The sequence below is a fragment of the Phaenicophaeus curvirostris genome, chromosome Z (genome assembly GCF_032191515.1).
Source record: "Phaenicophaeus curvirostris isolate KB17595 chromosome Z, BPBGC_Pcur_1.0, whole genome shotgun sequence".
In the NCBI taxonomy this organism is placed as follows: Eukaryota; Metazoa; Chordata; class Aves; order Cuculiformes; family Cuculidae; genus Phaenicophaeus; species Phaenicophaeus curvirostris.
In genome coordinates, this window is record NC_091431.1 from 13169379 (window position 1) to 13313557 (window position 144179).

General features: G+C 40.0%; 1 protein-coding gene across 4 annotated transcripts; it reads left to right on the forward strand.

The window, feature by feature from the left end:
• The first annotated feature begins 6835 nt into the window (after window positions 1-6835).
• VCAN (versican) lies at window positions 6836-119702 on the forward strand. Of its 4 annotated transcripts, XM_069880334.1 has the most exons (16): window positions 6836-7058; window positions 16145-16220; window positions 24837-25208; window positions 38160-38334; window positions 38449-38576; window positions 50815-51108; window positions 62746-63162; window positions 64894-65916; window positions 81335-86803; window positions 88955-89068; window positions 91791-91904; window positions 99154-99312; window positions 100067-100149; window positions 116583-116727; window positions 117849-118031; window positions 118506-119702. In XM_069880334.1, the coding sequence occupies exons 2-16, from the start codon at window positions 16151-16153 to the stop codon at window positions 118634-118636; spliced, it is 8877 nt and encodes a 2958-aa protein (XP_069736435.1). In that variant the 5' UTR covers window positions 6836-7058; window positions 16145-16150; the 3' UTR covers window positions 118637-119702. The 4 variants fall into 4 exon arrangements, with proteins under 4 accessions (XP_069736435.1, XP_069736432.1, XP_069736433.1 ...); XM_069880331.1 differs by having other exon boundaries at window positions 62746-65916; XM_069880332.1 differs by lacking the exon at window positions 6836-7058 and adding an exon at window positions 7721-7836 and having other exon boundaries at window positions 62746-65916.
• Window positions 119703-144179: the final 24477 nt, after the last annotated feature.

A 144179-nucleotide genomic window follows, 5' to 3' on the forward strand; every position in this document is an offset into this window, starting at 1 on the left:
AGTTCCAAGCTTCCCAAAACACTGAACCCATCTTCCTCTCAAACAACAAGATTGCTTTACAACTTGCTTTTTTTCTCTTTCCTTAGTTTGTTTGCATATTGGGTCTTTAGGGCAAAGATGCTTCCTCTTTCCAAACTTTTCTCTGCAACCACCATGACCCATGTTCCATGTTCAATGCAAATGAGCTTCTTGAGTACTGCATTTCCTGCTTTAAGGACTTTTTTTTTTAAAAAAAAACAACCTACCACATTAAAAATCACAGAATATTCATCAAAGATGGACTGGCAGCAAAAGGATCAGACACGGTGCTGAGAGGTCAGCAGTGGTGGGGGCAGCAGACAGAGAAGAGATGCTGTCACAGCTGCTGACAGGAGCCAAGTCCTTGTGTAGCTCTGCCTGCTGCTCAGCACCAAAGGGAGATGGTTCTCCAGTGCAAAGACTGAATATTTATATCTCCTTTTATACCCGTCCTTTCCCCACTGTTCAAAAAAGGATCACTTACTACATAGGAATTGATGAGCTTTTTGTGGGGCAAATGTTTGCAACTACCCCAAGAATCTTATAAATTGTGCAAGATGTATTTACAGACAAAAACACGTGCCCCTGCCTTGCCCCGTTTATTTATTTATTTGTTTATTTATTTTAAATTGTGGTATCACAGACGCTATCCTGGCCATGTCCGGGAGCCAGCGAGAATATGTGAGATGCCAGGAAAAGGCCTGGCTCAGGTCTTCCAACCTGCTTAAACTCTCTTTTTCTTAAGGTGGTTATGACTCCTCTTTGAAGACATTGATCTTTTTATCTTTTCTTGCCTCTGAACAGCTACCAAAATTTCCACCCACCTCAGGGAAGAAAAGTAGAAATTTTCCTGCATGATGGCAGACAGAGAAAAAGCTTCCCTTTCCTCCTCTTTTGAAGGTCTTCCTGCTCTATGTAATTTCTTTACTGCCCTTCACACAAGGCAAAAGAGAAGAAACTATTGACTGACACTTGTGGAGTCAGTGGGATCTTTCTAGTGACTTCAGTTTGGTTTGGATTAATCACATTGTGAATGTTTGTTATTGCTTTAGCAAAGGATGAGAAGGACCAAGAAAGAGAGATTAGTTAAGAAAATCTCTCTTAATCCATTTTGAGAGCTTGCTGAACCAACGTGGAACCAGACCCAGCTAGTTTCTTCTTTGCACAATGGTAGTACCTTTGTATCATAAAAAAACAGAAAGAAAAAAAAAGGAGAGAGATGTTATGAAAGGCTCATTTCATTTGGCAACAGCAAGTGAACAAAACCACATTTGATTATTCAGGATTACTTCTGCATTAAAGCTTATGATACATCCACAAAGTTATCAAAACAAAAATAATGCGTGTCCAGGATGGAGTTTATCAGAGGAAGCCCAGGACAGTATGGATTAGCACACTTGACAGTAGCTCAGGCCACCCCTTACTTACTGATAAGTGTCTTAGTTTCTTTCCCCCTCACTCGTCTTGTCCTGTGTTTGGTCCTCACAGGAATCAGTGTTGAGAAGGACCTAACAACCACCCTAACAACTTGTCCCCAAAATTACAAAGCAACTATTCTTTAAAGAGTTCTGGCTATGTAAAGCAGACTGCATTTTGAGCCTGACTCGGAAACAGAGCCTGTTACTTTGGCTTACACCAGGCAGAACAGAATGCCACCAGCTTAGTGACACAGATTTTGGTGGGACTAGCCATTGAACCATAAGTAAAAACATCTCAGCTCCTTGTCCTTGGAGTCGGGGAGAAACACTGAGGCAGAACAGAAAGCAGCACCAAAATGCAGGAGAAAAACATACCGCTGTCTTTGCCATCATCAAGTACTGATGAAAGCCTCTGTGTCCTGGACCTCCTCCTGATAAACTGTCCTGGAAGCTTGCTATCTTAGTGTAGATAATGTCATGTCTACTTCATTGCATTTAGTGCAGAAATAATACCTAACCATCAACTGTGGCTTGTTCTGTTACCAAATGAAACACTCTATTCATAGTTTTTCATACCTGAGTGCTCTCTCCTCTTCTGCAGAAATATGGAATAAAAATAGGTGGAGAAGGGTTTCACCACAAAAGAAACATTGACATATGCTATCAAATGTTTCATTTGAGAAAGTGGTTGTATACACTACGGTTACCACTGCTGTTAAGGTTGACTCCTTTAAAGAGTTTTAATTTGGCTCTAAAAACATATCTAACTTGAAGCGTATGAAACAGACGGACTGGAGAAATCTTTTCTTAAACATAGAATCTGAGAACTTGCAAAAGTCTATTGTTTCGAAAGATTTTGTGGTTTCCAAAAGCACATTGGGGTTTAGATAACTGGATCACAGCAGAACCAGGAAGCAGCCTACATTTCCATACCTTTAAGAGGAAAATGGGACTGAGGGACACATTTTCAGCACAGCTGGCAGGGCACAGCCTTTTGCAAGTAGATGAGAATGGGAAGTAAGATCTAAGCTAGTGGCCAAGTGGAATAACTTTGCAAGGATCTTTGATTTGCCTGAACTGACCTTAGTACTGCTGGCATCTAAATTACATGAATGATTTCCTAAACTTTTACATAAGGCTTTTCACACACAGCAGCTCAGAAGAAAGAAAGAATAAAAGGAAAAAGCACGGGGGAAGATGAAGAAAAGGTGACTGTAAACCCATAAAAGATGGCTTGAGAGAACCTACGCCAGTCAAATTAGTTTTTCCTTGATAGACTGTACTTCATATTCACAACATTATTTCAAGTGATGGGAAGCTTTTTTCCCAACAGATGTTCAGTTTGATATTTGCACATTGGCTGTACTCTTGGTCTAATTAATTTCAGATATTTCAAAACAATGGTTTCTCATAAAGAACCACTTTAGGGTCTGTGTTTCACATTTAAAATGATAATCGTTGTTGAGCCAGCAACATAAAACCTGTGCCTATAAAGTGTGTAATGAGAACAGTATTTTTCATCATCTGAGGACTGCAGTGTAGCTAGCAGGAGGGTGTTTTTTTTTTCCTCCAATGATATTGTTTTAGGATTGAGACAAAGCCTAAACATGGTCCCTTTGTTGGGTTTTCTCCCACAAATCTGAACATCTGAAAACAATGATTTGTCATGGGAGGCATTTGGCAGCCTGAGCAAAGGTTTACTGTTTCTACTTCGCCTAAAATATTTACAAAGAAAAATATCTGACATTCACAGTAAATCAGACAACATTTCAGGCCCCTGACATAACTCATGGAGGAAACTTGCATGGTCTCTCTGAAAGAACAGGAGATTGCATTTCTGGAGGGTTTTGATTTAGTGCAGAAACCTTTGCCGTGGAGTAAGAAGGGGGGAGATAAAGACAAGTGGGACGAAAATACCTAGGGGTTGCAGAGATTTGTTTTTGTAGCTTGACCATGTCCCCTTCTCCGTTCTTAAAAACCTGACTGTCTCCAGCCCAAACCACGCTCCGTCCTCCACGTTTTCCTGCCCGTCCTGGGCTGGGGATGCTCAGGATGAGTCCCTCTCCCCTCCCAGCCCTGCCCACGTTTCTGGGGGGCGGCAGAAGCTCACCCTGCAGAAGGAATGGGGGGCTCTGTGACCATCCCCACCACCTCCGCCGCTGCCTTTGTCTCGCCAGCCCGAAAATCTTCCTCCCCAGCTCCCCTCGGTCCAGAAATCTCCATCCCGCCGCGGATGCAAACGAACCCCCCTCAAGCTTAAAGGGGAGGGGGGAAAAGTGGAGTGGGGTGGAGGTGGAAACACACGGATTCTCGTCTGCGTCCTGTCTTTGTCGCCTCGCACCGGGGAGGTGGTGGGAAGCTGCTCGGTCCCACCGGAGCCGCCGGGAGCGCGGCCGGTCCCGGGAGCCCCGGGAGGGAGGAAGGAGAAGAAGGAGGAGGAGGAATAGGAGCGGGGAAGGAGGGGGTTGGGGTAGATTCTGCGTTCCCCGCTTGTTTCACAGCTCCGTGAAAGAGCCGCTTGGTCGTCCCGCTCCCATAAGGCTCCTGCGTTCAAGGAGAGAGACAGAAAGGGGTGGAGGGGGGAAAGAGGTCTTTTCTTTTAAAATAATCTAGTTTCTTTCCCGCCGTGAAAAAAAAAGGGGGGGGGGGGGGCGACGGCGACAACAAGCAGGCAGACCTGAGTCTGGCTTAGCCCCTGGGTTTAGATCTTTTTTGCTGCTGCTTCGTGGTGCCTGTAGGCAAAGACACCAGCGCCCCCCCGTCCTTACCCTCCTAAATTTCTGGTCATAGCCTGTGTCTCCCAGTCCCCAGGAGGGCTGGACAGCTTTTCAGCTGGATTCAGGGCACAGTGGGTGCCCCAGTGGACCCGGGCAACTGTAGCTTCCCATCCTGGGGTTGTCTCACTTGCTCCCAGAGCAGACGGAGCTGTCTGAAGATGCTCACAGCCCAGCTTTGCAGGATAACAGCTTTCTCCACATGGTAGGGACAGCAGGATCACCAGCCCCTCTTCCCTTCCTTTTCCAGGAGTTGCTTCATCTCCAGGCCCTGAGAATCAAGAGCTGATGGAGAAGCTAGACCAGGGCTGCAGATGTGGCTTGTACTTTGTTAGTCTGAAACCAAGCAGGGAGCAGGGCAAGAACAGATGAAGCTGGAAAGATGTAGAGGATGGTGGAGGCTAGAGGGGACAACCAAGCTGCCTTCAGTTTGACCATGATGCCTGATCATAATCGTTCCCCATTTGTCCTGGAATGTGGCCTGGAGAAGGGGAGGTAGGTGATGTCACAGGTTATATGCCCTGTTCTCCTTTCCTGAGGCCTGGGAGTTGTCCCCCCGATCCCCCCCTTTATCCAGAAAAGGGTATGGGCCACTGGAACTGGTGCAAAAGAGGGGAATTGTCCAGAAATATTGTACCTTCTGCATGTGTCCTCAAAGGGTTTTGTCTGCAGCCTAAGAGAGGGCTGAGATTGTGTGGGGAAAGGGAACAGTGCCTTAACTGTGCATTGCACACAACCCCTTTGTGTCTGGGAGGGCTGAAGAGGCTTGTCTGAACCGATGCAGGAGAAATTCAATGTTAGTTTTCTCCTTTCATGATAATATTGTGCAAAGGAAGTGTGCAGAGCCTCAGCAGTGACGATTGCTGTCTACACATGGCGAAGCAGGGAAGGCCAGGCTAGCAGAGACTGGAGTTAACTCTGACAACCCCTTTCCCATGACTTAATACGAACTGCAATGCCTTTGTGTGAATTTGAATTAAAAAGCCTCAAAAATACGCCTGAAAATATTTATAGTGTTTGTTCAAAGCACAGAGTCACATTTTTGTCAACCATTCCCCCTGTACCAGCTTTAAGAAGTGAGATGCTGCAAGCCGACGTGGAGCAGGTCCAATCTGTGGAGACAGGGAGCAGCCTGGGAGGCATGTGTGCTGTGCAGGGACAGAACCACATCAGACAAGCTGGTGGGACAGGTACCAGGGAGGCAGCAGCAGTAGGAAAGATGTTGTCGCAGTCACAGGGGAGCAGGGGATCTGCCTCTCCTCATCACTGTTGCTGGCAAGTAAGCAGTCGTGGGTTTACCCTATTCAAGGAGAAAAGACCAACAAGCTTTGCTAAGGTGAGATAAGGAGTTCATCCAGCGGCCCAGCTCTGTTCACACTCAGGCTCATGCAAACCTGAGCTGGGTTAAGCTGCCAGGTCTCCGTCTCCCCTTGGCTGTCATGTTTTCCACCTCCCACTCCTCCAATATGGCACCAAAGACTGTCTTTGGAAATGAGGGCTTTGGGCTTGGTTCAAACTGGCTGTCAGCATAACTCTGGGGACAGAGTAGCTGGAACAATAACAGCAAGAGGCACTGAAGGAAAACTTCTGTCTTTTTTTCTAGCAATAGTACCTGGGTTTGCCAAAAACGTGCCCAGAGAGGTGCGATCCGACACATGTATTTCTCCAGGCTTTTATTTTCTGGCTGTGGATTTACACCTTGCTGGAGGAGGTGGGATTGCGGCACATGCTCCTCTGAGAGGGTGCATGCCAGGTGCACTGTTCTTGCCATCATTTTGTGCCTGATAAAAGGCACCTTAAGTGTCCGTCACAAACCGGGATGCATACATTTGGGGAAAGGAGCTGCCTGAGGAGCAGAGCAGACCTTTTATTAATTGGTGAAAGGCCCTCGTAAAAGGGTGGTTTAGAGTTCTGCTTATGACTTCATCTCTGAGAGGTTTGGACGGCAAATGCAGTCTCACTTAAAAAAAAAAGAAGGGGGGGTGGGGGGGAAGAGAAAAGGAAAAGTGGCTGCAGATGCATAAAACTAGGGTGGAGAAGCTTGGCTCGGGAGGCCGACGATGCGAGGCTGCCTGTGAATTGGCACCGGCAGGAGAAGTTTGGAACAAGCACCAATATATTCTTTCACTGCAACCTCCTCTGAGATTGGGGAGGCAAAAAGGAAAAAAAAAGGGATTTCGGTCCCAGTTTCTTTCCCCATTTCAAGCGGCTTCGGGAGCCAGGGCGGAGGAGGTCTCTCCATTCTCTTCCCCATTAATTGCTTAATTGGGGAACAATGCCCCTTTCCGCAGCCGCCTGCCCCTCTCCGGAGGGCCGGTGCCGGGCGAGCGGCGGGACCCGTCTCGGGGCTCGGGCTGCGCTCCCCGGAGCGCTCGGGGCTGGGGTCCCCCGAGGGGGCGGTGGGAGCGGGGGTCCCGGCGCACGACTATCCCGGGGGCAGGCGCTGGAGGCTCCCTCCCCGCGCCCGGGCAGCCGCGGGATCCTCGCAAATTGCGAGGAGGCTGTTGCAGAGCCTGTGAACCCTCCTCTCCCCGAGCCAGCCCCTCCTCTGCAGCGCTGACGGTGCAACGATATAATAGTGATGGGTGGCTGAGCCTCGCATTTGAACTTGCAGGCGAGCTCCTCTTGCCCACAACTCCGTTCAGGCTCCGCTGCTCCGAGTCAGGTGCTCGCGGGCGGGAGGGAGCGGAGACCGAACTTCTTGGAGAAGGGGAGACCCTGGAACCGCAGTCTCCTTCCAGCACTAACAAGGGGATTTACTCTTTCATGCGGCCACTGGGATCTCTGGACTAGCCTAGCCACCACGCTGTGATTTTTTTGCAATCTCGGCAATACTCTACCTTTTAAGGTAACTACAACTTTTTTTTTTTTTTTTGTGCGCCTCGTTTCTTTGTGTTTTTTTTTTGTTGTTGTTGTGTTTGTGTTTTTTTTCTTTTCTTTATTTTTTTTTTCCCTACGCATAATTGCCACCAAATATCTAGTGTAAGATTTAGAACGATTCTTTTACTGCTGTTACCTGTAAGGACAAAGAGTTGAACTGCAAAACCCTAAGTGGGAGAGAATAGTGATGACTGGTGAATTTAAACAACCTGGGGTAAGTTCAACTACAAGCAGGAGGAGAGGGGAAGGGATGCTCGGGGATCCGCAAAAATCCCCCGATGGAAAGAGGAGAACAAAGAAAACTATGAAATAAAAGACTTTGGGGTGGGAGCCCTGACATGTCTTCGGTTGTTTGAATGGATGGGAAGGTAGAGCTGCACCTGGGTGTGCAGTGGGGCTCGGGAGGGAGAAAGGAGGGAGCTATTTCGTACGGGTGTTAAATACACAAAGCGACCGTGTGGCAGGGGAGACAAGAATGGACCTGCTGCCACCAGGTTTTCTTGCGCCAGGAAAAGCATGTGCTGTCTTCTCCGCTCTTGCGTGCTCCCCCATCTCCACCCTCCCACCCTTTTTTTTTTTTTTAATTTTTTTTTTTCTCCCTTCCCATGATGTTCCTGGAAAGCTGCTCATAGGGCAGGGATGCTCAGGCAGGATCTCTCCAGAGAAGACGGAGAGCGGGCGTCCTCTTAGCCACATTTTTATTGCTTGGAAAGGGGGCGGTGGGTGAGGAGGAGAAGGATCACAAGGTCAGTGGAGCAAAACGCCGCCTTTTACACCCTCGGCCGGCTTCTCGGGGAACAGGCACTGCCTCCCCTCTCCGCTCCTCGGGATTCCGCCTTTGTTTTACAAAGAAAAAGTGAGAGCATCGAGGAAGGATTTAGGGGAGTTTCGACGGCGGGAAAGGCGGGTGGGAGCGCGGTGGGGAGGGCGGCACCGGGGACCCCGCGGGCAGCCCCCTCCAGGCGGACCCCGGGCAGCATCCCACACAAAGGGGCGGCGGGGAGCGGGCGGGCCGGGGCCGGCCTCATTGTCCCCCTTGTCACGTCCTCCTCGGCCGCCCCCTTTCCCTCCCAGCACTGGATGTCGGGACTAAGCCCCGGTGGCTTTTCTTCTTTTATATTATTCCCCTTTCTTTCTATTTTTTCCCTCTTTCCTCCTGCTTTTCTTTCCTTTCCTTTCCTTTCCTTTCCTTTCCTTTCCTTTCCTTTCCTTTCCTTTCCTTTCCTTTCCTTTCCTTTCCTTTCCTTTCCTTTCCTTTCCTTTCCCTCTTTCCTCCTGCTTTTCTTTCCTTTCCTTTCCTTATTTCCCCCTCGTTTCCTTTCGTTTCCTTCTTTCCTCCTCATTTTCTTTCCTTTCTTTTCCTTCTTTCCTCCTCCTTTTATTTCCTTTCTTTTCCTTATTTCCTCCCCCTTTTCTTTGCTTTTGTTTCCTTTTCCTTCTTCCTTCCTCCTTTTCCTTCCTTTCTTTTCCTTCTTTCCTACCCCTTTTCTTTCCTTTTGTTCCTCTCTCCTTCCTCCCCTTCCCCCTCTTCCTTCCTCCCCTTCCCCCTCTTCCTTCCTCCCCTTCCCCCTCTTCCTTCCTCCCCTTCCCCCTCTTCCTTCCTCCCCTTCCCCCTCTTCCTTCCTCCCCTTCCCCCTCTTCCTTCCTCCCCTTCCCCCTCTTCCTTCCTCCCCTTCCCCCTCTTCCTTCCTCCCCTTCCCCCTCTTCCTTCCTCCCCTTCCCCCTCTTCCTTCCTCCCCTTCCCCCTCTTCCTTCCTCCCCTTCCCCCTCTTCCTTCCTCCCCTTCCCCCTCTTCCTTCCTCCCCTTCCCCCTCTTCCTTCCTCCCCTTCCCCCTCTTCCTTCCTCCCCTTCCCCCTCTTCCTTCCTCCCCTTCCCCCTCTTCCTTCCTCCCCTTCCCCCTCTTCCTTCCTCCCCTTCCCCCTCTTCCTTCCTCCCCTTCCCCCTCTTCCTTCCTCCCCTTCCCCCTCTTCCTTCCTCCCCTTCCCCCTCTTCCTTCCTCCCCTTCCCCCTCTTCCTTCCTCCCCTTCCCCCTCTTCCTTCCTCCCCTTCCCCCTCTTCCTTCCTCCCCTTCCCCCTCTTCCTTCCCTCTCCTGTTTCTTTTTTCTTTTTTTGTTGTAAGGAGAGAGTGATGAAACTCATCGCAGAAGCCTGTCCCGGGTGGGTTTGGGGTGGGGTTTTTTCGGCGTATTTTTTGGTTTTGTGCTGTTTTCCGCCCCCCCCCCCCCTCCCCTTTTCCTTGAACCAGGGTGAGCGAAAGGGTGAAGTTTCTCTTCCAGAGGGACCGAGTTAAGCCTCGGCGGAGCGGGCGCGGCCCGAGGGCGGCCGGGGCTCCGCGCCGGGGGGGGCTCGGGCCCTGCCGGGCTCCGGCCGCTCTCGAGGAACGGGACGGGCGGCGGCGCGGCGGCGCCCCCTGGCGGTCACCGGCGGGATCGTCGCTTCAGCAGCCGCCGGTTCCCCGCCAGAGGGCTCCGCTCGCCTTCCCCTTCAGGGCGGGGCGGGGGAGGGAAATCTTCGTCGTAATGAAATAGTTGTTAAAAATTGTCGTCGTGATCTAGTAATTGTTAAAAATTATCGCCGCGGCATTTCGGGCTGCTCGTCACGCTTGCAGGGGGGGTGGAAACTGGGTGATCTTTACGGTCCCTTCCAACCCACACCTTGCCATAGAATCGTAAAATTGCCATGTTGGAAGAGACCCACTGGATCATCGAGTCCAACCATTCCTATCAAACACTAAACCTGGTCCACCTGTCCCTTAAACCCCTCCAGGGAAGGTGAATCAACCACCTCCCTGGGCAGCCTGTTCCAGTGCCCAATGACCCTTTCAGTGAAGAATTTTTTCCTGATGTCCAGCCTGAACCTCCCCTGGCGGAGCTTGAGGCCATTCCCTCTTGTCCTGTCCCCTGTCACTTGGGAGAAGAGCCCAGCTCCCTCCTCTCTACAACCTCCTTTCAGGTAGTTGTGGAGAGCAATGAGGTCTCCCCTCAGCCTCCTCTTCTCCAGGCTAAACAACCCCAGCTCTCTCAGCCGCTCCTCATAAGGCCATGATGTGGGAGCCAAGGGTGTTCAGCGCTGGGGTGGGACACGTGGGTTTCACACCTCTGGCTGAACCCTCTCCACTCTGCGGGCTCCAGGTGTGAGGTTGCTGCCCTCAGCTGGGAGATGAGAAGCACTTGCAGCCTCCCGAGCGCCCATGGCAAGCACCGACACCAGATGAGCCCGTAAGATGAGCAGAGGAAACCTTCATCCAGCCTTGTGCTGAACCCCACAGCGCTGGAGTCGCACCCTGAGGCTTTACATCTGCGTAACCCGTGTCTTTACATCTGCTTCTCACCGCTGCTCCTCGTGCCTGCCTCTGGGCTCCCTTCACCGTGGTGGCTGGGGTCCACAGCTCTCCTGGAGACCAGGCAGGCAGAGCCTGTGTTCGGGGCGACGCTAGAACGAGCACAGGGCTGCAATGTGGCTCCTCAGACACTTGGCTCAAGGACCTTGCTGCATGCGCTGCGCTGCCTCTGGCAATTTTCCACTCTGTCTAAGAGCCCGGAGCCACTTCTGGCATCAATTACCATAGGGTTGGGAGGGATGTCCTCAGGCAGCAGCTCCTCTGCAGCTGCCAGAGAGAGGAGCGCCAGAACATGCTGTGCTCTGGTCACTTTTCCAGTCTGCGCCCCTGCCTGCATTTGGGACTGGAGGCAGTGCTGCTTGCTGGTTGAGCATGGGAAGAGTTCCCCCTGCGGCTGGTGATGGTGAGGGAGGGATGATGCAGGTCCCCCTAGGACCTTCTCAGAGGCCTTAGGAGGACCTTAGTGAGTGATAGCGGGAGAAGCAGAGGTCACTGATTAATCAGAGGCAGGCCACGTTCGCCATGCAGTAGCACCGTTGACTGAGAAGTGGTGAAACTGGTAAAGTTAATAATCAGGTAGCACTTATGGTGAGATTGATATGTGTCAGCAGCTAACAGTCAGATGGCATAAAAGGATCAAAGGAATGCAAAAGAAAGTGCAGACTGTGTGCATTTGGGAGAGGATAGCAGCTGTGAAAGTTTCAGGCAGAGCTTGGAGGGTAGCAAGAGGTGTGCTACATCTGGGATCAGTAATTTTTATCTTGAGGGTTTCACTGGAAAGCTGTTTAGTTTAGTGTTTTACTCATTAGCAGGAGCAGCAACCTCAATTCACTTATTTAGCACCAGTTACTTTTAGGGTTCCCTCCTTCCTTTTTTTTTTTCCCCCTTTTATTTTTTATGTGAACCTGACTTCCATTATACAGGCAGGGAGGGTCAATGGGCAGAGGCTGCTTTTTACGTGTTTATGGAATGTGTCCAGCTTTCACAATACAGCTGTGGAGCACATGCTGAACCAATCTCAGTGTGACCTGAGAAGCTACAGACTTTAAATACAGTGCCACCCCTATGACAGGAGCTAATTTCTTATTGTCCGAGCTTCAGAGAAATTTGGGATAGGTTTTGGATGGTAGATTTTAGTCTGTTCCACACTAGAACAATTCACTGTTTTTCTTAACCTGGAGTGTAAAATAGGAAGACAGACATGATGTTCTCCCATCTGGTTAAATTAAAATAGCATTGGTGTGAGATCAAGCTTACACTGTAAACTAAACATAAGCTGGAATGTGATCAGAACTTATTGCGCTTATATGTTTTTGCTGGGGTAAGAGAAGATAGCAATGCCTGCAAAAATAGGATTCCTGCTCTCCCCTGCTAGTTTTTAAAGATGTGCAGTTTGTCAAGGACTTGGCATCTTTTAGTTAAAAGATGCTGTGCTCAGGGTTGCACCTAGTTTAGAAATGTAGTGCAAATTACTACTGTAGATCGATCTGCCTCTAATAGCTCCTAATAAAATGGACCCATCCGGTTGGAAACTAGCCAGCAGGCAACCCCAGTTTGGTCACATTTTTAACAGAAGGTGGAAATTAAACACTTACTCAAGCCTTACTTTTTTACCGAGTCCATAATATTATGGCTTTCTCTTATTCTAGGTGTAGTGACACCAAGGGGTTTGGGGGGAGGAAAGCTCATGGAAAAAGGTGGGGTTGGAAAGAGTTTGGCTAATTACAGTAGACTTAGGGGCAGAACAGCAGCCAGACAGCAGACCTTTGTAAACTGTAGAGTGCCGGGATAGGAAATATAAACCAGTTTTAGAGGAGGGATTTTGCCCAGGAGGCTACAAGTGAGCATAGTCAGCTGCAGATGCTGCCAACAAAAGGGGAGGAGGCACGAGCAGTCACATCTGATAGTGGTGGCCTGGAAATATTGGCAGCACTGAAGAGGAATTGGGTTGCTAAGTGTAAGCCACAACCTTTGCCTTGCTCGTGACTCTTGATGAAGATTGCTGGTAGTGGTCTGCACAGCTCTGCTTTCTCCTAAGCTAGGCCACTGCGGGCTGCTGGCTAAGCTAGTGCTGTTTATAATCTGCACACTGTTGTTTGGAGAGGGTGGCAGCAGTAATTGCTCATTTAACTTTGGCAGCTGCAGTGGAGTAGCACTCAGTAACCCAGGAGTGTTTATGGGAGCCTACCAAGGACCCAAGTGTGAACACTGTCATGTATGGAGGGTTGCATAGGAATCATGCTCACAAGCCTAAGGGCTGAAAATTGGACCCTTCCTCCAACAATTTTTTGTTGCGTCTCAAGGTAGAGGAAATTTAGAAAAAGAAAATGTTGAGAGATGATCTTCCAAGAGTTGGGTAGGGATTAGTGACAAGTGCCTCATATTAAGCTCCATGCTTAAGCAGCGCAGTATTTTTATTGCTATCCAAGCTCTTGGTGTAGCATGTGTAATTCCTGTACTACCAAGAAGGCTAGTAGCCTTCACAACCATGAATGCTCTCTTCAGTACAGATGATTGAGTTCAGCAGTCACAGGATATCTTGAAAATTATCCTTCCGCAGTTGTCTTTCTGTTTTCATATTTCATAGAATCATAGAATAACCAGGTTGGAAGAGACCCACTGGATCATCGAGTCCAACCATTCCTATCAAACACTAAACCATTCCCTGTAGCACCTCATCCACCCGTGCCTTAAACCCCTCGAGGGAAGGTGACTCAACCACCTCCCTGGGCAGCCTGTTCCAGTGCCCAGTTCGTTGTGGGTGTATGTGTTGTGTTTAGTGACTGGAAGCTGAAGGTGTGAGGATTTTTCTAATAAGATTCCTCAATCTGCATTTGTAATGCAGTTGCCAACATGATTTTCGATGATCAGTGCTTGTGCACAATGTGCAGAGGAATGGGGAGATGAGGTCCTTCCTTGTATTCTGGACTTGTAATGTAGGGCAGAAGCTCGCATTCAGGGCTCTCATCTTGCTCTGAGTGTAGCAGTAGGATTTGTTGTCTTAGCAGATGTGAAAGCAGCTACACAACCTCTTGTCATGCCAGTATTTCAGGGAGCTTCTGAGGGCAATGAGCCTCGCATTGGCATGTAGTGAGCATGTTGGTACTCCTGGTTAGGGCCAGTGCAGTGGAATGGGTTGTGGTTGCAACATGCAACCAGCGTGGTTTGGGTGCAGCACACCCATCTTCCAGGAAAAAGAAAATCCTTTATTGCTTTTTTTGCCGAATTTTTTTTGACTGCCTTGTTTCTGGGCACAAAAGCCAAGGGTGCCTTCTAGGGGAGAAGGGAAATAAAGCATATGGGTAAACATAGAAAGCTAAATTTGTAAACAATTTGTTCTAAATTTTTGTTTGGCTGTTGATACAGCCAGTATGTGACGCATGGGAAACGCATGTGGACAGAACATCTCAAAAGAAGATCTGGAGCCACTCTACTTTCACAGGAGCCAGAGCTTTTGCATTGTCTTACAGGCGGGTCCAGTATTCACTGCCTTTGCAGGTGGAAAGTCTGTTGGTCTTTTTTTTGTGCTTACTTCAGAATGCTTTTGTTACTGAAGGAACTAGTCTGTAGTGCTTTTGGTGCTTGAGGCTTCCAGCAGTTTCAGGACGCAAGGGTTTTTTGAAGGGTCTTCTTGTCTGTGAACATCTGTAGGTTCAACATAACCTCTCTTTTTTTTAATATTTTGTGTAATAATGAGGATCACTTCAGTCTTTATCTAAGCAAACACATAACTGTCTATTTCAGAGCTGGTCTGTTGCTTTAAAAGGACTTCAGTGTGTGCAGCTCTTGTCTTGTGCAACTTCCTTGCTCACAACATTCTACAGGGAATTACTAGGGCATGGATAGATAGTATAGCAGGGCACAGTATAGCTTTTTGAAGTTAGCTATTAAATAGCCATTTTTGTTTTCTCCGTGTACATCTTGGCTTGTGTAAGTGTAGGGAGAGATAAAACTGGCTATATGGTATGGGGGGTATGTGTTAGAGTCTTCAGATTGAATGAAGTCAAAGAAGTCTTGGTTCTTGTTTGGGACTCAGTCATAAAATGTGCAAATTCCATGAATATTGCAAAATAAGTGATATCACATTATCCACTCAGCTCTATTGAATGGCTGAAGCAGAGATGAGGCGTCTTTGGCAGAGTGCAGTCTTCTCTATGGAAAGCAGCTGTAGCCTTTCCTCCACACCCTGGGAATAGATTGCAGCATATGTTTCCCAGTGCAGCCAGCCGGCTCTGGCCATCCATGTATAGGGAATGAAAAGTTCTTGAGTTCTCAGCCCTTTTGGGTGGGAATTTTTAGACTGATGCTGTTATGTTAGAGATTGCCTCATTGGAAAGGCTTGGTTTGAAATGTTTTGCATCTTTTCTGTACCGTTCAGCCGCAACGGGATAGATGCCAATTCACACAGACTCATGAATCCTGGGCTGCAGCTGTAAGCTGTGGCGAAAACCTTCCTGAGACCAAACACATCACCAGTAGTTTTCTGAAGATATTTCTCTGTGTATCTTGCTATCACGTTCAGGATAGCCTGTGGAGGTTTTTGAATGTATTGGCTAATGTTTTAACCCTAAAGTGTTATACGCAAGTACTAAACAGCTAAAATGCTGACATAAAAATTGTAAAATACATATGTGCAGTACAAGTTCCATGTTTATAACCCAGATGTATATAGATTAAATCTCCGTTGCACTATTCCTTAAAGGAGTTCAACTGTAATCTCTTGGACAGGAAAAAACTATCATTTCAGGTTACTTGTCCAAGTAATAAATCTAAGTAGTGTGTTTTGATGGTAATATCAGGAAACTCAGGATTTTGTGATAAAAATTTTTCAACAGCAGTGTTTGACAAACTGTTGGTGAAAGTTATTTCTTATGTTGGCTAGACATTACATATGTGTAACAATATGGAAGAAGCACTACTTATGACATAAAACCCTTATAGTATTTGATATTTATGGGACTAGTAATGCTTTTATTAGTGTACTCTTGAATTTTTTGGGGATGTTTTCGGGTTCGATGTGTATGACTAAGAACTGGAATAAGAACCAAGATATACCATTATGAAAGGTGCAGTGTATTGTTAGGCACATACAACGTACAAGAAGAACTTTGCGGCTCTTAGAAGGTGGAGCCTGGAAAGAAAGTGAGAAGCAAACCCAGAGGGAACTGGTGTGTCTGAGTATCATGCTGGACTCAATAACCTGACTCACTGTGAATCTGTATTCGATAGGGACGTGTTGTCATAATAACAAATTTTCACCATAAAATATTATATGGAGAAATCTTGAAAGCAGGAAGTCATCTGGCAACCTACTTGCAGATGGGAAGGATCATAGTGTGGATGTTGAGTCATGATCAAAATTCATGAAGAGTTTGTCATGGGAGCTCTTTCTGATTTGAACCAGGTTGTTAGCTGTTGCTAACAGGATAGTTTTTGTTATGGACATAAAAGTAACCAGAGGCTTGATCTGAACTGACAACACCACAGTAGGAAAAAGCCATCAGATTATTCTCATATACTGCTACTACTGTATGGGAATACATTTAAAACAGGGCATAAAATGGTAGAAGAACAATATATCATGAATTGTTTGACTTTTTGCAGTAGATGCTTGTTTCTAATATCAGTGACAAATATTGATCTAATGACTTACAACACTTGATAAGGACACAATGCAATACTAACCACTTACTCCTTTGTTCTTTATTTGTAGGTCAAGATGTTGTTAAGTATAAAAAACATCTTATGGATGTACTCTACACTAGTTATAACATATATGCTACCTAAAGGTAAGTCTGTTATACACAGAAATAATTTATTAAAATCTATTTTAGTGGACAGGTTGGTAGGGTATTCCCCAAAACCCAGGAGACAATCCAAAATCAGGAGATTCAGTTTCTGGTCTTGCCTCTGCCACTCTTTTTGCTGTGCTGTGTAACTAACTTTGTGTCTGTGTTCTTCTTCTTGCCTTATTGATATATATAGGAAACTTTTGGTTGGTGGGTATGTTTTTAACAAGATTTTTGCATGCCTGTCTGATGTCTCCCGAGGCTTTTAAGTGCCATTACTATAATTCAAGTAACAATAGATTTCCTTCTCCGAATATTCCAGAATGCATATTAGTGTAAGCTCTGCTTCTGAAATGTTGGACCTGTTGGCCAGGTATGTCTCACAACTTCATTTGCCATGGTCCACTAAGGATCTTTTAGCAGTAGGTTAGCTTAGGGCTGGCAGGAAGCTAGTTTTAGTAGGGGGCACACACCTTCCATGGGAACTTCAGCCTGGTGCCACAGAGGGAACAGAGAGCAGTGCTGGTGGCAGAGGAGCAGGAGCAGGGAGCTGGGGCAGACCTAGCCAGGCTGCAGAAGTGGTGAATGAAATGGGGGAGTTCAAGGGCTACAGGATTACTGGATAGGCATACCTCCCTGTCAGATCCCAATGCATAGAATGGTTTGAGTTGGAAGGGACCTTAAGGATCTTGCCATGGACAGGGACACCTCCCACTAGACCAGGCTGCTCAAGGCCCCATCCAGCCTGGCCTTGAACACTTCCAGAGAGGGAAGATCCACACCTTCCCTGGACAATCTGTTCCATTGTCTCGCCACACTCTTCATGAAGAATTTCTTCCTAATGTCTGGTCCAAATCTTCCCCACTCTAATTTATAGCCATTCCCCCTCATCTTATCACTACATGCCCTCGTTAAAAGTCCTCCAGCTTTTCTGTAGGTGCCCTTCAGGTACTGGAAGGCCGCTATAAGGTCACCCTGGCACCTTCTTTTCTCCAGGCTGAACAACCCCAGCTCTCCCAGGCTGTCCTTATAGCAGAGGTGCTCCAGTCCTCTGATCATCTTCATGGCCCTCATCTGGACCTGTTCCAACAGTTCCATATTCTCATGTTGAGGATTCCAGAACTGGACGCAATACTCCAGGTGCGGCCTCACAAGAGAGGAGTAGAGGGGGAGGCTTGCTTCCCTCAACCTGCTGGCCACCCTTCTTTTGATGCAGCCCAGGATGCTCACATATGTTGTGCCACAACAGCCTTTGGGTCTATAGGTCACAGTTTGCACTCTCTCTGTTCAGAGTGAAAGGTGCCATGTGCAAGCGTGGTAAGGGATGACAGTAGCCCCAGTTTCTGCTTTACTCTGTGATCTGTCAAGGAGCAGTTGGGGACATGCCTCTGGAGGGCACAGTCTGGCTGCCAGCCCCTTGTTGAGGGGGAGCAGCTGTGAACTAACCTGGTGGCAGGTCCGTTGGCTGCTGGCATCTGGAGCAAGCATGTGTTAGAGCAGCTGCAGGTCTTTGGTTTGGGTGGAAAGAAGGAGCCTTTACTACTTCTCTTGGTGATTACATGCTGCCACTAAAGTATGTATTCATGTGTGATTGCCATGGTTATTTGAAAGTTTGAGTCAAGCTTTTAGTAAGGACAAGGTTCCTTCAGCTGTTGCAGACTCACTAAATTGGGATAATACCTTTCCCAAGCCTCAAAGCAAGATTTTTCTTGGTCATTTTTGGTTTTCTCTCTTTTCTGTCCAGGTACTCCTCAAACTGATTTTAGCCTTTGGGAAAATCATGTGTATTCATTTTTTTTTTCCAGCTGCTGCAGTCTTTAGGCAGTACTGTAAGATAAGGGAGAAGACCATTGCGTTTAGTGGAGTCAATTGGAAGAAAAAGTGGGGAGTTTACCTCAAATGGGCTGGGGCCAGCAACCTTTACTATTACCTGACATCACTTTCTCCTTAAATCTGATATTCTTTTCCCATTCTTTGTTAAACATACAATAGACCAGGATATTTAGACTTGTCCTCAGGAACAAGAGACTCAAAATCTTTGGGCAGGGAGCAAACCATTAAGACAGAGTTTCCATTATCTTATTTGTAGAGGGACGAGACTTATTTGGTTATTAAATGTCAAGCTTTTTTTTTTTTTATCCTCCAGCTTTTTATTTAGTAAAATATCTATAAGTCTAGACCGATATATGGAGCTTGGATTCACAGCTAACATATAATAATTTGTTCATATGAAGCGTTTGGAGAGGCAAAGTAAGCAATTGTCAGAAGAGGTCATGGACTCATAATGCAAGGCTACACAATGAGCTTAGATGTTTTTATTTGATAAGCTACTTAAAGGGGGCTTGTAAGAAAGACAGAGAGAGACTTTTTACCAGAGCAGGACAAGAGGTAACACTTTTAAACTGGAAAAGACTGGCTTTAGATTGGACATAGGGAAGAAATTTTTTTACAGTAAGGGTGGTGAGGCACTGGAACATATGAAGAAGTTGTGGATGCTCCCTCCCTGGAAGTTTTCAAAGTTGGATTGGATGTAGTTTTCAGCAACTTGATATGGTGGAAGATATCCTTGCTATCTTTGCTCATGGCAGGGGGGTTGGACTAGATGATCATTGAAGGTCCTTTCCAAACCAAACCACTTTGTGATTTTTAAGTTACAGCTTTCTTTAAGGCAGAAATGGCTGTTTTAAGATATATGAAATGGAAGAGCTGCTTGCAATAATTAGTCAGCTTCAAAATGGATTAAATGGTAGTACATCACTCACACAAGAGGTCTAAAGGTAAGATTTTTACCTGAAAATCAACCTTTCTATGGAGAACACGTGAGAAGACAGGATAAGTAAGACAAAGGAATATGGCAAGAAATGTAAATTTAGTATTTCTGTGATGACCTATAGAAGACCTTCTCATGTTTAATTAGGGCGTAGTTCCATGGTCAGTCTAATCACACATACATTGTAGCACTAGGTGGGATAGTCCTGCCCCTTTTCTTCCTCTGGCGCTGCTTTTATCGTGCTTTCCTTTGCACTGACATTACTTTTTATGTGGGTAAATGGAATCATAGAATCATAGAGTGGTTTAGGTTGGAATGGACCTTAAAGATCATTTAGTTCTAACCCTCCTGCCATGGGCAGGGATTACTCCTACTAGACCAGGCTGCTCAAGGCCCCATCCAACCTGGCCTTGAACACCTCCAGGAATGGGGCAGCCACAACTTCCCCGGGAAGACTTTCTTGTAAGTGACTTTCGGGTATCGAAGGGCCTCTATAAGGTCACCCTGGAACCTTCTTTTCTCCAGGCTGAACAACCCCAACTCTCCTAGGCTGCTCTCATAACAGAGGTGCTCCAGTCCTCTGATCATCTTCATGGCCTTCATCTGGACCCGTTCCATATTCTTATGTTGGGAATTCCAGAAACGGACTCAATACTCCAGATGGGGTCTCACAAGAGAGGAGTAGGGTGGGAGAATTGCCTCCCTTAACCTGCTGGCTACGCTTCTTTCTGTACAGCCTGGGATAGGGTTGGCCATCTGGCTGTGAGTGCACATTGCCGGCTCATTCTCATTGACCAGCACCTCAAAGATGTAGGACCTTGCACTTGACCTTGTTGAACCTCATGAAGTTTACACAGGCCCACTTCTCCAGCTTGCCCAGGTCGCTCTACATGACACCCCATCCTCCTGGTGTGACAACTGCACCACTCTGCTTGGTGTCATTTGCAGACTTGCTGAGGGTCCACTTGATCTCTCTGTCTCTATCAAACAGCACTGATGTCAGTATGGATGCCTGTGGGACACTGCTTGTCATGGATCTCCATCTGGACCTTGAGCCATCTGTCACCACTCTCCAGATGCAATGATCCAACCTATTCCTTATCCACAAACAATCCACCCATCAAATCCATATCTCTCCAATTTAGAGGGAAGGATGTTACGGGGGACCCCATCAAAGGCTTTACAGAAGTCTAAATAGATTACACCCATTGCTTTTCCCATGTCTACTGATATGTTCTCCCCATCACAGAAAGCCACTTGTAGTTTTTTTTTCTACAAGATCAGGTCTGTAATCTGACTCACTGTCTTTGGCAAATGGTGGTACTGACAGAATTCAGGGACTGAAGTGGAAGTGGAGAAGAGTATATTGTATCATTAGAATGTTAGAAGATGGGATGGCACCTTTAGTTGTCCCCCTGCCCCTCCACTCTTTATCACTTCTTAAATGGTTCTTGTTGTCCAGAGTAGAATTTTTAGTATTAAAGCAAGATCTGGATGAATGTCCTTGTAAAGGCTTCTCAGAAATATAAACCATGTTGTGACTGGTACTTATTTGCCTAGATCTTTCAGAAGGAATTCAGAAAGATCTTTATGTTCCTAAAATACATTGTGAACTTTGTGGGTTCAATTTCTGAAGTTGGAGGTTGTACTTTTGCCACAGAAGAGACTTAAGTATGTTCAAACGTGGCCATGGTGAAGAAGCAAAGATCCCAAACCAGTTTTTCATGAACTGATCTAACAGAGTCTGTGTGATCAACTTGTATCTTTCTGTTTTGTAGAAATGTCAGTTTCATGGAGTCATAGAATGGTTTTGTTTGGAAGGGGTCTTAAAGGTCATTTAGTTCCACCCACCCCTGCCATGGGCAGGGAGACCTTCCACTGGATCAGGTTGCTCAAAGCATCATCCAACTTGAACACCTTCAAGGATGAGGCATCCATGACTTCCCTGAGCATGCTGTTCTACTGCTTCACCACCCACAAAGTAAAAAATTTCTTCCTAATATTAATCTTAATCTCTTCTCATTCGGCTTAAAGCCATTACCCCTCATCCTGTCCCTGCCCTCATGGTGAAGATCCCCTGTCCAGCTTTCCTGTAACCCTCCTTTAAGTACTAAAAGTCTTCTATAAGGTCTCCCTTAGAGCCTTATTTTTCTTCTCCAGGCTGAACAAGCCCAGCTCTCTCAGGCCGTTCTTATACGGGGGGTTCTCCAGCCCTTTGATCATCTTTGTGGCCTCCTCTGGACTTGCTCTAACAGATCCATGTCCTTCCTGTTCTGAGGACTCCAAACTGAACATAGCACTCCAGGTGAGGTCTCTTGAGAGCAAAGATCTGGAGTGCTGCGTTCATTTTGCATAATAACATTCTTGAGATTGAGGATTAAAAGATTACAGGCAATCTTTACAAGTACAGCTGCTTCTTTTGTTTAAAAAAATACTCTGAAACTAAAATATATTTCTGCATTTTTGAATTTTTAGACATCTTAAGTTTGAACTTACCTAGTGTGTTTGCATGTCGAGCTCATTAGATTTTATATACTAACGTAAGTTTATTTCTTCTGAGGGAAAATTTGGGATGGTCTTATACAGCTTCTTTAAGACCTGAAATTCTCAGAACGTGTGTCAGGAGGGCAGCAGGAAATATGGTGTGAGCTCCTGGGGTCATGGAAGTGCCCCTCTCTGAGATCTTTGCTGTTTGCTCTGTGAAGGACTAGCTACAGAAGTTCACAAGCAAGTTTTACACCTAGTGCCAGTGTGGCATTTACTCACTTTATGTTAGCTGGTGTTAGGATATTGCAGTTTATAGGCTGGACCTTGTGATTATGATCAATGTTGGAGTTTCTTTTACCCATTTTAAGTGAATATGTGTCATGTCATGAGTGAGTATGCTTTGATGAAGGCCCTATAATCCAGACTACAGTAGCAATCCCTTTGATTGCAGTGTGTGTTATGTCCTCTCAGAGATTTATAATAATATGCCAGTTTAAATACCAGCTTATCTGATCATGTTTATGTTCTATATATGACATAAAATGAACGTGTACATGCCTGTGATGCCTGTATATGTTTTGTTGAGTTGTGCAGCTGGGTTTTACATTTTCCTGGCTTCCTGTGATTTTCTTGCAGAATCTTAAAGTAGCTGGTTCTTCATCACTCTATGCCTTCTTCCCTTATTCTGCTTGCTTAGATCACAAATTGCCATTTTAATTTACCATTGTATTCATTAAAAGATTTGTAGTTAATGAAAAGACTTAGGCTCAGTGTTAGTCTTCCCTTCTCCTTTCTTTCCCCCCTCTTCTTTTCCTTTCTTCTCATCAAAACAAAGAGCACTTTTATATGACGTTTTGTAATGCTTTCTGCAGTTAGACGGGCATGTTTGTAGCTCCATAGTCTCCTCTTCTGGGATGTAGCCCAATTTATGATAGACCTAGTCTGCATATCATGATGATACGTGTTGTTTGCCAGGATTTACATCCACTGATGTAAAGACACAAATTTTAAAGACAGGAAATTTCCTCAGGGTTCAGTTCTGATATTCCAGATCACTCATAACGAGAAACAATGTTCTTAAAATTTATTAAAATTCTGTCAGTCATGATAATTATAACTAGGTAATTTTTCATTTAAGAAGTTCCTGTAATATATGTAGATAACAAGAGATAATAATAAATACTAAATATTTTCAGACTGATTTTAATCTCCCACCTGTGCAATTTGGCAGTAGTTCCATTGCAACTGATAGGACTGAGTATTCATTCTGTTTCTTTATGTCTGTGTCAATGTAACTCAGTGGAATTTCAAGAAATTAAAGGTGATATAAAAGACAGTTTCCATACTGTATATCTTCAGGATAAAATCAATCCTTTGTAGTTTTTAGCAATCAATCGACTCTAAGTGAGTAACGTTTTTATTTCCTTATGGAAAAATAAAAAACAAAAACCCTCAATGGATTTGTTTTTCCCTATAAAGAAATATGTATATAGTCAAAGATTTTTGAGGTGTTTTTTTGACTTCAGTAACTCCTACATGTGTATCTTTAAGTCTTATGAATTCTCCAGTCTTCAGGTTTTTATAGTGGACTTAATTTTTTTTTCTCCCTGTTTTACAAATAGATTGTTGGTAGTTCTGGGCCCAAAGTGTAGGAAGTTATTAGTGTGTTTGACTATTAGATGTGAGTTGTACCATCACTGGTCTCTGTTAATGAATAAAGGGAAGAACAAAAATTTTACCACATGCCTGAATCACAGAATGAGCATCTTGCTGATTAAAGTGCACAAACAGTGGTATTCTATGTGAACTTTTCACCTGAGCTTTAGGGGCAAAGCAGCTCTTTTGGCATGGCACTACTGGATTGTTGTACTCCCTCTGGTGTAACTGATTTTGGTACAGTCATCTTGAATGTATTATCTGCTTTGTGTTCCCTGTAATTTATAGTTAGGAAGGCATGATGGAAAGGAGCTGGCAAATTCCGTTCAAACCTCCGTGTCTTCCTTGATCAGTCCATCCTTTTTTTGTCTGTTGTTTTTTTAGTTAGTACTTTATTATTAAAATGCTTGGCCATCAAACTAATGATGATTGTATCAAACATTCTTAGATAATACTATTAATACTTTATCCCTTTTTAAGTAATCTATTTCTATTAAAAATAATCAACCTAATGAGCAATTTTTCCTTGTCCTCTGCCAGTCTTCTACTCTTTATGGAAAGGTGATTTTTTTTTTTGATGACAGATAAATAGCCAAATAATTTTCAGAGCTGGTTTCTCCCACTTCACTTATCACTCTATTGGTGGCTAGTATTTGAAGTTATTGTGTTTCTAAATTTTATAAATCTTAGCTGACTTCAAATTAATGATCAACGTGTTCTACCTTTCAAAAAAATATTAGAGGGAAAGACAGTGAAAGAGGTAAGATAGATACTGTTATGTATCAGTTTTTAATTTTCATTAAGCCATTATGTATGTTTAAATAACATCACATAGAAAATAAATCCAGCAGAAATCCACTCTTCAGACAGTTGCTGTATGCAAGTTAAATGAACAGTAGTCAACTTGCCCCTCAGGATATTGTCAGATGGAAGCATTTCACTGTGAAGTGTTTGCAGCTGGAGATGTCAAAAAAATGATAAAGGTCCTATCACGTCAGGTCTGAGCCAAGTAGGGACTTTCTGTGCACTTTACTTTCCTTCTTTGATTTAACATCCTGAAACAGTTTGTTTCTGCAATGTGTTAAAGACCTTGGGGCTACAAGGGAATAATTTTAAATTAATGACTACTTGAGAGAATCTCCTTGGAAAAGCTTTTGTTTCATCATGTATGCAATAAAAAGAGTTGAGTCTTGGAAGAATAATGGAGTAAGTGATGTAATGTATGCAAAGTCATGGGTTATGTTTTACTCTTAGAACAGGAGCAAATGAACAATATACTGAGAGGTAAGGCAAAGTGTATGCATTAGTAGGTTCTCTGTATGCATGCTTTTGACCAGCCATGGATGTAAGATAACTCCCTGTCTTTCACTCAATGGTCTTCCTCCTATGAAGTAAAAAGCTGTAGCTCTTACAGTTCATATGCCATCTGAAATTTCAGAAGATTTTCTGAAGGTCAATAAGTTGCTGACTATAATAAATAGAGAAAATAAATCAGAGAGCAGTGAAGTAAATTTGCCCAAACAGTAGCCTAGGATATTGGTACAAAGTCTTTTTTGCTGTGTTACAAAGCAGCTGAAGTTCATGGATTTCAGGTCTTGCACATTTGTGTATTGTTAAATAACAATGAAGTGTATCTGTTTCCAATTTCACTGTTCCACTAATGTAATTTCTCTTTTCTCTCTCTCCATCTCCCCTTTTTCTAGTTAAAGCAGAAAAAAAAACCCTGGTAAAGGGATCCCTTTCTGGAACATCAGTCCTGCCTTGCTTCTTTTCAACAACGCCCACTATAGCCTCCAGCTATGCAGCTGAGTATCTTCGAATCAAATGGTCAAAGGTTGAACTGGATAAAAGTGGAAAAGATGCAAAAGAAACCACAGTCCTGGTGGCCCAAAATGGCAACATCAAAATAGGTCAAAGCTACAAAGACAGAGTGTCTGTTCCGACCCATTCAGAGGAGACAGGCGACGCTTCTCTGACTTTCTCTAAGCTGCGTGCAAGTGATGCAGGAGTGTATCGCTGTGATGTTATGTATGGAGTTGAAGACACACAAGGCATTGTGTCGTTGGCTGTTGAGGGTAAGAATTTATCTGTTTCATTTGTAGTCAACAATAATTCCAGTTGAAACAATAAAAGTTATAACTAAGGGAGTACTTAAAATAGTAAAAGGCAATTTGCCCATTTTTAACAACTGCTTCTTTTAAATTTTTTTTTTGGGAGATACATCTAAAGTTTTCTCAAACCACATCTTTTGAAATATGATTGTACTAGTAATGTCTAACTGAAAATGTCAGTGTCCATAAAAGAAGAGAGACTTGGAAGATGGAAGCAGTTTCTTTTTAATTGTTTATATAGGATAAAAAGAAGCAACTGTCTTGAGGCTGGAGCTGTGATTGCCCTTTATTGCCCCTTGCTGTACAAAACCATAGCGCCGACAAAACTTGTGGCCACTCTTCCTATGATAGGAATGTCAAGCACAAAGGAAGAGCCTCTGTTGTCCCAGTAATAAAAGTTGGATAGGTAGGAGGAAATCCATCTGGCAGAAACTGCAGGAAAACAAGTATGGGGATGGCTGTTGATGTTCTTCCACATGAAAAATCCAGGGCTAAGAGTTTATTTGCCATCGCTATAAGGAAATAGCCTCCAAAACTTTGAGGGGTAGAAGTGTACATGTAAAGAGACAGGAGAGATTGGACTTCCTAAAGCATGCAAGTTGTAAAAGGAGCATCTGCTCTAGATGAGTTTTGCTCCCAAGAGCCTGCTTATATGGCACGGTAAGTACAGTGTAGAGACTGCCCCAGAGGCTGGTGCTGTGTAGCCCCAACATTTTGGCACTGAGCCTGAGCTAACAAACTGTGGTGAAAGGCAGGACATATTAGCCCAGGCTCTCTGCCACATAAATGCAAATTCTGGACCTAAATTACTCTGTGTACTTAAAACAACACTGTGCTATGTGGATGTATTAGCTCACGTGAGTCTTAGTTTGGACTCTATCTTGCATCTCTTTGCATCTAGGTGTTTTTTGGAAGTTCAGTATTTACTTAAATAATCTGAATCCCAAAAGAAATATTATTAATACTTGCTGCTGGAAATTATGTCTTCAGCTGAGACTTTTTTTTCTGAGCTTAATATTTCATTGTTCTTCTAATACGCTTAACCTAACTTGGAACAATCTTTTCACATTGAATCAATGAAAGGTTTTGAAACTCTGGTCTTAATTTGGAAATACAATAAATCTGTGTAACCTTTAATGTCTGTAAACTTCATAAACTGTTCAATCCTAATGGCAAAAGCAAAAGAAATCCTGGTTTGAACATTATTTTTCAGTAACAAGTGTACCTGGCATTCCTTATTCCTTTTGAAGTGCTCCCTTGACTATGTATCTTTATCCAGGAGCAGCAGATGTTTAGTATAATAAAACACATGATGATTTATGGCAATGCTTTAGATTTTGTAGCTAGTGCTCCCGCAAAACACCATGAAGAGGTGAAATAATCAGAATTTTTTTTTTAATTGAAAGGAATTTCACACACCCCATGTTCTTTGCATAATTGTTATTTTCCACAATTGCTTTAATGTTAAAATTTCAAGGAAGGAAAAAGCTGGATCTTGACCCAAATGGAAAATTGCACTATTAGATTGTTACATATATACTCCATTATCTGTTTTCTACATTAAGTAAACAAATGTCATTTATCAGCCTCATAAAGATTTAATGAGAATATTGTTGCTCAAATCTTCTACCCTCTTTTCAGTATAACTTTATGGGGTTTTTCTGTGATTTCAGCTTTTACTTAAAAAGTTATTTCCGAACTTAAATTATTTCCATTACATTGTTTTTTTGAATCTGCACCCCAAAGTGATAACAACTGGAGAGACAAGGTCTTCTGTACACTCTTTTTGTGCATTCTTTGCTGCACGTTGTTAGTGTGGTGTGGGGAGATCTTTCCACGTTAATTGCACTAATTTGAGCTGATGACTAGCACAGTTCCACACTGTGCTTTGGTCAATTCTCCCGGCTGGAGTTTGGGATGCGACTGGTGCTGGCAGGGCCACCCATGAAGTCCTGGTAAAATGATCACTAGGTTTGCTATTTTGCACATTTTATGCTCGTCACAAGTGAAGCATAAAATGCACTTGTGTAGCACTCTTTCCTTGAGGACTGAGAAGACACATGTTGCTTCAGGTTTAAGTGGGTTGTAAGTATGTAGAAAAAGAAGTCACCCTGGCTCAGGTAGCACTTGCTTGGTTGCATAGCTTAATTCTAAAGTGAAGCAGAATAATTTTATCAAAGATGGGAAGCTTCTGCAAAATTCCTTGTTTGGGGAAGTTTAGATGAGGGAAGAAATCTTGCTAATGCTTCAGAAAGAAACATTCATCTGTGTCTTTAAGTGCCGACGCTGTTATGTGTGTTAAGTCTAACAATACACATCTCAGGAAATGCTAAATGAAGTAAGCCAGAGCTTATCTGCATTATTCTGTGGAAGAAGGTTAAATTGCTCTTTTGTTATTGTAATAACTTTATGGGGTTGTGTACTTGTTTTTTGAGTATTTTTAAACCAACAGAGGACTTAAGTGCTAGGCATTTTCAAGATTTCTATTATTTGCAACAGCATTCTGTCATTTGAAACTTTCAGACAAAAATCACAATCCAGCATCTATGAATCAGGTAGATAAGCTTAGATAGCTGTGCTGTTTGATTTTCAAATGAACCTCTACGAGTAAGATAACAGATAAGTGGGAGAGCTAACTTTAAATAAGAAAAAAATTACTGTGATTGCTATTTCTATCCATTCATATAGGTATTTTAGGAATATAAAACTGCTATTGAAACCATTCTGCATCAAATGGATGCATTTTACCAGAGATGGAAAGTATCGTGAATAAAAAATGGGATTTCACAGAAAGAACAATATTCTCTGAAGCATATAGTCTTTCCCAGGTTAAGCTTTCCCAAGTACAAGCTGAATGGTCATAGAAAGTAAATAATAAAACTTCTAATAATTTCTTTTGCCTGAGTCTAAAGACAAAGACTGTTTACAAAAGATGTACAATTGTACTTTTTTTTATGTGTAACTGTCACAACAAATTTGATAGTTATATGTACATATCCAGTTAATTTGTCGATTTTTAGATGCCAATGAACTTCTGGAGTTCAGAAGTAAGATTTATATGTTATTTGCAACAGTATAAATGCTAGCTTTACCAAGAAGATGGGATGTAAATGCAAAACTGCCTTCTTTGACCATCACAAACTTGTATTCTGGTGGTTTTACTCAAAATGCTTCAGCATCAAATTCTGCCTTGCCACAGGATTATTTATGCAGGTTCTCAGTAGAAGATTTTGTTTTCAATAGTATCATCTGTGCCGAATTTATGCTCCTCACAAATTAGGGCAAATAAAAGACTCATATCTGTGCCATTTCAGATGAAAAAAATCTGTCTCAGTGTCCTGTTCCAATGAAAGCAGCAATAGCTGATACCAAAGGGCAAATATGGCAATTTTTCCTGTGCACTTTATTGCTATCAGAGACTTGTCACCCATGGACTTCCTGGGCCAGAGGTAATGGCTTTATATTAGACAATTCTGCCTTACTTTTACTAGGAGTGTAAGAGTGGTTCTGTTCATGTGAGTAACCAAGGTTGTGTAAAGTCATGGGGATCTGATCTGGGAAAGTCATAGCAGCGTAGGAATGGAAAGCCATGCTGGGTCGCTTAATCTAGCTTGTTTGTTACAGCAAGTAACCATGTTACATGCTATGCTACATGCTTTTATTAATCCCAAAATCGAGTTTGAGCACTCATTCACATGGGTTATCAGATGCTTTGCATATTTCATCTCTGAGACTGAAGGGATTGCATTGAACTGTGTCCTTTATGCTACTGTTTTCATTTTACAGCTGTGGAAGTGTAAGAGAGAGGATCAAAACACTTAAATTTAGCCCATGCTGGATGTTTTGGGGCAGCCAGGTGCCCCAGGGGACTGCACGAGCACCGACAGGTCTGCAGGCTTGCATCACAGGGCAGTTTTGTCACACTAGATACCTTCTTTCTGTTTATTAATAGTGGGAAATGCTTTTCTTACACCCTGGTTGCTGCTACAATTACATTAGACGTCTCAGACAGTGATATTTTATGTTGAAAATGGATCTAACGTTATTACTGCTACATGCTTCATACGAGAAGAGAAAAATGCAGAAGTTGTGATTCATGTTCATTTTTCCTTCCATGTGTTGTCTTTTCTCCCTTCTCTGCCTATCCGTCTGAAATTTTCCTTTTTACTCAGGAGCAACTTTCATCTTTCTACAGTGTTTTGAGATTTTATTTTGACACCTCTTAGTGTTACTAAACCCACAAGTCAAACTGTCTTACATTAAGATTCCTTGGCCTTACAGGTTTTGAATACTTAATGTTTTATCTTCATCCTTAATTGGTTCCTTGCCATTGCTTTCTGAAAACATCAGGTCTCAGGAGCCTTCAGATACTTGAGAGGTAGTTTTCCTACTCAGTAGCTAACACTTAACTACCAGTTCCTTACCACTTTAAGCTGCTTTTGGACACCAGTGAATTTTTACTGTATCCCTGCAGAAGTATCTGCGAACAAACTGGAGATTGATAACCAGCAGGTAATGCCTTCTGAAGATCATCCTCAAGTGTTCCCTTGCTTGCCAATAGTTAACTGAATGCAATTTCACAACCTTGACTAGGATGCCAAGTCTGAAATCAGAAAACCTGAGGTCAGGGTAGGATTTATTTCATCACTGACAATTTAAGGCCATGTGCCCAGCCTAATCTAAACACACAGGCTCATGCTACCTTCAGCTCCTCTGTGATGAGAGTCTTGGGTGAGATGAGTTCTCTGTCAGTCCATATCCCTGGTCACCAGTTGGAGGCATTTAGATGTTTACTTTAGATTAGACTTCTAACATCTAGGCAAAGCAAACTTTGGCAAACTTTGAATCTTAGGAAGAAAGAGTTTTATAAAAGTATTGTACTTCTCTATGTCCACGTTTATTCCTTCTTTGTAGTTACATACAAAGTGTAGTTGTAAATAAATAATTTTTAGATATCTTGTAAAAAGCTGACCTAGAAGTGCAATGTAACAGTGCTCTTCATTCTGGAACAGATTTGAATATTCAATGAAATTCTTGGTTTATGGTTCAGTGAAATTCTTGGTGCTCAGATATTAAGCAGCAAAAAAATTACATGTATAACCAAGCGTAATCAAAAAGAAAAAATCTGAACAAGCCACTCATTTGAGCTAAGTTTTTAGTATAATCTTTGGAGAGCACATTATGCTCTTACTGATGCTTTGGGAGACCACTGTTTTCAAGGGTCTTATTTTGGTAGTTTCTGGTTTAAGTAGTTTTGTTTTCCTTTGGTGTGTTATTTTCTTTTCTTTAAAACCGTAAAGAAATTTTTAGGCTTACAGTGCTGACCTTGTTAATGCAAAGAAGTGGCAATTAGGGAAGCAGAGTAGTTGGTAATTCGCATTTTCATTTTTATGCAAACTCTTCTTTCTTGCAGGCACTATAATGATAATAAATGGGAGGCTTACCAATGTGGGAATGCTGCCAGTCTGTTGTGCTGTTAGCCCTGAGAGACTGTGTTGACAACCTAATTGATATAGTCTCTCAACAGCCAGACTTCTCCTTCCTTATCTCTTAAGTATGGCTTTTATTTAATCTTTTAGACTCACCTGCCTTGAAACCTTATGTTTCTTGGTATTGAACTTCCTCGCCAACTAAATTAACATGAGCTTCTGCGTTTTTAAACTTGTATTTTACTCATCTGCATCATGGATCCCAAGGGATCACTGACTTCTGTAGCTGGGAAGGAAAAAGCACTATGGGTAGCAGCCGTCAAAGTATGGGAGAAAAAAACTTATTTCTGGGTGAGAAAGACCCAGAATGTACATGCAATCCATGTCAGGAACAGGGAAGCAAACGTTTTGATCAAGCTGCCATGTCCTTGATGTAGGGACTGTGAACCTGGGAGCCGATGGGCAGGTGGGTGGGGCTTCTGCATAGGGATGGTTAGAGGACCTTCTTCTGTGGGAGAGGTCTGAGCCCAGGCAGTGCATGGTGTGTCTTCATATTCTGGACAGTAGAGCAGAAGCTAGCACTAATGGCCAAACTAGTTTTAGGATGTTGGTCATCCCCCAGTATAAGGACAAGTCCTGAGAGGCTGTGTATTTTGCTTTAATAATTTTAACAGTTAAGTAAATAAGTAAATAGCAGTGCCTTGGCTGTCTGTGAACACTTCCATAACCTAGCAGAAGTGCCACAATTCATCCCATGTGATAAATACAGATATAGTAAAGAAGTCCTCCCCCCGAAGAAGTATAACTAAAGTGCAGCATCAATCACTGTCCTTATCTGGACCAACTTAGAGGTGCTTGTGTACACTTTTATGCAACTGTGTTGCTCTCTGAAGATGGGCACAAAATGTTTTGCTTAGAGGTGCAAAGAGCTAGTCAGTGCAGAAGTCTCTGTCCTTGGAGAGCAGGAGATGCTGAGGCTGACAGAGCAGAGGAATTGGTATGCACTTTCTGTCCCCTGGATGTGAAATTTCCTGAGGTGTCTGGAATCTGAGTTCCTGCTGATGCAGAAGCTCCTGCTGATGAATCTGTTCTTCTCAGGTTACCAAAGACCAAGACCAGTCAGAAGATGGGTGCGAAACCTGGAATGAGGATCACTAGTGAATTATTCATGCAGGAAGCTGAAAATGCTGCCCTATTCATTCCTTTCATACAGTGCTCAGTCCTGTAATCTTAATATTGTTGTGTATTTGTAATGTAAACTGTCTTCTGCATTAAAGGCAAGGAGGATTGCTAAAGTGTGTGGTAGCTTTGGCAGTGGTTTGGGGGTTATTTCAGGGGTCGGCACTGTATTGACTAAGTTTTGAACATAAAAATTAACAGAATAACAACCACTACCATCATAATCTTTCTCTTTAGATATTCTTAGCTGTGAGACAACTTCTGAAATTCAGGTTTTATATGACTCAAAGAGTGCATGTTGCAGCAGTGTGATCTTGCAAATAAAAGTGAACAGTAGTTTATTAGCCATACCAGGAGCCCTTTCCCTGCAATTCCATGAGTTTTTGCTGCACAATAACCTGGCAGGTAACAAAGCAAAGTTGCAACCCAAAGATGTGGAACCACAGAACCAGGTTCTTACCTGTGGAAGCCCTAGCTTGTTTAAAGTGAAATACCTAACGTTTTTGTTTTCTGGTCCAAGATATAGATAAATGATTAAGAAACATTCTCTCTTACTCAGACAGAAGTGGTTTTTTTGGTGCTCCGAGTTCCTTTCCTGGGAATGCTCTTTCTTGCAGATGCTGCTACTCCTTCCTGTAATTACTCTGAGTTTGGTTGCCAGATGTTCCATGACATTATACTGCTGTATACTCTTTCCAGTTTCTTTATTTGTTCCTAGGACAACTCCTTTCTTGCCTATTCTTTCAGAGAGGAAATAGACTAAGAGAAAAATAAAAAAACCCCTTACAAATGTTTTAAAGTGCAAAAACTCAGACAATGGATTTTGCCTCTCTCTCTCTCTCTCCCTTACTAACTGAAACAAGGAAAGTCCTGCACTTTAATCTTCTTAGCCCCAGGGGGTCTTCTAATTATTGCAGCTGTTGCACAGGCTTATACTTACTGACGTCCTCCTTCCCATTCATCTTGGAGGCTCTTTTATGTCCACTAGCTCCTCACTGGAAATGGAAGAACCTTCAGCTCTAAGAATAGGTGAAGTTTACCTTTTGGATCAGGGTGAGGAGAACAAAGCATTCTTCAAGTTCCTTTCCTGGATTTACAAATGACCAAAGGCTCTTCTCAGGACTGCAAAAGCTACTTTAAATAGGCAGTGATATTAACTCTTTAGTCCTGCCTTGTTCAGGTATCACAGGGACTGAAAGCATATGCCAACTAGGAAGGGCAGTAATTGCTTCCAAAATGGAATGAATGAGAGGTGAGATAGCTGGTTATGGAGAATGCACTTACACATTTGAGCAGTAGGAATCTTTAAAAAAATGCTGAGAAGCAGTACTCGTGCCTAGTTGAAGTTCTATTAGTGTCAGTTAACCAGTCTTACAAAAAAGCCCCAATAAATGAAGATGCAGTTAACTGAAATTCATATGAAATATTTTTAATTAATATTAATAAACCCAAATAGAATGAACAAATTGATAATTTCTGGTTTGACCCCTCATTATGCAGTTGGTGTCAAATATTGTACAATACAGAAACATCAATCCTACAGAAAAAAGTTAAAATATGTGTGCATATTCAATAACAATATGCAGTAAACCAGATGCCCAGCTTGTGAATGTTATTATGGGTTCATACTTATGGTTCTGGGTAAACGTTTTATCTGGTTCTGCAAAACGTGCCTGTTTCTTATTAATTTGTATTAATACTCTCAGGACATCAAGCAGGTCACTTCAAATCATGTTTTTATTTACTACTGTGCCACTGAATACAGTAATGCTCATTTATACCTGCAGGTTATTTGCTCACAGTGTCAACAAATGTTACTAAATTCTGAATATATTTCAATGCATACCACAGCTTTAAAAAGAACTCCAAATAATATTTTTTTGTTATTTTAATCTTTTAAATTCCAAACATGATTAGTCATTGTTGCTTGACTTCTTTTATTTTGTGTTGGATATGTGGTAAAAGGCTGTGTTGTTTAGCATACAGAAAGCCAAAATATGCACATGCGTGCACATATGTGTATATATAAATATATATATGTAAATATATATAAATAAATATGTAAATATATATATAAATATGTATGTATAAATAAAGTCTTGCACATCTTAGGACAAAATAAATGGTATGTAAATTTTCCATAATCAGTTATTGGAGGATGCTCTGTTATAGATAAAGTGAGGGATACAAGAGCTAGTAAAGCTGTGTCTCCTATATTCACTTTCAATCTCTCCTGGTACAGTTAGTTTACATTAATAAGAAGATGAGCTTGGGGCTGTGCTTTAGCACTGAGTTAGACTGGAGAAGTGTGGCCGCCATCCATGCTGTTATGCATCATTGGCTCCCAGCACAGCATGAAGATACCCATTGGAAGTTGTCTCTGGTCTTTGCTAGCTCCTGAAGTCTGGCCAAAAATTGTTTGAAACTGAAACTACATCATTGCTTGAAAGAAGCACTGTTCGTGATGTGTTCTGTCAGTGGCTCTGAAAAGGCATTTTATGGGAATGCTAGTGGTCTGTAAGCTTCCTGTTAGTGGCTGCAGCTGGGGATATTTTCTTCTCCTTCCTGTTTCTCTGCCAGCAGTTTTGGTAACATTAACATCTAATGGTTGAGGTTTAAACTACCTTTGAGCAGATAATGTATTTGACTTTCTATTTCAGAAATTTTATTGGTGAATCACAAGAACAAAAATGTGTATTTTCTATTTATTGGCTATATCCAGACCTTTAATAAGTTGCAAAATTCTAGTGAATTTGTCTGCACAAGAGAAAGTATATCTAAATATGCTGGAATCTCTTGAATTAACATTTTACCAAGTTACGCATATTTCTATTTACTCATAAATTAGTAGATTCCTTCTGTTTTTCAACAATGCTGTAATAACAAAGACTTGTTGCTAACTTCGTTATTTTTACAATGCCACCATTTTCCCAAATTTTATTGTATTAAGTTATTTCCTTATCATGAAATATTCCAGTAAAAATCATCAGAGAGAAGGGACACTTTATTTTTCTTGCTTTGTAGCCATTCTGTGTAGTGGATGTTTTATGGTGTTTCAATGCTTCTCAAAACTTCTAGAGAGCAGAAAGTGTGCTTGAATTTTATTTTTCAGACATCATCAGAGGATGTCGTTTTAAGGCTAAACTGTAAAAGAAACTGGCAACAGGGAGAATGTGATTTTGCAAGGTGGAATATCTGTTTTCTGCCACTTTGTAGTTGGTGCCCTTTATGTTTTCCATTAGGTGTGTGTGCAGCCAAATTCAGTGGGAATTACATGTGTGTAGAAAACAGAATGTGGCTTCTAGACAGGTCCTATTTTAACTAAACCAGCTTAACTCTAGGCCTTCCTCTACAAACGTCTGACCAACTCAAGTAACTTCTGAAATTCTGGATATTCTTTACAGAACCAGCCAGCCCCCAAATAAAAGTAAGCTTTGTTTTGTGTGTATAATTTGTAGTGTGTGCAGGAAAACACGGTTATGAAAAATTGACCAACAGCCATACATTTATTTATTAATGTTATATTTGTAGTAAGCTGTGATACGTAAGAACAGACACCACTGATTCAGAAATCTGCATCAAACCCACAATTTGCAGCTAGCAGAGCTCAAGCACTCAAAGGAGACCTCATTCACTGTTGGCTCTTCTGCATGCAGTTACTGCAGCTGGATGCTTTGGAAAGTATACTTTTAAGCAGAGTAGATGTGCTTAGCCTTGTCTGGCTGTGCAGTTTGACTTACAATTGGATATATGTGTAGGTCAATAAGCCAGCATATTAGGTAGCACTGTTAGAATCACAGAATCACAGAATAACCAGGTTGGAAGAGACCCACCGGATCACCGAGTCCAACCGTTCCTACCAAACACTAAACCATATCCCTCAGCACCTCGTCCACCCGTGCCTTAAACACCTCCAGGGAAGGTGACTCAACCACCTCCCTGGGCAGCCTGTTCCAGTGCCCAATGACCCTTTCTGTAAAGAATTTTTTCCTAACGTCTAGCCTAAACCTCCCCTGGCGGAGCTTGAAGCCATTCCCTCTTGTCCTGTCCCCTGTCACTTGGGAGAAGAGGCCAGCACCCTCCTCTCTACAACGTCCTTTCAAGTAGTTGTAGAGAGCAATGAGGTCACCCCTCAGCCTCCTCTTCTCCAGGCTAAACAACCCCAGCTCTCTCAGCCGCTCCTCATAAGGCCTGTTCTCCAGCCCTTTCACCAGCTTTGTTGCTCTTCTCTGGACTCTCTCCAGAGCCTCAACATCCTTCTTGTGGTGAGGGGCCCAGAACTGAACACAGGATTCGAGGAGCGGTCTCACCAGTGCCGAGTACAGAGGGAGGATAACCTCCCTGGACCTGCTGGTCACGCCGTTTCTGATACAAGCCAAGATGCCATTGGCCTTCTTGGCCACCTGGGCACACTGCTGGCTCATATTCAGTCGGCTGTCAACCAACACACCCAGGTCCCTCTCCTCCAGGCAGCTTTCTAGACAGACTTCTCCCAGTCTGTAGCACTGCATAGGGTTGTTGTGCCCCAAGTGCAGGACCTGGCATTTGGCCTTGTTAAACCTCATGCCATTGGACTCTGCCCAGCGGTCCAGCCTGTTCAGATCCCTTTGCAGAGCCTCCCGACCCTCCAGCAGATCGACACTTCCACCCAGCTTAGTGTCGTCCGCAAACTTGCTCAGGGTGCACTCGATGCCTTCATCCAGATCATTGATGAAGACATTGAACAGGGCTGGACCCAGCACTGAGCCCTGGGGAACCCCACTTGTCACTGGCCTCCAGCTGGATTTCACACCATTTACCACCACTCTCTGGGCTCGGCCATCCAACCAGTTTTCCACCCAGGAGAGTGTGTGCCTGTCCAGCCCAGAGGCTGACAGTTTCTCAAGCAGAACGCTGTGAGAAACTGTGTCAAAGGCTTTGCTGAAGTCCAGGAAGACCACATCCACAGCCTTTCCCTCATCCAGTAGCCGGGTCACTTTGTCATAGAAGGCGATCAGGTTAGTCTGGCAAGACCTGCCTTTTGTGAACCCATGTTGACTGGGCCTGATCACCCGGTTCTCTTGCATGTGCTTCATGATAGCACTCAAGATCACCTGTTCCATGACTTTCCCTGGCACTGAGGTCAGACTGACAGGCCTGTAGTTTCCTGGGTCCTCCCTGCGGCCCTTTTTGTAGATGGGCACAACATCAGCCAGCCTCCAGTCCAGTGGGACTTCCCCAGTCTTCCAGGACTGTTGGAAGATGATGGAAAGGGGTTTGGCCAGCACATCCGCCAGCTCCTTCAGTACCCTAGGGTGAATCCCGTCCGGCCCCATAGACTTGTGACTGTCCAGTCGGGCTAGCAAGGCTCTGACCACCTCCTCTTGGATCACGGGAGCCTCATTATGCTCCTCTAGCTCCTGGGTTTGTACACAGACGGAACGACCCTCCTTACGACTAAAGACTGAGGCAAAGAAGGCATTAAGTACCTCAGCCTTTTCCTCATCCCCTGTTACTGTTGTCCCTTCTGTGTCCAATAGGGACTGTATGGTCTCCCTAGTCCGCCTTTTATTATTTATATATTTGTAGAAAGATTTTTTGTTATCTTTCACTGACTTGGCCAATCCAATTTCTAGCTGAGCCTTAGCCCTTCTGATTTTTTCCCTACACAATCTCACTTCCCTCCTGTAGTCCACCCAAGAGGCCTGTCCCTTCTTCCAGAGGCCATAAACATTTCTTTTCTTCTTGATATCCCTCAAGATCTCTCTATTCAACCAAGCTGGCTTTCTCCCCTGCCGGCTTTTTTTCCGGACCACAGGGATGGCTTTCTCCTGAGCTGCTAGGACCACCCCTTTGAAGAGCTCCCAGCCCTCCTGGGCTCCCTTGCCCTTGAGTACTGTCCTCCTGGGCTCCCTTGCCCTTGAGTACTGTGCTATAAGCAACCTTGCATGCAGCGTAGTTAGCCAGCCAGATTTTGGACCTGGAAGAGTCCAGGTAACTGTGTGATATCATTGACGTATTTTAGCATTTGTTCTCCCTTTCAGAACTGAAAATGCATGTGCGCTTTAATTACTTTTTTTCCTGTGTGTGTAATGAATATAATTTCACCAGCTATTAGTATCATCTGGTATTAGGTAATTACTGGTAGCAATTACTAGAGGGGGGGGACACGTCATTTATACCATACCAAATCTCTTAGTCTTTTACTATTTTTATTGTACCAATCTGTTTTCAGCATTGTAACAATACCTAGGTAAAGTTACAGTGTAATGATGGTTGGAGAAATTATGCAAAATGTGTCATTAATGTAAGTTTTCTGTCTTTTCAGGTGTTGTATTTCATTATCGTGCAGCAACTAGCAGGTATACTCTGAATTTTACGCAAGCTCAGCAAACTTGTGTGGACAACGGTGCTGTCATAGCAAGCCCAGAACAACTGAAAGCAGCCTATGAAGATGGGTTTGAGCAATGTGATGCTGGCTGGTTGTCTGACCAAACTGTTAGGTGAGACATTTAAAAGGCTTCTTGACACAGTTTCCTGAAATTAATATCCTTAGCTTGTACAGATATAAAATGCTGATTTACCATAATAGTAAGTATGAGCATGCTGCATTTCAGGTATCCAATTAGGCATCCAAGAGTTGGCTGCTTTGGAGATAAAATGGGAAAGAAAGGAGTCCGAACATATGGGCGTCGTTTTCCTAATGAAACTTATGATGTGTATTGCTATGTGGAACGCATGGAAGGTAAGACACATCCATATTTACTCTGTTCTGCAAAATTGAAAAATAACTGTGGGTTCTGATGTGGGGAGGTGAAAAAATAGGATATTCTGTGTAAATTAACTGTTAGCTGTTTTGAATCTGGAGAGAGTTGCTGAATGAAGTGAACCTATAGTTTGTGGTCTAGCAGGCCTTGATTAAATGCGAATGTGGAACCAACAAAGAGACAGTCAGACTTAAAGCTGCTATAGTTAGTGCAGTAGATCTGACAAAAGCAGCTGGTGAAGCATCTTGTTTTTTGAATATTATAAAAGGATTTTCAAAGAAACACACTTTGTGTTTGAGAAACTACATATACTATGTACATATAAAGATTGATATAATACATGTGTTGACTGTATGATAGATCATAAAGTATGTAATTAAGGTTTCTACATGCCTATGGCATAAAATTAAACAGGTATTTAATTACAATCCAAGTTTAATAAGAAAAAGCGGCATCTCACCATCAAAAAGAAACAAGCAAGTAAAACAAACAAGCAAGTAAAGCTTTCCAGTGAGGAATCTGGATCTTCTTTAGTAAAATTTTTTGCAATTCCACAGCACAAATATAGTCTTTGAAAATGCTGCTAGTTATATGACTCCAATGCAATGGAGTGATTATGATTCTGCCAAATGGTTACAGTGAACCGTGGATCATATTATAAACCCCATGGTACTTTGTGATCCATAGTTAGGCACTGCAATTGGGCTTTATTCAACCATGAGTTTGATGGTAAAAAGATAAATATGGTAATTTTTTTTTCTGTGATTGGGCAGTTCTAGCATGCACAAATCTCTGTGTTAGAGGTATGATGTTGTAATAGTGTCTTAAACTCTCTCTTCTGGAAGTGAATTTGACAGTATGCTTTCAGTGGGTCTATAGCTGTGTTTCAGGTGCCAGATATCCTTATGCATAGAAATTACTGTGACTAGTTAAACACATATACCTAAAATATAAATTCAGAAATAGCCTTTCCTGTCCCATAGCATATATTTTTTGGCTTTGTGCTAATTATGCACATAGGCACTTCATTCTGGTCCAGAAATACCTTGCAACTGGGACTGAAGTACATTTTCCATTTACTACAGTGTTCTGAACGTGTTACATTTTTTCTCTTTTTATAAGTTTTTATTATACACCAGTTTCACTGTTCCTTTCTAAAAAAAAAATACTTATTCTAATTAAGTTCCCAATTAAATGTCTCTTGGACTAATCCTTGACCGATATGCATTTACTTTAGTGCTCTTTAAGTCAGCTAAACAATTTCATCTATAGTTCTGAGCAAGCCTGCCTTTGTATGTGTACATATGTTTGTAACAAGCAATTGCAAAATTAAGGTGCTCAGTGTTTGTTTGTATTAGAGCAGGAATAAAATACATGATGCAAAGTTTCTCTCTCTGATGCTTTTAGTCACTGAAATCAGTAAGCATTTTCTTTTTACTCTTAGTGGCTGAGGAACTGCCCCAGACTATGTTCACCTTGCTGAGTTATAAAATATAAGCTATACAAGTCTTGCAAAGGCTCCAAAAACATATAAGCTTGTAAAGTCTGAAAATTAACTGGTAGAATTTTGTTAGTGCACAGCATTGTCTTAATTTTGCTTTTGTTCCATCAATATCTGTCAGTAAGCAGCGCGTCTAGGCACCTAGAGTTCATAACATTGATCCTCCATCAGTCTTTGATGGCATTGAATTCTGAATCATCTCTGAAACAAGGCTTTCAAATTCCTTACATTTATAAATTCCTTAGCTTACTAAAAGAAGTTCCAATTAGACTCTATCATTCCTGGGTGAAGAGCAATGCCTTGTTCCTTTAGCTCTTAAGAACAGAGAAGTGTAACTAATATGGAAAAACTTATCCTAGGTGCATGTGAACCATTAATTTCTCCAGATCAAATATTCTCTTTGAGCTTCTAAAAATAGAAAACTGAAAAAAATCAAAATTGAACCCTCTTTTACTGATGCTAGTGTTCTGTGCTCAGAACAACCTTGAACCGGATGAAAGAAATTGCAGCAACTGTGCAATCAGGTTAAAATACATATGCATGTGTTTTAAATTTCTTATGAGCATCAGTTGCTTATTCTGTTATAAAATTTAATTTACCAAGATTTATGAGCTGGCTTAGTAGTGCATTTCTGGATACTAATGCATTTTTGTCCTATTGTTCTAGATAATTATCTGTTTAAACATATACATGTCTTCCTGGCCTATCAGCCAGACTGCTGATCTGCTTAGATATGAAACATTCAGCCTCTCAGAAATAGAAGCTAGCACAAAATATTGGGGAGATTTGTTCTGTCAATCCATGTAACAAATTTATTTCACTTTCTTTCTTGCACAATTGCTTCCTATGGAAAACTGAATAAACCAAATGTACAGTTTCAGCATTTATCTTAAAGATTTGATAGCGTAGGACAAGAGATAAAGACTTAGAAGGACAAGAACCACAAGAGCTTCTAGGTCTAACTGGAAGACTGTGATTGACCACTTCACCTCTGTGGTCCACTGAAACTCTCTAAAATGATTATGAAGCCTGTGGTATGGTAACAGAATGCTCATAAAGATGGATAGAGGTTCACAAAGAAGCTCTGTTCAAGGCAAAGATGTCTGCAAATGTTATTACTGTCCTTCCCAAAAGCAAAACATGCCTGACCTAGCTTTTATCTAAATTATTTTCAGAATATGCATTTATAAAAGTGTCGTAGAATCTTATCTCCCAAATTAGAGAAAGAACACTCTATCTTAGGCTGGTATGTATTGTATGGGTTTTTTGCACTGAAGAGGGTGTGAGACAAAACTGTGTGATAAATGATGGCTGCATGTTTTATGTTGATAGATAATGGCACTGCTGCTAGAAGCTTTTTACTGTGGTAATAAGCTGAATCTGAGAAGACAGAATTCCCTTTACAGTTTTATCACTGACTTCAAGAAAGAAGAGTCAGGTCAACGCTGAGCACACAGGAAAACACATGCTTAAGCTATTTATGTAGCTGGAAGGTGCAGTAAGTGCCATGAAGAAGTGACAGCTGTGAACAAGATATTTGCCATTTAGCTGTACAGCCTTAACCCGCTGCACAGGGATTTTTTCACTTATTATGTTGATCAATTTTAATGCCAGATTATTATAGTAGTATACTAACCAAATATACACCCCCACACCTTTTTTTGTTTTGGATTGGTTTGATTTTTTTTTCCTACTTTCTCAGATTTTTTTCAAATGATCTAGAGTCTAAAAATAACTTCTCAGAAAGAGGAGGACTGATGGTTTTATGGATATGTGTTATAGGCATGGTGTAGCTCTGTTACACTGACATGCAGATAAGTTAATTTATACTGTTTGGATGAAGAGAAACGGAGATATGTTAGGAAGAGACAGTACTACATCATAGTATAGTGCAGGATAAATTATTCTTCACAGCCTTCTCAGAAATCTGAGCCTTTGAGACAGACTTCCTTTTTAATATGGAACTAAGGAGCCAAGATGGATTTGTCTGTATAAAATAAGTGGTTTCTGTAAAAACAAAGGTTAATTTCAAATGCAGAGCTTGTTTGAAGTTACAGAGCATCAATAAGATTACAGTTTGGAACTACTCATCCACAGAATACAGAAGATGCGATAAAATGTCAGTGGAAATTACTGGAAAGTGAACATTGCAGTAAACTAGATCCTGTGTTTAGTTTGTGTATTTTAACACATTCATACATTGCTAAAAGACTTACAGTTCAAGATTTAATGTTATGCCAAATTTCTGATTGCCCTATCCATCAAAAGCTGATTCTACAAGGTATGACTTTTCTCTAGTAATGAGAGCTTCCAACAATTCATTGGTGACAAAGGGCATTCATGGTACTTACTATGCTGTAGAATTGTGCTTAAACATTTTTTTTTTCCATGTGAATTTGAAAGTTTATATCTGCATAGCTTATTCTGATTCAATGCCAAATCTATTAGGCTGACTTGCGCCAAATGAGTTGTTATCTGGAGAGCGTGAGTCACTGAGATAAATAGTCATGTGTAAGATGGTGCTTATTTAACAGTATCAGAGTCTGGGCCCTTGTAAGAATGTCATTGTGTAAGTCATTGTTATTGATCTGCTGGCTGCTTTTGGTGTGTTATCCCAAAAGCCTATAAATTATGGCAGGAATTCTTGCAATACATTTTAAAATAAATTTATACTGAATTTACAGTACTAATTTGGGTATTTGCACTGAGGATTTGTAGAAGAAACATCATTTCAGTTTTCTTTCTTTCTGGCCATATGAAATCACAAAGTTAGCCAGAGACATGGATTTCTCCCTGAAACACCAACTATTATTTTAAATTAAAACCACTTGTCTAGGCTAACTCTTACCATTTCCTTGTTCTGAGGAAAGCTGGAGAGATTAAGGATGGCGCAATTGTAAGTTAAATATTTTGAGTTTTGCTAAAAGTCACGGAAGAATAATTATGGGAAGGATTTAAAATTTCTGAGCTCCTAGTGGTAAAATATGAATTTGGAGTCAAAGTGTCTTTAAATAGGTATTTGACATGATCTCTTATTACAAACTAGTTTATGTTCCTCATATTTCATCACATGTTTCAGTGTACCATAGATTGACAAAAACATCTAGGGTACTTCAATCTGCAGGAGATGATTTGCTAGTGAAGTGTTTGATCTAAAGTGATTGAGCTGCAAAGGTTTGGATATAACTCTGAGATTCTCTTAACACCTCCAGATGAAGCAGTGGCTGCACCAGTGTCTTTTATGGCATAATCCCTTGAATGGACATGAGTGGTTGGGAAGGACTGATTGCCATTCTGTCTCCAGATATGGGTGTATGTGATTATTTGAGGGTGCTGTGGTGTCAGAAATGGAAGCAAAGTGAGATCTGCTTGCCAGTGCTCACTGATGATGTGAGGGGCTCTGAGTGTGTGGTACAGAGCCAAAGCACAAACTACTCCATGAAGCATTGTCTTCTGGCCAAAGCCAGTTAGAAGCTATATATGTCTAACAAGCACATGTAATACGAAGATAGGGAATCATGCTAAGAAGGTTATTTTGGAAGGCTGTGGGGAAGATTATAGTCTCCCTCCCATGCACTATTTTCATCCCCACAGTCAGTGCAGGGAAGAAAAAAGAAAAAAACTAAAACCAGATGTCTTTTAAATACTTTCCACCTAGTCTCATGCAGTTTTTCTATTGTCATGGAAATTTCTGTGAGAATAATAATAGTAAAAGAAGTCATATTCTAAAATGTGGCTTCAGGTGAAAAGTTTCTTCTGTGTTTTGGGCAGCTAAGGATCTTCTCTGGAGTCCATTCTGATTCTGAAGCAACAATTAGATTAGATTTTAAAACAGAGAAAAAGAGAAGAGTCTTTTCTTAGTTCAGTGCCTGTGCTAGCATCACAGCCTTTGCATTGGCTTATATGGGACACTTCTCCAGCCTTGAATTGCATCACCTAAAGCAGAATCATGGACCCAAGGCTTCTCAAGATGGGTACAGACCCCAAATAAAGTAAACCAATAAGAAAATAATGTTGTGGTGGTTTATATGCATTACATTATATTTGAACTCATAATGTGATAAAGCTCATCTTTGGCAAGATCCAAAAATCTTGATATCTAAATGTTTTTTGTAAAAGTAAAGTGCAAAACCCAAAGAGCTATGTAGGATGCAAAGTTCATATCCCCTCCTCTGCTTAAGTAAAAAGGAATGACACTTTGCCACTCCAGCAGAGCTCTCTCTGGGTGTATCAGTTGCCATGCTACTCTTCCTGCTTGAGGGCAAGCCTATGGGAAAATAATACTCTCCCAGTCTTGTCAAATGCAGTGGATTCCTGTTCAGCCAATGGTTTTGCATAGAGTTAGAATTAAGAAATTCAGGAGATTTTAATTAAATCATTGCTGGTATGTATCAAAAAAAATCGGCTAACTTGTTCTGACGTGTAAGAGAAAAAGACTTCTTCAGCTTGTCTAACCATCTGCTCTGAAGTTGAACCTAGCTGCTTAGGTCTTTGTGGTTTTCTGGTCCTTGAGAGTTTTACAGTAATTTGTCATTTTATTAATGAAACCTGTGTTAGTCTGGTGTGTCAGAGAATCAGCCATTAACATTAACAATATGGAGGAAAAGAACTGCAGCTGAGTCAAAATGTTTTGTCAGTGCAATCTGGGGGAGAGGGGAAGGTGGTGTATCAGTTGGAATAATAAACAGGCTAATTGTATGGAGCCTCCAAGACTCTTGCCTATGGTGAAGACATATCAAGTTTTTCGTGTCTGTCTTGGCCCAAAAGTATCTGTAAGTTTCTTTCCAGAGTATTCAGGGCAAGGGTAGTGGTCTCCATTATCTTAAGACATGTGTAGAGAGGAGGGATAGATGTAGGCAGTATCCTTTCCCTCTTTGGTGTATAAGTAGTCTAGTAGTCCTATTAGCTGCTGCTGCCTTTTTTTTTCTCTCTTTTTTTTTTTTTTTTTTTTTTTTGGTGAGCCTTTTGGCCAAAGAGAGAGAGAAAGAATGAGGAAATGAAAATTCTTGAACACGTGGTCCTCAAGCTGTAATGGTAAATGTGTTAGTCCCCAAAGTGGCCGTGATATTCCTACTTTTTTGCACACTTGATTATGTTCTAGAAGCAGAGGTTTGGACAGATTCCATGTTTCTCAGGAAAAGAGTGTCATAATGGCTGTATCTTGTGACAGCCTGAGCTTTGCTTGAGCCCACTATATATGTGGCTGTGATCAACTGTTTGAGGAGCAGTAATATCAAGTTACAGCTGCAGGTGGGGAAATGTCCTTAGAATGTTCCATATAACATCAGAAAAGAGGCTATTCTGTCACTTATAGCTGTCTTTCATATCTGACCCAGGGCACCGTGATCTGCTACTGTAGTCACAGAACCCTGGAGCTACAACGTTCTCATAAAGGCATGTTTGCTTGATGAGCTTGGTAGGTTCCTCCATCTCTCAGGAACAACTAGTGAACAGATCTGGAATTCACCAAGGGTCCATTATGCCCCAAAAAGGAAGGCGGTGAAATTTTTAGTTGGCATAATGTTTCTTCTCAGACAAGGTCATCACCAAGAAGCTAAGATGGAAATGGATTGGAGCTTTTCTTCTTGGTTTTATTTAACATTGTTAGAGTTAAGTGTTCCCATCTATGGGAATGATTATCTTTTTTGTGTATTTAATATCTCTTTGGATATTCTCATGTCTTTCTTTAGTTGACATTCAAGGTAGTGGAAGTTTGGAATCTGAGCACCCAACCACAAGTTAAAGCTTGCGAACACCAGATTCCAGATGGGACAGTAATAATGAAGGTTCCTGTTTGTCTGACATAGCAAAATGCGACAAAACTCTAAAAACTTTACAACCAAATAAATATGTGTCTTCTTAGTATTTGTCATTCTGTTACGTGAATTGGATAATACTGAGGCTACTTCATAGGTGATTGAGCAGCCACCACCTACAGTAGTTGGTGTGTTACCAGATGTGTCAGAAACATTCAATAGGAGACTCACAAGTTACCTCTTAAGATTCCCTGCTGTTTCAAAGTATTCTTCGGATATCTATAAAACTTTTGTCATGGACTTGTACGTGATCCCTTCATCTGCCAGGTACAAGGGACTTCTAGCTCATTTTGTTGTGCCTAGCATGGTGGGTGATGCTGTATGAAGTTGAGAAGATGATGCTTTGCTCTGAAGGAGTATGCCACAAAGTGGTTTCATTTATGGAAAAAAGAAATTACTGGTGAGGTCTGTGTTGGAGAGCTTACATTAAGATTAATAACTTCTACCCTGTTCAATACATGTTGTGTATTGACACCCAAATCTAGCCTGCCCTTATTTCTGTGCTTGCTTTTAAGATGTGCGATTCATGAATTTCACATTTATAAACGTGCCCTGCTCAGTGAGATGCCTCCTGATAAGAGAGGATAAATGAATTAACCTTCAAAGATATGAAACATGCTATAAAACCACCTGATAAGTCTGTAGATGTTAAGCTTTTTGCCTTAGGAGTTGTAATGAATCAGCTCTCGTGTTCAGGAGAAAATCATGGCTTCTCCATCTGATATATTTGGAAGAGAAGGGATGACTTTCATCAGTTGTCTGCTTTAACCAAGCAAAACAAACACATGTAAAAAAGAAAATCCTGGGGTTTCTTCAACTACTCTGACCGTTGAGGCTGGACAATCAACCTTAATCTTGGTTTGAAATGGGAGCCAGCAATAGTATGCATTATATTATTGTCTGCAGACTAAACGTTATCACGATCTCCATTTCGCCTCCTGGTACTGTAGAACTAGTTTATCTTCATCTGCTGCTCTAAGCCCTGGGGTTTGCCTGCATAGTATTTTTGAGTTATTCAGAGTATACTCCAGCTATAAAAACATTGCATGTGGCTTTTAATACACGCAGCTGAATCTGCCCTTCTTTGGTGTTGATGGCTATACCATTTGTTTATCAACTCTTGTTTTCTCTCTTAATATTCGTGTTTCCAGTGTTTTGGCTGGGAAACTGAGGTGCATTCAGACACTGTAAAAAGACATTGTAGGAGTGTAACAGGTGTAACAGGATGCATCCTTCTGCTAAATATGGAACCCATTGTGCTTCCAAAAATAGCAGTTAATCTTAGACACTGCGTGGATTAAATACATTTTATTAGCTTCACAATATTTTTTTTTTTTCTTTTTAGAGGAAGTTTCTGTGCAATGGTCAAATCCTTTTCTCTTTGGTGCTTTGAAGGAGTTAGGATGTTTCAGCTACATTGGCTGACATGCTGGAAGCCAAAATCAGAGCACAAGTCCTTTTTCCATGTCCTCTTCAAAGCCTCTGTCAGTTTTGAGGTTGAATCCATGAAAGAGCTCAGAAGAACCTGAGCTCTATTGTACGATTTTCCCTGAAGCATTGCCAGAGGAATTTCCTAGAACTTCTCACAGTTCTTCCTTCAGAAATCAACAACTTTCTTCACATGCTTTTTTCTCTGTTTTCCTGCTCCATTGCCCTGCAATTCTGTAGGCTAACTGGGTAACAATGTGATTTCCAATCCAAATTCTCACTATGAAAGAAAAATCCACATTAACAGAGAAGTAGGACCAGTGGAGTTTTTACATACAATTAATTGGATTTCCACATTGCCATGAAGATAAAAAAAGTGGGAGATTATTAAGCAGCAATTTCAGAACATGCACCCACAACATCAACAGTTTGGTAGCCATTTCTTTCTGCCCCAGAGACTGGTGGTGAGCAAACTTAGCACTAATCATGTTAGAGAGGTGATGTGGACAATAAAATATCATTCCAGGTGATTGCGGTTACTGCACACAACAGTAGGTCCTCGTTAGTTGTCTCTGTGCTGTATGGATCACCATACCCCTGAAGTGCTAAATCTACTGTGCATGAAGGGTACTTACCCACAGTCCAGTCCAGGTGAGAAGAGCAGGAAAGATTGTGCAAACTTCCTCCTCAAGAGCTGCTGTAAATCAGACTGATGCCATTCAGCAGACAAATTGTTTTGAGCACATTTTCCTTCCCAAACACACAACAGAAAAGGTTCTCTCTCTTGGTTTTTTTTTTGTAAAGTGGTTCTTGAAGATTACAGGACAACTCTTAAGTGTTTCTGGATTTATATTGCAAGCAAGACTTTTATTAAAATCTTGCTTTGTTTTTCCCATTTCATTCCACCAAGTATTATGCACATTGAGTGCACACTCAATCGTACACAATTTTAATTTTCTTTCAAACTAGACACACAAATTGTGGAGTCATACATGCTAAAGTAAATGACTGCTATTAGAAGTCTGACTTTTGCATTTTAATGGCTTTTTGAAAAATAGGAGTTCTGGAATCATACAAAACCACTCTTTAACTAGAGCAATTGCATGCCATGTTTTATCATCTTTGTACACATTATCTTTTCACTAGCTTTCCTGATTAAAAAAAGGTATTTATTTTGTATATGATGAAATGTCAGTAAGGCATTTTGCTGATTGCTTTGGCACCTTTTTTTTCTTTGTGAATTTATCATCACAAACCCTTTAATATACCAAATAGAGGGCAAAGAATGTGAGTTTGGACTTCACTTACTCGAGTGTTCTGGTTAGATGCATTTTTCCTAAAATATATGACGTTTTTTATAATTTATTTTTTCTAGTAAAACACTCTTTGATAAAGATGGCAGCTATATGGCAGCAGCTGACTTTAAGAGATGAACCAAATAAATAGATGTGGAGTCAGTTGAACAGATTCAATGAAAAGAATTATTTATCATCCATCTTTTAAAAGTGCAGTGTTATCAACATTGCACATACCAGCATACCCCAAGGCAAATTCAAGTCAGATTTCTATACAGAAAAGCTCTTGTGCAACTTGGATAAATAAGTTACTTGCAAAGTGATCTCTCTTAAACCAGTACTAATTGAACCTTGCATTTTGAAGGCTTATAGCAACACATAACTGTTCACAAAGTTTCTTTACTTTAACAGAGTGCAGATGACAGCTCACAGGAGTAAATACCACTAACCTTAATGATGTTACACTCAAACTTTGTTTGGAGATACTGATACAGATTAGTTGATGGAAAAACTACTTTCCTGTTAGTATGGCACTTGACACATTCTCCTATGCATTCAATAAGTTTCTCCCAAAAGCAATACTGTGGGATTGTTTGACATTATTTAGTTTTTAATCCGTCATATTTGTTTCTAGAAACAATTAAAATGGATTGTTTTTCTTACTTTTCTTATTTTGTTACCTAACCTGGATAATATTTGCTATTTAATTGCAGTCTTTTTAAAAGCTAATTTCAGTATACACCATTGGCTGTTGTGCGAGCAGACAAGTGAATATTCCTTAGAACAAAGGGAATAGGTCTTTTTATACTTCATTCTTTCATGCTGTTGGAACAGCATGCTGGAATGACTCCATCCATCATTCTGTATTGTCCATGACACCAGATCTCTCCCTTGATGAAGAAAAAGCTGTCCTCTGTGGAAGTGTTTAATAGAAAAGTGCATCACTCCTACAAACTCCTAGAAACTCCCTACAGCATGTATAAAGCAACTTACACTGTGGAATTTATATTACGCCTGTAATAATAAATCAGTCTCTTCCAAGGAAAAGAAAGAAAATTGGCACATTGCCTCCTTTCACACTTACGTTCCTTTTGATACCCAACACATGAGTAATATTGATGAGAATGAAACTGCTTGAAGTCATGTCATTTTTGTCTGCCTTTTTCTAGGTTGTCTTGAGAAAACTGCAGAGGGAAGATAGATAGCATGTCCAACAGGAATAAGCAGTGCTTTCCTGTGGCAGTGACTGTTGTGTACTGGCCTGCTGCAGCTGAGGAAGAGAATTACTGTCTTATAATAAATATTTTGAATTTGCACTGTTTTCTACAGCTGAATATATGTTGATTTTAGTTCTCATCAGTTCCATCTGAAGTCTGAGCAAAAAGGAGAAAGGGGTCAGTTTACCGTTTCATTCACAGGATCTGAACATTATAGCCTTGATTTTATTTGTAGCGTCTAGGTGAATGAGGGAACCGAGGCAACTGTGTAATGGTGATTTAGCTTGGAAATAAAATACTAAATATGCTATTTGCTTTGTTTAATTTTCCAAGTGAATGGCTATTGTTTATAAATTGTTATTCCATGGAAGCTTAACTATACTACCATTCTAGACTAATTCAGCTTTTTTCACAGTGAAAGGGCTTTGTGCATGAAACGTCAGGTGCATTCCCTCACTTTTGTTTCCCTATGGCATGAGACAGAGACTGATGGAAACACGATATTACAAGCTGCTGTGGAGCAGCCAGTGAGAATATTTGCTTTTTTTTTGTCTCAAGTGTGATTCTAGTGCTACCTAAAAAGGTCAAGTAAGAGGCTTGCAGATGTAAAATATTTGTTTTACTGAGAAAGTAAGTCCTGTTGCACTGGATGTAGTTAATGCAGTTAAGTTGTGAAGTCTACTCCAACAGAAATCACAGAGAAGCTTCAAAGCTGCTGTTACCTCTGCCTAGAGACCATGGAAGGGAATCAATCTCCGTCCATGTTTACTTCATTGCATAAAGTTTGCGTACAAATACTCATGCTTTGTGAGCGGTTTATTTTCATATTCAAATCTGGGATATTTGATTTTCTGATTACCTATTTTTTTTAAGAAAAAACTTCTGGAGGAGGGGAACTAAGCTGACTTAATGGTGGAATGTGATCCTCAGTGTTTGTTATCTTTGTTTTCTTATTCTAGATGAAGTGGTTCATGTCTCAGTCCCCGAGAAGCTCACCTTTGAGGAAGCAAAAGAGCTGTGTCGGAAAAGAGATGGCGTTCTTGCTTCTGTTGGGAACATGTATGTTGCCTGGAGGAATGGCTTTGACCAATGTGACTACGGCTGGCTGGCGGATGGCAGCGTTCGTTACCCAGCCTCAGTGGCAAGGCCCCAGTGTGGTGGAGGTTTACTTGGGGTGAGAACCCTGTATCGCTATGAGAACCAAACAGGCTTTCCTTACCCAGATAGCAAGTTTGATGCCTACTGCTATGAACGTAAGCTTTTTTTTCAGTTATCGTTTTCAGCATGCTAACCCTGAAAAATGTTTCTTGAATATATGTTTTGTTTTAGTTCTTGCAATGTGCACGAGTTATTTAAAAAAAAAGTTTTATCTCTATTGCTTTACAAAAAAGAGAGAAAAGCCAAGCTAAAGCAAAGGTTTTAAAATAACACTGTCAAAGGTAGGCAGTTTTAAGGTCAGATTTCAACCTGAGCAGTGCTTTTACGCAGTGACACACCATATCCGCAGTCATAATGACACCATGGATGCCACATTTTTGGTGGCTGAGTGCACCTTGTATCTTTGTGTCATGACTATGAATATAAGAACAGAAATGTCCTACTTGACCAGGTGAATGACTGTCACCTAACTTTATATTCTGTATCCAATCATCCAGTCTGTTTACAGACTGCATACAAGCCTGTCCATTTTCAGATCTCTAAGATGCTGGTAATTTGGGAGCTATCTCTGGATGCCAGACATTTTGTCCCATCATATTTTTTTGGCTTCTAAAGACATTTAAAGTTCTCCTGTCCTGTCCCCTCTCAGTGTTTCATATACTAGTCATCTGGTACTGTGGATGGTCTAAATTGACTTTCTTACTGCAGATTGTTTCCCTCTTGGTACTTTCAGAGGTGCAACAAGCATTACCACATTCACCTGGTAGAATTCATCAATCTAAACCAGATCTCCACCACACCCGTCATTTTTCCTTTGGCTTTGGGTTTAAATATTATTCTATAATCTCCTCTGTCTTCAGTTCCAGCAGGTTGGCTTTGCTGTTATTATAGTGCAGCCTATCCTTACCTAGGTTCCTTTTGTCCCAAAACCGTTGCCAGCTTCTAATGTACTACATCATTTCAGCTCTGCATCTGTTCCAGATCCCTGCCTGTCTCCAAGGCCTTACTGGAATGGAAGTCCTCATCTCATTTGCCTAGCCTTCTCCAGAACATCCATCCTACATTTCTCTCTGTCATTAGTGATGACTACTTACTTTTTCCCTACACCTCTAGAAATCCGTCCACACATCTCATGATGTGCAACATCTAAGTTTCTATGTAGCCCTTTCAAATACTACAGGCCAGCTATCTGTATCTGTTAAAAGAGAATTCCATCATGTTACTTTCATTGTTTAAGATCTCCTCCATCACAGGACCATTCTTTGTGCAAGAGGAAACTGACACTAATAGTGTTTGAAGATACATAACATCTAAGAGATCAGGGTGCTTCTTCCCAAGTAAATATCCTGCTTTCCTGAGACTTGCAGCCTGCTCAGCAGTATAGGGAGGTTGGACTGCTCAATGGTTTTCCTACAAGCCCCTGTGTTCAAGGAAGTTCCTGTGGTTGCAAATAGTACAAATTAAATTCATGTGTAAAGGCTACTCGTGTTGAGTTAGGTGTTCAGAACATGCTCTTTACTTCTGAATATCTAGGCTTTTTGGAAACAGTCTTGTGACTGTAAGTCAGAAATGCTTGAGAGGTGTAGCCTTTACTGTCTTCATTTTTGTGGATGATGAACCTACTACACTCCAAATCTTTCCTACACAGACATTGCAGGCTCATTTATGAACAAAACTTATCGCTTCAGAACAAATCCCAGCATCTGGTGTAATGTTACAGTCTGCCTGTTCTCAGACATTCTTCTCTGCAGTATTTTAAAATGGGATTTTTTTTTTCCTTTGTTGCTTGTGGGCAAGATATTCCAAAACTTTGCATGTGGCAGGCATCTTAATGGACTTCAAGGGAATCGCAGGTAGGAATAATGGATACTTAATTTGAGGAGCGTCTAGTCTAATCTGCAGAGCAGAGTTTTGTTGTATCACTACCCTGTTCCTCCCCAAAATAGTCTAGAATTGGTTTTAAATGTTGGGGGTAAAATTTAATAGGATGAAATTATCAGTCCCTCTAAAAGACCAAAGTAAGAAGTTGACATTTTGCCTGTAATAATTAGTTAGGACAAATTCCAACTTTCTATTTGTGTACATTTCACACCTTTCAAACATGTGCCTTTTAAATATGCTTTCTGGGTTTTAGTTAACAAATTCTAGTGACGTAACATTTGTTCTGAAAACATCCTTGATAAGTACAGGATTGTTGCCTTTTGTAAAACTTTTTTTTTTGCAAACTCTTGCCCTTGATACACAGAGAATAAATATTTCATCAGTCTGCAACCCAGGAAGTAGACAATATATGGCTCTAAAACATTCTACAAGAAAAGAAAAGACTAGACAGAACCAACACTTTTTGGTAGACAGTGTGCTGCTCTCTAGCATTTTTAATTGCAATCAACATGACATCAGAATTAATTAAAAGCTGCTAGCTGGATTTGTCAGGTCTTGCCAGATACACGTGGTTTTGTGTAGGGAAATGCAGGAGTGTAATGCTGAACCGTACACCCTCCTTCAGGGCACCTCTCTGCCACATATTTCGGAAGTTACTGAAAGCTCTCTTTCCCTCCTCAGAAAGGGCTTGGAATCTCACCAGCTGTAACCCTTCATCAGTTTTGCTAAAAGATTTATGCAAGTGGTGATTTATGAGACTTGATGCCTACCATCTTGGTCTTTCACACCTCAAGTAGCTGCCTGAAGAAATTGCTATAGGGTGAGTCATGCTGTCCTCTTGGAGCCTTGGATTAAGTCACTTTTTGGTGGCAGAAGAAGGGAGAGACAGAAAAAAGTACAGTATAGCAGGAGCCTTGAATTTAAGTCCTTTTTTTCAAATCATCTTTTGTCTGAAAGTTCCTTGTAAAACTCCCTGTTATCTCTCTTTCGAAGTTTCAATGCAGTAGTCCATCATATGAAATCCACTACTTCCAAGATCTGACTGCTTTTAGCTTGATATGAAAATTTTACTTAGTGATTCCCACCGTGTCAGACAATAAAACTCTCCCCAAGACCTTGACTCCTTCCACATAACTCCAATCCAGTTCATATAGCTCTTACTGTTCTTGTTATGTGTCTCACATTATATTCTTACATTTCTCTCCTTGCCTGAACACCTAGTTACACCAACAAAAGATTTCTGTCTGCAGCACAGGTGTTCATGTGATGATCTTAGTTTTTTTTTTACAGCATCCCCTTACAATTTCCTCTGCCTCCTGTGTGAAAGCTAGCAAAATTCCCATTGACTCAGCTCTGGGGGTAATGGCCACATGCTGCACATTTAGTCTAAACTGAAATGGCAATGATGAAGGACCTGCATCTACCACTTTTAGTCATTCTGAGTCATGCTAAACTCCTAGAGTAAGGCCATCACAATAAATGCCTACTAGCCAGAGAAAAGATGAGCCCAGTGCTCAAATCTACACACACTCCAAACCAACAGATTTATGGCAAAACAGGCATTTGTTTAAGTTATTCTGAAGACAAATGGTCCATATAAGAAAGGGGATATCTCTTTCTTCAGAACTGCTTACAGTCTTCATTCCTATACTGTGTTTAAAAGTCTCTCTGGTCGAATATCTCAAAATATTAATTTTAAATTGCAGTTAAAACAAACTTCAATCATATTTTGAAGATTGTAAAAAAAGGAAAAGGAATCATATTTACTAAAATACAGGAAAAACAGTAACCCAAGCAGTAAATTCAACTTAAAAATTATATGCACTTATTTCAATAAAGCAGCCAACATGTACGACATTTAACAGTAGAGTTAAGTTCAGGATTTTAACTCAAACAGTGTTCTGGTTACAAAATTATATTGTATGAAGTGTCTTGACTTTATGAAAACAAAAAAGGCTCAGACTAATAATACAGGATTGAAAATTAAAAATCTTGTTAAAAAAATAAAAACCTTCTTCACTTTGATCACAAGAGTTTTTCACTCTACGGAAACCACATGGCTTTGAGTTTCTGAAACATTATCCAGGTGTTTCATTCCATCCCTCCAAGCCTTCTGCCAGACTTTTTAGTTTTCAGGTTTTGGTGGGGGTTTTTTTTGGTTTTTTTTACTTCCTGAGAGATACTTAATCATGTATCTGATGGAGCTTGAAAAAGTTTCAGATTAGAAATATGACTAAGTACTTAAAGCTCCTTGAAGACCACCATCAGAGGAGAAGTTTTTCCTCTATTAACATATAGGGCAACACGTTAACATAATTGCAATTAAAAAGAAAATGTGGAGCAAGTGTTGCTAAATACTTATGTTTAGGTGTAAAAAAATATAACGTTGTATAAACCCCCCATTTTTAATGGGTACCTATTTAATAGTTAGTTCTTGCATAAAGCTATATGCTATTTATTTAATTCCATCCCTCAGACCCCACTCTCACCAAATCTAATTCACTGGAGTTTGTGGGAATCTTGCCACAGACTTCAACAGACTTTGGATGGGGCATTTCATACTACAGTGTCTGTAGAATAAATTGCACTCCAGAAATGCACTAATCAAAATGTATACATATTTTGTCTTACATACCTGCAACAAATATGAACTTGATGAACTCCACACACAGGGGTGGCTGAATTTTTGAAACATAAATCTGTGTTTTGCTGAGAAACACTGATTTATTAAAGCTGAATTCTTTCATAGACCTGTATTGATTTTGGCAAATCTTTCAGTAAAATATTTTGTGCCTGACTCAAAACACATGTTGACAATTTTGCTCTGAATTTGACCATTTTGTTTCAGATTTGCTGTTTAATTTTACTTTATTTCATGCACCTTTGTGGCTTCTCTTTGGTTATGCCACTTTGATTTGGCATTACAATTTCATACTAGCTGGAGACTGGAGAATTCGAGTTCTGAGGCAGTTTACTATATGTGTTCATCATGAATGGGGTGCATGTTATTTTGATTGTTTCTGTGCAACCTCATCAGAACTGTATCCAAGTCAACTGCTGATTGTGCCCAAGGACCTCTTTCTTTGATGCTTCATCTATCTAAAACTCAAAACCAGAGCACACTTTTATAGAAGAAACACAGGAAGCAGCAACATCCCTAGTATGTAGCAGGACAGACCTTTGTAAGATGCAAGTGGAGAATAATTGTCTCTCTGTGTACCTTTATCCTACCTATCCCAAAACCTCTCCAACCTAAGCCTCTGTTTCTTGTCAGTTCAAGTAAGAGTGTTTTGCTAGGACAAGGGTGTTTTATAATATAATGTGTATGAAAGTAATGTTCTGTGGAGGACTTCAGAGCAGGGAAAGATTAAAAAGCCCCTTCTGTCAGAGGTCCTACAGCATAAGCCAACATGATTGCAGGCTAAGGCTCAGAAAACTTCAGCTATGCTCCACTTGCCTGGCAGCAGAAAGAGTAAGATTTTTAGGCATAGCTCAGAAGTTGCCAGGTGAAATGTTGTCTTCCCTTTTGCTGCATGTGACTTAGTTTGGTTAACTTTGAGTAATTAGGCAGTTCTGTCCTTCTCCACAGCAACCATCAGCAGCTACATGTGCCGGCTGTTTCCTGAATGAGGGAATTAATTCTAGCCTGATGTCAGGGACTGTATTAGAGGAGATTTGTAGATTTTTGATCAGTTTGGAATAACCACAGAATGCTGAAGACCTGAGGTATGGTAACCCAGGGAACAAAATGGTCGATCAGAACACAAGAATAAAATGAAGTTTATTTTAGAAGAAACACAATAGAGTGCTGAACATAATAAAGCCAGTATTCTCCACTGTTTCACAGTCCAGTATCAGAATGTGTAATATACTTTTGCTTAGGTAAGCATTTCAAGGTCATGGCACTGACCACAGTGCAAGACTGTTGGCTCTGCTCATGCCTCTTTTCCCTTTAGTGAAAGTAAAGCTATGCAAAGGGATTAAGCTGCCTCACTGGGGCAGATACCACCAAAACAATTCTCTCATTTTTATTGTTTTGCTAAGAAGGTAGATTTCTGTGCTTCTCTCAGATATGCAGTTTATGAAGACCTACATAGCTACAAAGATCTCCAGTAATATCTTGGACCAGGTGGAGGAGGAATTAATCCCTGAAACTCTCTGCTAGGTTTATAGCAACAGGCAAACATCTCAGACTGGTGTGTGCACTAATAGCTTGCAGCATGTTTCATACCTCACTCTGTTTCAGTTACAGGGCAAAGGAGTTTTGAGAAAGTCAGTCAGACAATGCTGAAAATGGCAAAAATATCTCAATCCACTTCAGACAATCCTGTGCTATAGACCTCACTAGTACCTCACCCTGAGAATGAGGAGGAAGTGGAGGTTCAAGAGGAGATGCTTCTTTTTCCAAAACAAATGAACTTGCATTTATCCAAGCAATTCAAAACTAGGCTCCTTAAGATCAGTTCCTAAGTGCAAACATTGTGGACAGCAAGAAAGATGGAAGAAAATAAGACAGTTGAAGGTATTTTCTTTTCATTCCCTTGGATCATTGAATGTCTCAGGTAGCAAGGATGGATTAGGAGCAACAAGGTGAAGAGGTAAAAAATCCATTTCTTTAGGTGTTCAAGTACAGGAAAGATAAATTGGTTTTGCTCTTTGATCACTGTTGTTGGAACTGGGTACCACTCATGGGACATACAGGTAAATTATCTCCTTTCACTCTAAGTGAGGAGGGCAGAGAAGCAAGAGTTTTGCTATTGATTCCTGACCCGAGTGACAGTCTTGGCTCTCTTTGTTCTTCAATTGTTTTTTGCAGTGAGGAAGCAAATTCTATTACTTCTACTTGATACTGGGGTACAGATTTCATTAGGAAGAGCTGACATAAAAGCCTCCCTGTTTTTTTGTCCTCTTTGGTAGTTTTATTATAAGCAGAATGGAAAGATAAATGCTTTTTTGCTGTTGTTCTTATGTGGATAAATTGACAGTTTATAATTTGTTCACAAAAATATGCCTGTATGTGGGTTAACCTGGAGACAACATATCCTTTCTCCCCTTAACTGTCTGACTTCAGAAGTAATGAAATAGCAAGTGGTTTCACTTAAGAGTGTTTTTGTTCAGAGAGCTAATAGAGCTGTTTTGTTAGCTGCAAGCAAAGAACCTTGGGCAATGGCGTGAAGAGGCTGCATGGCCTTTCGTTATGTTTTTAATTTTTTTGAGATAGACTAAGAGCTTTTAAATTTCTTTTTTTTTAAGAATTCTGTTCAGTTTCTCTGATGTTGGACATATTTTGTAAGCAAGAATGGATACTGCATTTAGATTTTAAATTATTTTTCTTATTATATTGTGTCATGTTTTGATGCCAAAACACAGGGTAGGTAAGTAGGAGCATATGCCTGGAGTTACAGAGAAACTCCTATAATTGCAGTATCTGGTGTTGGATCCACCTTGTGCTGCCACATGTCTCATAAGCAATGAACAAAACTGCAGAACTGCTGTCCACCTTTCTGCTTCCAAAATGAGTGAAAAACCAGGTAATAATGAGGGGGTTTTAGCTCAGGCTGTAATACAGAGCACCACCTTTTATTTTTTTTTAATCTGTTCTTAGACTTGCTCAGTTTGGAAGGTTCTGCCAGTAATTTAAACTCCAACTGGCTTAACTGTTGGAGTCAGGGGAGCATTGAAGACTCTCTGTGCTACGGTTGGTAGCAGGGAAGGGACAGATACATAGAACAAACATAACAAAGCAGCAAAAAAACCCCCAACATCTAAAGATAAGTAAAAATTGAGAAAATCAACCTCTCTGCATAGATACCATGCTCTAAATGGACTTGAAAATGTTAAACCGTTAATTCTTATTGTCTCAACATTACTGATATTTTGGAGTAGTTTATTTTGGCTTCTAGTCACAAGAAGAATTTGTTATTTCCAGATTTTGTTCTGACTTAAAACAGTCTTTTGTTGTTTTGGCAGTTAGTAATGACTCCATCCAATTTCTTTTTCTATCTCTAGGGTCTATGTTCTTCCACATTAAACTATGTCTAAAGTTGTGTAGTGTGATTTACTTGAAAAAAATATTAAGTTTTAATATTGGTCCAGTATTTTGAATCCTTATTTAAACAATAGTGGGAGACAAGAGGAAGAAAATGCTGTACAGTGAAAGCATGAAATAAAAAAATCAGAGAGTGAGATAGTTAGTAACTCTGCAAAGTTGCATGCGGCCTCCAAAATTAACTCCATCCAGGTTGTTCAATATAGAAAGAATTTATTATGAAATAACAAGATAGTCTTTGATATGAATAGCCGCTGGTGGGAAAATTAACTTTCTTGCTGCTAATATGCTTATGAATTTTATTAGGAAAATCTGCCTCATATCTTGAATCAGAAGAAGGACAAAGGAGGTAGCATATTGAATGCATGATGCATGGACTACAGTAATGCAAAACATCTGGGTGGAGTGAACGACAGTTCAAACTGATGTTCAGACTATTAAAAAAACAACCTTCTCTTTGTTTTTTTTTTGTTTCCTTGCAGGAAAAGAAAAATAGCAATAATAGATTTTTCCTTGAAGAAATATCTTCTTTTGATCCATTCAAACAAGTTTGCAAACCTGAACGACCTGTATGAAAGATCCAATATATCATATTTATAATAAATCAGTTTCAGAGGCCCTGTAGTTAATTTCAACCAGAACAGCTCATTGTACGCTGGTAACCCAGTGTCAATTTCCATAGAAGAAAATTTGGCTGTTTATTGATAAACTCAAAAAAATACATGATTTTTCTTATGCAAGTATTTGAATTTAATATGTACTGATTCATTTGGTAATATAAGCAAACAAAATACCCATTGTGTTTTTTTCAGGTTTACTTCATAAACATCTACCTATATTATCAAGGAATTAGCAGATAATGAGTTATGCGCAAGAAATAACTGCATCTCAGGCATAAATTTGTGAACTTTCAGATTTGGAACACTTGTTGGAAATTAGGAAGCTAGATAAATGGTTATGAGTAAGTGTACAAAATTTCCTGGCAGTGATGAAATTATTTTTCCACAGATTTTAATATATATACTTATGCCCTCATTTCAGTCTCGCTTTCTTAAAGGGTATTATGTTCTCATATTCTTTCAAACAGTGATCTTGATAGTCATTTAAAATATGGTAATTGGGGTCTGAATGAGTATTTGATATTGGCTGTGAAACAAATATAATCTACATTAAGGACACTTATTATATGGTTAGAAGGGACAATATAAGACTATTCTGTCTCCTTTCCATTTTTCCCTAAAAGAAAGAGCTGTTAAGGCATATTGATATTCTTTGGTAGAAATCAAGCTACCAATTAACATTCAGGAGAATAGTGCTAACTTACTTACGTGCACTCTTCAATCCTTAGTTATGAAATAAAACTCTGTTGTTTAAACCATCCTCACGCAAGCAGAGAGGGAAAAGAATTGTAAAAGTTTTTTGATTCTTGATTGTGTGAACAACTTATCACACTTGAATCATGTAAGCATTGAAAGGAACATAAACATCCACTTTAGATTGTAGAACCCTTTGCTCTGTGGGATTTCAAGAACTTTACTCCTTCTTCATGCTCAACTGAGTGTTTTAACCTACAAAAAACCCCAGTATATAAGTAGCTAAGCCTTCTTTGTAAAACCACAAAAAGATTTAACATATGGTAGGTAAAAGAATCTATTTCTTTTTCTGCTGGCAAAGAACACCACCACTTCTAAATATAGTGACTCCATATTTTCTTACCCTCAGAATTTGCTTTTCACTTTCACTTCTCGTTCAGGAAAGCTGAAATATCAGTTCTTTTTCCTCATTTTCCTACTACCTCTTCTTCCAGAAATCCTAAGCAGCCATCATCTGGCAAGCCTGTATACTTCAGGGTAAATTAAATACGTCTCTTGCAAAGCTGGCATTTTCAAGGCTTGGTGTTTGAAACTAAACAAATATTTGTGTGACCCAAACTTACACATGCAAAATTCATATCTACATATAACAAAGAGGTACCGAATTAGACATAAGTGTGTGAAAAGAACTGATTTGTGCATACATACTGCATATGCTTGAGTATAAACTGTCATTGCACGTACGTGCGACTAAGTTGAGTCTTTCTAAACTTTTCAGTTATTTTCTAAACTTTTCAGTTATTTTCTTCCTGTTCTTTGCTCATACCATTAGATCCTGCAAGTTCTGTGTCAGTCAGAGGTTGCACCATCATCTAGAACATCTTCATCCCCATATGCTAAGCACTAAAAATCCAATCTCAGAACTGATTTTCCCCCTGATAACTGGTATTCATACCTTACGTTGAGTAAAGTTTCGTGATCTCTTTTATTAACTCTTTTATGGTTGGACTTTTTTATTTTTATTTTATGGTTAGACTCTTTTATTATCTCTTTTATGGCTGGATTCGATGATCCTGTGGGTGTTTTCCAACCTGCCGATTCTGTGAACTGACACCTACAATATTGACCCTTTGTCTTCAATATTTTCTTGTAAAGTACTGTAATAGTTTTGATATCTGCATGTTAGGGGAATAGACTTCTTTATTAGAAGTTCAGCAGTATTTTCTTTTGCAAGAAGCTATATGTGTAGTTCTGTCTGTCTAGTAAGCAGTCCTCATATATACAACCTACTTAATGCATCTTTCATATGCTGTGTGATTTAAGGGACCATATTTTGCTCTTTATTTGCATCCTCACAAGGGTTTTAACACTAGTCACTTAACAATTAAAAGCACTGATTTAAGACATTCACTACTTCCACATGTCTGCTCCCATTGCCCTTCTGAAGATTACCAACCTGGCAGAACTGGAAGAAGGGAAGATCTTTCTTTTCTGGGCTTTCCCTGAGTAAAACGTTTTCTGAGCACAAACTCAGCTTTTTCAGGAGGTTAAAATCTGATTCCTGACTTTACAGTGTCATGGTTGTTGGTACGCGTTTCCTCCTCAAATAGGATGGAAATCTGGGACAGAAGGAGTGGACAAGGCATAAAGCAGCAAGGTTCTTTAAAACATCCCAATTTTATTCACTGAAAAAAGTCTTTCTTTGTGTCTCCTGTGAATCTAGGCTAGCTACCACCTTACACCTCCTATCATTCAGAGGGTTTAGCACTCTGTCTTTTTATGTTCAGCACTTCCATACAAGCACTTCTGTGTGTGAAGGAATTTCAGATGTGTGTCTTTGAAGAGTTTTCCAAGGATCAGCATCATTATAGCATTATGTTTATAATCTTACGGTTTACTGTTCTCACCTTTCCCCATAATAAATTTCTCTTGATATAATTTTAACGCAGGGCAACAGCTCTTATAGCATTGTATGATGGCAAGTTTTTTCCTGTTACTTAAGTGTACTCTCACTCCAGTGAGGGTTGCTATTTGCCATTTGCAACTATGTGCCAAAAATAAACTAAAGTCTTATTTAATTACTTTTACATATTTGAGTTCTATGGTACTGCAAGCTTTGAGGAAAACCCACATGTTTGCATTAGCACTCATTCATGACAGCATGAAATAAACTTTTATATTCCCTGTCTGGGTATTTGTATGAAATGAGGACTTCCAGGGGTAATTATATAAACAATGAATATGAAGAACACTGCTACTCTTCTAATTTCTGCTGACTTAAATTTAGATGTTCTGCAGCTGTATAATGTGTTATTTTATGTCATTCAAAGCTCTGTTGTATGCTAAACAACTATCCAAGGCCTTTGAACTTTATTCTTATTTCTCAGTGTAGCATTTAGGCTTTGTGAGTAGCATTCAAACTGATTTAAAGTAACATTTCTTTACATTCTGACTGAATGATTCCTTAACCTTTTTTTTTCTTTTTTAAGGTAAAAAAATTGTGACAGAGCCTACAACTGTTAAGCTGATTACATCTGTGAAAACTGACAGTGTGAAATTGTCATCTGCTAAAGTTACTCTTAAACCTCCTGTTTTTGAGCCTTCGATTACTGAAGTATCTGTCACCAAAACAGAGGTCCCTCCTTTGGAGGAAACAACACTCGAGACTGAAGAAGATACAGAAACGACTACTGATGTTGCTGAGGAAAAAAGGGAAATGGAGGTGCTTATGGAGAACATCAAGTTAACCACCCTTCTACCTCAGACTGTCACATACGGTGAAATAAGCACTTACGATACACTGGGAAGGACTGAATATGATGTTTCACCTAGGTTAACAGAGAGCACATCTGCAGCTTTGGAACTGGAGCACACTTACTCTGAAGCAGAATTGCCCGAGGAACAAGGTAGGTCTGAAAGCACTGAGGACGCTTTCTTGACCTCTGTAATTTTTCAGGATAGCACATCTGTAGCTAAGAGTTCCACTGGTTCATGGGATGATACTGAAACAGGAGATACCCAAAAACATGATGCTGATAATCAGACAGAAGAAATAGAAGTAGGTCCTATGATGACAGCTACAGATAGCTCGTTACCAGCTTCACAGAGAGAATTTCCCAGGACAGGGACTTCAGTTTCACTAAAAGAGAATATGTATCTTGGTGCCCACACAACAAAAGAACCCACAAAAAAGTCAATGGAGGCAAAATCTGACAAGAAACTTACAACTGTTGTAATCCCTAAAGCTTTGTTCACTGATCAGTATGATCTTACTACAGAGGGGGAGGGCAGAGAGAGCATGTACACCATTATGCCTGATAGAGTTTCAGGCATGGCTACTGGTAGTACCCAAGAATCAGATGTGCCTGCTGCATCAGAGACACTATTAGACAAACATACAGCAATCACTGGAAAATTTTCTACAGTAGATGAATCAACTCCATTCATTAAATTTAGTTCTGCGGCAGTGTTTGATAATGAGGCATCAGCAGAAGGAAGTAGAGAGGACCTGAGAGACGTGCAGCCTACCATGTCATCTGAAGTACCTATATCCTTTTCGGTATCAACTGTTAATCAAACAGTATCTGTTGCCCCACAAAACGTTAAAGAAAGCACTGCATCCATTATCCACTCATCTCAGCAAATGGAAGGATCAGCTGTTGTAGAGAGGCATGGAAAACCACAGGAGCCAGAATCAAGAACAATGGGTGTCAAGATCTCCCATGCCACAACTGTTGTTCCTAATTATGTTACAGCCAAATCTGAGGGGCATTCTGCAAGTGATGAGAAATTCACACAGGCCCCTCCAGCTTCTGGTACATGGCTGATGACAGATAAAGATCAGCACTATGTGACAGAAGAGTCCTCTCATACTAAGAGAATACATGTGTTAGATACAGAAGATGGTATCTCTGGAATGGAGCCTACATCATCTACAGGGCAAATTACAGAATACACTAAGCATCAAGGGTCTCTGATTTCAGAGGTTACAGATGAAACTGAGACAAGTATGGAGCCAGTGGAAGTGAAAAGTGATGAAGAAGCTGTATCAGCTGATTTTGATCAGAGTGAAGGTAGTACAGGTGCCTCCCACACAAGCACCTCTTTGGATTTGGAAATGATTACAATTTCTAGAATATCAGTGGATGACAGTAGTGCAACAGTAAGTTCTTTCAAGTCCTCAAGTGTTACTGTATTACCAACTGCTGTGCACACAGTCGTGGAAGTAACTGAACATGAAAGAGATGAAAAATCAGGGTATATTTTGAAAACAACCATTCCTATTCCAGAAGCTGAAGACAGAGGGGCTACTGAGACATCAGTAGCAACACCTGCTGAAGAGGTCTCTACTGAAATGGAGGTCTCAGAATACACAGTTACAGAGGAAGGTCAGACAACCATTGCAATGTCAGCTGAGCAGGAGTTAGTAGCTACACTTACAGACAGGAAAAGAACATTAACAGCTGGTTTTGGAGGGACAAAGGAATCTGTTATAATTACAGATGTAACAAAGGTAGATACTACAGTTCCACAGAAAGTACATGATGCTTCTCTAGTTGCAGTTACTACAGAGAGTGAGGTCACTAGAGAAATGCCAGTTACTGATCAGACTCCTTTTGATGGTGTGTTTCATTCAGAAGTAACAGAAATTACTGCAAAGTATAATGAGGTGTTCACAGAAGAACATTCCATGAAAGATCAAGATAAGGAATCACATACTGCTACAGAGTCTACTTTATCTACAACATCTGTCCAAATACATGAACAAAAGACAGCACCAGGATCTGAACCACCTCAAACATCTATTCAGGAAAAACAAGATGAGACAGGTTCAGCTTATGATGGGACATATCTGGCAACAGAATTATCAGCGCCTGCAGTGAAGCTCACAGATTATGGAAGAGTTCTGGGACCTCATGAAACTAGCACCAGGGCATTGTACCTCACAGTGACTCCCAAAGCTGAATCTACTACTGGTCAAGAACAGAAGGTCACTGACGTGATGCCTATAACAGTGGGTACCCAAGCTGAAACATACAAAAGCAGAGGAGCCCCTACCAGGGAAGAAGACAGTGATGTAGTAACCCAGGAATCTGTGTTGCCCCCTCATACGGTGCCAACAGGTCATTCTTCTGTCGAAACCATTACTCATCTGACTTTGGGAGCTTCTCCAAACCAAACTTTAGAAGGTTCAGGAATATCAGAAGAATCTGAAGAAATCAAACCAGCTATATTTTCAGTAAATGAAACAGATAAGACAACATTTCTCAGCAATGCAACAACACCTTCCATTAGTGCTATAGACAAAATTCAGCCCACATCAACATCCAAACATTTTCTTACTCAAAAATCACCACATATCATTCCTGGGGAAGAACAAGAGGTAACAAGCAATGACATCATCATAATTGATGAATCTGTTTCTCCTAGCAAAGCCACTGATGATGATGATCTAACGGGAAAGATGTTAGAACCAGAAATTGATAAAGAATATTTCACAGCATCAACTGCTACTGCAGTTGCAAGACCTACTGCACCTCCCAAAGTGAAGGAGGCCACAGAAGCTTTACAACCTCAAAAGGTGTCTCCTTCTACTTCGCATCCTGATAGTGGAAATGACATAAGATTGTATGTTATTCAAATCACAGGCAATGATACAGGTAAGATTTTGCTTTTTAGACCTGCAGTCCATCAGAATGGACAGTTTATAACAATTTGGAGTACTTTAGAATGTACTGGAGATGTTTCTTGGATCACTGAAGGATGCAAAATGAAGGTTTTGTCTAGACAGTCACTTACTAAATATTGGTAGGTCTATTTTTCTGTCCATTAAAAAAACCCTCAGAAATGCAATGCATATATGATTCGGAGTAAGATTAATTTCTGTGTGAGTATGAAATTTGTATTTCCTTTTAATAATCATGTTGGCTGTACTCCGGTATTCTTATTTAATGTTGTCAAGTCACTTATTTAACTTCACCTATATGTGAAACAAGCATTTTAATTCACAGCTTCCATTCCATGCATTATTAGTCCTAAACAAAGCACTAGATTATTTTAACATTCCATTAGTTTGTAGCAATTAACAATGCTATGTACCGTGTAGTCAGCTCAAAAAATGTTAAGACACTATACTGTATCCATAAGTGGATCTCCTGTGGTTTGTGTAAGGGATTTTGCATGTTTTTGTAGCATATCAAATATTTTTTTAAATTCCATTTTACAAAATTGCTCATGATAATTTACATATTTTATAGTTTTTTTATGTTTTTTAGCTGATGGCACTGTACATGAGTATCTAGCTTCAATTCCATGGGTATCCAGAACAGAAACTCCTTAAGTAGCAGTGAAATGTTGAATTTTATAATGTCTATGCCTCTGTAATGCAATAGCTGAAGGCTATGCCATTAACATTAAAGAAGCCTGTCAACTCAGTATTATTTAAGATGTCTTGATAAAAGCTTTTTTTTCAGAAGGAAATGTAAAAGTTCTGGCAAGAAGGATAAAGTTCAAAATATCTACTACGTTCTACATTGCATTCTGTTTAATTCTTTTATAGCTATTCTATTATTATTTTTTTTTTTGAAGTAATGCAGGAAAATTTATTTCATGTCTTACATAAGTTATAAATAGTGTTTTTGAATGGATATAACTGTTTTCTCATTGGTTGTCAGCCATAACATCCATATCTTTGAAGAACTTATTCTACAGAATTAATAATTTGCAGAAATCTTTTGTTTGGTTTTGTCATGTTTGTGCTTGGTAGAATTTTATTCAAAAATCAAAAGGCAGAAGTAGTTTCCTTGAGTTGCGCTGTATCATTATTAGACTTCTTATGCAGTGAATCTTGTAACTTTATTCACTTTATGTTTATTATCCTACTTTATATTTACAAGATGTAAAATCAGTGGTAGCTTAATCTATTTCAGAACCCAATATTTTTCAATTTAAACACTACTGTTTCTGTGGTATATTATCCTTATTTTGTCTGGAGCTTTAAATGTTGCTAGTGTCTCAGAAGTCTCAATTAAATGAAACAAGTCCGGTAAGTCAGAACAGATTTTGTTTTCTGACATCTAGAGTTAAGCCACGTGCTAAATACTTCTGTGCTGGTGGAAGTTTGCTTAATTCAGCTTAATAACAAATACTTGGACTGTGTAGTAGTGAACTAGTTTTCCGTGTTACGTTGTTGAGTTATACTACAGTTTATTGCATATAGAGGAGTGGATTGTGCTGTGCAGCTGTATATTCCAGGAGGACACAAAGAAGAAGGATCATTTGGGAGGGTGTGGAAACTTGGTGTTTTCTTCAGATGGTGCACAAGTTATATAATTCAAGATTTCTGTGCATATAGATCAAGGAGAGTCTTATACTATTTTTTCAGAGTGGTGTGGATACCATCATCTAATTAAAAATTAATTCAAGCTGGATTAGCTGAAAGGCAATGGATCACTGCATAGCTGCTCTTCATAGCTACTCTTGCTTTCATTTGGGTGATCAGGCCCTTAGAACAGATTTTCTTCAGGACTTGCCTTCTGCATCTTCACAAACTTTCCAAGCTGATATTTTCCAGATATAAATGTGCATATGTGTTGGCTGTGTTCGTAAGCAGATTTAAAGCTATGCATCCCTAAAATTCTGCCTTTAAGAATAATTTAGACTGTGAGCACAGAAAAAATAATTTTCCTTGAAATCTTATGACATTCTCCATATGGCAGTACTTATATTCTCATTAAACATAAAGGGATTTATCATGTATCAAGAGCAAGGTCAAAAAGGAGTTTTCTTTATCGTTCTGTTTTCAGATTCTGACAGTGGAAATTCCCTTATATTATTCCTCATATATTCTTCATATAATCCGCAGAAAAAAAGGCAGCCTATAGCCACTTGCCACAAGTTAAGTTAGAGCTGCCAAAGATTTATTCTGTCTAAGGATTCAGATTAGTGTTTCCTTTCTCCAGAAATGAAAGAATGCATCTGAAAAGTCCTGTCAAGCCCAGTTTCACTTTGTTGTTCCTCAGTCCATAAATTTCCTCTGTGCTGAATAAAATATACATAAGAGGTGCTGAAGAGGAATGAATTTGGGAATTATTACTAACATATGCCTTTCGCTGAGATGTAGTTCAACTTCTAATTCTATTACTCTGTAAATCGATTTGCTGTCACACAGGAACTACATGAACTTTACCTTTGGCTTTTTATTCTCAGGTAAATTGGAACATAAAATAATTTTCATCATTACATCTGTTGGTAAAACAAAGGTTTTTCCTCCTTTACTGTGTCATGTGTTCCAGGCAGCATAGTTTAGCATTCTTAAATAAAGTAATCACTACAGGCTCTCCTGATTTGAATTTCAAGAGTCCAGAAGTGCCTCTTAAGAAATAACAACTTGCTTACCAATGTCCTTCAAATAATAGCTGTTTCAAATAGGAGTAATAATGTGAGGTTTGCTGTATACAAGATATTTTATATAAATGAATATATTTTCTTTTTTGTGCATGCACACGTGTTGGAAATATTTATGAGATTTATTTTTATATATGTATTTCTTCAATTCCTTTTTATTCAGCTTTTGCCAGAAGCAACAGTTTAATAGTAAGGCAGCGAAGTAGGCTCAGCGGGAATACAGTACAAAGTTTTGTTTCCTATCAGCTATATCATTTAATTACAATATAAACTTACTATTTTACTAATGGAGCTGAATATTATTCTCTGCAGCTCCATTTACCATTTGTAGCATAGGCGTAACAACAATTAAGTGCTCCATAAAGGTACCATTAGTCTTTGTTAGTTATGAGCAATATTTTATGCTCCATGTGGAAGAGGAGGGTCATGCCAAACAAATGGAGTTTTGAGTGATGCAGGCATTTTTAGCAGTTCCTAGCAGGCACGACAGAGTGTATACCTTGCAGCACGAGAGTCCCTTTGCAACTGGTGGGTGTTCTACCTCCCAGTGAAATATGGCAAGAGCAGCCCATTGCTGTTTTGGGTCTGGTGAGTTCATCTGTGGCCACGTGCTGATAGAGGGAGCAGAAGGAGGATTTCTTGTGTCTTTTTTCTCAGTCTCAAACTCTTGCTAAACTGGCACCAACTTTGCTGAAGTACTTTGAAGCCTTTGGGTGGAATGTGCTGCTGATATATGGAATGTGTTATGGATGTATGGAATGTGGAGGATATTCTTCATGATTGTGGTAGACACAAGCTACATTGGAAAGATGTTGATTATTGACTGTGTTATATTCAATTAAATATAGTCGCAAGGATCTTAGTCTATCTTAGACAAACTCTCCCTTCCTTAATATGAAATAGTATAATATGTAACTGAAAGTTGATATTAAATATCTTTTTTAAAACAAAATACTCTTAGTTTACTTTTAAAATGTGTGCTTGCAATCCATTAAAAATTCATAAATGAAGTTTCAGTTAGATGAAATAGTTTACCCGTGGAAACAGAAGTAATTTGGGGGCCTGGTGGAAGGTCAATTTCATTAGCTTAAACTCTTGAAAATGTGCTCTAGTCCTGATGAGAAAGAACATACAACTGAATTAATTAAGCTTAATTAAGTTGTATAAGAATACAGCAGTTTGAGAAAATGCATTGTACAAATGTTCCATATACTTCCATGTGAGCAAGTGTGAGGCAGGTGCACAAATTAATGAGGGGTATAAGGCAAGTTTTTTCTGACAGCCTATGGCACATGGGCAGATCTAGGGCAGGTGTTCCAATTAATGAGGAAAATATATTTGTGTGTGAGGAAACATCCCCTTTTTATGCTGCAAAAAGGACCATGCACGTGTTTTGTAATGGGAGGAGCTTGAGACTTCATTCATTTGAGTGGAGTATATTCCCTTGGGATGGTGACTGTGTTGTGAAAGTGAGAAAGCAAAATAGCCCTGCACTGTGATGCATTATCACATTAGCAGCTTTCCATTGCATCAGATAGGACAGAGGAGTTTGTCTTTCAGTACAAAGATGCAAACCTTGTCACCTCAGTGCCCTTTTGTGTTTTCATAGCTCCTATGTTTTGTAGTAGTGAGGGCTGATGCTGTTGCTGGAAGGTAATGAATTAGCAGCTGAAAAAACCCCAAAACTAAAGGAACGTTTCAGCTCATAAAGCTTTTATGAGCTGCAAATATGCTTGTGGGGGTGTTGTTTGACAGTAGTTGAGAGGATGCTGGAAACATAACTCCTCTCTGTATTAGGAGTAATTTGCACACCTGCATTTTTTGGAGGCATTTAAAAGTCTTTACTTAGTGAATATGTTTCAAAGTGCCTATTGGACCCTGGGACTCAACTCCAGCTCTGTCTGGTTTCTTGTCCCCTCCAGCTTTGAACAGAATGAGATTGCAGGAACTTGTGCTTTGTAGATGTGGGATTTTATGAAAAGATGTTACTAACCTTTATGTTTCAACATGTAATTCTCTGACATGCATATTTCTGTCTTAGCATTGTAAGAGGTCAAGTGAAATTTGAATAAAATGCAGTATGGTAATGAGTCATAGACATAAACCTTAACAGAGAAGGCAGAATAGAGTCTTTTCAGGTCCATCGTAGGCCTTGCCTTAAGAATCATTTAATCCTGTTGTCTTCAGAGCTCCTTCTGTAGGGCTGTCCTCATGGCTCCCTTTAAATCTATCTAGGCTGAATAGTTTCTTGCTCAGTTTATTCCCATGTTTATTCTTGCCAGCATTGTCTTTAACTTGAATAGGTCTTTTTTATTCCTGACAATTATCCCTTAGCACTTTTATTTCTCTGTTCAGTTATAGAGAATAACCACGTTCCCTTTCAGTCTTCATTTGGCTAAGGGGAATGTGTGCGTGGGAGAGTGGAAATGCACGGGGAGCATGCTGGGAGGAAAGACACTGACTCCGTTCCAGAGGCTGTGGATGGTGCTATTTGCTGATCAGATAATGGTGTAAAGGGACGAAGGCAGCACGCCTTGCAACACCATTTCCAGGCAGCACCTCATTTGCAACAGAACCAGCTTAAAAGCACGCAGGCTTGTATCTGCCTGCACCTGTGCCCACACTGTTCTCTTTTAAGTTATTTTTTTTATGCTTACTGGCAAATATCTATGTGGACACTGTTTTTAGTAGTATACACACATGGACTTCATGCAAGTTTCAGTGTACCTTTAAAAAATTACATGTATTAATTATTGTATTAGAAAGACTTCTACTGAAGGTGAGGAGAATTTTTCTTTTATATGCTGAAAAAAACATTTGTTTTTCCTCAAATGAAAAATATATGTTACTGAAACCTATTGTTTATTCATAGGACCTATTTCAAATCAAAGTTAATTGTAAAGGAAAGATGGTGTCTTGCCTTTACTATGTTTTGCTGCTTTATGCCGTGACTGATAACACACACAAGTGGACATGTAGAAAGAGTTCCAAATTTACCTAAACAGTGCAGTGAGCAAAGTACCATTTAAGCTGCAAATACAAATCTTCAATTTATTTAATGGAAGGCTGGTTTTTTTCTCCGTATTATACTGTAGTGTTCCAGCTGACATTAAGACTATGAGAGCTGTTGTTGCCCGTCAGCCCTGGAGAAGGACCACATTCCCTGCCGCCATGAGTGTGATGAAGTCAATGGACATGGTCTTATTTTGTGTTTGAATTAGGAATTCAGGCTTTATAGATAGGTTGGACACCATCACATGTAAATCATATTTAAAATGCAACAACAACAGTGTCCTGTATGAAAGCAAGCCCTGATAAACCAGCAATTGTAATGAATTCAAGCTTTTTTTTTTTTCACTGCTCCTTTTTTTCCAAAACAAAAGAAGAGAAAAAAATGTCCCCATATTCAGCAGAGGTGAAACTTGATACTTAGAAAGTTTCACAAGAAGTTAAGACTCTGAATTGGTAAATAGTTTTTAGGCCACTATTGCTGGCTCTTCCTGAAGTCTTATTATAGAACAATAATCTCTTTTTTTCAAATTCCTTTATAGACTTCCATAGATACAAGAAACAGTGCCCTCACATTAAATACTGTTCAGAGGATGCCTACACATTCTCTGCAGTTTTCACATTGTTTCCAAGGAAACGTCTCAGATCTAGACATAGGGATTACACATTTTCGCTTTCTTATAGCTCTTTGTTTATTCATGAGAGAAATGAAGGAATTTTATTCATAGGTTCAATGTAGTTTTTCATACTTCCGTTGTGAAGGAGAGGAATGCTTTTAGTTTTGCTTATGTGTCAAGAAAGTCTTAAGAAATCCTATTGCAGAAAAGATAAGCTGTCTTTTCAATGGAAACACAGTCTGAATTAATTTTTTTGAGGAAAGTGTTTTTAAAGTTTTCTGAATGTATCCAGATTGTGACAAATCTTAGTGCCTATGATATGCATATCATCTTTTTTTCCTCTTTCAGAAAATATAATCTATACTATTTTACTTTACATTAAATTATTTATTCAGTGAAAATCTGAATAAATACAGGGTATGACCCCAGAAGTGTAAATAAAGATTTAAGTGTCTCAAAAGCTAAAGATCTTAGTAGAAAGTCATTGCTTTAAGACAGATCACTGATGATTGGTCTGATAACACTTTAAAAATGTCTGTTGGCTATTATTTCAGGATATGTAGTTTTCAGTGGTCTTCTTTTTTGCAGTTGTTCTTTACATATATTAGATTTAATGATTGAATTAATCCCTTGGTAATGTGGAGCTGAAGTTAATCTATCTTTTTCTATGAAGGAATTCACAGTTTAAAACAAAACTGCTCATTGAATCGTATTAGACTTTTCTGATAGTCCCATATTACTATATTTCCCTAAATGAGTAAAACTCAGCATAAAATGGTATTGAAATTTCTCTTCATTAATTATTAGAACTGAAATCTCCAAGAAGGAGAAAGGCAGTTGGAATTTTCTCCTGATCAGGAGCAGTCCTATCTTCTAGGGGTCTGTGCTTGCTTTGGTATTACTTCTACTGCACATCAATATTTCTTTGTTAGCAATAACTTCAAGACTTCATAAGAAGCCTTAATTTCTAAATTTTTAAACCATACACTTGCATTTTTCGTGTAGTACCTCATCAAGTAAGGGTTCCATGGTTTCAGTGGAACGTTTTTGGCATTAGGAAAAGAATTTCCATGTATTTGAAGTATTTTATTTCTGCCAAAATAACAGCAAAGGATATGCCTCTATGTACATGGAGTAGCATTATGGTTTTTTGTAAGATTTTGTTGTGGGATTTTCTCTAAACTGGTTTTTCCTTTCTTGGAGGTAGTGAGTGAAATGGTTCTTGGATTACTCATGTACGTATTACTCAGGCTTGTAGTGAGCTTCTAGTAACATGTTTAGCTAAATATTAGTTACAACCAAAACTCTTGAGTCCTTTAAAAATGCTATGTATACTTGGTCCAATGGACAGGCAAGGATAAAGACCAAAGGATATATGCTCCGGTGAAACCAGATAGTGATAAAGGGATTATAATTCCTTCCTTCCTCCCTTCCTCCCTTCCTCCCTTCCTTCCAAAAGGAAGTGCAAATAATCTTTAGAATATTACATGACAAATACTCAGTCATTATCAAGGGAACTGTGTGTTGCTGGGGCTTAGACTTAACACTAAAAGGCTACTATTTTCCACCACCTGACATTTTAGTCAATCTGTTTTTCCTTAAGCAGTTTACTACTGCATTGCAGGGGAAGACAGGAAGCAATGACACTGAAGGAAATGCCAGCAATTGCCAGTAGAATGCATGATATGCTTTTATAATACAATGATTCATTTATTTCTGACATGGTTTTTACATCATCATGTCCATTACCTTAAAATTTGCCATGCAAGCCAGAGCCCTTTGCAAAACGGCTGTCTACATAAATAACATCCACTTCCCATAAGTGTTTCTGGTCAGAGTTAACAACTCTGTTGAGGTGAAGCCTGAGCAATGGTATAAGTGTAAAAATGCTGCAGTCTAGGAATATACCAGCAATCGATGCTCAGGTTTTCAACAGGGCTGTACCTTGCATGGAAACAGAGACACTGAAATATGGTAAACCAGACTGGAAAAGTGAATTTGAGTGACCACCCAGTATGAATTACTTTCGACTCCTAACAAATAGCTGTGCAATAAATACTATTTTCAAACATTTTCTTCCAGAAATTTACTTGAGAAGTTCAGTTCTTTATGCAAAGTCAATTTATATATAAGTTTTCTTTGGGTTTTTTTTGGAAGCTGATGAGATTTAAAGAATGCAAACTTCTACTTTGACTGTCAGAGGGAGAACAAACCATAAATTTTGATAAAATTTGGAAGGTAAACACAATTAAACTTATCGAAAAGTTCCCTACATCCTTAAACATTTCTAAAAGGAGCCAAAGTTACAAAACTTTCAGAAGCATATTTGCAGCTGGGGAAGAGTTTCAAATGAACTAAATAAAACCCTTTGTTTATTTAGACTGAACAGTAATCAAAAACTGGATTTTACTAGACCTCATCATACATACTAGTCATGTTAATGTGAGGTAGAAGGATTAAAATGATCAAAAATTTAATTATTTCTGGGCCTTTCTTTGTTGTCTTTTACTTAGGTGTATATAATAGCAGCAGTGTTTCTTTAATACCTTAGACCAGCTCCTTGGCCATATTCCCACGTTTTCCTGATGGATGAGATGGGTTATGCCTAAAGCACAGTTGCACTTTAACCATGCTTAGGTAGGTTAATGATGTTACAAGATAGCACAAGTTAGAGGAATTGCATGTATTAAAGGCTGACACTTGGGTTTCTCCTTAAGTAGGAAATGTCTTTATTTCAAGATCTTGCTTCTTTGAAATGAGATGAAAAGAGCAATTAAAAAAAATTCCTTTTCTATGAAACGTAAAGCCCCAAAGATGTTATCAGGATATTTTATTTCTGTAAAACTGAAGCTTTTTTTCCAATTTTAATGTTATTTTTTAAGAGCCCCTCCCCCTCCCAAAGACAAAGGTTTTGGAAAAAAAAAAGAATAAATAGCTTGGGGTTTTTGGTATGTAGGCCATCTTTTCAGAATGCTTCTTTACTTCTTCAGTATGCAATGAGACTGAAACATTCCTGTGGAGTTGGTTGAGGGATTTTTTTTTTGGAAGAGTTTCAGTAAGGTGTAGTCATAAAACTGCTTGAATCCACCCAGACTGCAAATTAGGCCCTTGGCAGAGCTGAGGTTCAGGGGAGTCAATATTGGACTCTTTAAGTCTTCCCCCATGCTGGTTCCTCACCCAAGGCTTCACTGGGCTTTCATGTGTTTAAATAAGACATTTTGAACCTCTTCTACTTTGAGAAATCTGAATATTTTCCATATGAAGTGGAGACACCTGTTGGCTGAATTAATGTCTGCTGACTGTAGGTCACCTTTGCCTTCCTGTCAGGAATGACCCACAAATGTGCAGGGATTTTGAGGTAACACATTAAAGACATTTATTTAGGTCTTAACACAGTGTGCATGTTTACTGAACTGTTCTGTGGATTGGCTGTTTGGATCCACTTTTCAGTGGTTTCACTCTGCAGCAAATACTATGTATGTAGAAAAATGAGGAATATAATGATTTGCGTGTCTGCCTTCAGTCCTCATTGCTGTCAGTGTGCTATTCAAAGCATATTTTTACAATTTGTTCCTACAATGACTATACAGAATAATGTTTTTTGAATGAATAAGAGTCTGATCAATATCTATTGTGAAGCTTGAGACATCTGACTTGAGTTGTAGTTTAGCAGCCTGCTTAAGCTGATGGTGTGTTCTTCCATGATGAGCTAAATCATTGTTCTAACTGCTAGATTTTTCTCACCCCCTGGCCCTAGTCACAGCACCTCTGACCTTGATTGCAGAGCATCTGATCAGCTGGAGGTAATGCTTAAGGCATTGCCAGGGAGCAGAAGTTTATCGTCATGTGTGCGATGGCAGATTTCTGCAGGAGGTGATGACTGTGGTACTGTGCAGACCAACTGTGAAGAATAGAAGGCATATAAAAATAAATGTCAAGTACATATCTGTGGGGAAGTAATAATATGACTTAACATTGAAAACAGAGTAGTTAGACATATGCGCAGGAGTCTGTGATAGTGTCACATTATGCAATGAAATGCATGCTTTTGAAATGAACAGTCTGAAATTCTTTTGGTCTTCTTTTGAAATTATTTTTTAATTATTATTTTTCACTGTATGCTAATCATAATATAGGGCCTGATTCAAAATCCGCAGAACATTTTATAAATCTTCCTCTGAATTCTATGGGTTTATCAGACCTCTTGTGCTTCTACAAAAGACTGAATTCTATTACTTCACGGAAACAACTCTGTTGTTGCTTCAGAGCAACATACAGGAACCTATAAGTGGCATTCTGTTATCCACAGGATGCCAGAATAGATGTTAATAGTCCAATTTTGAATGAGACTTGAGAAAACTGCTAAATTTGTAAGTCTTCTGAATGATTTTTTTTGGGTTTTGAAAGTCTGGAAAACAGCAGAATCCACTTTTAATTTACTTATCTGTTAATTATTCTTCAGCTGCTTTTCTGAAGGTTTTTGAGAGATAAATTGCTTTTTACTGCTTGCCCCCTAAAAAATGATTTTTGAAAAGTGCCTCAGGGTTCTTGGCAGTTTATTAAATGTATTCTCAAGAAAAAATGTTACTACATGTTACACATTTTTTAGATATGCAGAAGTTACCTTGTCCATCAGTAACATAGAGGCAAACTTTTGTATTTGATCTAGTGAGAAACTAATGTGGGTCTAGAACCAGTTGTCATTAGAAGGATTATAATGGAAATTAATGCGGCCTCAGTGAGTTGCTCTGTGGTTATGTGCAGCAGCACTCAAGTCCTGTTGCAGCTAAAAATCACCCTGTAACCAGAGAGTTTTCCATTCCTTACACATAGGTAACTGTTACTGAGATAGCTGATTATTCCATACAGGTAATTTAAAACATCTATACATGTTAAATGGATTTAGGAACACTCTAGTCTGCATATACACCTATCTATTCCATCTCCATTTCAGTGTGTACCTCATCACTTTCCTCAATAAGAGTCTTTACTGATAAATCTCCTTTAGGACTTGTTTGGATTGGCAGTCTGAACTGAAGCCCTCGTTTTTACTAATTTTATCTACTTGGTTTTAGTTTCTTTTCCTTGGAGTTAGTAACAAAGCATCTCATTGAACAAATGCTCCTTTTGGCTTGTTTATGATGACAGTGTGTGAAGCATTTTTCACGGAAAGGGTCATTGGGCACTGGAACAGGCTGCCCAGGGGGTGGTTGAGTCACCTTCCTTGGAGGTGTTTAAGGCACGGGTGGACGAAGCACTGAGGGACATGGTTTAGTATTTGATAGGAATGGTTGGACTCGATGATCCAGTGGGTCTCTTCCAACCTGGTGATTCTGTGATTCTATGATTGATAAACGTATGATCTCTTATTAATTGTTTCAGATCTGTATGTCTTTGCATGCAGCTGGAATGGTCATAAACATAAAAAGTGAAAAATATGTCAGCTTTATCTAGCCTGTTTAAAACTATGGCAAGTGTTGTGTGTCTGCCTTAAAGGTTTAACAAACCAGTTCATCAAATAAGACTTTTCCCTTCTGTATTCATATTTTATGGTGGCACTTAAGTTTTCCTCCTAGTCTCTTGCTTATTCTTAGAGGACAAGGTTATATGTTATATATGCTATATTGTTACATATATTGTTGACTGCCTCTTTTAAGAGAATTTTCCATAGCTGTTAGCACTGAGCACTGGAAACTTGATTGCTAACACTGAATAATCAGATATCTAGAAAAGAGAAGAAATTCTAATTAATTAGAAAGGCATTGATTCTAATTAATTCAAGGCCAGGTTTGATGGGGCCTTGGACAGCCTGATCTAGTGGGGTGTCCCTGCCCATGGCAGGGGTTTTGGAACTGGATGATCTTTGAGATCCATTCCAACGCTGACTGTTCTATAATTCTATGAAATTCTAATTAAAAAAATAATTAATTTGTGTTCTTTGCTGTTTTCTTAAAAGCTGGTTATTCTTTCAATGGAGAAAAAACCCAAAAAAACAAACAAAAAATGCTTAGTATTTGATGTAAGAGCCTCCTGAAAGTTTATTATTGGAAGAGCATACCTTTAGATAATTTTCTTTTATGTGGATCTTTGTGGCATGTGAGATCTTGAAGAAGCTAACAAAGTAAAAGTAAGGTCTGATAGAGATCTTTGCATATGTAAGAATTTGTGTATGTCTTCTAGGTGAATTTGGAACAGATGTTGTTCATTAAATTTATTAACTACCATAAATGTTTTAGTATGAGCTAGTAATTTGAGGGTCTTCCAGGTGTGCACTGCTACAAAGGTAGTGCACTGGTCAGAACTTGTTAGCCATTATACCCTTCTAGAAATTACAGTCTATCCAGTCCCAACCAGGTTTTATATTTTTTTAATGTATAGCTCTGTGCAGAAGCTTCATGCTTTGTGCATGCAATCCTACCAGCTGTGTACAAAATCATAATTGATCTTTATGTATCATTAACTGATGTAACGGGTTATTTACACATATCACTTCTTAAATTGTGCGTACAGTACAAACCATATTTCTTGCCTGTGTTCATTTCTATATATAGTTCTCTGGTTTTCTGTGTTGGTGCCATTATTTTATATTTAATTTATTCAGAAGCTGAAGCTCTCAAAGCTCCCTGGCAGCTTTGATTTGCCATTCTTCTTTCAGTTATTGAATTCCCATGGATTTTTGCATTCACAGTTTTGAAAAGAAGGTGTACAAGTCTGTGTTAATTAAAGCTTCTACTTTTATGAAAATATGATTCCTCAGCGTGACTAACATTGCTGTTTGCTAAAATTTGTGGATTCCAAAAGTGAATTATTAGACATGCTTCTCCACATCATATCACAAATCTTGACAGCTGAATTCTTGCTTTTCTAGTCACACATATTTCAGAAGGAGATAAAATAAATCATTGCAGAAGCTATGTTTTCCTATGGCACTGGACAGCCTCTGTAAATATTTCTAACCTACTGAAAGAAGGAACAGGAAGAAATTCTCCCTTTACAAGTGTCGTGTAAAACATCTCCCTACAAGCACATGTGTAGGACAGAGGAGTTTCAATTACATATAACAGAGCTGTCATTGCACAAAGTAAACACCAGCCTTCACTGGAGCAATATAGAGTAGCCAGCCAGAAATGAGGTTAAAACCAATCTTTTTTTTGTTGCACTTGGAATGCTGAGGTTAATGCTGTACAAACTGAATATTTTAGTGGAAATACACAATGCTGAATGTGATTTTTGCTCTGTAAGGCTGGCATGGATTTTAATTTTTTCCAAGGTGTTTAATAGTTTAGATCAAAGCCTCAGATTCAGGGCGTCTTATTATGTGTCCTTTGTAAAAGAGATCTGAATTTATACTTCAGCTGGAGGATTTTGCAAAATGAAGATTCAGTAATAGTTTATGAGTTTACATGTATACACAGAGTGAGATATTAGAAAATTAATTCTCAATAGAGCTGTAGTGATTCAAGAATAGAGCAATGTGATTCAAGAATCACATTGCAGTCAAACATGATCTTGCAGTCAAACATTTTGCAATTTTGCATTGCATAACACCTCAAGCCAAAGAATCACAAGTCTTTCATGGTGCCTTGCACCACTTTAATGTGATTTAATGCATTCTTTTCCAGAATGATAACCTGGTACTCTGTCTCTGAGGGCTCAGTAGTTAAGTGATGTTTATATGTAGTCGAGTTACTTCAAATTAAAGGAATACCTTTCCTACTAATTTTCTCACAGCTTGTAAATAGTTTTAATGAGGAAGATTTACTTAAAAACTGTGCTTTGTCATATGCTGGGTATGCCAGAACACCTGCAAATATTCTTTAGGGAGCAATAATTGCTGACAGCATGGCAAGACCAAAGTCCTTTATGTTGGTTCAGATCCTCTGCTGGCAGAGGTAGGTAAAGCTCCATTGGCTACACCATTTTATACTAGCCAACAGTAATTTTGCTTTGGACAGAACACTTATAAACATAAGCTTAGAAGAAGTCTAATGTATTCCATACATTCATGGAATAAGATTTCAGCACAAAATTTCCAGCTTTAAGTCAGTCAGCTAAGCCTGAAAGTTGGCTTTTTCTGAGTCTGTGTATACTTTTTTTTTTTTTTAATAAATGCAGCATCTATTGACTGGGAAAGAAGTTTTGAAGTAATGTTTATGTTGAGAGCACTTTGAAAAACTGTCTGTGGAATTTGGAATGAAAAAAACTTAGGGGAACTCATGAGGGCTTCTACAGCTGAAATGGTGTCTACTTGAAACTTACTTCCTTCTCTTAATCTGCTTGGCCACCTAGAAAAAAAGAATGGGTTTCAGACTTTTGGGAATGTGTGAGTAATTCAAAGTGACTGGTAAGCAGAAAAGAATACCTGGACTTTTACTTATGTTGCCATCTAAATGTTGACTGATTTTTGAGTCTGGGATATTTTTTCTTATTTGCTTCATAATGATTTATAATACTAAATAATTTTATAAAGTGAGACTTCATTTACTGTCCTAGAGTCCAAGTGTACAGAATAGAGCAATTGATGTAATTTTTATGGTGTTCCTAGTAATCTGAATTACTTTATACTGAGAATAAATGGAGTTGCAGAGGCATATTCTTTATGTTCTGATTTATTTTAGACTTTGCCTTGCTTAGCTAACTTGAATCTAAGTTCAGTTTTTGCTGAAGGTTAGCTAGTCTTTCAAATCCATGGAAGCAGTTGCTGCAGGTTGCGACCAGAGTCTTTTGATCTAAAGATTATTTTGATATTGTCCACTTCTTATCTCTGCTGAACAGTGTAGAAATTAGCTCGTAAGTGGGTTTGGGACTAAACACACGAGGAAATCAGCAGTACTATATATACACAAAAGCTTTAACTAGAAATTCACTGTATCATCACTTAACTTTGTATCATCAGAAGAATATACTGAATTTACTATGTTTCATTGTGATTTTTTTTTGTTGTTGTTCTTTTTCTCCAATGGATTGCTTGTACTTCACATATCTACTATAATGCGCAACTGTTGCTGTCACTTAGGGATTATGAAAAGCTCTCTTTTTTTTGCAGATCATCCGGTGAATGAATTTTTGGATCTGTTCAGTCGCCACATGCTTCCTCATGCAATAGACGAACCCCACATTGATGCAGAATCAGCTCAGACTGAACCCTGTACTTCAGACTCTGTGCAGGATTCATCTGAGTATATAATATTGGATCCTTTCTTTCCAAACTTTATAGAGTATGAAGAAGAGGAAGACTGTGAAAATACTACTGATGTTACAACTCCTCCAGCTTTGCAGTTCATCAATGGAAAGCAACAAGTTACTAGTGCACCTAAAAGCACAAAAGCTGAGGAAGCAAGAAGTGACCAAATTGAAAGTGTTGCACATTCCAAAAATTTAACTTTTTCTCAAATAAATGAAACAAATACATTTATAATATCTGATACTGAGGCTTCTGGTACTATGCAACCAAGCAAAGCTGGAGAAGTAATAGGGGCATTTGAAGTTACAAAACCAACAGCAGATGTTGCAATGTTAGAACCTGTTTATAGTGGTGAGTCAGAAGTTGTAGCAACAGATAAATCAATAACCATTACTTCTTCATATGAGTCTCTGAGAAAACATAAAGAGACTGTAACACAGCACAGAAGTGAGGAGAACTCTACTAAAGGTACAAAAACCTGGTTTTTGTTTACTAGTGAATCTTCTGGAGATGGTTCTACTGAGTCTGATTTATCCAGTTCTGCCTTCTCAGAAGTTTTGACAATGCCAACAAAGGAAGATGATGAAAACAATTCTGATATAACTTTGGCTCCTGATACATTTACTACAGAAAGTTCTGCTGTAACCGCTTCTCTAGATGCAGTTTTCAATACTGCTATGGTTGACACAAGTGTGAAAGAGCTTATTCCAGAAGTGGCAACTCCTGCTGCCGGAGATCAATATAAATCAACTATTAAATTTCATGCAGATTCCTCTGTCGAAAATCTTCTGGAAACCAGTAGTAACACAGCAAAGCATGAGATGAGTGGTGCTTCTTTTGTACTTCTAGAAGGGTCTGGAGATGTAGAAGAGGGCATTGCTGTAACTTCAGCCATGACAACGGAAACAGTAGTAACAGAAACACTTTTGGTGCAAGATATTTCTTTGGGCTCTGGCACAGTAGCACCAACAGAAATTTCTGTAACTGTTTCAGGGATCACCTCTGCTGTGCCAAGAGGAATAAGCACTCTTTATTCTGCTTTTGATCAAAGCTCTGAAGCGATGGTTGCCACCAATTCTATGTCTGAGTTTATCAAGGAAAAAATAGTTTCCAGCTCTCTTGTAACTGAAAAGAATATTAGAGATGAAAAAGAAATAGAGGTGACTGCTTATTCGAGTCAGGAAAATTCAGTTACTACTACAAAGGGAAATTCAGAGTTGAATGAACTTGGGAGCACTACTAGTGAAGTCAGAACTACAAGTAAGGAGCCCACCCTGCTCAGAAGAATAGTACCAGTAACGGGTACTGTGAGTTCTGAAATCAGAAAGGATATCACCATTCCTTTCTTGAGAGAGAAGAACCTTTTTATAAATGAAGGATCAGCAGAAGAACCAGCAGACATATTTTCATGGGGTCCCACAAGAAAAGTGGTAAGTACTGACTCACCGTTTATTGATCGAGGTTCTGGAGACATAGATGTTATTGTTGAGGCTGCTACTTTGACTTCAGTTCCGCTACAGCCCATCACTGAAACACAAACAGAAAAGCATGAAGGCAAATTTAACCGCACAGATGATGCTTCATTGAAGAATACAGCAGCAGAATATGAAGAATATGCAAGAACAGATGAATCGGCAATATTAGTTTCAAGTACTGGGTCAGATGGCTTGTCAAAGGAGTCTGGATTAGCAAGTCAGATGTCCCAGGATGTGTTTAGTGCAGGACACCTGGGAGAACAAAATCAAGACACAGAACCCACTTATGTAACTCCTTCTGAAGTAAGTCCTGGTTCTAGAAAAGACATAATGTCTCATGTTGCACTAGGAGTTACAACTGAAGATTTAGAAACAGGCCAGGTCGCATCATCTACAGAATCACTGGTTAATAACAGTCCTCATGACATCATGGTGACAAACAGTACTGAGAGTATAAAAGTAGCAGGTGAATCTACAGAAAGCAAAAATGCAAAAGTTAGTTCTTCAACAGTCTCATTAGGCAAGATTCTTCTGATTGAGCATGGCTCTGGAGAAGAATTCAAAGATGATGGCAGCACCACAAAACTAATGTCTAATGGACCCACTGAAGAAATACATGGAAGTAGTTTCTTACTCATTGATCAGGGATCTGGAGAAGAAGACACATTAATTGAATCGCTTCCAAAAACAGCAGTTTCACCCACTGGGAGATCAGAAACACAAGAAAAGTATGACAGAGAAGTTGTCAGCGCACCACCTATGGATCATGCCTTTACTACTGAACCTGGTGAGTTACTTACAAGTACTGAACATGAAGTAACTACAATGGGAACTATAACTGAAATAAGAATGGAAGACAAAACATTTGATGAACTGACAATGGGAGCTTTTACTACAAAGATTCCTTCAGTGGAATATATACATTCTGAGGAAGACAGGCCAAGAAAAAAATTACCAAAAGCTATAGAATCTTCTGAAGAAACAACAACAGACTCATTCTTCAAAAGTATACAGGCTAAGTATGTTCCAACTGTCAGTCCATATTCAGAAGAAAAAGAATTTGAAACTGATTCTGTTAAAAACATACTTCAGCCATTTAGTGATGACAGAGTAACTGAGCCTGTAAAGACTGAAAGGAAATATATGAGCTCTCCAGTTTTAGAGCAAGACGAGGAAGTGGTACAAAATATTTTCCCTACGAAAGATATTCCTAGGTCACTCCTGACACCTAAAGAAGAAAAGCTAACAAATAATAAGATCATTGGTGATCCATTATTTTCAGGACAGGGATCAGGAGACGACTTTGCTGTTATTCCTTCTATTATGTCATTGACTTCCAAAGAAATCATGAGTAGTGCAAGTCCTCCAACTTCTCATCCTGCAAATATGGGACCCAAACTTTCAACTGACAAGACGCAAGTCTTTGAAAGAGGAAGCACTGAATCAAATGCTGAAGTTAATGAACAAGTTACAAGGGCTGTAACTGAACTGCTGTCAGAAACAGAAGACCGGTTCCCCAGCTCAGTGATCACCAGCTCTCCAGTTTTAGCAGAAGAGAGTTCCAAGAACTTCAGCTTTAAAGAGACTGAAGAGGTGACACATTATGTTGTTGTGATTGAAGAGCCTAAGGAATCTAACTACAGGAGAGGAGAAAATGAATTGGATAGGACAACACTTACTTCTAAAGATGTTTCTCAAGAGGAATCTTCACATTTTCTGAACAAAGACAGTGTAACTCCTGTTTCTGTAATTCTGAGTGGAACTCCTAGTCTTGAAACAGAAGAATTGCTTGTAACATCAACAACAAAAATGCCAGGTGGGGTATTACCTGAAAGCTCTGGTGAAGGATCTGGATGGGCTGGTGTTTTGGATTCATCTTCTCCTGATATGTTTACTCATTTGTCAATACCCTCTGTGTCAAAAGTGGAGCTAAACGCTTCATCCAGTGCCCATGTGGAAGTGTATTCTGAAGCTATGACAACTGAGGCACCAATAGACAGATTACAGACTGTGATCACAGGAGTAGCATCCCTTTTTACAGACAAAAAAGAGCTTGTGGCAAATACACCTACTGTTCAACCAAAGACAGCTACATCAGAAGAACTAATAAGTGATACTGGGTTATACGAGAAGATCATTCCCATGATTGATGATAAAAGAAGTGTTATATTGAATGTTTCTGTTTATGGTGATATTACATTAATTGAGGAACGACTTCAAATCCCATCAGAAGAAACAAATATTATAGATGTAGATCACTCAAAATCAATGGCTGAAGACATAATAACTGTGCAGTCAATGCCAAATCCTGTCATACAATCAACATATGACAGTGATGATAGCATGGCAGCTGAAGGGGAGAAATACACTTCAACATCTAAATCTTCCATAACCAAAGAGAAGACACTTGGATCTGGTGATAGTCTGTCTTTGACTACTTCCAGTCAGCCAAATAGTGAATCAGTAACAGCAAGGCACAGAACAAAATCAGATGACAAGGATTTCGGTTCAGGGAAAGCCATGAAGTTTGCAACAGAAAGTCTTGTCACTACAGAACTCTCCGAACTGGGCATTTTCCTTCCTACAGTACCATCACTGGTAAGCCCTCATGTGCCTCATGAGCCTAAACACATTGTAACAAGCACAACAGAAGAGACCTATGAGCTGAATACATCAGCAAACAACCGAGTAATAGCGGATCAAAGCGAAACAATCTCGGTCTCTGGCTTTTCTGGAATGGGCCAAGAAGAACTGGATGATAAGCAGCCTGTGGTTCCTTCTTTTACACCAGTTCTAGCTACTGAGAGAGAAAAAGCTTTGACAACTGATATGCTTGATGTAAGTATTGTCACCACACAGCACACATCTGAACTGACAACTGTGTCATCCAGCAAGAGTGAAGAAAAACATCCTACAGTATACATGAACACAAAATCAGCTTCAGCAGGGTATGAAGAAACAGATTCAGTGACCCTTTACTCCATACCTCAAACTCCTAAATCCTCAGTAACTGTTCATTTAGTTAATGGAGCATCTGAGTATCCTGAAGTAAACATTCCAAGTACATCATCGTCAAAGGATTTGGATCAGCCTGATCATTCATCAGAAGGAAACTTCAAAGAGGTTAGTTCTGATATTGCAGCAACATATAAACCACCCACTACAGACCTTCTTGACAGAACAGAAGTGCTGGAGTTTTCTACCAAGCCTGTTTCAGAAAACACAGCTACTGAGAGTACTCCTCAATTTAACAGACTTGTAACAGTCAGGACAAAGGAGACAGAAGTCTCTGTAAATTATTTGGCTGTTGAGGAAGAAGCTACTGTTTCTGGAGATTCTCCATCGATACATGTCTTGCCTACTGCTTTTCTGAATTTCGGAAAAAGAGGGAGCACAGATGTTCCAAAAGTTAACACAATGAATGTTGAAGCTTCCTCAGGGAGAGTGAACAATCCCCATGAGGACAATGACAGGAGTACTGAGAGAGAAACATCATGGCATTTTTCAACACCTGTTTCAAATTCACACAATATTATTGGAAGTGAAGTATTTAAACCTGAACAGGGAGCAGTTACAGTTCTAGGTTCTTCAGAACCTGTGGAGAGAAGCACAGAAACACAATCAACTTTGTTTGATATAGAGGAAAGTACAACAATTTCTTCTAACATTGCAACAAACAGCACTGCCCCTGGAAACAGCCTATATCAAAATAAGCAGTCAACAATAAGCTCTGAAGAACCAAATACAATTGAACTTGTAACTTCATCATTTTCCCTTCCGGAAGTCACTAATGGATCACATTTCCTGATTGGCTCCAGTGTGGGTTCAGTTGAAGGCACAGCAGTGCAAATTCCAGGTAATTTCCAAATACGATCATTGTCATATATGTTTGTTGTGATACTTGTAAATATGTGTTTTAACTCTGAAAAGAGGTATGACATTTAGAGTACCATGTGAAATAACAACAGAACTTGTGAGCATGAAGCTTTGAAATCAGCATGATTGTAAACCCTACAAAGAGAAGGAAAATGAGGGTACAGAACTGAAGCTCAGTGCTTTTTCCTGAATTTTGCATCGTGGAGCTCTGGATCAGACTTGAGGTGACCAGCCAGTTCTAAAAGACAGGAAGGTAACATTGATTGTGGTAGAGAATTCAGCTGTAATTATATAATTTTCCAATTCTGGACAAATAATTCTGTCTGACAACTTTGTTTTGTTGGCATGATTATAGTACCTGCACAGTTGTTTATAAATATGGTTGTTTTGCAACACTTTGCAGTTGACTTTACAGATCTAGTATGCATGTTATAAACAGAATTTTCTATAAAAATAAACTTCTCTTTACCTGTAAGACAACTTCCAGAAAAGAGAAGACCGAGACTACATTTTCAGCCTGCCTGTATCTTTCGCTAGTTGATACAGTTTCTATCTCTTATAAATTACAGAGGTTTTTGCTAGATGTCATTTGCTACAGTGCTTTGTTTTATGTAATGATTATTCAGCACCATTTTGCCAAATATATCGAAGATGCAGGTATGATCAGTATGAGTAATGCCACGTGAATTCATATTTTATCTAGATATAGCTGAGGAAAGACCTGAACTGATCTAATTTTATAAGGTTTTCTATTATTTTTCCTCAAATAATCTAGGTAGCTGTCAGTTTGAAAATGTTTTTTGGGAAGGTATCCAGCCTGTAGGAGGTGTAGGAAGACAAACTGGCAATAAACGCACAATAAACTTACTTAGCTGGTAACATAGCTCTACATTTTCGAATTTAGGTGAAGCAGTCCTAAAATAAGCACCTTGATTTATGGAGATGATCACATTCCTTTCAAAACCTCCAAAGTAATATTCTGACCACTTAATTACAATACCAATCTTATATTGACAGCATTTTCTTCCAGACACTTTCAACAGAAGCTTCTGCTCTTTAGTGGCTAAATAGGGAACTTGGTTCTTTAAGACTGCTTCTTTCAATGTCTGACTTGCAAGGGTAAAACAGATATTACTTAACTTTTTTTCTTCATAAGCCATAGCCAGGTTTTATTGGGAAAACATAAACAAAACTGTAAACTTTTCTCATGTCTGTGAAATAGCTTAGATTACTTGGGACCTTTTTTACCCTTTCTGTAAGTTTTCAAAGCCAGGGCTTTCTTCTTGTATCCCAGAAGGATTGTCTTCATGGTTTTCCTCTAATTCTAGAAAAGATTATCTAGTGCTTACTTCTTTCTGTGAGTGATGGTTCCCAGGCATTAAATCAAACACAAATACCTAGGTATCTAAAGTCAATTGAAATAAACATCACTAGAAGGCATAAAGCTCTGCAAGGAAAAGCTGTTTAAATGATAACTCCCATAACAACTGAGGATTTCACAGCAGGTAAGCTTTTACCTTAATGAGAATGTATTCAGTATTTTTATTTGTATTCTTAAATTGTATTTTAAGAAAGACAAATGGGAAATATGAACATGTGAAAACATCTTTTCAAAAAAATAAGATTTTCTAGGTGTTGATTGATTAAGTATAACAAAATGAAGCAATAGCTGCAAGCCAGTATGTTCTGTGTACCCTATCATGCTACATGAACTAACACTGTTCAAAACAAAAAAAGCATTTTCCATTCATTTTGCACATGTTTAACTGTTTTCAGCTATAATTAATTGTCATGTCATGCAAACTAAATCCTCAATAGAATATCATGACTGCCAAATATAGTAGTATGAAATACAGTGCTATGAAAAAATGTAATTCTGAAAATTATTTATAGTGGTTCATAGTAAGTGCCATGTTGTTGTTACATACAGTGGTGCCTGAAAATACACTTTACTGTTTTATAAAACTATCTTATTCTTTGTAGTCTATTAGGCTAATATAGTTCCTATAACCATAGTAAAACCTGCAACATCAATGCAGAAATAAAGAAAGATTTCTTCTTTCAGAAATTCAAAACCACACCAGTTCATTGAGACTCCAGAGTAAGTTTTCTTTTTCTACTTGTTTAACAGGACAAGATCTATGCAAAAGCAACCCCTGCCTTAATGGTGGCACCTGCTATCCACGTGGTTCATATTACATCTGTACATGTTTGCCAGGCTTCAGTGGTGAGCAGTGTGAATTAGGTAAGCTGATGCCATTAAAATACTGGATTGTCTACAGATTAATCCAATTATAAAACATCTGTATACAAGATCTGCATAAGTAGCAGTATGTTTTGAAGTTGAAGAATACAGAAAAATCTCGAAAAAAATCTACACTGAGAACTTGCTTAAGAAGAGAACAAATAAAATGCTGATCCACTTACTCCTTTTCTCTCTCTCCATAAAGTATAGATGGGTGCTCACACAAAAAAAAGAGAATTGCAAATGAACTACATGAGGTTATGACATCAAATTCATGACTGTGTCAAATAAAACCAAATAAACACCAGTATTGCAGATAGTTCCTTAAGAAGTTTGTGTAAGTATTTGTGAGGGCAATAATATAAACTAATCCGAAATGGTACTGGGAAGATGAGCACTGAACTCCAGCTGATTTTCTTTTTCAAGGAAAGTGTAAATATGATGATATTCAGACACTTTGATAGAAATTAGGATTTTGGTAACAGTTCTAGCCGAGGATCTTGTCAAGCTGCCTGTGCCTATGAGGTCTGAACCACTGGGCTGAAACCAGTGGGACGAGGTTTAACAAGGCCAAATGCCAGGTTCTGCACTTGGGGCACAACAACCCTATGCAGTGCTACAGACTAGGAGAAGTCTGTCTAGAAAGCTGCCTGGAGGAGAAGGACCTGGGGGTGTTGGTTGACAGCCGACTGAACATGAGCCAGCAGTGTGCCCAGGTGGCCAAGAAGGCCAATGGCATCTTGGCTTGTATCAGAAACGGTGTGACCAGCAGGTCCAGGAAGGTTATTCTCCCTCTGTACTCGGCACTGGTGAAACCGCTCCTCGAATCCTGTGTTCAGTTCTGGGCCCCTCACCACAAGAAGGATGTTGAGGCTCTGGAGCGAGTCCAGAGAAGAGCAACAAAGCTGGTGAAGGGGCTGGAGAACAGGCCTTATGAGGAACGGCTGAGAGAGCTGGGGTTGTTTAGCCTGGAGAAGAGGAGGCTGAGGGGAGACCTCATTGCTCTCTACAACTACCTGAAAGGAGGTTGTGGAGAGGAGGGTGCTGGGCTCTTCTCCCAAGTGACAGGGGACAGGACAAGAGGGAATGGCCTCAAGCTCCGCCAGGGGAGGTTTAGGCTGGACGTTAGGAAAAAATTTTTCACAGAAAGGGTCATTGGGCACTGACAGCAGCTGCCCAGGGAGGTGGTTGAGTCTCCTTGCCTGGAGGTGGTTGAGTCTCCTTGCCTGGAGGTGTTTAAAAGACAGGTGGATGAGGTGCTGAGGTGCATGGTTTAGTGTTTGATAGGAATGGTTGTACTCGATGATCCTGGGGGTCTTTTCCAACCTTGTGATTCTGTGATTCTGCAACATATGTTTTTACCTTCTCTGATTATGAGTTTCAAGAGACTCACCAGTACAGTTCAAAGTAACCAGCTTTTTCTTCTAACAGCAAGCAAGTATGATAAAACTGGTATTCGGCTGTTCAGTTTAGGCCTTTGGAAAGCTGCAGGTTTCCTTCCTTGGTTAATACCATAGGTTTGCTTGTTACATAGTTCTTTGACAAATTTGAAAGAAAAAGCTTCATGCAAAGTGGCTAAAATGAATCCAACTCATCATATAGATGTTTGCAAAATCCGAATTAAAGTTTAAACTGTGATTGTTTTAGAGGAACAGCACTCATTAAAAAACATTTATAGACGTGCTTGCTTATAACCTAGGATATAAGCACACAAAATATTTATATAAATGAACTAGCACTCTGATTTTAAATGCAAAGACAAGGTATTTCAGCAGCCAGAGGAGTGGGGGAGAGAATTTTTATTTCTTTACTTTAGAGTCACAGACTCAGCAGTAAGCCTGTGCATAATTACAACATTGGTATCTGACTGGTCATTCAGTGAGATTGTCTTTATGATTCTTTGTCGCAATCTTGATAAAAGTAGACAAGAAAGAAATGACGAATGCAAAGCAATAAGATGCCAGGGCATGCTGCTTTACGATTTCCAATATTTGAGATCTAGAGAGGAGGGTGCTGGCCTCTTCTTCCAAGTGACAGGGGACAGGACAAGAGGGAATGGCCTCAAGCTCTGCCAGGGGAGGTTTAGGCTAGACGTTAGGAAAAAATTCTTTACAGAAAGGGTCATTGGGCACTGGAACAGGCTGCCCAGGGAGGTGGTTGATTCACCTTCCCTGGAGGTGTTTAAGGCACGGGTGGACAAGGTGCTGAGGGATATGGTTTAGTGTTTGATAGGAATGGTTGGACTCGATGATCTGGTGGGTCTCTTCCAACCTGGTTATTCTGTGATTCTGTGATTCTGTGATATGAAGATACTTGAGGCTTCCAGTACTTGATGAGTGCCACGGTGAGACACTCAAGTCAAATTTTCTAACACTAAGGGGAAATACCACACAGTGCACAGAATCACTTTTTATTAGCTGCAAAATGGGGAATTGAGGGTCTAGATTTTAGAAATCAACTCAGGAGTTAGAGTGTGGGATATCAAATTGTGGATCAGTAACGTCACATTTCCTGAGGAAACTGTTCTTGGCTTGTGGATGAAAAGAAAGGTTGTACATAGTGAAATCACTTATCATGCAAATACACCAGTCACTTGGATCTTTTGCAATATTTCATTCTTCTGCATTGAACTAGTCCTAGTGATAATTATGACTAAGACTGAAGAATATTTCCCTTCTAAAAAGGTGGGTGGATTAAAAAATCTCTTATCTTTATGTCATAGATATTGATGAATGCCAGTCTAACCCATGCCGAAATGGAGCCACATGCATAGATGGTCTCAACACCTTTACTTGCCTGTGTCTGCCAAGCTATGTAGGTGCTCTCTGTGAGCAAGGTAAGGTGAATTTTTTAATCTATGTTGATCAAGGTCATCAGTTTCCATTTTAACACCTTTCAAAAGTAACTAGGCAAAGATTCCTAGAGACAAGAGGGGATACAGGAAATTGTCAAAAATCTGTGGGAAGTCATCAGTGATGAGGAAAGATAATAAATTTTAGTGCTAAAAAATGTTTGTTATTATCCTATGATTTGTGGCTCAGTATTTTCTGTTTAAAGTTACATCTGCATCATCTTTAGCAAGTGGGCAAGAGCACACTCTATCCACGTGCTAACCTGCATATAAACTGATGCCTTGGGTAGCCACTATGTCAACAGAACAACAGCCATGAAGCTTTCAGGTAGCTCCAAGGCAAGCACAACCTGCTCATATTGGCTCGCAAACTACTGGGAAGACACATAATGAGGTTCTTTCATTACTGTAGTAATGTTTATGGAATAATGAGTAGAAACGGTGTCACACTCCGACCAAGCTTCTGTCATAAAAATTATATTCACTGTGAAAAACATAACAGAAGCCATCACTCTGAACAAGCAACACTGGAAATTAGGAATAGTTTACTAAATATGGCAGATTATATATCCATCCATTAGGTACCACAGCCTTGACAATCTCATCCCAGAATTTTCAAATTTATTTGTTCTGTGATTATTTTAGGAAAAGTAGGTGCAGGATCACAGGATCTCAACTACAAAGAAGTGGCAAAAGGCTTTCTGAACTGGAAAACTCAAATCAGATTAGACATTCAAGTCTCTGTGATTATTAGAACATTGCCTGCAAGAAATCCTATTGTACTTACAAGAAATACTTACAATGCAAGATTCTCACCTGATATGTGTATATAGGAGAAGGAACAGGGTAGCAAAATGTGTTCTGTCAGTAAAGCAAGAGCAACAAAGCTGGTGAAAGGGCTGGAGAACAGGCCTTATGAGGAGCGGCTGAGAGAGCTGGGGTTGTTTAGCCTGGAGAAGAGGAGGCTGAGGGGTGACCTCATTGCTCTCTACAACTACCTGAAAGGACGTTGTAGAGAGGAGGGTGCTGGCCTCTTCTCCCAAGTGACAGGGGACAGGACAAGAGGGAATGGCCTCAAGCTCCGACAGGGGAGGTTTAGGCTAGACGTTAGGAAAAAATTCTTTACAGAAAGGGTCATTGGGCACTGGAACAGGCTGCCCAGGGAGGTGGTTGATTCACCTTCCCTGGAGGTGTTTAAGGCACGGGTGGACGAGGTGCTGAGGGATATGGTTTAGTGTTTGGTAGGAACGGTTGGACTCGGTGATCCGGTGGGTCTCTTCCAACCTGGTTATTCTGTGATTCTGTGATTCTGTAAAATCAATAAAGGCATTTCCATGGGAAAAAGAAATGGTGCTTTAAGGTGTATTTTCTAAAGCTTATGAAAATATTTTTCTTCAGCTGAATAGTTTCAGATGAATGAACTGTACCTTTGGATTTTTTTTAATCAATATTGTGTTTTCATTTTCATTTCTCATGAAAGGCAGTTTGAAAACAGCTCAACCTACAGAGATGGGTTTATTAAAGTTGAAAATTCTCAAAGCTCCAACAACTTTACTATTTAAACTTTTCAGTGGTTTGACTAATCTTGTAATTTGAAAGGACTTTCTGACTCAGTTCTCCAAAATTATAAATTGACAATGTTTTCACAACAAAAGAAGTAAATGTTCTTGCTCTCTTCCTCCTCCCTTTGACTACTGCAAATCCATAGTACCAAGTAGGTCCAAATACCGTGGCAGCTTCAAGCTGGTTTTTATGACCAACCTGAGAGTGCATTTTAGGTGGTTAATGGGAACATTTCCTAGTTTGTCAATCAGAACCAGAGCACTGCTCACTTAGCTTTGGAATTCAAATTTCCTCCACTTAAAGTCCTGCAGTGGTTTGGGACTATGGAAAAGTGTTCAATGCCAAATTTCCACTTCACCAGACAAAATAAAACTGTGCTGGTAATTCAAACATGATTGTCTGGCAAGCAGGCTTTATTTCAAGGCAGCAGTCCTGACCTCACTAGATTTATAGATCAGCCGTAACAATAGAGTGCATATACCTCAGTGCCACAGGAAAAGTGGAGTTGAACACACCAAGATTATATTTCATTTTTTCTTTTTTTCCTCCCCAATATATACCATTCGATTTGGAAAGCTTAGAAAAAAGTTAAGCTGAAGGGATTTCTTAGACACGGTGCTATGAGTGTTCCAACTGTCATGGAAAGGGATGGAAGCAGCAAGTGTGCACTGTTTCTGGTAATTAAGCTCAAAGTCAGAGAGAACTCCACTGCATCCTGGGCCTGTGATACTGATGTAGAAATAAAAACTAGAGTTCAGAATCTCACTCAAATGCCACCATGAGAATTTTCTAGACTCAGGGATCTTCAGCTGATAAATCACACCTGTGTCAGTGTCAGGAGGGGATGTGGCCAGAGGACAATGCAGCTACCCATCAGGGAGCTCCAGCCAGTGGTAGAAGTTACAGGAGCCTTCGGGGTGATCTAACCTAGGTTGAGAGAAATCAATCATGAGATTCAGTGAGCTGTAATTGGCTTTCTGACAGTTGTTTTTCTTGCCAGGTGGAAACAGTTCAGCAGACAATCTGAGCCCGGGAAGTTCTTCCTAAAGAGAGCTAAAGTTGTCTGATGTTAGAAATAGAGCAGCTGAGGGTATTCCCATTTTAAACAAACTTGGTAAGCCTCCATCACTTCGGGTTCAGACTAAATTAAAAGCAAATGGAATAGTTGTGTTAGATAATACCCTCTTTTGCCCACCACATGTATCTTTTCAAAGTCACTTGGTGACATTCGCACATCGCATTTTAAAATGCAGAAATATCCCCAGAACACTTTTTCAAAGAGCAAGAGCAAGCTACTGTAGATCTTACTTACTGTTAGTCTTTTCTGGGGAAGCCATTGGTCTTTCCATTCGCATCCCTCTCTAAAAAGCTTTTATGAAAGCTCTCAGTGCCCAGCTGAATGAGCCCAGAGCTTATATCCTACTAATTTTGTTTCCTGAAGCATTGCTTTACAATTGTGTTTGGGGGAAAGAGGAGCTAAGGGTTGTTTGATGCCCTGTCTCACACCAGGCTGGTCTAACCACGTGTAGAGAATAGTCTCCAGGGACTGATGGGGGTAAGAAAGTCTGCAGCTGTTGTCGCATTATCTGGCCATCTGTATTTGTGGTAAAAAATATCATACTTCATGAATAGTTGCATGGGAAACAAAAAAAAAAGAAATGGTGAAGATTTGCAATTTGAACTTTAATTTCAAGAATAAATATTCCATGTGAGAACTGGATGAGCACCTGTTTAGATTTCTTCTTCGTCTCCTGATGGCTTGAGTTTCCTTTTCTTTTTATTCTTTTGTATTCTAACTAGTGTCTACTTGCTTTCAAGGAATGGTGTTTGTGTTTTGAACTTAAGGGTTGGCTTTCTCTGCAAGATCTCTGCAGGCACACCTAGGCTAGTGTGTTTAACAAATGCGGCTGTGTGATTGGACCTATGTGCCAAAATGGTACCTATGTGTTTGTTATGGGACATGCTTCCTTAGGACAGTACAAACATCTGTTGACTTCCAGGTTCTGAAAACAAAACAGCTTTCTTCAATCATCATAGCAGGAACAATTTCTTTTATAACCAAATTTAATTGTTTCATTATCTGTAACTACTTAAATCTCATTTGATTCACTTTTTTCCCAGGGCTTGGTAGTTAGTGATGAAAGTACTTAAGAAAGGCTTGGTGCAAAGATAATTTATGAAAACTGATGTCTTTAAGCTGAGAAGGGATTATTTTGAATATTTACCAGAAAAACGGTTTCTCCTCAAGATGTGTGGGCTAATGGGCATTGGCCATTTGTTCATTAGCTGAAGGCAAACAGTCACAGATAAAATTCACAGCTGAGTAAATCTATTATGTTCTAGTACCTGTATTTCAGTCCTTATTTTCTTTAAGCTTATGGAATTTATTTAAAGACAAGGTCCCCATTGTCAGCAGCTTATTACAGCGTCTGAAAAAGCAGTACCTATCTATGTATTAAACCCACAGAGAACTTTTTTAATGCAGTGTATGGAGAAGTTGTTACGCATATACAATTGCAGTTCCAAAGAACAGAAGCTGTGTAAGTAACTCCTTGCACACATTGCTGAAAAAGCCCTTAAATAGTCATAAATATTAAGACTAGTCAGACAACTTTTGAAACACCATAAATATGGCAAGCTGTGTTTCAGTCTTTCCGTCACATTCTGGAATAAGGTTACAGAAAACTGTGATTACCTCCCTGGATAAGTATAAAATGAACATGGAGTACTGTATTCAGTAAGTGATTGCACTTACTCTGCTTACAGGTGATCACATCAGAAAACTTAAATGCACCTACAATTAGAATTCACTGGTTCAGTAAAGACTTTAAAAACATATACTCATATGGAATCCTTACCTTTTTATTCCTCTTTCAGTTTTGTTAATGTAGCAAGATACATGCACTCAGGACAAAGCATTGCAAAGATGAAACAGTCCCCACATTTTTACTTGCCTTCTTTACATTTTCCATCCTCTAGCTTCCTGACTCTCCCTTTTCCTATTTGTTTTTCTCCTGTTCTTATCATCTCCTAGTTCCCCTACCCTCTCCCCACCCTTGCACCCCCAAATAATCCTCCTTTCCCCCTTTAAAAATCCTACGTATTGTATAGTTATCAGCCCTGTCTTTTTCTGTCTTTCTAGATGTGGGCTACAAACAGATGCAGAAGGAGTTATTACTTTTTCCTTTTAGAAAACTTGTTATTTCTGATATGAAGGAGGATTTGTAAGTGCACTGCACTACATGTATTTCAACCAACAGTACCTATGCTACTGTTTGACATCCTCTGTCTCAAGAAGAGTAATTTTGTTATTTATCATTCATGCTCAGGCCATTGAATCTCATTCTTTGAACCCAGTCTTCTGGTTTTTGTGTTTTTAAACTTCTTTGACTCCCCCATGTGCCTTTCAGCAGATCTCTCAAATCATGTACTCCCTAGCAGAAGCCAGGGAAGGCTTCATTGGAATAGACTGGAAATGCTCTCTGGCCACGATTTGCTCAGCATGCAATGCTCCTTGTTATTATCTGACTTCTTTCCTGTGGGAAAAGGGAGTCCCTGAACAAGATGAATAATAAAATCTTAAGTGCCTTCACAAAGGACATAGCATTGTTAGTCAGCATTGTGTGGTTAAACAAATGTTCTCGAAAGCCCAAGGCAGACTAAACTTTAAAATAGCCTAGATGCCAGAGTTTAAAGCTGTATCTGCAAACTGCACCTCACACAGAATACAAAGAGGAAAAAGATAAAAGCCTAACAAGTTGATAGTATAGATTACATGCGTTTTTCAGACCTAGGACTACTCAGGGCACAAGCACTTTTCTACAGCTTAACTTGTTAAAAGAGAGATAATCAGTGTAAACCCTATTATGCCTTTGTATTTGGTGTATTTATGTCTGAATTAATGACTTTTGGAAAACTATTTTGATATCAGACTCCTAAAACAATGACTGCTGTGTTATTAGTGTTTCAAGAATTGTCAGAGAAATTCTGGTAAGCCTTTGAAGTGATATGTTTGTACTTTTAAATCCATTTTATACATGTAAAGTCTAATTTTTATGCTAGAGGACTTAAAAACTTTAAAAAAATAGTCTCTTTGGTGCTTCAGGGTATGAATGGCCTCTTCCTGCTATGAGTTAAGAACTAGACTTGTATTGTGAAAAAAGTTATTCCACAGTGGTGTTTCAGGAGGTAGCTGCTCAAACTTAAGAAATATCAGTTAAAGAATTTGCAGTTATGCATCATTGGCATAGTCTGTAAAAATAATCTTTTTCTGTACTAATGTAAAACCAACTCTTTTGGTCAATGCATGTTATCAACTATTGACTATATTGATTTACTGAGAATAACAAGTCCAATTTACTGTCTAGAACCTGTTTCTACATGCGGAAAGGCCAGACAGCAGCTCTCAGGCACAGTTTTGTTTGTGGATTGATAAAACTTGGTGGGAAGCAGCAAATTCCTATTTGGTGTACAGGGTGGGGAAGGCCAAACTTTTTGTTTGTGTTCTTCAGCATCCTGCCACTGAGGCCCTCTGAGGTCAGCCGTCATGTACTCAGATAGCTGGAACTGACTGTAGTCAGAACAAACTGTAGTCTTGTGCTGAATCGTCCTTTATGTTGCCATTTTATCTGCCATAACTCAAAATAATCTGAGTTTTCTGTATTGTTTCTTCTATTCCTTTCTAAAGTTTTCTCTTTTCAGTAGGAAGTTATCAGCAGTCACAGCTCAGACACATTTAGGCGTCATACTTGACATGCCCACCTTACTAATACTGATTTTTGTCTGTGATTCGTTCTTTAAGTGTTGATGCAGAAACCAAGTATTCTGTTTACAGCTGTCTAACCTTGACACAAAATAGTTAACATCAAATCCATGTATTGTTGCTGTTCCAAGGCTTGTGTTCATTTCTGTTTAGGTGAAAGGATAAACTGACTGGTGTGAACTTCTGTCTATTAGGCATTCTTATCAGTATGACCCCTCATACAAGCACAGGGAACATGCATTTTATTACTTCCTATTTCTGCTTTACAGCCTTCCTTAGAAACTGGTGACTAAAGTTTGTTAAGTTAGCCTTTGTCAAGGAAGACAGGTTTTGGAGGAGGATTTGGAGGGGTAAATTCAGGAAGACAGTACTGGAGTTTTGCATCTACAAACTGAACAATCACAAGCACTTTCCTTCATATAATTTTCAGTCAACCATTTCTTCCAAACCTAAGTAATTCAGTACAGACACTCAAAGAACTGTTTGCCTTTGCAAGTGAATATTCCCATCTTGGTAAACAGACTTAGAAAACTCAGATGAATTTTTGACTTAACTGAAGTCCAGCATTCGGGTAGTTCATTCCTCCAGATATATGGACTGAAGATGTCCTCCTGAGATTGTCCAGATTCAGCACAAGTTGATCAGGGGAAGCTCAAAAACTTGCCAGTTGCAATTATAAGTAGTATCCTTACATAAGTAATATTCATGCAGCTTGTACTGAAACTAGGTAACCAGAACTATCCATAAGTGTAATGAGAGCTCAGAATCGAGTGCTGATTGTTTGCCTTTATACTGCTTAACTGGTGGGTATCTTCTTGAACTTTTGACCTGCAGAAAATCCATCCACTTGCAGGAAACCTGTCTGTGTTTTACACATTGACAGAGATGTGATTTATTTGTTTGTCACAGACACGGAGACCTGTGATTATGGCTGGCACAAGTTCCAAGGACAGTGCTACAAATACTTTGCCCATCGGCGTACATGGGACACAGCTGAAAGGGAATGCCGTCTCCAGGGAGCACACTTGACAAGCATCTTGTCTCATGAAGAGCAGATCTTTGTGAACCGTATGTACTGTTAGGGTTCCTCTAAACGAAAGTCAGCATGGAGGGTTCAGAGCTAGTGAAATATCCTCCTGATTACTCAGCTTTTGCATCTCCATTTTAAAATATATTTTAGAAAGTTTAAAAGCACACTTTGTGTTCTTCATGTTTACTCTTGCAGTCAATGCAGTATTAAGTTACTGTCTGCTATACAGATAATGCTTGGGTCTTGAGAAAGAAAACAGAAACTATTGTTTTGACATTAGAATTTGATGAAACCTTTTTTTCTGTAGGCTTTAGATTTTTTGTGCACCTGACATCACTGACCATGCCACCATATATTGTTAGGTAGGAGTAAAGAAATAGTTACTGTATGTTGTGTTGCACAATCTAAACAACACTGGTCACAGTGTAACTGAAGCTTGAAACCAGTATATTAAAACATGTTCATTTATTATTTTAAAATTTTTTGCCTCTTTTTTTTTCCCCCTCATGTGAGCTCAGGTAGGAAACTAATCTGTTTTCTTCAAGAGATGCAATCAGGAAAGAAGTGACACAATTGTTTGAAACTGTCAGTTGAGAATCTACCTTTCTATAGACAACACAAATTAAAATTGAAAAGCTGAAAACCAGCCTGTAAATTGTCATTTGCATAATGCATAGAAGACACTTAAAAACAGGATGTCTGATTTATTCTGTGCAAATTCTTTTTATTCTCTTTGGTGAAATATCTTCCGTTTATGGGAAGGTTAATAAAAATATCCTTCTGTTTCTTTAGGTATTGGGCATGACTACCAGTGGATTGGCCTCAATGACAAGATGTTTGAGCGTGATTTCCGCTGGACTGATGGTAGCCCGCTGGTAAGATGCCTTTGAAATAAAGTCATTAATTTGTAGTTTGTAGTGTCTTATCAAATTCCCACCAGTGATGAGGGAAGTTGTGTAAAAAAAAAAAAATCAGTCACTAAATAGGTACCCAAGCAAACAGTCAGCAAACTCTTGTTTTAGGATAACTACTATTTTGTAGTATAGTTCTAAAATATTTTTTTTAGTTCATATTATTGTATCTGAGGAAATCTTAAAAGCTTCCAAGCAAAAACTCGAGAAGTCCAAGACTTTACTTTAAGGTTCTCTGCTGGAGTTGTTTTTTGCTCTTCTTGTCTTATACAAGAACACACGTACAAGTCTCCTCTCCCTTCCGTATATGACACAGAATGCGTTTTTCAGACAATGATATGGCATTCAAGCTCTCACATTTGCTGGGTCTGTGAGACTGCACAAAGAAGCTGCTCTAGAATTGTTAGAGATTGTTCTAGTCCCTGTGGCAGCTCTGCAGCTAGTATGGAAAAGCAGAGGAGATCTGTTAAGGAGATCTACCAATAACCTGTCAGTAAAAATTTTAGATGCTATTGATACCTCTTATGGCCTCAAAATAAGAAGAAAAGTCAGCAGGAGATGAAGAATGCTTTCTACCCACCTTTAACTAACCTAAATCAAAGAAATGATGGATACAGGAAATGACTGAGTTCTTTCCAGTTCAAAAGAGTCTTTTTTGTAAAAGAGAGAGGTGATTTATTGCTGTTTGACACCCATTGAAAAAGATTACATAAAAAATTAACTGGAACAAACCAAAGCTGGTTTTGCTGATCACCTTCCTTTCCAGCTGTGAATTCTTCTTAAAGCTGAAAGCATCTGGACACATATGCACATGCTCACACATGCACGCAATGATCACTGCTGCACGCCATGTGACTACAACTTTTGTAGAAAGACACCTGGAACAAAGCAAGCTTCATTTATTGGCATTTCATGTAAATAAACAGAGATTTGAAGTCCTCTAAAATGACTTGTAAATAAGCCATTTCTTAGGGAAACTACCATGTGTGGCAGGTGACAGCACAGAGGGGAAGAAAAAGATGATCAAACTTTTTGCAGCCTGACTGATTGCTCAGTGCATCCATGCTTACAGGATGAAAGTGGAAGTTTCATTTCATTGTTTTGTTTTGCCTGTCATCATGTATCTTTGGGGAGCATAAGGTGTGCCATAATCTTGAACTCTACTTGCTCTGGATGAGTTCATTCTATGTCTCCTGATGTGGCTTCTTATGCATCACAGACAGCAATAGGCAACCTTTATGAGTTTTTTAGATTTGGTTGAAGCTTGGTGGTGGTCCAGGCTGTCAGCGGAGGTTGATCAAGGAGCCTACTCTTCACTAAGGGATCCAGCATTAGTTGAGAGATAAATTTGGTCATAAATGTAGTGCCTGAAGGAGCAGTCGATCTTACAACATGAAATGCTAAATGAGAAACATGCTCATATATTCCAAAGATAAACTTGGTACAGCACTGAATGATGAATTCAAGAAACTTAATGTTAGGGCTGAGATTCTGTTTTTTAATTCAGTTTGCTGGGCAAATGTGGTATTAATTTTGTACTCTAACTTTCAATTGTAAGAAATTAAGATATCCTAGGAACAAAATAAGACCATCTGTCCAATATAATTCTCTTTGGATTGATCTTCTTTCCACTTTATTTTTCTTTTCTTTTTAACAACTTCCCTCTGTCTCTTCCTCCAGAAACATTTTAGGTGTCTCTTGAAATTATTTACGTTCATTGTTGCAATAGCTTTCCCTCATAACATACTCCATGTAGTTTCTGGATACCGTGGTTCTTAATAGTTTCCTCATTTGCTTCTTTTCCCTGTTTTTTAACTTTTTTTCATACTTTCCAACCACTTTTCTGGTTACAGTCATTTATCATTTCTCTAGTAATTAGTGAGATCAAAACCATTATTAAATATATGCATCTGATACATTTCCCTGAGAGCATCTTAAAATGCCAGTGAATTTGAATATTACGTAGGTTAAAAAATTATGTTGATTATGTACTTGCAAGTGAACAATAGTCATGGTAATGTTAAATGTATTAATATAATTTGTGATCATAAAAATCAGTATTATTACAGCAACACTTGGGTTAACTTGAATTTCTGAGACTAGAGGTAGCATTTGCATCTAGACAAAATCTAAATAGACTTGTCTTTTACTTATCAGGGTGCATCTGTGATGCAGATGTTTCTAACTTTGTTGCCCAGCTCCATGCTTTCTCCAGGATAATATTATCTATTTGCAGTTCTTGTGGCATAGAGAAAAATTTCTCAAGTTAGCTGAGGATTCCCCAAAATAAGAGTTTTCTTGGAGGTACTATAAAAAAGGTAATTTCAGCTTTCAGACAAATTGTGCACCTACAAGTGATGTGCATTCATCTTTATCTTGATACTTGTTTGAATTTTCTCCCAATAACAACTTGGTTTAATCTGAAAATCATGCTTACAAGATTTTCTTAGGATTGAAACAGAAAAAACAAATGAGCAGCAACAGCAAGACATATTATGAATGTAATTATTGGCCCAGTGCTGCAGTTAACTCAGTACTGCCCAGATGAAATAGGTGTGATACATTGTAGTGATTTCTCTTTCAGGAATTTTCTTTCTGAACCAAAAAACCCCCAACCCAACCCTAGAACTAGGACTCATTGAACCATAGGCTCTGCCACTGGAGATTATGGAACAAACTTTGGAATACTTTGGTACTCATTTTCCCTTGGACATAAGGAAACCCACAACTTAAATATTCATTATGTTGAAAGGAAATCTTTTTTCCCAGGTGTTTGCATGTATTTTATTAGCAATTTCTGGAAAAGGGATCAAATACTAATTTTCTTTGCACCTAAAAGGTATTACAACCAATGAATTCAATTAAAGGAAATTAGTAATTTTTTGACATTTTCAGCTCATGCAAAGCTATGTTTTTTCCAGACTTTTTAAAAAATGAAGCTATGTGCCAGCCACCTTTAAACATGATAGTTATGAAAAGAGGGTATGTGAGTTTCTTAGTGACAGCCAACGAATGTACTAAAAAGTGCACTTGACACAGTTTTTAACTACAGCAAGTCATTGAATACACATGCCCATATGCAGCACTGGCATATGAATCTTGTGCTGTTTCACTTCCATTGGCTCTCAGAGTGTAAGGTGGCTTTTTCTTGAGCATATTTCTTGTCAATTCCCATGAGGTAGGGGTGCTAAACTTTCCTTTGTAATTGGCCTAGTAATATGAGAAAGCTTAAATTCTTAAAATCCTGTAGAAAGTACTGGTAGCTAGCAATTCATCAAAACCAGCAGCAGTCAAAAAACGCCCCTCTATTCCTGTGCATGTTTTTCATCTATCCACTGGAATTTATGTTTAACGTGCAAAAACAATGCCAATAAGCAAGTCTTGGAATAAATGAAGAATGATCTTGTATATAGATGCTTTGATACTCAGGGTTCCCAAAGGAAAATTTTGGTGTCTTGAATAACAAAGCAAGTACAATCAGATTCAGTGAGAAAGCAAGCAATAGTATTTAAAACTTTTTGTCCACATGACATTTGCCAAGATCTATGTTGAGTCTGCCTGTTTTCCTTAACAAGATTAAGACAAGTAAAGTTATCCTAACAAAACAGAAATGGACACACTCCTAAATCATAGTATTGTTGGGTCTGTTCATGCAAAGAGGACCTGAGGCTTTTTGATCTACCTCTCTGAAGTTTTTGATGTCTAGTTATCTCTGTGCTTTCAGAAGAATTTAGTGGATTTATTTCTTGATTGCGAAGTGGTTTTTGATTTAAAACTTCTCAGTAGTTTCCTGCCTTTCAGGCAGAATGGCATCATCTTGATCAATGGATTGGGTTGAGTAAAACCTCACCATCTCCTCGTAACAGATGCTTTTTCAGCGTACTGTACACACTAAGTCCCAAATATAGACAGGCACTGAAAAGTGCAAAATAACATGAATAATGTAGGTGGATCATACATTTCATGCCCTCAAGTTTAATTGTCAGTCCAGCTGCTACTTTTTCATAAACAAATTACTTTTCAGGTAAATGATATTTCATCATACTGGATTTTATTGCCCAAACCAGTTTGCTTATATTTGTCTTTCTTTTTGAAGTTTCTTTGAAAAACAAATTGGGAGCTTCTTGGCTAAGGTCAGAGCATATCTTCAGAGGAGCTCCCTGGCTAAGATTAGGCTACCTTGTGCAATATGCAGAACAAAATAAGCCATAATTACACTATACTGTGGAATCCATTGCTGGCCACTCGTATGAATCTCATTTGTTTTAAGTTGTTCCTGTTCTCTCCCTCCTTCTTTTTCTTTTTTATTTATTTTTCTGATTTTTAAAGAATTTTTCAGTGTTTCTGGTGGTTGGGAGAGGTGGATTCATGTTCTGGAGCTGATGATTCTCATGAAAAACACTTTGGCAGCATCAACCATTCATTTCTTATATATCAAGGGAAACAAGCTCATTGCAGCTGTGTTAATACAACATAAAAAGTGAACACTCTTTCAGGAAGCCTAGATCCTCACTTTGTGGTGCAAGTACAGTGAAACCTGGAGATTAGAGTCCACTGCTACAAGCTTGTACTTGGAATACCAACAACATCTGAGATAACATGGATCAGTAGGAAGGGAATTTTTAGGCTGCAAACTTCAGATAGTTTTTCTGAAAGGTGGAGGTAGTGAGAGCAGGTACAGAATTATGTTCAGAGAACTTAGAATCATAGAATCACAGAATAACCAGCTTGGAAGAGACCCACCGGATCATCGAGTCCAACCGTTCCTATGAAACACTAAACCATGCCCCTCAGCACCTCGTCCACCCGTGCCTTAAACACCTCCAGGGAAGGTGACTCAACCACCTCCCTGGGCAGCCTGTTCCAGTGCCCAATGACCATTTCCATGAAAAATTATTTCCTAATGTCCAGCCTAAATTTCCCCTGGCGGAGCTTGAGGCCATTTCCTCTTGTCCTGTCCCCTGTCATTTGGGAGAAGAGGCCAACACCCTCCTCTCTACAACGTCCTTTCAGGTAGTTGTAGAGAGCAATGAGGTCTCCCCTCAGCCTCCTCTTCTCCAGGCTAAACACCCCCAGCTCTCTCAGCCATTCCTCGTAAGACCTGCTCTCCAGCCCCCTCACCAGCTTTGTTGCTCTTCTCTGGACTCGCTCCAGAGCCTCAACATCCTTCTTTTGGTGAGGGGCCCAGAACTGAACACAGGATTTGAGGAGCGGCCTCACCAGTGCCGAGTACAGAGGGAGGATAACCTCCCTGGACCTGCTGGTCACGCCGTTTCTGATCCAAGCCAAGATGCCATTGGCCTTCTTGGTCACCTGGGCACACTGCTGGCTCACGTTCAGTCCGCTGTCAACCAACCCCCCCAGGTCCCTCTCCTCCAGGCAGCTTTCTAGACAGACTTCTCCTAGTCTGTAGCACTGCATAGGGTTGTTGTGCCCCAAGTGCAGGACCCAGCACTTGGCCTTGTTAAACCTCATGCCATTGGACTCTGCTCAGCAGTCCAGATCCCTTTGCAGAGCCTCCCTACCCTCCAGCAGATCGACACTTCCACCCAGCTTAGTGTCGTCTGCAAACTTGCTAAGGGTGCCCTCAATGCCTTCATCCAGGTCATTGATAAAGACATTGAACAGGGCTGGACCCAGCACTGAGCCCTGGGGACACCATTTGCAACTGGCCTCCAGCTGGAGTTAACTCCATTTACCCCCACTCTCTGGGCCCGGCCATCCAATCAGTTTTCCACCCAGGAGAGTGTGCACCTGTCCAGGCCAGAGGCTGACAGTTTCCAAAGCAGAATGCTGTGAGAAACTGTGTCAAAGGCTTTACTGAAGTCCAGGAAGACCACATCCACAGCCTTTCCCTCATCCAGCAGCCGAGTCACTTTGTCATAGAAGGCGATCAGGTTAGACCTGCCTTTCGTGAACCCGTGTTGACTGGGCCTGATGACCTGGTTCTCTTGCATGTGCTTCATGATAGCACTCAAGATCACCTGCTCCATGACTTTCCCTGGCACTGAGGTCAGACTGACAGGCCTGTAGTTTCCTGGGTCCTCCCTGCGACCCTTCTTGTAGATGGGCACAACATCAGCCAGCCTCCAGTGCAGTGGGACTTCCCCAGTCTTCCAGGACTGTTGGAAGATGATGGAGAGGGGTTTGGCCAGCACATCCGCCAGCTCCTTCAACACCCTTGGATGAATCCCATCTGGCCCCATAGACTTGTGGCTGTCTAGTTGGGCTAGCAAGGCTCTGACCACCTCCTCTTGGATCATGGGAGACTCATTTTGCTCCTCTAGCTCTTGCAGCACTTCAGCATTTTTAGAGCTTCATAATTCATTACTTCTTGGAAGTCAAGCCAGTTATTGTTTGATTACATTGATAAATGCAAAAGCCAGAAGAAAATAATATAGGATTTTAAAAAACATGGTGTTTATCTCTGCTTTTCTTCTATTGTCATGCTGAAAATGCCAGCAAATAAAACTCTCTAAGACTCATTTCGGAGCCATAGAAAGCAAGCATCCTTTATCACGCCTGGGCAACATGTGGGAGTGATGTCCATCAATCGTGTGTAGCGAGACAAAGGCTAGTTACAGAATATGTTTCCCACTTACATGCATATGTATGAATTTTCCCATAAATCTTATGTATATTCTATTACTTTCCAAGGTCTAATTTTAATGTTATGAAACTTCACAACAGTCAGAACTCTCACTAATTTGGAGCTGGCTCCAGCTCTCTCCTTGACCTTGCCATTGAGATAAGACGAAAACACCAAACAGAGGTGATTACAAAAGAAGAGACATCTGTTCAGCACAGATCGCACTTCACACAAGGCATTATCATCTCCAAAGAAACAACAATGTCTGGGAAACACTGTTTGAAAGAAAACATGCTATCAGAGGGATATTCTGTCTAACTTTCAAAAAACCACAACTGCTTAGACAAAACTTAACTGTACTATAGCATAAATCATATATTCCACTTAGCAATATTTCACTTTGCGAAGTTTCAACATATTCCACATGTTGTATCAATTGCAGTGTAGTTCTAGAGCTTTACTGTTGGCATTTGGTGTGGGAAAGCATTAGTTTTTCTCTGATATATATTCTACAGGGGAATGAAAATGGCTATATGTAAGATTTTGTTTACATTTAAAAACTACAGATTCAAAATTATTCTTAAGCTTTCCTGTAGACTTTTCTCCCAGTATTTCTCTGATAGTGAGCAACACTTTAGGGGTGAATCATGGACAGTCTTCACCCTACAATTAGCATAACAATCTCTAAGCGATACAAACATTTGGGAAAATCACAATGATACAGGAGGAGAAAGCAAGGCTGAAATACTCACACAGCTGTGTGAAAAGAGGAATTTGTCCATGTCTACTTGGATGTTTGGATACTTTAAATCTGATGTATTACAAACTACAAAATAATAAAACTTGCATTATCAGTGGACACATGCAATAACTGGCTTGATCACAGAAAGAGTGAACACAATGTGTTGTTTGAAAATATCTTAGGAAAACCGAATTTAAATAATTCATTTAGTTCTTTGAATAGAAACTTTTACAGCTGTAAAACACACCCATCCAAATAGAAAAAATCTGGTGTTGTTTTTGGCAGCTTCTCCATTGTATTTGGATTGGTGGTGTTTTACTGTTAAGGATCCTTGTGAGCAGGCACAGCAGTAAAGGAGTCCTTTGGAGCTATTCATGTTATGGATGAAGCACATATAGCTACTTAGGGTTGCGCCTTGGGCCTCCATCTCACAAGGGGACTTATTCATATCCTTTGGAAAATACTGTTGATAATTAGTGCTTTGTAGGTTGGTGAGCTCACTCCCATTACATAAGATTAGTGCTGTAATAAGGAGCTGGCTAGTGTCTGTGGCCAGATTGTCTGTCACTAGGAGAATGCTGCCAGTGGGAAAGCAGTGGGGCATATTGCCACTTTTAAAACTGTCCAGAGACTCTGCATTAGTTTTTCTTCCCTTTAGCATAGGAACATTTACGCTTTGTTTTTTGCAATGTGTTTCTGGACCTCAGGTTGTCAGTGTTAGGAAGCTGTGTCAAAAAAAAAAAAAAAAAGAAAAAGAAAATAAGACAAAATAAACGAGAAGTTTAATTCTGCCAAAATTTAAACCCTCTCTTTTCCTTCCATTATTGTTCAGTGAATCAGAATGCTTTAACTTGAGCAAATCTGTAACTGCACCCCTCTCAGAAAGACTAACTTTGTTGAACACAAAAACCTTCAAAAGGCATGGAGTATTGTAGGGAAGGAGCCTGCCTCTGAGGGTTAAATAAAGCAAACAAAATAAAAAGTACTGTAGTCAGCTGCAAACAAAAAGCTCATTGTGCCCATGTCCCACAGGATTCTTGGAGAAGGAAATTTTAAATCTACCAAATGTTTTGGTTTTGTGCTGCAGTCAGTCATTACAGCTTCTTTTTTAGATGCTGATTTGACCTGCACTTAAATAGAGGAGAACTATATAATGTTATTAATGACAGGTATATTTTTAGTTCAGTATGTTGCAGACAGTGAGGAGGGCCTCTTGGACAAAGTGGGGTTTTGTCTTATATTTAGCAGGGGGGTCAACAGTTACTTCAGAGTCTCATTACAGCTGGCTCTGGGCTAAAACTCTTGGACAGCTTCAAACCTGCAGTGATTGTTAACATAAATGACAAAGTGCAAGATTTTCAGTGGTTCTCATGGCAGTTGTGCACAAGAAGAATATGTCACCTCATGCAATTTCAACTGAGTTGGCAATACATACTTATCTTGGTGTGAGTCTCAAAGAACATGCACTATACGAAGCCAAAATTTAACACCCTACCATACTTTTCTTCTTCAGTAAAACATCTGGCCATTAGCAATACAGTTTCACTAATTCTCTTTACCACTCATTTTTCAATCGCTGTGCAAAGATGTCTTCTGAAAACCCATTACACACCAAACACTGACAAAATTGAACTACGCAGTGTGTGAACCATTATGAAAATTATTACTTTAAGATGAACTGATACAGAGCAGATAAAGTCAATGGAGTTGTTTCCACTGGCTTTAATTAGCTTTTAAAGAGTTAATAAAATGATACTTTTTCTGAAAAATCACTGCTTTGGAACACTCCATCTGTGTTTTATAGTGAGTACACATTGCCATCTAGTGGGAGCTTCTTATCATGCTTAGTGGAGTCTACTGCTCATAGAAAAGTTGTACTTCAGTTCTGTTTTAAGAAAAAAGTCAGAGCAAGTTGCCTGCTCTACCACATGATCAACTCCCCACTAACGATAGGATTTATAGTGCTTTTATGTTCCAGCTTCATCATCTAGCATTTTTTGTTTCATTTGTATTCCTCAGGTTTCTCTCCCAAATTATTTATATTTATATATTTTTTTATTATTTATCTTACTGCTTATTCAATCTGCATTCGGTGCTTGTGGATATTTATGGATATATGTGAATCTATGTTATTCAGTCCTTTTTTTGCAAGCTGTTGCCTAGGAAATCAAAGGGTTTTTCAGTATATACAGCACAGCTCTGTTAAAAAAAAAAACAAAATCCAAACCCAAACAAACAAAAAGCCAAAACCTTTCAAGTATAATCTTTCACAGCAAAGCTCCTTCTAGGAGTTTGTCTTGCTCACAGTGCAACTCTGTAATAGGAAGTGTTGGGTGCCTGCCTGATCCAAATCCTGCCAGTTTCCCAAACCTCACACAAATAAAGCCCAGATTAAGAGCCTGAGGGAAGCCATTCAACTATGATCTAAAAAACAGCAGGATCTCGACATGTTATTTTTGTGTGTACTTGTAGATAAGTTTACATATAGCAGTTGTCTTCAAATTTACTAGGAATTTTCCCAGCAAAGACTTATCAACATACTTAGCTTGGTCTCTCCTTCAACTAGTTATTTCAGTTTGCATCTGAATTGTGTGTGTGACCTACTCTACAGGGTTTAGGGTGCCACCTATGTTTTTAAAGCAAGGTATATGCTTATCTACTCAATGAATGGAGTTTTTAATCTCAGGAATGCTTTTGATGAGTTCTGTCAGACTGCTTCCATTCATAGAATTAAACAGAAAAATTCTTAGTAGGGATGGGGTGAAATTAAATGAAACAGAGCCTCTGCTAGAAGGTAGTTTTTTGTCTTTCCCAATGTATCAATGAGTTTAAATGCTAGGTCAACTTAATGAAAGTATTTCAGACATTGCCAAATCTTCACAGTAATCTGTCTCAAAGGAAATTAAATCCCTTTCAAACTTCCCGTGAGTGTCTCATGTAACAGAATCAGTGCTTTATAACAGCATGAGCCACAGATGAGGGTTTTCTGAACTATTCTATATCCTTATTGTAACCTTGTACTGATCTTGTTGCAGTTCAGCCAAGGTATAAAACTGGCTAATTGTCAGGACTTATTGGAAGTGACATGTAATTTTCAGTTAAGCTATCCAATTATAACAGAACCTCCACAGTGAAGGACTTGGTCAGGGGATTTCCTGATAAAGGTTTCTAAAAATTTGTCTACTGTTGTGAAAAAAGTGTATTCCTGTTCTTAGCAGAGTTACGAGGTGAAAAAAGGAGTAATAGTCAGTAAGCTTTGCAGTGATTTCTGTTTGTTTATTGATAAATACCAGGCAGGAAATGTTGCTTCACTTTAAGATGAAATGTCACAGAGAAAATCTAGTCAGTCAGTCCCTAAATCTTTCGTTGTTTTTATAACTTGCCTCATTGGTCTTGCATTAAGAAACAATCAGATATGGAAGCAGCCAGAATGAAAGAAAGTAGAAATTCCATTGGAAATAACGATTGCCCAAAAGTACCAAAACAGGTTTGCACTTTAAGCTTATTTAAACATGCTGAAAGCATGCTTCCTTTTCACAGAGGAAGTATTAACCCTGTAACTTTAAATAGATGTATTTCAGGTAAATAATTTCCTATCTTTAGTTACATACAAAAGATTATTGACCTTTACACAAAAAGGTGGTCAAGCAGTTAAGTTTTGTTTGCATGGGTTGTTTGTTTTCTTGTGCTTCATTAAACACAGTGCTTGTTGACTCTTTTAGATGTAAAATCCAAGTGATTGATCTCAGCCACTTGGTGTGTCTGTTGGAGGTAAAGGAAGAATGAAACTTCCAGATGAGAGTCACAAAGCTGAGATACTGCTTACTCATGGGTTCACCTTGGCAGTGCAAACATCCGCAAGAGCTGAGTGGATTACTCATTAATAAGGAAAAGAGTCCCTTGAATAAGGCTGGTTATCTGAAAATTTAAATAACAAATCTCCCACGAGGGAGGATCTTGTTCTTGACGGGAAGGCTATACTCATTCAGTTTAATTAGCAGCTATCTGGATGAGCAAAAAGTAGTGACTAGCTGCTTTACAGCTCTTGCTATAATCCTGGCTTTCTTACATTTTATTTACGTGAAAAGTCAGCCTGTCACCCAACTGGCAGATTGTCGCTGTGAGTAAATTCAATGCTATATAAGGAAATCATCCCCAAAAATGTGGGACTTAAAATATCTTCATGGGCTCCTGCAATCATCATATCCAAGCTCCTCCTGTGAGGCAACAGAATAAAATGTCACTGTTTTACAGATGGAATCAGCCAGCCAAAAGTATTGTCTAATGCCACGTAGGAAGCCTGAAGAACTGAACCCCATTTCAGCTGCAGCTCTAACCCATGGACCGTCTACCCTCTTTCTGCAGGAAAATTTTCAGTGCTCCTTAGCAGAGAAAGCTAGAATGAGTAAATCCAATGTGTCAATGTGGGCTTTACTTTCAACAGAAAGACTATACAAGAAAGACTAATTAATTATTATGGTGGAATTCAAGGCATAAAGAGGATAGCAGGAGCTCCATTTACTAGGCTGAAGTGATGGTAAGACAGACTAGTGGTGTGGCTCCTGAAGGACCAAAGGCATGTATAGGGACCAAGGGCTAGGTCCTGCAGTTACCTGATGCACAGAAGCATCAGTTTTTTTATTACAAAACCCTAGTGTCTTGCCATTAAGGATGCTTATAGCTTTTCAGAGTGACTGGTGCAGTGGTGTCTGCTTGAGCCTGAGGTTTGCGCTTCCAGCCCTCACTCCTCTGCACTGGTTTGAACTTCCTTCTCCCTAGCTACCTCAGCAAAGCATGCTTCATAGCTGGAGCAGAAAAGTGTTGTGAGCCAAGCTTCCTTTGAAGTACGTCTTGAGTCATGTACATAGATAGGATTATATGTCCTAAAATGTGTACAGTCTGGAAGTGCTTTACATTTTAATCCACAGCAAAACCTCATATGTGTTATAGTAATTTTGCTTAAAACTAGGGTAGTAGTTTTTATGTCCCTCTGTGTGACCACTCAGTCCAAGTGTTTCTGCTGAGTACTAAAAAGGTTGTAGCAGCTTTTCTTCCGTGTATTAACTTAACATTTGAATCTATTTATATTTTCAAAAATATAAGTCATATCTTATGAATGATAGAAGTGTAAGTATTACTAGAGCTGTTGATTGAAGCTTGATTGTTGGCAAAAGGCTGTCTTGAGCTTTATCAATTCAGACATTGTGCTCCTTAGTGAGGTTTCACTGGTCTGCTAAGACAATAATAGTTTACTTGAAGATATAACCTAGCAGCAGGGTGGCTGGAACAATGCCAATAGTTTTTGGCTCACCTGTGAATATGGCTGATCTTTTCTGGATGTGATCTTAGAAACCAAACAAACCTGAATGGTACATGTTGCCAAGGAATGAAGTTTGGTTTTTTTCCTGTCTGTACAATATGCTTTTCTAAAAGACAGTAATACATTGAAATATAAGGATCTTAAATGGCATAGCCACTTCAAAAAGGGCATCTTGACCAGGATAAGGCAATGTTTCCCAGCAGAACAAATATAACGTGAGTATTTTAGATGATTACTACACTTATTGCAAGGGTAGATCAGTCTTTATGCTTAGCACATTTGGTATGAAAGATTATAAGTGATACCTTTGAAAACAAGCAGCACAAATCAGTATGTGACTTATAGGATTTATTTATTTCTAATTTATTTATGATATAGCTTTACTGGAAATAGTGCAGTCATCCCTAATTTACTCTAGTGTAACTGAAAACCAGAATCATGCTCATGGTCATGCAAAAATATAATCTGTAAGAGGAAAGTAAAATATTAGTTTATTTGACTAGCAACTTACTCCGCTCAAACTGTGAGAATATTTTTGTATCATTATCCCACTATCAGTGGCTAAATAAGGAATTGAAAAACTACAGAAAAGCTGGGTAGAGACATAAGAAAGCATTTCAGCAGTCTGGAACTTCCTCTGCTAAGCAATTCTGGCACTAAAACCAAGCAAAATCACTTATTCAGCCAAAATAAATCTGTACAATGATGATATCAGATGTGAGGTAACGGCAAGTCATGCTGGAGGATATCAGACATTCTTGAATAAACCTCAGGGCGTAGATATAACCCTTTGCCATTACACTGCAGCACTGCCAGCAAACCAAACACAAATTCTGGAGTCGTTGTGGCGAGGCAAGTAAGAGCATACGGAGTCTATGTGTTTAAAGTGGGAGCTGGCAAGCTGCTGAGAACCTTCGGCTAACATGCTCCCAATGGCCGTTAATTGTCCTCAGTTCCCACACTGATCCATATGGAAGCAAATAACCCTTTAGTACCATTTCCACTAGCAACAGCTGCAAGGCTTGTCAAAATCTTTCCTTTGCCGTCAGGGTATCATTGATCAAACTTTCCTACCACTAAACTGACTGGTTTTTTTTTTTTTTTTCTGAGAACTCATATGTCTGGGCATATTCTTGAAAGTGATTGGATTGCCTCATCTTAAGATGTTGCTCCCCATCATCTGAGCAGTGTAACCAACCCCATGTATTCTCATAACTTAAATTATCAAATCTTACTTTTCATTTGAGTTGGGAAGTAAGACATTCAGAGCTGAAAGTGAGAGGTGATTACTTCTTTCTGCTTGCCCTACCTCCGCAACGCTCTGATGGACTTCCCTGCAGTGCAAGTGAAACGTACATGATTCTTCCTTCAATGGATTGTACACAGTGCATTTGAAGGTACATCACAGGCCACTAGGCAGAGGAGATGGAGCAGGTATCTGGGGAAGCACCTTTAGCAAGCCTAAGCGTTCAGTGCTGGCCAGCCCTGGTTTAGAAGGCAGTAGCTTTCTATGTTGTGGTAGCATGAACTTTTTTGATTGGATTCCTTCATCTTTAACCAGTTCTGCTGTAAAATGATGCTAGACCTTTGGCTCAGAAGCCATTCCAAAATACTCTTTTGGAAAAGGGGTCTTGGAGCACATCAAGTTACATTGATTCACACTGTGCAAGGGCATATTCCTTCCTCCTTGTTTTCCTTCTTTCTGGCTCAGAAGCTATGCACAGAGCTTGCTTTTCTTTTTACTCTAGGTGTTGCAGAAAGCCCTGCACACGGCAGATCCAATTTGACTCATATGTATGGTATTGGCTTCTGTGTTTGCAAGACCCACTCTGTGATTTATAAGCTAGTTTGAAATGCTGAATACTGGACTTGAGTAAAGGAGTTGGTGTATATTGTAGCTTAGGACTATTAAACACTGAAACATTGAGATGGATTTAAGTTAGTTTCACATAAAAAAGGGGGATGTTTTATTAGAAGCAAAAAATTCAGTGCAGAATAAGTCTATTTAGACCACGTTGTTAAATTGCTGGATAATTAAAACCTATGAAGGGTAAGGTGACACTTGGTAGGAAAAGTTTTAAGTATTTAACTAATTTTTTTTCACAGTTTGATTAATTGTAAGGTAAATACTACTTGTGTGGGGTATGCTAACTTTATTTCTAGAATGTGTTCACCCAGACGGTGAATAGTGATTATTTCATGAAGTTAAAGAAATAGAAATCTAAACTTTTATGATATTTATATGGGCCAGCTCTTGACAGAGATGTGAGCACTAAGGAAAATATAAGCACTGTAGAAACTGTGTCATTTTGACCATAGAAGGGGCTAGCTGCCTGGTTAATATCTGGTATTTATGTGAATTCCAGTTCTTTCAGATAGCTATTTTTATCCTTCATCAAATTCTTCTTGGAGTGACACAACAGAAATCCGAAAGAAAATCACTAAGAATAGTTTCTCAAATTGTCTCTTGCTTTTCTTTACATAACATAATGCAAATCTCGAAACACTTCGTTTGTGTTCACGATGAAAAACAGTGGGATAAAGATTATCCCATCTCTGCTGACTGCAAAGACCGTAGGCTATATGTTGCCTACCAGGGACTATGGCATAGACTTCAAATAAGACTTCAACTTTGCTTCTATTTTTCCTGCTTATTGATTCAAAAAGAGACCAAATCCTGCCTAGTTTTCATCTCAAAGTGACACCATGCATGATGAACTTAGTCATGCTTGAAGGAATGAATTCTACAGTGTGATAAATGCAGGTTTAGCCCATCAATAGAGCTGTGTGTACTTTTTGTATGAACATATATTTAGGTAGATGTAGAGCTTAAATCTGCAAAGCTGTGCAGCTAAATAAGTGCAAACCTGCATGTAGCCAGCTTGAATAACAAAGAATGAAGCCTGCCCAACTCGATATGGCAGATGTGTCTCAGGTGTGGGACTAAGAAATATTTTTTTTCCTAAAAATACTTTTTAGCTGTTTGAAGGCTCTTTGGTTCATTTTTTTTTGTCACGTTCCAACAATCAGATTTCTATTTCTACAACTATTGTACCAGTTTCTGGTTTTATTCATACATATTCATAGATATCTGGATTAGTTTTTCTACAGAGGGCAGAATTTGGATCAAAATTTCTAAAGCTGGGAAGCTGCTGTATATGCTCAGTCTGCCGCCTAGGCCTTTCTAATGGAAATATAAGTCTGCAATGATCTGGGGCACATTCTGACACCTTCACTTGTTTTGCACCTAATTTTGTACATCATCCCATCGAATGACTTCATCAAATGAGGTCAGAGAATAAATAGGAGCCTGAGAAGTTAGCCTGCAATTGCCACTTAGTAGAGGTGAACTAATGAGAGTTACGGGTTATTTACTGCATTTCCTTACATTCCACTTCATGTCTGTCTATGTAGGAAAGACTGTGTTTTAACTTACTTAGGATAAGATTTTGCTTGTGCTGAGTTGTATCACTTTGTTTTGTTCACCTGACATCAGTTTACAGTAAGTGAGAAGTTAGACCAGAATATTTTTCCTATTGAGATAATCTGTTAAGAGAGTGGGAGGATGTTATAAAGCTAGTTTTGCTTAGTTTTTGTTTAACAGCCTGAATCAAACAAATGATATTGCACTTCACCCAAGGTGATATTGCACTTCACCCAAGGTAATATTGTGTGTTCTTCTGTACAATGGAATGTAAATATACTCTAGCTCTGTAAATAATGGTTTTGCTCCTTTTTTTCTGCAGCAATATGAGAACTGGCGGCCAAACCAGCCAGACAGCTTCTTTTCTGCTGGAGAAGACTGTGTTGTTATAATATGGCATGAGAATGGGCAGTGGAATGATGTGCCATGCAATTATCACCTTACTTACACCTGCAAGAAAGGAACAGGTATAGACATTCCAATAAAAATAGCATAATTCCCTAAATTCCCGACGTATAAGGTTAAAATTACAAATTTCAGCTGATTTATGGTGACAAGTACAGTGAGGCTTAACTGAATTAGACTCACAAAGCCTTCCTTTGTCTATATCCACATATTATATCTCTACCTAATCTGTTCTTGAGTCAGGCACAAAAGTGTACACAATAGAAACCCTTGGTTAAAACCAGGCAAATTTCTTCTTAGGTACAGATCTTGGTAAAGGAGGTCTTTATATACCTGGCAGGCTTGCTTTACTTCCATGCCATGAAAATATTGCCTTCTTTATTGGAATGATATCACGGTGAAGTATGTGGGCACTCAAAGCAGGCAGCTGACTGCCAGTATGTGGTTAGCTCTTCAGCTTCTGTCATGTATATTTTTCACTCATCAAATAATGTGGATCTTTGTCTTCCTGTTTTTCAAACCCATTATTTTCATGGCACCACTGGAATCTGAAAAGCCCATTTGGTTTATACACTGTTAGAGCTGATACTTGGAGGAAAACTGCCCGTTAGTGGGAGCTGTACAGCAACACTTCAGCAGCTGCCTCTGTATAAAGTAAAAGCTAAGAATCAGCCAAAACCTTGTGTGCACTCCATTGCCCCCAATTAGTGTTTATAACTTTTTGTTAACGTGTTCTCCGGGCCTTGATGGATCCATCAGTTTTAACTGTTTTTAAATAGTCTTATCATTGAGGAAGACATGAGAAGCAGCATTGAAAATGAAACCTTTTTCTTAAAAGCATGTAATAACCTCACTGACTTTAAGATTTTACAGATTCCCAGTGAAAATCACTTCTTTGTGTGAATATGCCAACCTTTTTGGCTCAAATTTACATCAGAATTTTTTTAAAAAAGCAATACTAACCATACTATATGCTGTTCTCCAAATTTCATCATTACTGTATGTGATTCACAAGACTGGAGAACTACAGAAAAGATTGATCTTGCTGTAGTTATTTGGATGTGTCTCTTGGGAGTCTTAACTGAGGTCACTTGACATCTTGCCTTAGGAAGTGTTTAGAGATCAGTACCATATTCAGAAGTGCACTTACGAACTGGTGTTTTGGGTTCTCTCTTTCTTTCAGTTGCTTGTGGTCAGCCTCCTGTTGTGGAAAATGCAAAAACCTTTGGCAAGATGAAACCTCGTTATGAGATCAACTCCCTTATTAGATACCACTGCAAAGATGGCTTCATCCAGCGTCATATTCCAACCATCCGGTGTCAAGGGAATGGAAGATGGGATATGCCTAAAATTACTTGCATGAATCGTGAGTTCTTTAAAAGCAAACCAGTGCTGGATCAGAAACAACAGGCTAATTTAAGATCAATAAGTAATGAGCATATATTTTAAGAGAAGTGCTTATCTGGTATGACAGATTATGACAGTGATACTGCTCACTCTGTCTGTAGGAAAAACATCAGGTTTCCAAAACTAATGAAAATGTTCCTTTTCTGTTTTTACAAAAGCTACTAGGATTCTTTTCAAGTAAACCACCACTCTTACGAAGTCCCTGAAATTAATGTGTTTCTAGTAACTCTAACAATTCTTTCTGCAACTGTGGTTTAACTATGTGTAAGAGACACTTCTCCTATCTGTAACATGATTATCGTACCAGTTAATTATTTATTAAGACTCTAATTGATCAAGAACAAATGGAACTGTAATGTGAAGCGTAACTAGCCCACACAGTGTTAAATAATTTTGGATTAAAATTTCCCTTTTTTCCTTCTTCTCATCACAGCATCCACATACCAAAGGACTTACTCTAAGAAATACTACTATAAACATTCTTCATCAGGAAAAGGAACATCGTTAAATTCATCAAAACACTATCATCGCTGGATTAGGACGTGGCAAGACTCAAGGCGCTGAGAGCTAAATGGTGAATTGGGATTTCCACCATTTCAGCCAAAGTCATAACTTTCTGTGCCTTTTCTATCACTTATAGGAGTATTATCAAATTGTTTTGAAACTATGGACTGCGGTATTCACAATGCGTTTTGCAAAAATATGGTGTTTATCAGAAAATTTTTAAAAAATGAGAAGTGCTTATGGGGATAAAAGGAAACCATTTCCAGCCTATAAAGTTTATTACTTTTCTATATGCCAACGGTGTGGACCATTTTATGATATATACCAGCCTTCTGCAATATTTAAACAGCTCAATTTTAGCACCAATGAAAATGTAAATAAGATGATTTTAATGTTGTTTAATTGTATGTTGTTTTTAAAATCCTGTATATAAAATGAAAAGTCACACTAATTTCAGGCATATTTATGGTTAGAACGGCCTCAGAGGTCTTCAGTCATTTATGACGTTGTTTTTATGCTGTTTACCTAGGCTGGAAATGGTTGAAAGAGCTTCACTGACTGAAATTTGCTATTATCAGGTGAAGATAAACACATAAGTTACATGATTTTTTTTTTTTTAATGGGAACTGTGCCAATTCCCCTCCAAGGTACAGTTTGTGTCCATGTGATGCAAAGTCTAGACAGAGCACAAAAAAGTGGCATGAAGCATGAACTAGGGACTGGAATGTAGAACTTTTCTTCTGCTCTCCGTTTAAGCTTCACAATTCATGAGAAAGGACTGCATGGAGGAGTTGTGTGTGACAAGGAGAGCCTGTAAAAATCCAAGTGCTAATACATTAACTTTATCAACCAGGGCCACATTTTTGAAAAGAAAAAGGAAAAAGAAAAAAAGGAAAAAAATTACTTTCACAACATTAACCACAACATCTATATTACAGGTCTCTGCATCCTGAAATGGAGAAAGACCTGGTGTTTGGGGGATTTTTTTTGTAAAAAACAAACAAAAATCAAAAAAGTAAATAATGTTGTATATATAACCATTTTTTAATCTTTTTATAAAGTAATGAATGTTCGTGTATGAATGCTGCAGCTGTGAAGCGTACATAAATAAATGAAGTAAGCCATACTGATTTAATTTATTGGATGTTATTTTACCCATGCAAGTAAGATTAAAAGAGCTCGCCGGTGCAGTATTAGCCCCTGAGCTCCACTTTTGGAACCATCTTTCAGTTCAACTGCAGTTTCCTTGAAGAACAAAATTCCTGCTAAACAGGATCACTTGTTTGCAGTTAGATGGGTGAGAACTGTGTGACTTACGGAAGAATCAGAATCTTGGCTTTCTAGGAAGAAGTGTGTGCACAAAGAGATTATAGGTTGTAGTCGGTGCAGTGTGTACGTAGGAGTTTTCTATTACGATTTCTTACCCTGGTCAGCTCGATGATTGACCTGGATGTGTACAGTAGGTGTAGAAGGCAACATTTGAAATGACCTCTCCACAGAAAGGACTGCTATTTCTGCAAAGTGCCTTGCACACCTTCGGGCACAGGACAAAAGAAAAAAAAAGTGAAAATAAAGAACAGTAAGTTCCCAATGGTAATACTTTCAAAACTAACATTATGAGTACAAACACAGATGGGAGGTTTATGCCTTTGTGTTAGTGTGGGGATATGATTCAAAAAGTTGAAAGGGAAAAGAAAAGAATTGAAACTCGGCCAACATTTAAGAGCTTATACAAGGCAGAGCTGCCCATGGAGTGACCTTGCCATAACTTCTTTGGAACAGTAATTGCAGTTCCAGACAACAACCTTTAAGATATTGCAGTGACTGCTCCATCAAGTGTACCCAGTCTTTGTCCTTTCAATGTGGCAATGCATCACTGTTTTGGCTGGTTCATTCCCCACCCTTAGCCCCCAAACAATGCACATAATACTTTTCTCTATTTATATTATTATCTTGTATAGTGTATGATGTGAATGTATGGGTTTTTTGTGAATGAAAGTCTAAAATCTTTGTAACTTTTATATTTGCTTCTGTTTCACCAAAGAAACAAGGTTTTGCTATACTGTGACTTGTCTTGTTATTGCATGTCTTCCCATTTAAATCTATGCAATGTGATTTTTTTCATATGAATACAATTAGACTGGCAGGTACTTCACAGTTATCATGGGCTCAGTGAAGTGCCCACTGGAGTCAAGAGAGTCAGCTGGCTGAACTTCTAGTAGGTGCTGGATTTGACTTTATATGAGCAGCTCTAGGGGATATTTTAAGATATACATTGTATGTTTTGAAGTCGATTATTGCTTGTATAAGTCAAGGCTCTGTTCATAAATATACAGTATTCTACACATCACTTCCTTGTACCAGAAACATACAGAACAGAAAATATATTTTAACACTTTGCAAACTTTCTCACCATATGTATAAAAAACCCTGCATAGATTTGTTGTTTTCTTGTCTACTTGTTGGATTTAAAAAATGTTGTAAGGCATTCAGATAACATTGTGACCGTAGTTTTAAATAGGTTAGATACAGTGCTTATATTGATTTTTTTCATCTCCTTCTATTTCGCATAATAAAATAGGACTGACAACATTCCTTATTAAAAACAAACAAACAAACAAAACCTAAATCCTGTTACCCATGTTTGTTTATTTAGACAAAGAATGCAACTTTATTCAGCTCTGGAGTTTTTCTAATACTGACATAAACACCAAATGCTACAATACCAAGTCTTTGCAAAATACACACACCCATATCACAGATCTAGATGTGCTGTGAAGCCAAGGCATTACGACAATGAATGCCATGACTTCTTTACATGGAGCATCTCTGAACTCCAGTATGCAGAAGCCTGTTGGGATTGGAGTAGAGAAATAGAAGGCAAAACTAGAGATTTAAATACATATTTTCTGGGTGAATGTTCTTTAGCTCTGCTTTTTTAGTCTTTCAAGTTAAACCAGAATTATTCTCGTTTATCCTGCATCTGCTACAGACATAGAAGAATTTGCTTTGAATTGTGTTTTACAAGTACACAGTAGACAAATGTCAGAGTAGTATTCCTGTAGCTATCATCCCCTGTTGCATGAGTATTAAACTTTTTGTTTCTACTAACACACTGTCTGCCATCTAAAAGGAAAAAAAACCATCTGTAGACTAGTAGCTGGAAAAGTTAGGAGGGGACAGGACATTGACAATTTAAGACATTACCTTAAAGGAGTTCAGATGTGCACTGCACATCTTGGGTTGCTGGCAGCACATGGAATATGTTGTTCAATCACAGCTCAGCTCCTGGTTTATGAACAGAGCTCAAAATGCTGCATGAGAGTCATTGCATTTTGTGTGCCCACAAAAATCCCTGCTGTAAAGTAGCCATTATGATTCTGAATGTCTTCCTGTCCTTTCAGATGTTGATGTTATTTAACTTCCCCACACGAACTTCAGTGTGGAGGGTTCATCTCCTGCAGAGGTTAACACCACATAGTATAGAACTAACCAGGCCATCTATTTCAGTAGAGCTCCCCAAGTAGTAAGAGAAGGTGCTGGTTAGTGGAAACATTCCTGTATTCCAGATGCACCCTAAAAGATGCACAACCTCTTGAAGCTAGGGAGGAAGAGACAGCTCCTTGATGGCAGATCTCCTCAAGGAACGTTGGTTTCTATTGGATCTTTTGCCTGAGATGCCACTGCAAGTAGAGATTCTTCAGAGAAAGAATGTTCCTTTGGCAATGGGAGTCTGAAGCTGCAGCAGCTGGGGTGAATAGCTGCTGTAAAAAGCTTAGCAGTACAGCAGCCTGGGGTGACTTACGAGGAAGTGAAGCAAGAGGAGTAGAAGTAGGAGTTACCAATGTATGTGCTATTATATAATTTCTAAAAACCTGGATCCTACTAAGATCATGACTTGTGGATATAATTAAATCCACAATGAAGCTCTGCACCTGTAGTAAGTTTGTGTTTTGTTTTAGTTTTTTTCCTCCTTGTGAATGCTGACCTTTTGCATTTGGAAGAGCTATGTTTTTGTCTGCTAAGAAGTCCTGCTGCTGTTTTGTCTCAAAAAAACCCCCAGACATTTTCTCCTCAGTATATATAGAGCTGCTGAAGGAGCAGCACTGCAAAGGTGCCTCCTAGGGCTTCTAGACAGATCTGTGAATTTCAATGTCATTTGTAGGCAAAAGGGTATGAAATGCTCCTGTTGTGCATAGAGCCATTTCTTAGTCCAGATGGTAGGGAAAAAGGGTGATCATGTTCTTTGTTCAGTTAAAATGCTTTCAACACGCTGTCTTGCTCCCCAGAGGTAGATGTCTCAAACTGTCTGTGGGCCTCAGCTCCCCAGACAGAAAATTGCCTCTGCATTAAAAAATGTTTAAGATGTTGCATACTGAAAATGTCTGGAAAGTCTCTGTGTTCAGTGCAACTACGTTAATGCATAAAGCAAGATTCATCCTTTTTTCAGAGAAAATATACAACTTGGGTTATTGATTTTATCAGTAATGTGCATAGGTCTTTACCAGCACACTGCTTTTCCTGACAAATGATGATAGAGGTACAAATGAGGATCGGATGAGGCACAGAAAAAAAGGTACAGGTCATGCAAAGCTGTTAACGTGGTGAAGCCAAGAAGTATACTTATTTTAAGGACAGGTAAAAGTGTGTCCCTTGAACACTCCAGCAGTAGACATGGAAGGAAATGAGCCTGTAGAATGCAATTTGATGGCAAATTTTGGTTTTAATGGCAAATAAATATTTTCAAGTGGGGAATCCATCAGCTGTTACTGCTATAGAGGCTAAGTTACTGTGTGCATGCAGATAAAAAGGAGAAATTGAACCTTAAGGTGTATTACTGAGGAATTTATTGCAAGGGTAGGAGTAGATTCATGATACTATCAAAATGCTTCCAGATTTCCAATTGCCAACAACAAGAGAAATTAATTCAAGCTAGAAATGGTCCAACACTCTTCTGGGATGGTCAGAAGAATGGAGACGCTAAAAGGCAGGTAAGCATTGGTGGTGGTCTTGAACAGATGCAGCAGTCTTAAAGAGCAGTTACATGGTTTCTGGTTTTAAGCTCTAGAAGTTCCATTGTATGGGGGAAAGAAGTCTGGGGAGAGTAAAAGGCAGGAGGTAATCAGTTTAGGAAATGTTGTGGTTGTAATCAGTAATGAAAATGGCAAGAATTTTAGTTCTGCATTTATTACACTACAGAGATGGGGTAATAATTAAATATAATGTTCCTACGTGGTAGGGAAAATAATAAGGGAGAGGCTTGGCAGTGGTAAAGAAAGTTCTGCAGCAGACCCAGACAATGAATCCATGTTTTACCTACTAGATTTAGGCCCTTGTTCCTGCAGATGTTTGGAAAAAAAAAAATAAAGTACAGATCCTTTTCTAAAAAGTACAGATCCTTTTCTAAGCAGGAGACACAAGTTTTGATTCCAAAGGCAGTAGAATACCAGGCTTCTTTCTTCAGAGTTAAAACAAGCCTTGGACTCAACCATGTACCAGGTCATTGGTAATATATATTTATTTTTAATGAACACAGGGCAAAAAAACCCCAACAGATGTTGCTGATGGTGTAATTTGCTTGCCGAATGAAGGATCCCTTTGATTGTGAAAGCCTTCCCTGTACCACCCCCGGTATGGTTTTCATGTCAGCCTCTTGGTGAGAGAGGAGGCGGCCCCCAGGGTCCACCTGCCTGGCTGAAGAGATAATGCCATATCTGTAGCATGAGGTGGCTGAGAGATGCAAGTTCTAGGCTGGACCTAATGTCCCGTGCCTTCCAAAATGCCATTTCAATGGGAACATCTGCTCTGTTAAGAAAACCATGAACTATCATGTGTTTTAAACTGTTCTGAGGCCAGGCTGGTATCTGCAGCTTGAAAATGGCTGATGGTACATTGCTGAAATGTTAGCTATTCTTCTTTTCTTTTGGGGAAAATAAAGAAGTTTTCCTCTCAGTAGTCTGATTGTGCTGACTTTCCCATGCTTTCAGGCTATAAAGAGAATCCTAAACCCAGCACAGGGTCATTGATCATGGTAGCAAAGCAATCACACCCACCTGAGTCTTGCAGAAACCATCTCCATTAGGTATCTCTGTAAGATGATCTGCAATGCGTTGGAGCAAAGGTCAGTCTGCTTGCACTGTGCCATCACTGACACAGACTAGTGGAGGATGCTCTAAAGTAAAAGACATGACTGGAAAAAGTGATGGTTTGATCTCTTATCTACCCTGTCCTTCCTAGGCCAGCAGCTTGGCTTCCTTCCTGTGGGCTTTCCAGACTGACATTTTCAAAGTCAGAATAAGAAGGATGAAAATAATCAGAAAATAATATCACTATGAAAGGGATTTGTGGTCTCAGAGATAAGAATGAAGGAAGAATGGCGACAGAAAAAGTATATAGGTGTTGATTTGAAACTGGAAACTCAATCCATGTTAAATTTGTATTAGGGAAGAATTTGAATTTATACCAATGAAGGTGTACCAGTCAGATAGTGATATCCCCAGTAAGTGCACACCAGTATAATAGCTACATTTAATATAAAACATATGCTATTACAGTTTTTGATAAATTGACATAAATGTGTGTGTGCTTTGATAGTGTTTTTTATTTGCACTGTATGGTTACAGGTGTTTATTTGAAAAGCTGCTTCAATCTTTTAGGACTTCTAAGACAGACATTCTACCCTGTGTTTGCACAAGTGGGCTACACTTTCAGACACTCTTCAGTCCTTGAAAACTGCTAGCAATAGCTGCTTGTATTTGAAAGCCAAACATTTGAGTTTAAAATGACAGGGAATGTAGACACAGATTTTTAAAGCTGCTTGAAGTGACATTAACATAGTGCTGAGGTGAAATAACTTTTAAAGAAAAAAGAGGACAGCCAGCATCACTTATGGTGGAAGATTCTTCCTGAAGAAGACATTTCAAATGTGGAAGTTAATTAAAAGATTGGTGTTTAGTCTACAAAATTCTTCTGAGCTTTAGAGTATACTGGATACTACCTTACACATAACTAGACAAGGAAGTGAGTTTATCTTTACCTCCTAGGACATAACTTTATAGTTCTGTATAGTAACTCTTCATTTTTTCAGGGTAAAAAATATAATATATGTGCATTTTGATTCACTCAATACAGTGGATTAACAGCATTAAGGCTAACCTTAGAGGGAAAAAATATTTGCCAAAGAAGAGATGAGTAAAAAACAGCCTGTTTTCTCTTGCCCTGCCCCAGCTGACTCCCAGTACAGCTTTGATCTTAAAAAGGCCATGGAGATTGCTCCAGACTGCTGAGGGTGGCCCTGGGGCTGTTGAGTTTGCAGCTGTTGAGCTGCTGAGATGGTCTCCAGGTCCCTGGAGCAGCAGGAGAGCAATAACAGCATGGGATAGCAGGAGAGTGCCATCAAAGGAAAGCAAGATAACTGAGGGTAGTGTCACTCAGCCAGAGCAGGAGCAAGACAAGCCCCATTCTGTGGAGAAATGGCTAGGCAGCCCATGACAGCTGTCACCTTGTGCTGGCAGGCATCAGACCTCAAACCCTCCCTGATGTGATGTTACCTATGGTTTTGGCTGTATGAAGGAGCTGGGATATTCCTATCAGGCTAAGCCAATTCTAAAATGGCCAAGGTAGAGCAATTGTAACCACTGTTAAATTTGCGGCAAATGACAATACACACAGTCCAACAAATCACCAGGCTACTAGCTCAGTTTCAGTTCATTTCTTGGGGAACAAGTTTCCTTCCTGTTAAATCATCTTGGCTCTTCAAAAAATGGATGCAGATCAAAACTATTGTCCCTATACGTAGCGAAGTCATCTACTCTGCTCCCTTCAGAGCCTGGGGTATCCAGTTTCCCTTGAGGTCATCTGTCTTCCAAATCATTCTCTGCTGCTGCTAAGCTTAACTTTACTTCTATGAAGTTCAGAGATTTTGCTTCTCCTGTGCGAAGAAAGAATATTACTGATTCAAAAGAACTCTCTCAGCCTCTATGATAACGATATACCAAAGTTAACATGTTGTTTTATTTTCCTTTGTTTATCTTACCTTCTTACAAGGGTTCAGTGTTGTTTGTACCTGGAAATGCAGGACTGCCTCTTGGTGTCTTCTATGAGGACTTCATGTCAGAGACACGCCTTTGGATCCCAACTCATATGCATTCTGTGTGATAGCCAGAGTGTAAATGTTTCTAGCTGATCTCACATCACATGAATAACCTTTTTGGGCTATAAATTATCAGCTTGTGCTCTGTGGATGGTGAGCAAAGACAGCAAAAAGAAACAAGTAAATTCTGTGTAGTACAAAACTTTTTGTCCTTTCTCATCTCCACTATATCACTCTTTACATAACACATAGTCTTAGCATTTAACCTCTCCTATCTCCTTTTTATAAAAGATTTTTTTCTGAGACCTGTGTGTCTTCAGATATAATGGTAATATCTCCCCTCCAGACCCTCCATGGCTGAATGTTTAAAAAAAAAAATAGTTCTCAAAATATCAATACCTATCCCTCCATCTCACTCTAGAAGTGTTTAATTAATTATCTCCAACTTTCATAAATTAATAAGTACTGACTGTTTTTTTTTAATTATATATCATGTATCATAGTAAGAAGCTCTTCTCCTAGAGAAAGAGCAGACAAAAAAAAGCCTAAACCACATTTTATTAGCATGTGAATCTTTGTGTTAAATAGTCATATCTCATGCTTTAAGAACAGATTCAATCAAGAGTAAATGTGATGTTACATTCTCAAAACTGGAGAAGTGAAGTTTACCTTTTGTCAGTTGTATTGCCCTACTGCAGCTACAGACTCTTCAGATGGAAATTGTACCAGGACCACTTTTGTTATATCAAGTGTAGGCAGTGGTAAACTAAACAATTGAGTAGGTATCTCACAGTATTTTATGCATTCACCCAATCATTTGTGTGTTTCTGTGCAAGCTGAGTGCTTAGCTCAACAAGGATTCCCAGGAAGAAGCTTGACGGTACTGTTATAAGTACCAGATTGTCAGCAGAGTTGTACAGTATCTAATCTTAGATATGCTAAATCATCCATGATGTGAAGTTCAATAACATAATGGCACAGATATCTGCTGAAGGACTGGTGTGAAATCGTTGCTGGAAATGTCATAGAAAGCAGAACAAACCAGGAATACTTTGCTGTGACTTATTGTAGCCTGTTTTTGCAGAGGTAAACCCATTTGAAACTTGGGCCAGAATGTGTATGAATAAACTAGGATTTACTTGTATGGCTAAGGGAAAAAAAGGAAGTTCAGAAATCAAGGGACCAATACTCACGTGAACTTGGATCCAAAATATTCAGTTTCGTACTGCTTCTAGCTGTTTTATGACAAGTAGTGAGTGTAAGAGTCTGACCTAGCAGTACAGCTTGCTGAGTGGGTACTTTCAGTTAATGAAAGTTTTGAGGTCACCTTTGGAAACTATTCCTATGCTTATTTGCCTTGGAGCACAATGTAACAAAGTTCTAGTGCAAGCCTCCACATCTCTCTTCCTCCAGCTCAGTATTGACATTTTGTGGTGAAGGCAACTAGAAATAGCAGGTGGTTTATTATCCTTCATGGAGGGTGGTAGTGACAAGTCACATCTGCCACATGGAGAGAGAGCTTGAACCCTTCCACAAGTACTTATGTGCTCCAAAACCACTCGTGCCTGAAATGAGAAGCTGTATTTCGCCTGGGATCTTTCACTCTAAAATGAGCAGGGATAGTTGCGCCCACTGCTGAAAATGCCATCTGGGATCCTTCACTTGCAGTCAGGAGGTTATGGGGGAAAATGTAAATTAAGCAAACACCAATTGTACAAACTAACATGGTACATGAAAATTCAAGCACAGGGAGGCGTACAGTGGTGAGACCGCTCCTTCACTGGTGAGACCACTCCTTGAATCCTGTGTTCAGTTCTGGGCCCCTCACCACAAGAAGGATGTTGAGGCTCTGGAGCGAGTCCAGAGAAGAGCAACAAAGCTGGTGACAGGGTTGGAGAACAGGCCTTATGAGGAGCGGCTGAGAGAGCTGGGGTTGTTTAGCCTGGAGAAGAGGAGGCTGAGGGGAGACCTTATTGCTCTCTATAACTACCTGAGAGGAGGTTGTAGAGAGGAGAGAGTTGGCCTCTTCTCCCAAGTGACAGGGGACAGGACAAGAGGGAATGGCCTCAAGCTCCACGGGGGGAGGTTTAGGCTGGACATTAGGAAAGCGTTTTTCACAGAAGGGGTCCTTGGTCACTGGAACAGGCTGCCCAGGGAGGTGGTTGGGCCGCCTTCCCTGGAGGTGTTTAAGGCATGGGTGGATGAGGTGCTGAGGGACATGGTTTAGTGTTTGATAAGAATGGTTGGACTCGATGATCCGGTGGGTCTCTTCCAACCTGGTTATTCTATGATTCTATGATTTAATTCGGCTTTCCCTTATCAGCAGAGGAAAGCATCAATTTTAGCATAAACAGTACAAATACATATATATATATATTATATATATAAACACAGATATATCTATAACATGTCCGGATAAGGAAGATGAGCAGGAGACTAGAGAAATTTTACGAAAAGAATCATTGTCTGGAGATAAGTACTGGTGGATGTTAGTAAGTCTCCTTCCAAGAACAGCCTTTCCACATCCAAGAATGAGATAAGCTCCAAGAAATATTAGGCTTCATGGATTTTATTAAAGTTTATGACTTCTTCAACTTCACACATGCACAAAATTAAACCCAAGTATTTATGCTTCAGGGTTAAACATCTTTTGATGAAATAGCCAGCAGGATGACAATAGCAGAATGGAAATATTTGCTTTTTAAGGGGCTGTATCTCTCTCTTTTGAACCTATCCTGCTGGAGGCACCTAGTTGCCTAACTTCTGAGTTACAATCAGTCAGGGTGCTAGAGGTGAAAGAACTTTCCTTACCTGCAGTTATCTATTTAAAAGTAAAATTGCTTGCTTAAAGTTCAAAAGTGGGGTGAAAAGACTTGAAAAGTCAGGGGTAAAAAAAGGAAACGGGGAAAGAATCAGGGTTTTTTTGCCAGAATCTCAGGAGAAAAAAAGCCTGAGTAGAGGAGATGTGTGATACGACTAAGGAGAAGTCATCACTTTAAAAAACTTCTCATCGATGATGGATCCCCTAGTAGCTCAGAGACATTTTTTCACTGGGAGCTAATAAGAATGGGGTCATATCTTAAGATGCCTTGCAAATCTACAACAGACATTTTGGTCAGTATTAATATTGCTCTTCAGATATTCAAAGAATTGCTCTGAGTAGCTACAATGCCAGATTTATATATACAGTTGATTTATATAATCTGTTCTGACAGGGATCAGAGTGAGAAAGGAAAAAATACGATCACTTAAAAAATGGATGTACCGATTGGAAATCATATCTACAGTGTATCAGCAATGTCAACTGGCCCTATTTTTCATAGCAGCATACAACTTCAAGACACTGCATGGAAATACTATCTGTCCAAAGATCATGAAGAAATGATTTAGTCTTGCAAGATTGTCAGCACCTCCCTCTATTTGTTCTTCAAGCAGATTTGGACTAGTGCAAACTAATTTTCACTACTAAACAGTTCAGTACACCTGGGATTTGAGGCTTTGCTCCCATATTTATTAATGTAATAAGTATTTTATTGTGCAATATGATTAAGATAAGAAGAGGCAGTGTTTACCAACATAAATCCAAAGACAACTAAGTAAACAAATGATGTTCATGTTTTGCTTCGTTGTGTGTTCAGGAGCAAGTTCAAAAAAGCTGGCTTAAAAGGAGAGCTGTAAAACGTGACTATCTGCAATATCAAACATTAAGACAGAAAATGAGGAAACTCTGTTTACTGTAAGCACTGGCCAATTTCAGCTTTTAGGGCTTGTAATTAATGGCAGCTACAAGTGCACCTCTGAAAGCAGAAGGAGAAGCTTAGCCAAGCCAGGTGTTGCCTTGGAAATATTAGAGGGAAGTAAAATTTGGTTTTGCATTTGATAAATGCTTACCTTCCCTAAGTCCTTTTAGGGTGGCTGTGGGATGCTGGCATCTGTGTTTGCATGTGGCAATATACCCTCTGACTCTGCAGACTACTGTCTGTTATTTGTGCTTGAAGGTAGCCTGGCGTGTTATAAACTGACCATAGTGATCTCCCTCTTTTCTACATGTGTGTCTATCTGTTCACCACAGCACCTGGCTTTCGTCAGTTTTGTAGAAGTATTCTTGGATGCTCCTGGTACGTGTCCTTGTCTTTCAGCCACCATTTGTGCTAGGTGCATCTCAAAATCCCTTCCTCCCCTCGTTGCTGCAGGTCAGTCTTTTCCCAACTGTCCTCCTGTGTTGCTAATCAGCTCATCAGTCACTAACATAAGGAACCTCCCCAGCTCCTGGACTCCCCCTTATGGATGGGTTTGGGAAAGTGAGCAAGGTCCTGCGTTTTCTCTATGCCTGTAAATCTTTTCTGAATCTCCAACACATAGATCTCCCAAGCCACCCTCATGGCCAAAATGTCACTGTAGACTTTAATTTTCTACCTGTAATGTCAAAATCTTTCTTCTGAGCCTTGGCATTGCATCATGTAGCCAAGTAACTTGACTCCTAAAGCTTTCTGACCATGCACAGCTGAAGTGCATTTACACCAATGCACGCAGCATGGGGAATAAGAAGGAAGAGCTGGAAGCTGTCGTAGGGCAAGGAGCCTATGATGTTGTTGCAACCACGGAAACGTGGTGGGACGACTCATATAACTGGAGTACGGCTATGGTGGGGTATAAGCTTTTCGGGCGGGACAGGAAGGGTAGGAGAGGAGGCAGGGTAGCCCTCTTTGTAAGGGAGGACTTGGACTCCATTGAGATGGATTGTGGCCATCAGGAGGTTGAGTGCCTGTGGGTCAAAATCAGAGGAGCCCACATGAAGGGAGATTTTGTGATGGGAGTCTGTTACAGGCCACCCAGCCAAGGAGATCAGCTGATGAGCTCTTCTATAAACAGCTGGGGTTAATCTCTAGATCAATGCCTCTCATTCTGGTGGGAGACTTCAATCTGCCTGATATCTGCTGGAAGTACAATACAGCAGAAAGGAAGCAGTCTAGGAGGTTCCTGGAGTGCGTGGGAGACAACTTCCTTGCACAGTTGGTGAATGAACCAACAAGGGAGGGTGCCCTCCTGGACCTGCTGTTGGTGAACAGAGAAGGCCTTGTAGGGGATGTGGCAGTAGGTGGACGCCTAGGACTAAGTGACCATGAGATGATAGGGTTTTCTGTTCTAGGTGAAGAGGGTGGTTAGCAAGACGGTAGCATTAAATTTCCAGAGGGCAGACTTTGATCTCTTCAGCAGGCTGGTTGGTGAAGTCTCATGGGAGACAGTACTCAAGGGCAAGGGAGCCCATGAGGGCTGCGAGCTCTTCAAAAGGGTGGTCCTAGCAGCTCAGGAGAAAGCCATCCCCGTGGTCCGGAAAAAAAGCCGGCAGGGGAGAAAGTCAGCTTGGTTGAATAGAGAGATCTTGAGGGATATCAAGAAGAAGAGAAATGTTTATGGGCTCTGGAAGAAGGGACAGGCCTCTTGGGTGGACTACAGGAGGGAAGTGAGATTGTGTAGGGAAAAAATCAGAAGGGCTAAGGCTCAGCTAGAAATTGGATTGGCCAAGTCAGTGAAAGATAACAAAAAATCTTTCTACAAATATATAAATAATAAAAGGTGGACTAGGGAGACCATACAGTCCCTATTGGACACAGAAGGAACAACAGTGACAGGGGATGAGGAAAAGGCTGAGGTACTTAATGCTTTCTTTGCCTCAGTCTTTATTTGTAAGGAGGGTCGTTCCGTCTGTGTACAAACCCAGGAGCTAGAGGAGCATAATAAGGCTCCCGTGATCCAAGAGGAGGTGGTCAGAGCCTTGCTAGCCCAACTAGACAGCCACAAGTCTATGGGGCCGGACGGGATTCACCCTAGGGTACTGAAGGAGCTGGCGGATGTGCTGGCCAAACCCCTTTCCATCATCTTCCAACAGTCCTGGAAGACTGGGGAAGTCCCACTGGACTGGAGGCTGGCTGATGTTGTGCCCATCTACAAGAAGGGTCACAGGGAGGACCCAGGAAACTACAGGCCTGTCAGTCTGACCTCAGTGCCAGGGAAAGTCATGGAGCAGGTGATCTTGAGTGCTATCATGAAGCACATGCAAGAGAACTGGGTGATCAGGCCCAGTCAACACGGGTTCACAAAAGGCAGGTCTTGCCAGACTAACCTGATCGCCTTCTATGACAAAGTGACTCGGCTGCTGGATGAGGGAAAGGCTGTGGATGTGGTCTTCCTGGACTTCAGCAAAGCCGTTGACACAGTTTCTCACAGCGTTCTGCTTTGGAAACTGTCAGCCTCTGGCCTGGACAGGCGCACACTCTCCTGGGTGGAAAACTGGTTGGATGGCCGGGCCCAGAGAGTGGTGGGAAATGGTGTGAAATCCAGCTGGAGGCCAGTGACAAGTGGGGCTCCCCAGGGCTCAGTGCTGGGTCCAGCCCTGTTCAATGTCTTTATCAATGACCTGGATGAAGGCATTGAGGGCACCCTTAGCAAGTTTGCAGACAACACTAAGCTGGGTGGAAGTGTCGATCTGCTGGAGGGTAGGGAGGCTCTGCAAAGGGATCTGAACAGGCTGGACCGCTGGGCTGAGTCCAACGGCATGAGGTTTAACAAGGCCAAGTGCCGGGTCCTGCACTTGGGGCACAACAACCCTGTGCAGTGCTACAGACTAGGAGAAGTCTGTCTAGAAAGCTGCCTGGAGGAGAGGGACCTGGGGGTGTTGGTTGACAGCCGACTGAATATGAGCCAGCAGTGTGCCCAGGTGGCCAAGAAGGCCAATGGCATCTTGGCTTGGATCAGAAACGGCGTGACCAGCAGGTCCAGGGAGGTTATTCTCCCTCTGTACTCGGCACTGGTGAGACCGCTCCTCGAATCCTGTGTTCAGTTCTGGGCCCCTCACCACAAAAAGGATGTTGAGGCTCTGGAGCGAGTCCAGAGAAGAGCAACAAAGCTGGTGAAGGGGCTGGAGAACAGGCCTTATGAGGAGCGGCTGAGAGAGCTGGGGTTGTTTAGCCTGGAGAAGAGGAGGCTGAGGGGTGACCTCATTGCTCTCTACAACTACCTGAAAGGAGGTTGTAGAGAGGAGGGTGCTGGCCTCTTCTCCCAAGTGACAGGGGACAGGACAAGAGGGAATGGCCTCAAGCTCTGCCAGGGGAGGTTTAGGCTGGACATTAGGAAAAAATTCTTTACAGAAAGGGTCCTTGGGCACTGGAACAGGCTGCCCAGGGAGGTGGTTGAGTCACCTTCCCTGGAGGTGTTTAAGGCACAGGTGGATGAGGTGCTGAGGGATATGGTTTAGTGTTTGATAGGAATGGTTGGACTCGATGATCCGCTGGGTCTCTTCCAACCTGGTTATTCTGTGATTCTGTGATTCTGTGACCTCCTCCACAGCACAGGCAGTAGATTGGTCTCTACCACCACACACTCCACCATGCCAACAGGTTGCACACTGTCCACATGTTATATCTACGTGAAACTTTAATCTTAATCTTAAGAAAAACGCAAGACCAATTAAATCTCCTTTTTCTTTCTTTTTTTTTTTTTTATTTTTTCCCTTTTTTTGGTGAGGTCTGTCTTTTTTTGAGCATTTTTTGTTATTTGTTTCAGTAATACGTACAACAGCATACCTGATGTAAGTTTTAGTTGTTATAGTTATTAATATCATCTATCAGGCCAAACAATAGGAATGTTTATGTTGAGATTTTTGGAGTTAGTATACATATGTCCACCTCTCAGCTTCTACTTCATTTGAAAGCCTGTGCAATTTATCCCTTTCATCTTTTACTCAAGTTTTTTCTCCTTCACACAAATTGTTATAATGATGTCACTGTTTCTCTATCTACCATTATAAAGTAGTTAGGTAAGATGATTTTTTTGTTCTTCATGTTTAGTATTTTTAGCAAAATGAAGTCTTGCTAATGTTGAACAGTCAAGAAAGTCCTTATGTCTCCAGACATTGTAAGATTTCTTAAGGAAATGAATTCCTAACTTTGGAAATACTGGAGTGCTATTGGTTCTGTTGTCTCTAGATTTTGCTTAGAAGCTACTAGACTAAACATTTTCACCTTTTAATGACATCAGCTTAGGTGCATGATTTAAGGAAAACCCTGAAAAGTGTTACTGTCTGTAAATATAAATAAACCCTGCAATATTTAGAGTTCTTCATAAAATATATGTATAAAACCACAAACTATTATTTGTGTTATGAAATTTGAACCTGATGCCTGTGTGGGAAACTGAAAAAATTGCTTCTCAGGTTATAGATAGGCAGTGACACATTCAAAAGTCCCCTTTGAGTCACTATGTTTTGCACTCATAACTACTATGTGCCTATTATATTAATATATTTTTCCTTATGGCCACTGCTAAAATTGCTGAACATTGAAGAGGAAAAAATATCTTATTTCTATCTGCCCTTTGGTTCTTCATGATGGGGTGTTGTATCCCTTATAAAACATTAATGGGTCTGTAAAAATGTGTGGTTCTGCTGAAAATGCTGCCTGTTTTTTCCTCCCTCGTTGGACTGGCTACTTCAATAGAGATCTGTTATTTGTTACCCTGTTAGGATCTATTTTCTGATTCAACCTTGAAGTAAGACTGTGAAATATCCATCTTCTCTTCTTCAGGGAAGACTAACAGCCACAAATACTACATGGCAAATAAAGCTCTCATGTATCAGTCTGTCCTTGTAAAACAACAATGCTGAAATATCAGGTTGTTTTTCTTTCTTGCCTCTGCATTTTGCTGAAGTAGCATAAGGTCCCTTTAAGGACCATTTAGTCGAACTTAAGCATACACAAAGCACACACACAGAGTCTTTTCCCTTCAGGCATATAAAGACAGCTGTGGCTGCAGATATCTGCAAGTAGGTTGGGGAAAAAATATGAGAAACAAGTTTCTGCAATGTGTCAATTGAGAGGGATTTGTAGGAGTACTGACCTTGTTGCCCTTGAAGCTTCTGGGTGTTTTAGCTGGGAGCAAAGCTCAGGTGAGCTACAAATTTCTGAAAATCCTGGTTATTTTGTTTGAGAAATACAGGTAGGTGTATGAGAGAGCCCAATCTCGGGTGCAGCGCTTGCAATTTCTGGAGAAACAAATGTAAAACCTAGCAAGAAGAGCAAAGAATTTAGGAGCACTGCAAAGGAGAGCATACTCAAGAAAAATACTGGCAAGCTTTGTTGGAGTGGGCTTAGCTGACTAATTTGTGACAAAATTATTCTTTCAAATATGTATGTGCATTTTTATAAGGAAAGCCATGAAGAGGAGGACTTCATTATTCTTCCATTAAACTGCCTGCACTCAGAATATGCTTTCTTCATGTCTGCTGAGGCATGGTACATTCCTCTAAATTATTTCACTGTTCAAGAAGCAATGAAGCTAAGATAAGTAAATAAAAATAAATAAAGCTTTGAAAAGCTTGTGCCAAGCTGCTGTTAATTTCCTTGAGAAAGCTACCTGGCATGAGTGAGAAGTACAGGTTTTCTAGGTAGTACAGATGATAGGCTTTGTAATTTAACAGATCCTACCTAAAGATTAGCATCTGCTGGCTTTGTAGTTATTATATTATCTTTTTAATCAGACATAATCCACAAAAATGAATGCCAACTGAACCAAGACAACCTCCCCTTTTGTCAAAACATACAACCAGCAATGTCTAAAACTGAGGAAAATCAATGACATGTATCCACAGCTAATTTTTTGGCTCCCAAAGTTTGTTGTTTTCTAACTTCACTTGTCAGATACCATGGCCAGGCCATACAGCAAAACATGTGCACAACATCTATTTGCTCTTCTCATGGGGATTATTTCTTTACACTTTTTTTCCTTTGCTACTGAAGACGTGAGAACATTTTACTTACGTTGGTGCTGAGGTGCTGTTAGTAGCATCTGGATTAGTTTCTGGGGAACTGGCTGTGAGAGGTGGTTGTGGTTTAGAGCCCCAGCCCAGACAGGATATAGGGCTGACAACCATTGCTGATTGGGATGTAACTCTCTCCCTTTACCACAGTGGGCAGAAGTATTTGAAGATTTCATCTAGGATGTCTTCTTTCTTGCCATGTATATTTTCCATAACTACTTTGGACTTCATTGTCTTTGGTTGAAGGAGTTTATAAGCTTCTTTCCTTCTGCCCTGAAGACTCTAAACTGATGGCCTTAACAACTGACAATGTCGAGGCAATTCAAGTTAAAATATCAATGCTTTATATGCCAATACTTTCTAAATTACTTTCTTTGGCATTTGATTCTCTGCTGCTTCATTAGCAGTTTTATTTTCCGTTAGTATGGGCAGTGTTATTTTTATTAGATTTGTGATTAGTTACTGTCCTTTGCAATATGAGGGGTCTTTATCTCAATTTGTTTTCTGGCAGTGCCAGGCCAAATCAGTCATCAGTGCTCCATCTGTTGATGTTTCCAGTCCATAAGAAAAAGTCACTTCATATGGCCTAGGAATTGGTGGGCTTTTCTGCTTTCTACAAGGAAAATGAACTAAACACTTTCTGCAGGAATATTTTTGCATGGAGTAGGACTAGCCTTGAGTTTTACGGTGGATTTCTTCAGCAATCTGTAGCCATTATGGAGTCCATTATAGTTTTTTGGGTATCAACGGACTGCAAAAATTTAGCAATGTGCAGATTAAGGTCAGACCTCTCCAGTTTGACATAAGTATTGTATGCATTGGAGGTGGGGAAAGAAAGCACTACACTCCCAAGAGATCTTTCTCAGCTTTCCTCTTGGAACAAAGGATTGAAGGGTTTCATTTTCCCTCTCTCTGTAAAAATATCTTTTATTCCAAATGATAACAGAATCACAGAATCACAGAATCACAGAATAACCAGGTTGGAAGAGACCCACCGGATCATCGAGTCCAACCGTTCCCATCAAACACTAAACCATATCCCTCAGCACCTCATCCACCCGTGCCTTAAACACCTCCAGGGAAGGTGACTCAACCACCTCCCTGGGCAGCCTGTTCCAGTGCCCAATGACCCTTTCTGTAAAGAATTTTTTCCTAACGTCTAGCCTAAACCTCCCCTGGCGGAGCTTGAGGCCATTCCCTCTTGTCCTGTCCCCTGTCACTTGGGAGAAGAGGCCAGCACCCTCCTCTCTACAACCTCCTTTCAGGTAGTTGTAGAGAGCAATGAGGTCTCCCCTCTGCCTCCACTTCTCCAGGCTAAACAACCCCAGTTCTCTCAGTCGCTCCTCATAAGGCCTGTTCTCCAGCCCCTTCACCAGCTTTGTTGCTCTTCTCTGGACTCGCTCCAGAGCCTCAACATCCTTTTTATGGTGAGGGGCCCAGAACTGAACACAGGATTCGAGGAGCGGTCTCACCAGTGCCGAGTACAGAGGGAGAATAACCTCCCTGGACCTGCTGGTCACACCATTTCTGATACAAGCCAAGATGCCTTTGGCCTTCTTGGCCACCTGGGCACACTGCTGGCTCATATTCAGTCGGCTGTCAACCAACCCCCCCAGGTCCCTCTCCTCCAGGCAGCTTTCTAGACAGACTTCTCCCAGTCTGTAGCACTGCACAGGGTTGTTGTGCCCCAAGTGCAGGACCCGGCATTTGGCCTTGTTAAACCTCATGCCATTGGACTCTGCCCAGCGGTCCAGCCTGTTCAGATCCCTTTGCAGAGCCTCCCTACCCTCCAGCAGATCCACACTTCCACCCAGCTTAGTGTCGTCCGCAAACTTGCTAAGGGTGCACTCGATGCCTTCATCCAGATCATTGATAAAGACATTGAACAGGGCTGGACCCAGCACTGAGCCCTGGGGAGCCCCACTTGTCACTGGCCTCCAGCTGGATTTCACACCATTTCCCACCACTCTCTGGGCCCGGCCATCCAACCAGTTTTCCACCCAGGAGAGTGTGCGCCTGTCCAGGCCAGAGGCTGACAGTTTCTCAAGCAGAACGCTGTGAGAAACTGTGTCAAAGGCTTTACTGAAGTCCAGGAAGACCACATCCACAGCCTTTCCCTCATCCAGCAGCCGAATCACTTTGTCATAGAAGGCGATCAGGTTAGTAACAGTTAGTGGAATGAAGAATCTTATATCTTTCTATGATCTTTGCCTTTTTTTGTATCCCTAGATGACCTTAGCTACAACAGCAAATTTAAATTTAAGCAAGAAATGCTATTTCAAATGGAAACTACAACCCATGTGTCTTAAAGCATATTCTTTCTTCCTATCAGCCAGTCGACAAGACAGACTCTAGCAGGTTTTGCTTTTTCCCTTGACAATAACTGAAAAAGGTGGGATACCAGAGAAGGTGAAAATCTGAGGGAAGGTTTATAATATCAGGAGGATCTGGGGACAAATGTACTATTTGCTTTTTACATGTGGTTTTTTCATGTAATGAGCCTCTGAAAATCTCTTCTCTGTGCTTTATTTATTTAGACTGTACACAGACAAGGATTGAAATTATAAATGTCAATAACAGTACAGCAGTAGCCACTACATTCATATCCAATTAAGAATCTAAAATACAACTCCCAACATTTCTTGCAATTTGCATGGAAATTAGAGCACTAAAGCTCACTCAGTGAAGTTTATTTCCTTAACTGAATTTTGGCCATGAACTGATCTTGTGTACCATTGTGAGAATGCCCACGAAACAGTATTTTATTCACCCTTCAGATGAAATAAGCTTGGTTGATTTATTTCCAGTACCAGTAACAGTCTTGTTAGAAGGGCTGAAGCAACTCCATACCTGTTATCAAACAATTGTATCGTAATCGTGCACTTTTTTCCTCCTCTCTGGCAAAAGTAAGTGGCTGGAAAATTTGGATGACATTTGTAAGCTCCACACTCTTTTCACTTCTTTCCTTTACAGTGTGTGTCAGTTCCCTCCAGAACCAAAAGGGTGACTCAGAAAAAACAGTGATGGGAGAAAGCAGTGGCATCGCCTCCTGAGCCCAGGCTCCTAGGTGTCCCCTTTGCTCTTTGTGGAAGAGTTTCTGAACTTAGAATCATAGAATCATAGAATCACCAGGTTGGAAGAGACCCACCATCAAGTCCAACCATTCCTATCAAACACTAAACCATGCACCTTAGCACCTCCTCCACCCGTGCCTTAAACCCCTCCAGGGAAGGTGAATCAACCACCTCCCTGGGCAGCCTGTTCCAGTGCCCAATGACCCTTTCTGTGAAAAATTATTTCCTAATGTCCAGCCTAAACCTCCCCGGGCAGAGCTTGAGGCCATTCCCTCTCATCCTGTCCCCTGTCACTTGGCAGAAGAGGCCAGCACCCTCCTCTCCACAACCTCCTTTTAGGTTGTTATAGAGAGCAATGAGGTCTCCCCTCAGCTTCCTCTTCTCCAGGCTAAAACCCCCCAGCTCTCTCAGCCGCTCCTTGTAAGACCTGCTCTCCAGCCCCCTCACCAGCTTTGTTGCTCTTCTCTGGACTCGCTCCAGAGCCTCAACATCCTTCTTGTGGTGAGGGGCCCAGAAGTGAACACAGTATTCGAGGAGCGGTCTCACCAGTGCCGAGTACAGAGGGAGGATAACCTCCCTGGACCTGCTGGTCACGCCGTTTCTGATCCAAGCCAAGATGCCATTGGCCTTCTTGGCCACCTGGGCCACTTCTGGCTCATGTTCAGTCGGCTGTCACAGCTCAGGCCAAAAGAGGCGGTTTTGTATTAGATGTTAAAAAATCTGAGCAGGCTCATGTTTTCTTCTTTATTTTGATAACACACGTATATTGCTGCAGTGGATTCCATGGGCTTTGGCTGGCAGGTGGCTGCATGGAGTTGTCCATGCTGCACCCATTCCCTGGTTAGCCCCATCAGAGGGGACTTTTGCTGCTGTTGAGGTGTGGCGCACTCAAATAAAAAAGGAATTGGATGAGCAAAGACTTGCTGAAGTGAGGGTGCTGAGGTTGTCTTTGCAAGCAGGGGCGAGGCCAGAGCTGGGGGAGCCAAGCTGCCTGCTGCTGTGCTGTGGGCTGAGTCTGGGGGTCTCTGGCAACCCTTCTGCAATGCCGCACGGCTGCAAGCACTTGTCCTTCGCACAAACCAACGCTAGATGTCACATGGAGGAGGGTTATTGCGTAGGGAACTCCACTGCTCGCTTTGGAGGAGCTGTGGGTGCTAGATGCGACTGGGGCAGCTGTGGGGGCTAAGGGAGCAGCCTTAGAGGGAGAGGTTTATTCTGCTTTATTTCGTTTTTTCATCTTCCAGCTGCAGCTATCAGTTAACTCATAATAGACCAGCAGCTCTACGATGATCCACTACATAGCAAATAAAACCAAAACAATTTATACATTATCTGAAGGAGAATAATCTTCTGTTCCTGTCACCGGACTGACAGCTGCGATCTGACTTCTCTGTTTCCAGATCTCATCTAAACTTCAGCACGCCTCTATTTTAAATAAGATGTGCTTAGGATTGTTTGAAGTGGGTGCTTAAAATTGTGTTTTCAGACATCTGAGAAAGCTGGTGGAAGTTGCTATAAAAATGCAAGATCTTGCTGCAATTACTGGCAATGTGGAAAATTCAAATGAAGCCAAAACTGCACTAGATGCTTCAGATAAATCACGTACATTTTCTGTGCACTGAGAGCTGTCTCAATTCTGACTGCTCTTCTTCTCTTTTCATTAATACCTCCAGTTCTCATGCCAAATGAAGTACAGAATAAAATAGTGAAAAATCTGGATTCGTACATCACTCCTGGTAACTCTTTCTTTTTCCTGTTTGTAAAGATCAATATCTTTACTGGCTAATGTATAAGCCTTACATTTTCCATAGATTATGTAGAATTCTACAAATCATATTTGCAGTCATTTTATTACTTCATATTTGGAGACTCTTTGGGGCAAGGGTGTCAACTGTGTATCTCATATTTCTATTAAAATCACTACAGTTCCCCAATGGCATTGTCCAAGTTGTCCTGAAGTTCATTCTCAGACTTTGGATGTTTTATTGCTTTTAATACCAAGTAATCAAATGGTTAATTGATGTCTGGACCGGATCCCAAAATTTAGTCATATATTTTGTTACTTTTATTGTCAACAGAGAGAAATAAATACTGCTTTGATAGCTGCTTTGATAGCTGCTTTGATAGTCTGTTAAATTTTGATTTTTTTGAGAAAGGAGTTTATTTGTGATATGGAAGGATCTGATTGAAAGAACAGAGTTTGTAAAAGTGTGCTGACCTGAAAGTGTAGGGAAAAATACCTTGTGATGTAGTCTCAGCAAGTCCTTCCCATGGCAGACTTCTAAAATCTTTCAAGTGGCTTCCTCTAGTAAGCTGCAGACTTCTCATTTTCTTTTTCAAGCCTCTGCGGTAGCCCATGTACATCTTTCCCTGCTAGCATCCCCACACCAGGTGTGTGAATCGGTACATGAAAAGTATAAGTTTACAGTATTTGTGGAAACAGTGAAGTCACCACAGCAAGGGAAAAAAAAAATCACCAGGTATTCTAGATTGGTCTCTGTTGGGGGTCTTTGCCAACATGATATGGTAGCACAGATACACCATCTGAGATGCTGTGGTACAGACATGCTTGTTGCTTGAAGACTGTGAAGTTTAAGGTAGATGGATGGGCAGAGTACTATTTTCCCCACATGTATTCTTAAACAACGCTGCACAGAGCAGAAACAAGAAAGTGAGTGCTTGCTCCTGTGCCTGCTGTTGAACGCGGGTCTACTGTTAACTCAGTGGTTTAGTAAAAATGTGTGTGCACAAACATCATGACAATTGCTTGAGGCTGGGAAAAAGACCACAGTGGGACATTGACAAGTTCTGTGTCACTGTGAGAAGGCATGACCAACAGCCAATGCCAGAGAAAGGTGAAGAATAAAGCAAACATCATTTTTTCATCATCTGTACTGTTACTACTGAAGCAAATGGGAACTTGTGAATTTTCTGTGGCTTGTTCTACAAAGATAAATGTGGATACACTTCTGGAATTGAAGTATTGGGCAGGAGTATGAAATACCTGGCAAAGCTTGAGTGTCCCATGGGAGCAGGAGGTCTATTTCCACCGGAACTTTCTTCACACTCATATCCTAAGCCATACTGTGGCATGAGGCAGTAAGCAGAGCTTGCAGGACATTAGCCATCTCTTCTTCTTCTTTGAAAATCTGTTTCAGCACTGGACTTCACTGTTATGTCTGGCACTGAGTCCTAGTAATGATTTTTTTTCAAAGGTTTTCTGTTTTGATATCAGAATACTTCTGAACTTCCATCCAAGCTAATCAGTGGTGCAGTTTATGTAAAGGCAGCCAGCTAGGTCAGATAATGCCATGTGGTCATAAATTATGTAGAAAATGGTGAATTGACTAATTAAAACTTTTAATTATTATCAGTTTTTACAATTACTTGGTTGTCTGGGAGAAGAGAGAGGTGTTGCTTTGTAAATAGTATGGTTTGACTACTGAAACAGAAATATGGAATGAAAGAAAGAAAAACAAAGGGGTTAGTATTCAAATCCACCTTCAGTTGTGGGTATTTTTTCAAGTTATGGTTTGATGTAGAAATGAGACTAGAGACTATGTACTAAGAGTAGAATCCAGCATTTCAGAAACACTGCTTAACTGTCTGCACAAGATTTTGGCTACACTTGGCTATAATATAACATCGTTAGTAAGAACTCAGAATGGCAGGGACCTGCTTCCCAGTTCAGATAGATGTAAAAACTTGGATTAATCAGCATAATCCTAAATTATTCAGAGCTGGTAGCTGAGGCTGATGTGATCCACATTTCTGCCCTTTTCCAAGGCACTAAAAGGAACAGTCATGCCAATGTGAGACATGCTGTCAAAGTCCTTGTCCGGAGGATTTGGTGGATTGCCTCTTTGGTGAGTGAGGCTCTGGTGGGGCAACAAAATCTCTGATCCTTGCTGAGAAAAATGATCAACATCAGAAAGAAATTTCAAACCCAAAGTATTTCGACTGACAAGAACTTGCATTTCTAACTTTATGTAACATTAGTGCAGCATCATAATGAATGTGTGACACTGTCATACCTTTATTTACTTGGATTAACAGAACGGCTAAAGTTGGAAGGCATCTCTGGATATCACCCAGTTCAAACTTGTTGCTCGAAGATGGGTCAACCAGAGCAAGCCACCCAGGTGTTTTCAGTATGTCCATGCGTAGAGACTCTATAACCTATTTGGACATCCAGTGCCAGTGACCACCCTCACAACAAAAAAGTGTTTTCTTAGTTCAGATGGGTATGTGTCCATTGCTGTTCCCGGGTATCACTGAGAAGAGTCTGACTGTTTTCTTTACTCCTTCCCATGAGTTATTTTTACTTATGCATATAGTCCCCTTGTACTTCATCTTCTCCATGCTGAACAGTCTCAGTTCTTTCAACCTCTGCTTATATGACAGATGCTCCAATCCTTTAGTCATCTGTGTGGGTTGTGGCTGAACTCATTCTGATATCCTTGTCTGTAGTAATATATAGATACATCTATATGTATATATGCATATACAAAGCATTTGCATGTATGTATATCATTTTATATACTGTAGGTCATATCCTACAGTTGATATCCCCAAAAAACTTAATGGGATAATCAGTTTCTTTCTTCTTTACTGTGCATATGT

Coding starts and splice junctions, on each gene's coding strand:
- VCAN (XM_069880331.1), top strand. CDS start 16,151: ATGTTGTTAAGTATAAAAAACATCTTATGGATGTACTCTACACTAGTT. Junction 89,069..91,790: donor TGGTGAGCAGTGTGAATTAG/GTAAGCTGATGC, acceptor TTTATGTCATAG/ATATTGATGAATGCCAGTCT. Junction 91,905..99,153: donor AGGTGCTCTCTGTGAGCAAG/GTAAGGTGAATT, acceptor TGTTTGTCACAG/ACACGGAGACCTGTGATTAT.